Here is a 144179-nt window from a genome sequence, read left to right on the forward strand (position 1 = left end):
TGAAAGCAACTTAACCATAACTACATGACCGCTACCGCAGGCCATGTCATATAGTAATAGTGTAATATATTACATGGCCACGGTAGTAGCCATGTAGTTATGGTTAAGTTGGTGTTTCCATAGGAAGAGCACTTTTTGGGCGGCTTATAACTTCGCTCGCCCTGGACGAATCCTCACCAAACTTTGCAAAAAAAGTATTTGGGTCACTCTGAATTGCAAAGTTTGGTGAGGATTCGTCCAGGGGGGGCAAAGTTATAGGGGGGTCCCAAAACTTATTTTTTTCCCATAGACATTATGGGAAAAAACTTTGCTCACGCCTACAGCCCAAACCGCTGGACGGATTTACACCAAATTTGTGGCAGGGGCGGCGGCTTGGTCCCGAAAGCGTGCTTTGCTTTATTTGGTGTAAATCCGTCCAGTAGTTTTAAAAAAAATGAATGACAAAAATGTAAGTGAAAAAAATTAGTGATATCTGTGTTCGCTTCGCGGACACACTTCCCTGTTCGCTCTGCAGACAGGACGGTGATTGGACAAGCAGCTTGCATGATGTCCGCAGACATCTGACGTGCTCTCTCATTGGATGCAGTGAAAGCGTGCAGTGCGTCTGGCTTCAGAGACGCCCGCCATCCTAGTTTCTTGCCGCATGCACAGTAAGTCTTGTGTCTGTCTCCTGTTCCTCCCACCCCCGCTCATGCCCCATGTGTCCTTCTTGTCCCCCCCACCCCCACTCATGCTCCGTGTCTCCCCTGTTCCTCCAGCCCCCGCTCATGCCATCAGCACACGGTGGCCAGCGGAGGGCCGAGGAGTGGGATCTGCCGCCTGCACACGAACGCTGTGTGTCTCTCTCCTCCCCCCCACCCCCTGCTCATGCCCCGTGTGTCTCTCTCCCTCCCCCTACCCCCCACTCATGCCTCGTGTGTCTCTCTCCCCTTCCCCCACCCCCCTGCTCATGCCCGTGTGTCTCTCTCCCTCCCGCCCACCCCCGCTCATGCCCCGTGTGTCTCTCTCCCTCCCCCTCACCCCCGCTCATGCCCCGTGTGTCTCTCTCCCTCCCCTCCACCCCCGCTCATGCCCCGTGTCTCTCTCCCCTTCCCCCCACCCCCCGCTCATGCCCCGTGTGTCTCTCTCCCTCCCCCCCGCCCCCGCTCATGCACCGTGTGTCTCTCCCCCTCCCGCCCACCCTCTGCTCATGCCCCGTGTGTCTGTCCCCCTCCCGCCCACCCCCCGCTCATGCCCCGTGTGTCTCTCCCCCTCACGCCCACCCTCTGCTCATGCCCCGTGTGTCTGTCCACCTCCCGCCCACCCCCCCGCTCATGCCCCGTGTGTCTCTCCCCCTCCCGCCCACCCTCTGCTCATGCCCCGTGTGTCTGTCCCCCTCCCGCCCACCCCCCGCTCATGCCCCGTGTGTCTCTACCCCTCACGCCCACCCCCCGCTCATGCCCCATGTGTCTCTCTCCCTCCCCCCACCCCCGCTCATGCCCCGTGTGTCTCTCTCCCTCCCCTCCACCCCTGCTCATGCCCCGTGTGTCTCTCTCCCCTTCCCCCACCCCCGCTCATGCCTCGTGTGTCTCTCTCCCTCCCCCCACCCCCGCTCATACCCTGTGTGTCTCTCCCCCTCCCGCCCACCCCCGCGTGTCTTTCCCCCTTCCCCCCACCTCTGCTCATGCCCCGTGTGTCTCTCTCCCCTTCCCCCACCCCCTGCTCATGCCTCGTGTGTCTCTCTCCCTCCACCCCACCCCCGCTCATGCCCCGTGTGTCTCTCCCCCTCCCGCCCACCCCCGCTCTTGCCCCGTGTGTCTTTCCACCCCCCGCCCACCCCCGCTCATGCCCCGTGTGTCTCTCCCCCTCCCACCCACCCCTGCTCATTCCCGTGTGTCTCTCCCCTTCCCCCATGCCCGCTCATGCCCATGTGTCTCTCTCCTTCCCCCCACCCCCGCTCATGCCCCGTGTGTCTCTCTCCCTCCCCCACACCTGCTCATGCCCTGTGTGTCTCTCTCCCTCTCCCCCACCCCCTGCTAATGCCTCGTGTGTCTCCCTCCCCCCACCCCTGCTCATGTCCCGTGTGTCTCTCTCCCTACCCCCCACCCCCGCTCATGCCCCATGTGTCTCTCTCCCTCCCCCCACCCCCTGCTCATGCCCCGTGTGTCTCTCTCCCTCCCCCCACCCCCGCTCATGCCCCGTGTGTCTCTCTCCCCTTCCCCCCACCCCCCGCTCATGCCCCGTGTGTCTCTCCCCCTCCCGCCCACCCCCCCGCTCATGCCGCAAGTGTCTCTCCCCCTCCCACCCACCCCACGCTCATGCCTCGTGTGTCTCGCCCCCTCCCACCCACCCCTGCTCATGCCACGTGTGTCTCTCTCCCTCCCGCCCACCCCCCGCTCATGCCCCGTGTGTCTCTCTTCCTCCCGCCCACCCCCCGCTCATGCCCCGTGTGTCTCTCTCCCTGCCCCCACCCCCCGCTCATGCCCCGTGTGTCTCTCTCCCTCCCCCGCTCATGCCCCGTGTGTCTCTCTCCCCTTCCCCCCACCCCCCGCTCATGCCCCGTGTCTGTCTCCTGTTCTCCCCACCCCCGCATCTGTCTCCTGTTCCCCTCATGTGCCGTGTCTGTCTCCTGTTGCACCCCACGCCCCTGCTCATGCCCCGTGTCTGTCTCCTGTTCTCCTCACCCCCCGCTCATGCCCCGTGTCTGTGTCCTGTTCCCCCCACCCCCGCTCATTCCCCGTGTCTGTCTCCTGTTGCCCCCCACCCCCGCTCATGCCCCGTGTCTGTCTCCTGTTCCCCCCACCTGCTCATGCCCCGTGTCTCTCTCTTGTTGCCCCCCACCCCACCGCTCATGCTCCATGTCTTTCTCCTGTTTTCCCCACCCCCCGCGCATGTCTCCTGTTCCTCCCACCCCCCGCTCATGCCCCGTGTATGTCTCCTGTTGACCCCCACCCCCCGCTCATGCCCCGTGTCTGTTCTCCACACCCCCCGCTCATGCCCTGTGTCTGTTGTTCCCCCACCCCCTGCTCATGCCCAGTGTCTGTCTCCTGTTCCCCCACCCCTCGCTCATGCCCCTTGTCTGTTTCCTATTCCCCCCACCCCCCGCTCATGCCCTGTGTCTGTCTCCTGTTGCCCCCCACCCCCCGCTCATGCCCCGTGTCTGTCTCCTGTCCTCCCCACCCCCCGCTCATGATCCGTGTCTGTCTCCTGTTGCCCCCATCCCCCGCTCATGCCCCGTGTCTGTCTTCTGTTGCCCTCCACCCCCCGCTCATGCCCTGTGTCTGTCGCCTGTTGCCCCCCACCCCCCGCTCATGCCCCCTGTCTGTCTCCTGTTGCTCCCACCCCCCGCTCATACCCCGTGTCTGTCTCTGTTGTTCCCCCCACTCCCCGCTCATGCCTTGTGTCTGTCTCCTGTTCCCCCCACCCCCGCTCATGCCCCGTATCTGTCTCCTGTTCCCCCCATCCCCCGCTCATGCTCCGTGTCTGTCTCCTGTTCTCCCCACCCCCCCGCTCATGCCCCGTGTCTGTCTCCTGTTCTCCCCACCCCCCGCTCATGCCCCGTGTCGCTCTCCTGTTGGCCCCACCCCCTCTCATGCCCCGTGTCTGTCTCCTGTAGCCCCCCGCCCCCCGCTCATGCCCGTGTCTCGCTCGTGTTCTCCCCACCCCCCGCTCATGCCCGTCTTTCCCTCGTGTTACCCCCACCCCTTGCTCATGCCCCTTGTCTGTTTCCTATTCCCCCCACCCCCACTCATGCCCCGTGTCTCTACTGTTGCCCCCACCCCCCGCTCATGCCCCGTGTCTGTCTCCTGTTCTCCCCACCCCCCGCTCTCATGCTCCGTGTCTGTCTCCTGTTGCCCCCATCTGCCGCTCATGCCCCGTGTCTGTCTTCTGTTGCCCTCCACCCCCCGCTCATGTCCTGTGTCTGTCGCCTGTTGCCCCCACCCCCCGCTCATGCCCCCTGTCTGTCTCCTGTTGCCCCCACCCCCCGCTCATACCCCGTGTCTGTCTCTGTTGTTCCCCCACTCCCCGCTCATGCCTCGTGTCTGTCTCCTGTTCCCCCCACCCCCGCTCATGCCCCGTATCTGTCTCCTGTTCCCCCCATCCCCGCTCATGCTCCGTGTCTGTCTCCTGTTCTCCCCACCCCCCGCTCATGCCCCGTGTCTGTCTCCTGTTCTCCCCACCCCCCGCTCTTGCCCCGTGTCGCTCTCCTGTTGGCCCCACCCCCTCTCATGCCCCGTGTCTGTCTCCTGTAGCCCCCCGCTCATGCCCCGTGTCTCCCTCGTGTTCCCCCCACCCCCCGCTCATGCCCGTCTTACTCTCGTGTTACTCCCACCCTCCCGCTCATGCCCCGCGTCTCCCTCGTGTTCGCCCCACCCCCTGCTCATGCCCCTTGTCTCTCTCGTGTTCCCACCACCACCGCTCATGCCCTGTGTTTCCTTCCTTTTCATTTGTGATGTCATCTTTGATGTCCTGGGTGTTAGCAGTGCATGGTGGTGGCGCAAGTTATGGTTGCTTAGCTTACCATAACCAGCAAATTTCAAGTGCTTTTCGGTTTTACTTGGAACTATAACGTCCCTTTGACAACGTTTTTTCACTGAATTTCATAGGTTTTTAATAGCGCAACTTAACCATAACGTCCCTTTAACAAAGTTTTTCCACTGAATATATCTATATATATATATATATATATCACACGGCCCGCAGTAGTGGCCATGTAGTTATGGTTAAGTTGCTAAACCCATAGAAAGAGCACTTTTTGGGTGGCTTAAAACTTCGCTCCCCCTGGACGAATCCTCAACAAACTTTGCTAAAAAAAAGTATATGGCCCGCTCTGACATTTTTTGCAAAGTTTGGTGAGGTTTCGTCAAGGGGGGCAAAGTTATAAGGGGGTTCGAACATTTTTTTTTCAATAGACTGAATGGAGAAAAACTTTGCTCATGCCTATTGCCCAAACCGCTGGACGAATTTTCACCAAATTTGCGACAGGAGTGGCGGCTTGGTTCCAAAAGCGTGTTTTTTGTGAATTTGGTGGAAATCCGTCCAGTAGTTTTTTTTAGAAACTACCAAAAAATAGGAAAAAAAACATAGTGATATCTGGGTTCGCTCCGCAGACCCATTTCCCTGTTCAGTCCACGTGGTGTCCGCGAACATCGGCAACGCCCACTGATTGGATGTTGAAAAGCGTGAAGTGCGTCAGAGTTTTGGAAATGCCCACCATCTTGGATTCACGGACAGCGGGCGGTGTGCGTGGACATCGTGGTAAAAACATATAAAAAAACACAACATTGCACTTGTCATTTGACAAATCTACACTTACGTTGGCAAAACTCATAATAGATCTAGTTATACATGTTTTTGGAAAGTTTGGTGGGATTTTGTCAAGAGGGGACAAAATTAGACGGGTGTTCCAAAATATTGTAAAGGCTTATAAATGTGGTGCCATTTGGCGAATCTACACAAAGGTTTGCAAAAAAGATTATAGATCTAGATATTAATGTTTTTGCAAAGTCTGATGGGATTCTGTCAAGAAGGGGCAAAATTAGTGGGGGGATCCAAAAATATTGCAAAGGCTTATAAATGTGGTGCAATTTGATGAATCTACACAAATGTTTGCAAAAATATTTTAGATCTAGATATACATGTTTTTGTAAAGTCTGAATGGATTTTGTCAAGTGGGGGCTTAGTTATATGACTATTGTATGTGCATACATTTGACACTTTGAAAAAATAAAACATGGGTGGATTTCCAGGAAACTTGTGTATGGAGCATTGGCAAGGAGCTTAAAGCATGGTTTTGCAAATGTGCCCGCGTTTTATTTTTTGACAAGTGTCATAATGTAGGTATAAATAATAGTGATATACATTTGGTGATTGAGGCATAGCCTTTGGCCATGGGCAGTGGCCACATTGTCTGGGTCATGGAATAAGGTCATGAAGCGGACAATCTGGCTACTGGCCATGATCACGAGGGACAACACATGGGGTTAAAGTGCCCATGTCCACCTGGGACCGGCTTTGTGGTAAAGTTATTGGAAAGTAGGATAACTTCAAAAGGGAAGAAAAATGTGCTTGTGGTAATATATATTCATATGGTTCTCTCTTCGCCTTCTGCAGGCTGCCATGGAAAGCGAAGAGGGGCCCTGTATGGAACCCCGCCTTCCCATTCCATGGTGGCCATCTTGGAAAAAGATTTTCTCTCCTCAGCGTCCCGGTGTAGGAAGAAAAATCTGGTTTCTTCAGCCCCTCGGGTTCCCACTTTGGGAACCTGGGGTGCTAATGGCCTTCATCCCCCATTGCAGGGGCTGGAATGGGGGGATAATGGTCCGGAGACCTTGTTCTCTGCTCTCGCTTTGCTTGGGTTTATAACTTGGGCTGCCGGGCTGGTATCCACTGTTCTAGTTCCTGTAACGGGGGATGAACGCCACAATATTCCCAATAACATAACACAACATGCTAATGGAAATGTTGGAAAATCTTATTGAGTCTATGGGCTATTAGCGGCATGGCTACTCCCTTACCGCATACCGGGTCCGGGTAGGAGGTATGGGGACTTACCGGGTCATTCCGACCCTGGAGGACCCGGTAAGTCCCCATGCCAAATACCATTACCCATTCCCATTTGAGCCCCCATTGGGCTCAATGTAAATGGGGAAGAAGCTAATAACGGTACCGCAATTTGTGGTACCATTATTAGCTCAGACGTCCCTCAGGGGGTCCCGTCCTTATCGCCTGGTCAGGCCAGGCGTTAAGGACGGGACCCGCTGAGGGACCTCGTAGTATGGCGCTAAGAGATTAACGGCACTGGTGCCCTTACCGGTGCCAGTAATCCCTTAGCACCTACTGTGTAATGATGCCCTATGTACTTTACTGAGAAATGTAAAGTAGATGGGGTATAAGTTTCTTTTTAGTTCTATTTTTTAACTATGAAAGGTGGTTCCTAAAGGAACATTTCTTTTGTTGTTTGGTGATGTATTTATATTTTTGGCAGGAGAGCTTAGAACGAAAGGTGGGGATGGAAAAGAGGGAAGTGGCACCAAGCACTAATATGGAGGGGCAGGTGGACAGGCGAAGATGTTGCATATGTGTTAGTTCTAAAGTAGGGGGCAGTGTTTCTCATGCTCCTTGATTACTGCTTCAACAGCACTTAGAAATTGCTTCCCTCTGCAGAATGATGTGTTGTAGTATATACAGAGGACTGTTGTCTTAAAAAAATATGGATCAACAGCATCGTTTATTGCTTTCAAGGTAGCTGGTGGGATTTTGTGTCCCAGAGAAGTAGGCTTTGTGGTTACAGTATTGGTTGAGGAAGATGAGATGGAAGAAGATAGCTTTGTACTTGCTAAGAAAGAAACAACCTTTCTGAGAGCATTGCAGTGATTAGATTTGGCGTGGCAGCACATGGAGGTGGTTTCGTAGGAGTACTGTCTGGGGAGTCTGCAACTGAGTTCAAAGTTGCACTCAGTGCATTTCACTTTGGCAGCTTTAGCCTTTGGCACATTGTCAACAGTTGTAAAGAACTGCCACACCCATGATTATCTCTAGGTGCTAGAGGTAGGCACTTCCTCTACCTTCTTGTTCCTCTTCATTGTGTTTGTAAGTGCTGTGCTTTTTTTGTTGTGAAGGTCCTCCAGCTGGTGGTGGTGGTGGCTCTTGGGGAGGAAGGATGACAATAGGTGATGCCATTTTTAAGATAAATACCAGTTTTGATAAAATTCTTCCAAGTATGTACTGTGGACTAGATTGTTAATGGATAATGAGTAAGAATAGGTGTAGGAGCTGTGAAAGGCAAAGTTTGAAGTTGAAAGTTCCTAGATCAGTAGAAAATGCAGTTCTGAACTGTCCACGGAGCATGGATCTGATCGCGAAGTGCAGACGCGTTTTCGGACACGTCATCATACCGTGCACCGGCGTATGGTCACGTGGCACTGTCCGGAATGTCCACGATGAAGTCAGATGTTCATGGACGTCTACGGACACAAAATCAGTTCAAAAAGTTGCACAAACTGTTTAGAAGTATTAAAAATGATGCTAGAAGGTGGGAAATGGCAAAGTTTTAAGATGAAACTTTGTAAATTGCACACAAATGTTGCTATATTGGGTAAGTATGATATTAGTAAGTTGTAGGAAAATAGCATGCACTGGTAAAAACCCATGAAATTCAATGAAAAAACTTTGTTAAAGGGACGTTATGGTTAAGTTGCACTAATAAAAACCTATGAATTTCAATGAAAAAACTTTGTTAAAGGGACATTATGGTTAAGTTGCACCAATAAAAACCTATGAAATTAATTGAAAAAACTCTGTTAAAGGGACGTTATGGTTACAAGTAAAACCGAAAAAGCTCAGAAATTCACCAGTTATGGTAAGCTAAGCAACCATAACTCGTGCCAACACCATGCACTGCTAAGAGTAACACCCAGGGCATCAAAGATGACATCACAAATGTTATTGTTGCAGGTGTCCCTTTGAGGTTGTCACTGGGCCTCATTCCGACCCTGGCATTAACCAAGGTGCTATTAGCACCTTGGTTGACGCCGTTATTTTTCCGACTCCGCCATGGTGAATGGCGGAATTACCGCCCCATTCCAAGGTTGGCGGGGTCGGTAATTCCCCATTCACCAAGGGCCCTTCCCCATTCCCATATTTGCCCCATAGGGCTCAATGGGAATGGGGAAGGCGCTAATTACGGCACTGTAAATTACGGTGCCGTAATTAGCTCCTAGGTCCCTTTGCGGGTTGGTTTTTTAACGCCTGCAAAAAGCAGGCGTTAAGTACCAACCCGCAAAGGGAACTCAGAATAGGGCGGTAAGGGTTTAACGGCACTGGTCTCGTTAACGGTGACCGTTAACCCTTACCGCCCTACTCGGAATGACCCCCATTGTCTGTTGAATAGCCAGGTTTTAAGTCATTTCCTGAAGATGATGTGGCCTCCCGTGGTTCTTATTTCTCAGGGCAAGATGTTCCAGATGTTAGCGATTAGACGGGATAACAATGTTCCGCCGATTTTCATTTTTTTGTTGTATTTTGCCTCTATTTATAGGTTGTTGCTGGATCTTAGGTCTCTTCCTGAGTGATACTGGTTAATCTTGTCTTGGAAGAATTCTGCTACTTGTCCGTGCAAGGCTTTGTGGGCGCTGCAGAGTGCTTTGAACTTGATGCGTTTTTTTACTCGTCGCCAGTGTAGGCTTTTCAGTGCTGGGGAGATGTGGTCTCTTCTGTTTAGTCTTAATAGGATCATGGTTTCTGTGTTTTGCACCCTTTTGAGTTTTGTGATGAGTCTTTCCAGCATTCCTAGGTATAAGCTGTTTGCGTAGTCTATTCTTGTAAGGATCAGGGATATGAATGTTCGGGTTCTGTGAGCGAATGAGAAGTAGGGGAGTAATCCTCTGAGAGTAAAAAGCATTTCTTGGTGATTGCATTGACTTGCGGTTCCAGTGATAGTCCGTTGGTCATTAGTATTCCATGGTCAAGTGGCACAGCGAGTAGAGCGCTCGCTTTGACATCTGTGCAGAGCCTGGTAACGTAGGTTTGAATCCCGTTGGGGCCAAACTCAGCCTTTCATCCTTCCGAGGTCGATTAAAGAGCACAACACACCGTGGGTAATAATAAGAAGCTCTCAGATACCTGAGGGTTCGTAGCACTATATAAGTGCCAAATTATTATTACATCAGTAATCTCTGGTTGCGTTCCCATGCCGGTCGGCCAGTCCAGTTGTGGGTTCCCTCTGTCGAATCCTGCTGGTGAGAGCATTATTTACATTTTTGTCGGGTTCAGTTTAAGGTTGTTCATTGTCATCCAGTTGTTGAGGCTATCGTTTTGTTCCTGGGTTCTGTTTCTTTTCACTATCAGTTGTGTGTCGTCTGTGTAGTTGTAGGTGGTTAATCCATGGGTTTGAATGATTTTCATCAGTGGGCACATGTAGATGTTGAAAAGCAGAGAGAGGCTGGATCCCTGTGGGACTCCACAGGATATGTTTTTGGTGTTTAAGGTGAACGGGGGTAGGTAGTCTATGGAATGTGTCTCTCTGTATTATATTACCTGTGATTTTACTGAGAAAAAACAATTTCGGATGGATTTTTTACCACAAAATATCCACTGAAAAAACACCACATTTTTGATTTTTTGTTTGGGGGTATCTCCAATCCTCCTGTTTCCCTATTTTATACCCCACTACAAACCCCTCCCCACCTGTTTTGACCCCTTGAACAAACACTCCCCACATATATATATATATATATATTTTTAAATCAGTATTTTTTCAATGGATTTTCTTCGGTAAAAAATCCATCGAAATTTTTTTTTTTCGGTAGAATCACTGGATACCCTGTATCATTGTTGTTGTAAAATAGCTGCATCAGTTTAGTCAGGAATTCAAACTTATCAACAATTTTTTCCATACATACATTTTTTGGGGTATTTTACATAGCGCCACTATCACCGGAAATCTGGTTTCAGGGTGATTGGGAGCTCTATGCTACTTATTACCATCATTATACCCATAATGTGGTATTAGGTTTATCAAACTTGGGCTTGGGTGAAGGTTTCAGTTAGCCAGATTAGACTATTAAACTCATGACTTATGGCATTTCCGCACCCTGGCAAGTGTGATGAGCCAATCAGGTGGCTGGAACAGTGGCCAAGAATACACATTCTCCGCCCGCTGTTCAAGCCCCTGGAGGCCCTTGCCCTGGTGGTGCCATCTTTTTTTTTTACAAATGTGGGGAGGCAACAAAGAGCCTCTCCCTATTGCCTCCCCACCACCCCAAAACAAACCCATCCCCTTCTAGACCCTCCTCTTCACTCCCACTTACCTGCTGGACTGAAGCTTTGTGCTCCAAGCCCAGGGGCTCCTTCCGTCTCTCAGCCACCATAGAGATGGAAAAATGGCTTAGATGGCAGCCCTATTTTTTTCTGCGCAAGTGACACCAATCTCCTGAAGGAAAAAAAACATTTGCACCCTGGATAAACCCCAGGCTGTGAATGGCTTTCACCCCCACCGTGGGGAGCAGACATGGCCCATAACAGCCCACAGCCCTCGTCAAGGTGCTCCGGCATACCTATGCAAGGGCTGGCGGGACGTTAGCCTTGTTCTGTCGGTAAGGATGTCAGGCGTGAGCTATTATCCCTGCATTCATTAATTTTGACATTTGTATAGCGCCTTTTACCATAATTGTGGTCCCAACTCTCTTGTTGGTTGAATGCCCTTGGAGGGAACAGAGTCCAACATTTTGGAGAATTGGGAGGTGCTATTATGTGTGTGTGCATTTCAGCCATTAAAGATATGTGAGAGTGGCCACGACCCTGTTTGTCACCCTTGTCTTAATGGCATGTGAATTGGCTCAGGGGAGGTAAACTATAAACTAAAGAGGGTGGATTGTGTTTAAGGAGATAGATAATGATTTGAGAAGCTACAATTCGAATTTTTGTCGTTAAACGTAGCTTCATTCTTATGGCAGAGGTGCTGTGCAATAGTTTTTGTGTTATATGTGCTTTCAAGGTATGTGGAATGAGCCTGTGCCTTCCGCTAAATTAAGAAGGTGCAGTGTGCGAAGGGAGAAATGAGTTAGCTGTACAAACAACAACGTTTACATCCTGGGTGCCGTCTATGTACACAGAGCAGTGCTACATATCACGTAGATGTAAAAGGGGAGAAGAGCCAAAATGCATGAACAGACAATGAGTGATTGGTTTTAGAAAACACCTTATACATAATATGGGTATCTTACACAATTAGCCCAAAACGCAGAATAAGGTTACACCACACAAATAGGCCAAATGCAGAATATGGCCATCCTACAGAGCAAGGCCAAATACAGAATAGAATATGGCTTCCTTACACAACCAGGCCAAACGCAGAACGTGTCTACCTTGCACAACTAGGCTAAACCCAGAGTATGGCTACCTTACACAATTAGGTTAAATGCACAATATGGCTACCTTACACAATTAGGCTAAATGCAGAAAATGGCTACCTTACACAATTTTACCAAAACTCAGGATAAGGATACACCACACAAATAGGCCAAAAGCAGAATATGGCCACCCCACACAGCAAGGTCAAATACAGAATATGGCTACCTAACACAACTAGGCCAAACGCAGAATGTGGCTACCTTACACAATTAGGCTAAATGCAGAATGGGGCTACCTTTCACAACTAGGCTAAACACAGAATATGACTACCTTCCACAACTAGGCTAAACACAGAATATGGCTACCTTTTATGTGACCTCACAGCTATTGGGCTCCAAAGAGCTTTATTAGCCGTGGAGGGGTTCCTGGAAAAACTAGACCTAGCACTAAACACTGTAAAATCAAAGATTCTGGTATTTAAGGGGGGTAGGAAAAATTGTAAAGTACTGCCCTGGTATTTGAAAAACGGCAAAATAGAAGTTGTAAATAAATTTGTGTACTTAGGGCTGACAATTTATGACAAGTTCTCTGGTCCCGAACTACAGGAAGATTTATGGCCAAAATTTGTAGGGGCTGGCCTACAACTTAGAATTTTCGATGGAAAATTCGGTAGATACTCTCTTTTACCAGTCCTAAAATTATATAAACAACAATTAACCCCAAAATTAATCTACGGAGCTCAAACCCGGAGTCAGCCGATTAATTGGTCATTATTAGAGGGGGCATTATGGAAAGGTTTGCTCCAACTTCCGCAGTCAGTCCCTTTAGCAGGGATTCTGTTTGAATTAGGCTTGCTACCAGTACAGACTCTGGTAGAATGGGGCAAGCTTCAGTTGTTGGTAAATATACTGAACCCACCAGGGTCGTCAATATACGAACAATTAAATCTGGTAAGACTTCAGGGCGGCTGCAGGGTTCTCAGGGACTGGGTTCAGAATTATCAATTAATGCTTCAGCAGGCAAATATTCCTCTGGAGGAACTGGAGTTTACACCAAAGGTTGCAAAACTAAGATGGTGTAGACATGTATGGTCTAACTTGAGATCTGAGATAATGGAGTATAAATGTTTTGGGGATCATTTTCTTTGGTCATGTAAAAGTTTTAACACACCTGCACCTTATCTTAAAAAACATCCTTCGCGATCTTTTAGGTCTCAAGTGCTAAGGCTCAGGTTAAACTTGTTATTAACAAAAGAAGTACTGAGTCGTCGGGTGAACATTCCGCAAGATCAGAGGCTATGCCGGCACTGTAACACAAACATTGAGACCTTAAAGCACTTGTGTGTGACTTGTCCAAAACTGATTGATTTGCGGACTTGCTTTTTAGCAGGCTTGGTTTACTCCTCCGAGAATGAACTATGGTGGAGGATAATGAATTGTAATGAATTAAGTTTGACCATACATGTTTTAGAATTTTTAAGGAAAGTTGCTGTAATTTTATAAAGGTTGGTTATTTGTATGCTGGATTGTGTATTTGTGGATTGTATGTATATGTGTTAAAAGTACCTTAGTACTGTATAACACAATAATAAAATAAAATAATAATAAAAATAATAGTATGGCTACCTTACACAAACAGGATAAAAGCAGAATATGGCCACCTTACAAAATGAGTCTAAACACAGAATATGGTCAGCTTGCACAATTAGGCTACATGCAGAGTATAACTACCTTACACAACTGAACGCGTGCAGAATGTGTCTACCTAACACAGGCTAAATTCACGTAGCTATTTGATAAACAACTTGTGGCCATGGGAAACTTGGGTAATATTTATGCATCTGATGCATGTAAACAGAAGGGTCCGAATCACAGAAGATGCAGGTATAAGGCTTAATCATTCTGGACTACTTGGTGCTGGCCATCAATCATCTTCCTATCTCCTACTACAGTTAAGCAGGGGGCACAAGTGCAAGGAACAATGTAGGCCTGTACAGTTCTTAGATTAAACGGGTTAAATGGAGCTTGGTGGGCTGGTTTTGGGAAGTGCTGGTGGCATTAACCAGCAGTCTTTCTTTCAAAGAAGCTCAACCAGCACAGATATCTCTATCCTAAACCCCTTTCCAATGGCCTTTGCCAAAGTTTCTAGTGTTTTCCAGGTGCTAGCATGGCAGAGCAGGTCATGGGTGATTGAGAGTGAATGCTTCCCCCACAGCTCATGGCATGCAGAGGGAGTCTTTCAGAATCCTGCATCCCAAAAACTCCATGCCCGCGCTCGATGCATTGTCAGGAGCAAGATGTTAGGGTACAGTGATTGTTCAGTAATCTGAAGTATAGGATCTGAAGTATAGGAAGCATGGGAAATGATCACAACGTAGTGGTCCAAGACAACATCGCCCTTTGTGCCATTGGATTCAGTCGTATTCAGCATATCAGGCACTCTCATATTGGTACAGGTTCATTATACCTCAAATCCAGGTATTAGCTGGCAATTTCTTCAGTAACCTAGTCACCAATACATGATAGCTTTGCTCCTTCACCCCGATACACTTTTTACCACTCACTGAAAGTCATGTTATTTTTGGTGAATTCAAGCCATGTCAAACATCTCAGAAAGAACATCAAGACTTGAATGAATATAAAGTCTGCACCACTGCCTTTCCACCTGCAGACAATCCAGCTGGCTTGAGTGGAGAGGGTCTTCCATTGGAGGGCACGTGTGGGAGCAAGACTCTCAGCTATTTGACCTCATACAGCACATAAGAAGAGAGAAGATGTGGGCAGAGGATGGGACTTCTTTCACACTAAAGCTTCAAATACATATATGTGCAGACCTCCTGAATTAACTTAAAGTAAAACATTGTAAGGAGGAGACACACCTTAGGGGCTTGATGTAACCAGGGGTCACATTAATGAAAAGGAATAGACATGGTCAAGCAATATTTTGCTGAACTATGAATTCAAAGCTATTGCACATGGAATGGGACACAAAAGGCATTGGACATGTAAATTCCTGGGTGTGATCAAACTGCATTGCTGCTTTTCTGTTATGATGGTCTTCCCGGGTGAACGTATACCTCCATGCCCAAGCACCAGCCAAGAAGAATAAGGTTCGCTCCCTAGCCAGTTATTGAGACCACAGGTGGGACTGGATGCACTGCGCCGGATGTAAGCTGCAAGGGAACCATAGGGGTTAACAATAACTACAGTATGATTAGGGATTTTCCCTCAGTAAACCTACAACATAATCGTACCTGATACCATGGAACCCCAAGTTCTGTTGATGTGTTGATGACGTGACTCTTAAAAGGGTGGAAACACCAACCATGAGCGCAGTGACAAAATCCACAAGGTTCTTGCTGTGAGCCAGAGGGCGTCCACTCCGTGGGGGAAAAAAACCTAGTGGCATGCACTCTGAGACTGGGAAGATTATCCTGCAGTGTGATGAGGGTTATATTATTGCCTTTTACACTCTGATTGGCTACATGGGGATGTTGGCCTTTGCCAGCTTCATAGTGGCTTTCTTAGCCAGAGTCTTGCCTGACAGATTCAATGAGGCCAAGCTCATTACATTCAGCATGCTGGTGTTCTGTGGGCAGGTACATGGTAGCCATGGAGATCTTCACCATCTTGGCTTCCAGCGCTGGAATGCTCTTCTTCGGATGTATACGAATTGAACTAGTGACAATTGATCGCAGGAGAATTGATCGCAGGAGAATTTATCTAATTTAAGAGGTCAATTAGGACATATATGTGGGGGAAACCCCCTGTAACGCCCCACACAATCCAAAAAACCCACAACCCCCCACCCAATCCCCTTATATTATTTATCATCCCAAACCCACCCCACACTTATATAAAAGAACTAAAATAAAAGTAAAAGTCAATTGTGAGAAGGTCAATTAGGACAACTATTATTAGGTTAATTAGGACAACGGTCGGGGGGCATGGCTAACTGCCATGTAGGAAGGTCGCACATCCAGAGAGCTCCGCCGATGCGACCGAAATACTGCTGAAAATCACTGTTTCTGGACAGCCCGAACCTGGGGAACCATCAGAAGTGCTGCTTGGGTGACCAGGGCAGCTGTGCCAAAAGATTGAAGCAACCACGTATCTCGCCCGAGACAGGATGCCGAGTTGAGTGGAAATGGCGTAATACATGAAAATGGCGACCGTCTGGCGCAGTGCAGAGTGCGGAGACCCGGCTCACCAGGCGGGAGCAGCAGACACCTGGAGGCACCAGATCCCACAGGCGCGACCCTCTGGGGGACCCGGAGTCGGGTGAGAAGACCGTACCTGAACCGAGCAGGAGCATTGCCTGACTGGAGGACCAGATCTGACTGATCCTGTGAACTGACCTGGAGGGCCTGGGGAGCAGTGGAGGCACCGCAGAGCGGACGGGGCCCGTGCCACCAGCGGCATCACATCGATCCTCGGAAGGGACGGCACAGTAGGGCCCCGAGTAGGGCTGCCCAAACATGAGCGGTAGGAGCACCAGGACCGAAAGCGGAGCCCCTGGCAGGACGAAGCAAGCAAGGCAAGCCACAAAGGGGGCCCGGAGCCAGTGCAGTGGAAAGCCTTATTGATCGAGAGGCTACGCAAGATGAGGAGCCGGCGGGAGGGGGAGCCCTGCCGGTATGGCTGAATCCATTGAGACCGCGGAGCGGGCCGTCCCCCTCCCTCCCGGGGCTCCCGCGTACAACAGGCACGCAGCAGCCTGGGCCTTTGAGCTGGGCTGTGCCCGGAGCTGCGCTGGACTATAGTGGGGAGTACGCGGTGCGCTGTCGCCATAGCCTGCGCTGAGGGCGCCAGAGACAATTACCCACATACTTCATCATTATACATTGGCCGCCGCATGTAGCGCTGGGGGCCGTACCGCATCCCAATGCAGTAAAGCACCCTCAGGGGCTGCATACCACACGGAGCCCACTGAAACGAAGGCAATTAGCCGGATGCAGCCAGAGGGGTCCCCACGTGTGCTGAGCTGAAGATCACAGGTGCAGAGCACCCCAATAGCAAGCCCAGGATCCCATCCACCACACCTGGGGGTACGTCAGAGACCTGCACAGCCCCTGAAAACACTGAGATCACCAGGAGACACCAGGAGAAAAAAAGGAGTGCACCACAGCAGGCCCAACACTAGGCATAGCACCATCATCACCAACGGAACGACTAGTTCAGTCAAACGGCTAGCCCACCCACAGAGTAATGACCGCAAAAGGTGGAAGAAGCAAACAGAAGCAGGCCAGTGGTCAATCTGGATCAGATACTAGCGCAGCTGACGCCGCAACTATGCCAACAAAGCCTCCTGAACCAGCCAATTCACAGCTCCTTTAGGCCATCAAAACACTCCAGAAGACAATGGAAAGTAAAATAGATGCAGTGGCAATCGACCTAAACCTGCTGTGCCAAGATGTCCGCTCTATAGCGGGCAGAACTGAAGTGCTGGAAACCCGGATTCGGGAGAATAGGAAGACCAAAACCCAACTCCTCAGGGAGGTCTATGAACTGGCGCAGAAAGTGAAAAACCTTGAGGACAGAGCAGATGAGGCAGAAGGGCGGGCGTGCCGAAATAACCTTAGAATTTTAGGCCTGCCTGAAGGCATTGAAGGAAGCGACCCCACAAACTATATTGAGGATCTCCTGCTGCAAGAAATCGGTGCATGGATACTTTCACAAGGCTTCACCATCGAGAGGGACCATAGATCCCTTGCTAAACGACCACCACCAGGGGCCCCTCCCAGGCCAATAATTGCAAAGGTCCTCAATTACAGGACAGGAAGACGATCCTAGCCTTCTCGCGTTCGGGCGGCCGCATACAAAGAGACTCGGTGAAGATAGCCATATACCCAAACTACACCTTCCGAGTCCAAATGAGCAGAGCCCAATTAATTCACACTAAAGCAAGACTGAAAACATGGGAGTGTGCTACATGCTCCTATATCCAGCAAGATTAAAAGTGCTGCACAACAACAAAGCGCACCTGTTTGATACTCCAGCTGAAGCCAATGAGTGGATGGACAGAGAGCAATTCCCTGACCTAGAGATGAAATAGCACAAACCAAGGCAAACTGCAAACTAAGAGACCACTGGTAACTGGCAGCTGGACCAAAGCACACACCAGGATGATAGAACTCACACCTTGATACAGCAGGACTGATCCAAACAGGAGCCACACTGGATACAGACTGCATTTAACACAATAGCAGTCAAAGCGGACTTCTTCTGCCCCCAGAAGTAGTTTGGGTACATTCAACCCGCCCGTAGGGCACCAATGGGACCAACAAGAGGTCCAATGGAGCGGAAATGGGATAGTTAGAATGAGGGGAACCTCGCTAGACATGTTATTTTAAAAGGGTGTTTAATGTTTGAGCAAAAGGGAATTTGGCAGTTAGTTTTGCAGTTGGAGAATTACACACAGAGGAACCAAGACCACCCTAAATACCGTAAATTGCCGCAAACGACAGGAGACATGCCAAGAACGCCACCCTTGAACATTTGTCCATATGAAATCCATGGCTGACAAAATCAGAAACATGACTTGGAACGTCCGAGGAATGAACAGTTATGTCAAGCAACACCGAATCCACACATTCATTAAACGAAGTAAGGTTGGAATCGCCCTCCTGCAGGAGACCCACCTGGATGCGTGAAAATTAGCAGCATTGGCCAAAACCTGGAGAGGAACACTGATAGGCACCACGTACTCCACATACGCGAGGGGTGTCCTGATCTGGATTGCCCCAACCATTCCCATAAAATTGCTGCACACGAAAACGGACAATGAAGGTAGGATGTCCCTGATACACGGCACCATCGAGGGAAGGGAAGTCTGCCTGATCAACACTTATGCCCCCAACCATGATGCCACTGTCTTTTTCCGTTCACTATACCAATGACTCGGCCCATATAGAGATACCACCTTGATATGGGGGGGAGACCACAATTGCACCCTTGACCCCCGGGTAGACAGGTCGGACAGCAAACACACCCGCCCCTCCCCACCGACCTAAATTCTGAAAGCACTAACACAACAACTCGCACTGAGAGACTTATGGAGGGAACAGCACCCTGACAAGAGAGAGTACTCCTACTACTCACCCCAACACGCAGTCCACACTAGAATTGATCACATATTCGTGGTCGAGGAACAACAGGCCTCCTTTCGGGAAACACAATACTTGGCCAGGGTGCTGTCAGACCACTCCCCTTTAACAAAGACCTCCCCTGCTTGATAAGGCCTTCTGCGAACATATCCGTAAAAGCATGCTAGACTATTGGCAAATAAATGAAAATAGTGTGCAACACATTAGCATGGCGTGGGAAGCGTTCAAGGTGGTCAAGAGAGGGGAAATGATTGCAACCATAGGCGGAGCCCAGAGGTCCATAGTTGCCTCACTAACTCGTACTGAGGACGAACTGAGGGAGCTAGAAGCCGAGGCCTCCACTGACCCAGCCCATACACAAAAAATAGTAGAGCTCAGGCAAGCTTGCTTAGTGCACTGGAAAAAACTAGGGAAACTTAGCTATGCAAAACACATTGAAAGGAGTCACGCCCTCGGGATCAAACCGGGGAAGCTACTAGCTTAGCTCTACAAGCGGGAGAGTCCCAGGACGCACATCTGCCAGGTCCGTAAGATGGACTGCACAACAGCACACACGCAGGCTGAGATAAACTCGGTGATCGCTGGGTTCTATCAGGCCCTCTACACAGACCCCCCATCACCAACAGACACAGAAATAGAAGACATCATTGAACTACCTACGCCAGATATGCAAATGTCCGTGGCCCTGGACGAACCCATCACACCAGAGGAGGTTAAGCCACCATTAGATCGCTACCATCTGGTAAGGCCCCAGGAACCGAAGGGCTCCCAGCTGAGTTCTATAAAACATATGAGGACACCCTGGTACCTCTTCTAGCCCAAGTATTTAACGAAGCATAACAAAGAAGCATACCAAATAGGTACCCTCCCAGACACCATGAGAGAAGCCGTAATTATCCCACTACTGAAACCGGGCAAAGACGAGAGGGAGTGTGGCTCATACAGGCCCTTATCCTTCCTAAACGCAGACAATAAGATCCTAACAGCACTGCTTGCAGGGAGGCTGAGGAAGGCAATACCGCTGCTGATCCATCATGATCAGATGGGCTATGTGACTGGGCGATCCATTACAGAAAACCTGCGCAAATTACACCATGTCATACACAGCACTAACGGCGGGCCAGGGAAATGCGCAGTGGTGTCCTAGGATGCCACCAAGGCATTCGATTTAGTCAGACGGAACTGGCTGCATGCCGCCATGACCAAAATGGGAATAGGGCTGGTCTTCTTGAAGTGGACCCAACGTGTATACACCAATCTCACAGCCAGAGTACGCACAAATAATACCTACTCGGATAAATGGCACCTCTATTGAGGCACCCGGCAGGGTTGCCCACTTTCCCCCATGCTGTACATCATAGCCATCGAACCTGTAGCAGCATACCTAAGACAAGAGTACGGGGAAGGGGGCATAATGATAGACAATGAGACCCACCTGGTCTCAATGTATACATATGATATGTTCCTCTACTTAAACTACCCAGAACACATATTACCATACATACTTGAGACCTTAGAGAGGTTCCACAGATACACTGGGATACAAATCAATCACGACAAATCATGCTTATTTTCCCTAGCTGCCCTGGGCGAGGCCAGAGAAGAAAGTCTCCCAATCATGGCCTTTAAGTGGGACGAAACCACAATGGACACGCGGCTGCAGCAGCCAGCAATCTCCCAAATGCTCCTAAGGGATTTGTTCTGGACCTCGTCAGGGGCAGCCCAACACAATTCATACCTAATTAGATTGGGAATCCAGATCTGGAAACGAGCTTGCAAAGTCATGGGAATTCATGATCCATATTCCCCTCAGATTCCTTTAGCAGCTATCATGACAGGCAGACCTTTAGCCTGAAAGAGATAAGGAATTGCCACCCTGAGCGACCTGATGGACGACCAAGGCATCCTGACGTTTGCAGAGCTGCATGAGTCTGTGGGAATACCAACTGGGCAGTTCCTACTTCACGGAGCGGTGGCGAAGAAGCTCAAGAACAGATGGCTGGAGATAGAGAATCTCAATACCAGGCATGAAACCATTGAAAACATGCTGAACGCCGCCGAGGGAGGGCATGGAACCTCAAGGCTATACGAGACTTTCCTAGACAGCACAACCAAGCATGACCTCAAGTGCAAAGAGAAATGGGAACGGGAGCTGGGCCAGCAATTCCAAGACAAAGATTGGGAATCCATAACTACCACAAAAAAGTATCCAGAAATGCTGGTCTGCAATTTATGTAATTTTACATCATTAACAGCACTTACCTCACACCTGAAGTCATCTCCAAATTCAAAGGGGCGAGAGCCATAGAATGCCCAAAATGCCAAGAGCTCCGTGTAGGAATGACCCACATGTTTTGCGGGTGCCGGGTGCTACAAACCTACTGGTCGCAAATCGCTACTAAGGTGGCTGCTGCAGATATCACCTTGGACGTACAGTCACCCAAAGCGTGCATCCTGGGCAGATACAAAAAAGCAAGAAGAACAAACCTCTGAATAGGCTCAAGGACTTGATGTACATTTTGGCGAAAAGACGTATTGCCATGGGGTGGAAAAGCCCCAATATCCCCAGTGTCGCATTGTGGTGGGAAGATCTCCGTAAATGGTCGGCAGCAGAAACTGGTTCGTGGGAGAGAGCGCAGCTTGAGCAGAAACTGGACATCAGCGAAGACCAGCAACAATGGGTGGCACTCACAGTGTCGCTGTTCCAACCAAGGGAGGAAGCCTCCTCCTATGAAGACACAAGTAGCCCATGATGGTTATCCGGCACAGCTGAACTGAACACGGGAACAGGTGGTCGGGGGGGGGTATAGAGATGGGGGAGGGGGAGGGGATGTTATGAAATTGAGATATCTCCATTGAAGCATTAATGAGAACAACTGTTGTATTGGTAAATAACCTAATAAAAATATTTTTTTACAAATAAAACAATTAGGACAAAGGTCAATTTGAAAGTGAGGTATTACCCAAATTGACCTTTTCAAATTGACCTTTGTCCTAATTTTTTTATGTTTTTTATATGTTAATTTTTCTAAATGTTAGGACATTCTGCTCTGGCCGGATATCAACACAAAACAGCCATCAAGCCTGAAATTCAAAGATGGAATCACTGTTCAGGTTTAAGCATGTTTGTCTCTCTTTTTGATTCTAACAATGCATGTTTAAGGCAATATCTCTTGATTGTAGGTCAATTGCCATCGATACATCACCGGAAATCCCATGTCATTGAATATATATATGGTATGTGTAAGGAGAATATGTATTAAACGTGAAAGTCAGAAAGCATGTAAAAAGATATTTGTATAAATAGATGAATATGTGCATGGAATAGTAAAAAGGCAAAAACTGTAACAGCAGGACATTGAGAACAAGAGATCTTCTCCATGAGGAATGACTGTGCAAATTGTAATTCATCATTGCAATTGGTGCAACAAACCTTACACAGACATATTGTATTAAATTCTAGATTTAACAGCTTCACGGGTAAGTCTTGTACGATCCTTGTTTAATCCAGTCTAAACACAACCATGCTGCACTGTTTGCCGATGAAGATACAATTCACATGAAATACATAGTAAAAATGCAATCATGCAAAAGCAAGCAGCACACCGTGCAAAAGTGCCAGTAAAACTAATTACAGACAATGTGGGGGATTCAGAAGTGATGCGTGTGTGTTCAAGCATGTCTCACTTGTCCAAACTTCTATTATGATGTCTGTATTCCTGGAAGGAAAAAGGGTCTCTGGCCATTCATCTGAGACGCCCACCCACCAAGAATGTCCTCTTACCATGGAAGAGTGTAAGAAGCTCATTGCAAAGAGCTAGAGCCTGGTTCAAAGAAGCATTTTATAATGGTGCGATCCCATTGGAAAACGCTCTGTGAGTCAGGGCCTCGGTGTCCGGGTACCCTCCTCGGTCGACTCATGCGCCCCAAAATGATGCTGGCACTTTTCCTCTGTAATGATGCATCACGTGTGATTTGGAAGCTTTCCACGTGCTTGAAAGCCTGCAGTACTTGCTCATCTTTTGGAAAAACAAAGCTTCGGTCCCAGGAACCAGTTCCCAAAATATGTATGTAGGTATAACATTGGCGAAAGCAGCACTATAGCAACTTCATGGACTTATTGTGTAACATGACTTCCTATATCCTTGTCAATGACCTGTTTTTGTCCAGGGAAATGAATGGATCTGATTAGATTTGTCATTGCTGGATGGTTCTGCAACCACTAGGCACCTCAGCACTCTGCCTAGCAGCCCAGATGATCAGCCACGAGGAAAGAGGCTAGAAGGACAAAGAGCTGATTTTGCTGCAAGCCTCACAGAAGTGCATCTTCATCCATGCACTCATTGGAACCTGGAAATGTGGAGATAGTTGGAACATACAACGAGCAGGAGTGCATCCTTTTAGTTGATTTGTGATGTAAACAGGACTACGCCCCTAGATAGATGTGTGGGCTAGGTTGAGTGGTTTTGATTAAAATTCGACAATTCCCTGTGAGTCGTTGCACTTTCCTAAGTGTGGGGGTAACATGCATGCGGCTTGGAGGATTGTTATTGTCCCTGCTCCAGTATTTTCGAGGAATGGAAGAAGATGAATCGCAAATGTAGGTACCCCAGCATGTATGGCATCACTGTAGTCTATTTCTGAGGTGTTTTCTCTGTGGTAGCACAGTGTGTCTCTGTACATAGAGGGCGCGGTTGCCTACGCTGCATTACGTGATCGTTTTCTGAGCTGACAAGCACATTTATTTGGGCTCTCCTGGAGAGCGTGGAGTCGAATCTCATGCCAAGAGACATTTATTTTTGAATGATTGGAACAGAGAAGCCTTTATGAAGAATATCCGGAAATAATGCGGGGACTGAAAGCAAAGATTTGGAGAAAAGACAAGCAGAAGTTCCGTTTTCTCAAGATTTATTCTAGTCGGTTTTCAGCAACCGTCTTTCAATTCTATCGAAGATAACTTGTTTTCTGGTGGCATTGGGATGTATGCCTGAAATGCCTGAAATTACTCCAAACTCGAAAATAAGATCGAGCAAAGATTTAAGATATGTATTAAACAGGAGTGGCGATATACACAAGTAGTGGGACAATCTGCAGGTAACTAGAAGACAATGGAAATTCCCGAAGACAATGGACATTTCCGATCTTTAAAATGGATGTTGAATTAGAAAGGAAAGAAATGATCCACGAAACTACGATGTTTGATGCGCCAGTGGTTTCCTGGAATATTTGGATTATTTGGATTTTGATGTTATAAGGTATACAAAGTTGTAGGTAAATCCAAGAGTAAATCCGTAATCACATGTCCATGATGTCGATTAGGGCCAGTTCTGTGTCTATAGCTGCACAAAAGCTAGATATTTGGTCACCAAATAATACCTGTTGTTGGACAAATGCCTGTCAAATATTTACAGCAGAAAGGGGACGTTGGTAATGGGGCAGCTGCTATAGCAATTCCTTAGCTCCAAGATAGCTTTTCTAATAATGGGGAGACCCATGCTGGTTTCAAAGTATTTGGTATTAATGAGCTTAAAAAAAGAGGAGTTTATAAAGGTTGCAATGGCGGGGCTTAACGTATCAGTGCATTCCTTCATGAAAGTAACAAAGGTTGCAATGGCGGGACTTAAGGTATCCGTGCAGTCCTTGATAATAGTAAAAAAGGCTGCAATGGCGGGAATTAATGTATCAGTGCATTGGGACTTAACGTATCAGTGCATTCCTTCATAAAAATAATAAAGGCTGCAATGGCGGGACTTAACGTATCACTCTATTCCTTAATAATAGTAATAAATGCTGCAATGGCGGGATTTAACGTATCAGTGCATTCCTTGATAATAGTTATAAATGCTGCAATGGCGGGTCTTAACGTATCAGTGCATTCCTAAATAATAGTCATAAAGGCAGCACTAGCGGAACTTAATGTATCAGTGCATGCCTTGATAATAGTAATAAAGGCTGCCATGGCGGGAATTAACATATCAGTGCATTCCTGATAATAGTAATAAAGGCTTCACTGGCGGGATTTAGCATATCAGTGCATTCCTTGATAATAGTAATAAAGGCTGTACTGGTGGGACTTAACGTATCCATGCATTCCTTAATAATAGTAATAAAGGCTGCACTGGCGGGATTTAGCGTATCAGTGCATTCCTTAATAATAGTAATAAAGGCTGCACTGGCGGGATTTAGCGTATCAGTGCATTCCTTGATAATAGTAATAAAGGCTGCACTGGCGGGATTTAGCGTATCAGTCCATTCCTGATAATAGTAATAATGGCTGCAATGGCGGGATTTAACGTATCAGTGCATTCCTTGATAATAGTAATAAAGGCTGCATCGGCAGGACTTAATGTATCCATGCATTCCTTGATAATAGTAATAAAGGCTGCCATGGCGGGAATTAACATATCAGTGCATTCCTGATAATAGTAATAATGGCTGCCATGGCGGGATTTAACGTATCAGGGCATTCCTTGATAATAGAAATAAAGGCTGCATCGGCAGGACTTAATGTATCATGCATTCCCTGATAATAGTAATGAAAGCTGCAATAGTAGGTCTTAAGTATCAGTGCATTCCTTGATAATAGAAATAAAGGCTGCATCGGCAGGACTTAATGTATCCATGCATTCCTTGATAATAGAAATAAAGGCTGCATCGGCAGGACTTAATGTATCATGCATTCCCTGATAATAGTAATGAAAGCTGCAATAGTGGGTCTTAAGTATCAGTGCATTCCTGATAATAGTAATAAAGGCTGCATCGGCACCACTTAATGTATCCATGCATTCTTTGATAATAGAAATAAAGGCTGCATCGGCAGGACTTAATGTATCATGCATTCCCTGATAATAGTAATGAAAGCTGCAATAGTGGGTCTTAAGTATCAGTGCATTCCTTGATAATAGAAATAAAGGCTGCATCGGCAGGACTTAATGTATCCAATCATTCCTTAATAATAGTAATGAAAGCTGCAATGGTGGGTCTTAAGTATCCGTGCATTCCTTGTTAATAGTAATAAAGGCTGCCATGGTGGGACTTAAGTATCCGTGCTTTCCTTCATAATAGTGGATGGACAGGGATCATTAGGGCAAGGGATCGGATTTAGACCTGTTATAATAGAGGTGGCGTCCTTGGGAGTAAATGAGAAGGACTTAAATGAAGCACGTGCAGAGAGGATGCTATGGGTGTGTGGCTTAGAATCAGCTGATATAATACCCTGACCATGAATCACTATGATTGAGTACCTCTGTTAAGCTACGATTGATTGTCAGCTTAGTTCTGATTTTATTGGGGATTTTTTCTCACAAAAATAAGGTTGAATGGAATTACAATGGTATATGTAATCATAAGAATTCACGGCATTAAAATATTGCTAGTTCATTTTCAGCTTTTTAGTGATTGCGTAGTTGGTGCTTCTTGTATTACCCACTCCTAGTAGTCAATCTATCAACCATAGGTGGCTGAAGGGAGGAGAATGCCATCTGGTGTATCACGCCCATGAAGCATGGCATTTGCCTGTTCCCAAAGAGAGCGCATTGTGCTTGAGCTATGCGACTGTATCTTCCTCAAATTCCAGGTCATGCAAGTGATGGATTGGTCTGAGTCACTTCCCCCAGATAGCAGGAAGGAGATGCTACTGCATCTATTTATTTTGTACCCAATTCAGCCTGTTGCTTCGGTTATTAGTCTCTATGGGTTCATTGTCTTTAACTATGCAGACGATATTTTACTTTTCAAAATTAATCAGCGAAATAACATCTCTTCCCCCATTCATGGAATGGGTGTAGCATATGTATTCATGAATTTCTTAAGCTAAAGCTAAACCAGTAAAACAGATGTCTTCATTTTGAGACTAGGGGGCTGTCTAGGCAATTCTGATTTCTTTATACAAAACATGGGCAGTCATCAGACCTCAGCCAAAGAGGCTAAGAACCTGGGCATCACTAGTGACTGCAACCCGCCCTTTTCCTCCCAAGTTATAGACATGATCCGGTCTTTATCTTCCCCACGAAAAGGTTCAGGTGACTCCTCAAATACCTCAACAGGCCACAGCACACTACAGCGTGCTTGACCGTGGCAACGGCACGTACCTTGTTACTCCTAAATACACCATTGATAGACTGCAGCTTTCTAAAGTTTACTGGATGACCAAGCCACACCGCAAGCTTTCCATGCTGTGTGCTATCCAAGTAGTTTGCTGGATGCAGATCAAGGTTTGGTCTGTGCTCCAGCAGATGCCTTACCGCCTTTCACTTCCCTTCCAGATGAAGCATTGCCTTCGATACATGGTTGTTACGGCAATGCCTGGCAGCTAATGGGACGGCCCTTTGCTTCTCTGCTCATGCCAGTGTCTAGACCTCTCAATACCAATTGCATACTTTGTGACTGAGACATACAATAATGTGTGCAGATACCAGGTGTGGCTCTGGTTGGGATTATTTACTGAGGACCATTGCAATGCCCGATGGAATCTCCCTATTGGCCCGACCCAGGCACATTCTTATCCAGCCCAATTATCCAAACACACTAGGCGCAGAGTAATTGCACCGCTATCCTGTAATAGTAAATAAACTTTTGACCATATCCACTGACAAAGCAGTCTCTGTTGTACATACACCGGTAAATTATTTGCATATTCTCTTTCTCCAGCATAGTGAAAATAAAAGCCACATGTCTTTGTATAGGGAAAACACATCTAACCATTTCTACTTTACAGTAGCAATTAATTACTTCGGGAGAAGGAAACAAGTGGCTTCTCAGAAGAAAGCAGTACTGGTGTAAATTGCGTCCACTGAAGCTACCCTCAACAACTGGTTTCTGACAGATGGCAATATGTTGCTTTGAGGCATACACAACCAAATCTTCATTGAGTTCCTCGGATTCTATTCAGGGAAATGTGGGGGGTGGGTGAATGGATGCAAGCTATGATTGTCTTGGAGGCAGGCAACATTGTTTTACTAGAAGAGAGGCAGTCTTCCCAACAAAGGAGTGGACGCCTTTCAGGTACTGTCAAATGTACCATGCCTATGACAAGCACACAGCATAGCGTGGAATAAATGTCAGGTCGTGTTACAGAAGTTGAATGTGGAATGATGGTGGGTAATCTAGTACTGGGGTGTGGCAGGCGAAGCATTGACGGAGCCAATTAGTCATTTTCTTTCAACCCTAACAATCCTCAATTGAAGCGTTGACAATTGTCTGTCCTATGCACCTATCAGAAACATACCTTTGACTGAAGCAGGTTTAGCACAATTAATTGACCAATGTTCACTTCTCTATGATGGGGAAAGAAGAGATTGGTGAGTCAGCAATCAGCATTAGACCGGGGACTTTTGAAAAACGATGTAAGAATTGTCTTGCTTATTAAATTATATTGGTGCTGCCAAACATGGCAACGCTGGCACGTATGTTAAACTGATGGAGCATAATTTTTATAGCAAATATGAGCAATCTCTGCTTCAACATTATTTCAGATAGTCTAAATCAATCATGGAAAAAATCATTAAGGTCTAAATTTGACATAATGACACCCAACGAATTTTCACACTTCCCTCAGACACCTCCTCTCCTTCCCTTATCTCCAATTGCCTAACCACCATTCACAATTGTTGTGCAGACAGTGATCTTTGTCTAAATGCCAACAAGACTGAGATCCTCCTCATCGGCACACCTTCACCATCCTTTCCCCTCCACTCTGGCCGGCCTCCCTTGGCCCTCCTCCTACCCTTACCTGCGTGGCTAAGAATCTCTGGGTCATCTTTGACTCCACACTTTCTTTCTCTGCACACATCTATGACAACTTTAAACAGTCAAACTTCCTACTGCACCTTCCTTTCCACTCCTTGCCCCAGAAGCTCACTGTCTCCCAAGCTCTGGTTCTCTCTAGGTTGGACTACTGTAACAGCCTCTTTCTAAATCTTCCTGCCTACACTCTCCGCCCTCTGCAACTAATCCATAACAGGACTGCAAGATTTATCCTTGGCCTCAAGCCCAGGGATCGTATCTCTCCAGCTCTGAAATCCCTTCATTGGCTCCAAGTGGATGCAAGGATTACCTTTAAAACCCTTTGCATTGTCCACAAGGCTTTCTGGGGCTGGGTCCAAAATACCTTCAACTATCCCTCCGTTAATACCTCCCCTCTAGAGCCCTTCGCTCCTCTACTACTAACTCCCTCAGGGTCAGTCGTTTTTCAGAGAAACGAGCTGGGGAAGATCTTTGGAACAGCCTCCCGGCCTCCTTGCAACTTGAGGAGAACCATCTCCAGTTCTGGAAACACCTCAAGACCTTCCTATTTGCTTATGCCTTTGCCCCTCTTCTCCCCTGCTGATCTGTCCATCTCACAGTATCATGCTCCTGCCCATCCTTTTGTCCTTCTGGCCCAGGTACCTGCTCACCCTCCTGCACTGCCTCCGAGCCACCCCTTGCACTGGGATCTGTGCCTGTACCCGTTCAGTCCCCCATTCTTCTCTTGCACTTATCAGATACACTCTATCTGACAAATCACGCACTTGCCGCTGCCTCTATTTATTATTTATTTATTGCATTTATTGATTTTTATTGCACTTATGATGTATTCTGTTCTCTCCTTTTTGCCGCACTTTCCACTCCTCCCCCTTCCTCGCACTTCCCCATTTTCCCTTTTCCATGCACTTGCGTGATCTTAATGTGACTGGGCCTAGTAAGTTTGTTTGTTTTCACTATCACTTGTTTCCCCTCCCTTTGCTTGCTCGCACTCTGAAACACATGTGTATGAGCGCGATATAAATAAAATATCATATCATATTATCATTAAGGTTTAATTTACTGTTCATTTGCTATATTCTTTATTCTTTATTTGCTATATTCTTTTATTCAGTATATTTGGATGTATGCGATTTGGCCGTGGCACAATAGTTTGCGGCCGAATTGACTTTGGTCAATTTGGCCAAGAAGACAATTTTGCTGCAGCCAAATTGGACCAAACTTAAATCCCCACCTCCCCAATACACAAGCCCCACGCACCCCCTATTTATCTTTTTGAGGTTCGCTCATCTTCTGACCCTGCGGTATCGGATCGGTTCCTCCTACGTGGTTGGGTCCAAAGCCGCAGGGTCCAATGTCCCCCCCTACCCACAAAGGCCATCACTACCAAACATAGCAAGTGGGGTGACACTCACGCAACCCTCTCTCTCCATGTTTGGTAGTGATTACCCAAAATGATTGTTTACAATCGATCGAATGGTACTGGATGAATTTGGCCAGATTTACCGTACAAGCAATTGAAAACGATCAGTTTGTGTACTACCGTATATTTGGATCTGTTTACTGTTGTAAGCATTGTTTTTCCATTTCAGTGTAAAACCTCTCCCGGACAATGACCACCAAAAACAAAATAAGGAAAGTAGATTACTTATGCTACATTTGCCCCTGACAAACATTAAAAATAACCAGGAGCCCTTTTAGTTATAGCTCAATGCAAAGCCCCATAAACCCTGATCATTGACTGAATTTTAAGCAAGTAACAGTCCCTCGGGTATGAGCGTAATTCACGCGGATTCATGTTTTTAATTGTGCAACGTGAACTGCCATAGAAGATAGAAACGTTTTTAAAGAAATAGCTAAATGCTGAAACTATGATATTTTATTTAAAAAAAAGAAAACATTCAGGGTCATAAACGCTCAGTTCAAAATGTGACATTACAATATCACAATACAAAGTACACTAAAACATAAACAGATACCTTCACAATCCCCAAAGTACAAACTATATTGTGACTATAAGAAATAACATTTCCTATTAAAATGATTTTGTCTTCAAGCAGAAAGGCTGATAAAAAGATATTCGTTTTCACACATTATTTGTGAGATCTAACTAGAAACAAAAAAGTATATCATAATTGTGCGACTAATTTAAACATGCATATTTTTAACACAATCCTGTGCAGCAAATCTATGCAACTTCTCAAGCTATTGAGTTATTTTCTAGTCCTAATTTTAGACTGCTTCACATTGCCAGATCATAGGGATGATATGTTTTGTAATGTAGTAGGCAGTGTGTGCCAGTGACACACCCCCTCATAAAATGTAACTGAATCATGAAATCAACAGGTCTGCAAATAGCCAATGAAGTCCCAGTCTTCACTGAGTCCCATTGGATTAAAAATCTTGAAAGGTTCTATCCGGAGCAATGATCCTAATAAGTGTTTAACATTTACTACTCCTCCCAGAACAGAATCATTTCATTCACAACTCAACAAAGATGTTGTGGAATTTATAGACTCCAACAAATTTACTGCAAGCATTGAACAGATATAAAATCTGTACAGGGGACCCAGGCGGCGAACTGATGCCAGGGGAACGGAGGATAGCACAGGGGCAACGGGCTGGTCTTGGAAGCAAGACCACGCAGCTCAACAGAGGATCAAATCCCAGATCTGCGCTTATAAAACCAACTCAGGTATTGTGTTAGACGTGTTAGAAATAACCCATTAAATCTACATCAATATTAGAGAAAGACAAATTGACCCGAATTTGTGAAGGGTGGATCACTCAATTAGGGTTCGGTTGAAAAGTCCTTTAGGAGTTAAACAAAAAAATAACCCTACATTTAATAAATTAGATCTTGGCTGAATGCATGATAATTACAATATATACATTTAACTCTGATTCTTGATCACCCCACTATCCAATCAAATAACATAACATGACTTTCTAGGGTGAAAGAAGAGTTTAAGGAATTGTTAGGGATAATTCTCCAGAATGGCTAATTTCCCTTACCTACTGAGTCCCTCAGCAGCTTTGCTGGATTTCTGGGATTTATTTTTTCACCTTGTAAGAGTATGAGAATTTGTTCCCATTCTTACATGTGTTTGGCTGTGTGTTTTACATGTTTTTATACATAGACTGTGGAGCCTCACCTACTCCATAGACATCATCTTTCTACTGTGTGTCACACAGTACCTTTAGTGCAGTGACACAGGATTGTCTTTTTCAGACTTCCTACTTTAAACTCCATTTTCTGGGACTGACTACTATCTCCCAGAACATGTAATGTTGCCATTGACTGTATTAGTCTTTTTAAATTCACAGACCCAGTGCAAACTATCTTCCATAGAGTATTGGAAAGGGTTAATAGTTATCCCTTTTTGTCTGTCTCGCATGGAACATTATTTCGTTCCCCTTTCTTTAAGATTTGGCTGGTGGCAGTGGTATCTACAATTTTTCCCTACTGCGGACTATGAAAATATCACTCGTACTGTTTTAGGCTACGTAGTAACCTCGAACTTTAATCCGCTGGACCCCTTTTAATTTTATTTGGTTCTGGCTGGGTTTATTCACCATTTCATTTTGTAAAGGTCTTTCTCGTGTTTTACTCTGCCCGCCAAACCAGGTTTCGTTCCTTTGTTTGCCGTCCTTTGGCGGGCTTCTGCACAGAAGCCCTCCTTAGGCGCCTCAGAGTCTAGGTAGACAAGATGTGAGGGAGGGGTTTTAGGCCCCCTGCCCCGGGTCTCCTTGGAGACCCAAGTCGCACTCTTGTTTGATTGGCTAGGTGACTGTCCTGCCAGGACAGCCACCCTGCTGTGTGGTTGACCGCCAGGCTGTGTGAATGGGGGAAAACTGCATAAAAAGCAGGCCTCTGGGACTTAGAAGGCAGAGTCGCCACTGGATCGATAGAACCGAAGAGAAGCTGAAGGAAGAAGACAACTGCAACTACTGAACCTCCCGGTGAATCCCTGCTGCAGGTCCGGATCTCCCAAACTTTGACCACACAGAAGATCTACAAGGAATCTTCTTCCCTTGAGCCGGTGGGACCAACCAGTTCACCAAACTCCAAGCAAGGCCTCCCTCCCCTGGTCGAATTTGCTGTGCACCACTGCAGTCAACCGGATAGTAAGGAGGACCAGACCCTGTTTGGGTTTTAAGGAGCGCACCTTTTATTTGTTGTTTTGCTCTGCTGCTGGTTTCTTCCCTGGGCAGTGCAGGACCCTCCAGTCTTCCTCCTTCTTGTCAGTCCGACAGTTGCTTCAGGAACCGTGAGCCTGCAGGACCTGCCAGGAACTTCTGTCTCAGCTACAACATCCTTCTTCTACTAAGGTACTGTTCAAATCCGGTTGTTCGTTCCGTCCGACCGTGGTGAAAGTGTTTGAAATCTTTCGCTAATCCGAGGGCTTGTCCTTCTCTACTCTTTTAAATAACTTTTCGTCCGTTCAAACTTCTTTTCAAATTCTTGGCAAAGACTTAATTGCGAACTACTCTGAACTGCGTGATCCTCTGCAAAGACTCTGAGCCATTAACATTGGCCCAGGCCTATTGATTTGAATCTTCATTGTAGCAAGCCTTTTCTAGATTGCCCTGCCTACTTACTTCTTGGTGCTGCTTGATTGTGAATAACCTTGTCTTTCCCTCCCTTTTTAAATTGCTGGAGTGCCATTTTGCTCACACTTCATGTTGAGCTTAACCTCCCCAGAATTCATTGGGTGGTGTGTAGAGTATTAAGATTGTGATTTTCTGCTGCTTCATATTAGTGAATTGTTTTACAAATGATGGTGTAAATAAATGTATATCCTTTTACTCAGAAACCTTGAGTCAGTGTTTGTTTGAACCATAGCGATCGCTGTCCTTTGTGTAACTATTTGATACAGCTCACTTTACTCTTGAGATAAGTCTGGCTGCTCAGCCATCGCTACCACTTTACTGTGTAGTACAGGCTTGTACCAGAGTTGAATGTGTGCTGTCACTTGTAGTATTAATTGTGTGTGGTGTTCCCAAAGGGTACTGCATATGATTCTGCTTAACAGGAATATGATGGAAGGTACTTAGGCCTCAAGTGCAATTTATGCACAAATTTAAAGTAAATTAACAGCGTACTCTCCTCTAGTAGGACCAGTTTCAGATGTATGCGCGACCACCAATGCACTCACATCAAGAAGAGAACATATACTTGCAGGGGTTCATTTGGGAGAAGGGCCAGACAGCCTGAGCGAACCCTTTGATTCGTCTCCACCCTCACATTTCCATATACACAGAAACACCAGAAAGGAACAGGCAGCAGGTACAGCAGTGATGAGGACTCCTGGCAGAGTGGAAGGGAACTAAAATTTAGAAGAGCATATTAGCTTACCCTTCACTTATAACTTGACCCGCCTCTTACCTGTCACCAAACCCCACTCTCCTGGGTTCCGAGATCACCCTGGTGTACCTCGCTAGGAAGATGGTAAGGGTAGGGAACATCAAGAGGTTAGGGCAGGCATTTGCCCCAAATACCCCATAGGAGAAAAAAAACAAGGTTAGAGTAACTGGAGCACAAAAGGAGGGGCAGCCAAATGGAATATTGGTGAACGGATCTTTTAAGTTGTTAAAAGCTTACTTATATACGTTTCCAGCACACAAGGAGGGTTTTGTGAGTTTTTTTACAAAAAGGGGCAGAGCACAAGACACTATATACAACTTAAGTTACTCGCAACCAGCTGCGTTACTAATAAAACACAAAAATATAAAGAGTCCTTTCAAAATATAAATTGTCTTTAAAAATATATACAAGGTCTATATAGTGCACTGTAATAAAAACATTTAATAAGACCTTACTGCAAGACAACTTGGCCGGGGCTGTCTCAAGGTCCTTGCTGCTCTCTTGATCTTCGTTCTTCCTGCACTCTTTGATGGTGGCTCTTCTGGCAATGTGGAGAGCAGGGTTTGGAGGCAGGTAAGAGGCGGGTCAGGTTATAAGTGAAGGGTTAAGCTGTACATTGTGCACCCTCCTACACCTTTCTCCCTATAAGGTGCGTTAGAAGATCACCCCGCAACAGAGTACACTGTGAAACAATTACTTTCGTTCTTTCCTACAAGTGTGATACTGCATTCTGTGTGAGGGGAATCGTGAGATTGATGTGTCATGCTTCATTTGTGTATTGCAAAGCGCACACCAAAAAGCTGCCTCAGCTCAGTGCTCATTTCTTGGCCAATGATTTACGCATTGCGGGTACAAGGTGTACAGCCATCGAAGTAGTTTGTCAGTTGCAATGCACAAAAAGAACATTGGATTTCTGTCAAATATAGCACATTCCTACCTCAGGAGAAACCACTGTACATGCATTACAGAGAAAGAGGGGTACTTTCCACGAGCATTGGTAATCCAGGAAGAGTGGATTATAAATCACACCTAGGATATCCTTAAAAAAAGGTTCTTAATTTCTTTGCTGAACTGTAGGTAAATGGGAGTGATCCTTAACACAACTGGGATTGTATTCCACTATGCCAGAGGACAGGATAGGACAGGATAGGATAGGCTAAGATAGGAGAGGATAGGATAGGATAAGGAATGTTTCCTGGTATGATAGGATAGGACAAGATAGGATAGGATAAGGAATAGGATAGGATACAGAATGTTTCCTGGTAAGATATGATAGGATAGGGAGGGTATGATAAGGAATAGGATAGGATAAGGAATGTTTCCTGGTAAGATATAATAGGATAGGATAGGGTAGGATAAGGAATAGGATATGATAAGGAATGTTTCCTGGTAAGATGTGATAGGATATGGTAGGGTAGTATAAGGAATAGGATAGAATAAGGAATGTTTCCTGGCTTTATAGGATAGGATAAGATAAGATAAGATACAATAGGATAAGGAATAGGATAGGATAATGAATATTTCCTGGTAAGATATGATAGGATAGGGTAGGATAGGATAGGATAAGGAATGGTTACTGGTATTCTTCCTGAGTACCAGTTTATTCCAAGCCTTGCGATGGTCTGGATCCTGGAGGAGCATGTGCCACCCGAGAGGCTATGTTTGGCAGCAAGGTAGGCAAGCTGTGGTTGCTGTGTATGTGATATGGTGATAACTGTACAGTTGTTTTCGAAAGAAAATTCTTTAAATGAAGTCAGATGAAAAGAGTAGTGGTGAAACAGGCAAGTAAAAGTCTGGATTAAAGTTGTCAGCAAATGGTGCCTTAATTATTGACCATTTGAAGGCCGGGTACATAGAAATGGCCCATGTGATTAAGCAGGAGCAACTTGCATGAGGCCAGAGGTGTTAGTGGGCACTCTGTATTACGTTAACCTTTCCATGCCCATATATGTGGGCAGACCTCCTCACACTGCAAACCAACCCAAAATGCAAATGAACAAAAGGCACAAACAATAGTACACATTTCAAGACAGAATCATAATTAGAACATTCAGAAGTGTGGCATATGCAGAGAAAAGAGATGCTGCATGGGCTCAAGATTTAAAGGGGTGACTCTTTGTAAAGAACGAAGTAAAACCAAAAACAGTGCTTGATATCACAGGGCTCTGAACCTGGGCTGAGAATGAGAAACCAAAAGCAACAAAATAAAATATACAAAGCAATTCAAAAAGGCTTTGGAGGAGAGGAGATTTGGACCGAGATCTTAAGGCTACTCCTTTTCCAGAGGTGAGCAGGCTAACCTAATTGCCTAATTGGGCATTCGACTGAAGTGATAGCATTGCTCTGCATTCTGTTTGGTTCCTTTGACATATTATTTAGCCAGCTTTTATTTATGTTCTTTTACCAGCACCGGGCTCCTCCCGGGCCGCTGGCGGTTGCCTGGGTGCCCTTCTAGCACTTTTATTTATGCATTCAGCTTTATTTTGTATAATTCAATTTATGATTGTTTTATCATTTTTAAACTGAATTTGATGTCTTTATTTATGTTCCTTGTATACCCCAAGCTGCGGTCTGAAGGTGCCTGGCCTCTTTGACTCTCACGGGGCTCATTTCCACAAGGGTTCATTTCCATTTTTATTTCTCTCCTCCACGCCACATGCAAGTCTTTTCTCGCTCTCTCCTGTTCCTCGCAGCTGATTGGCTCCTGCCAATCCCGCATACCTACTTATCTCGTCTCCCCATCGGAGGCGCAGAGGACGGACACAGTGGAAGTGCCTACACCATGCTGAAGTGATGTCAAAGTCTTGCCCATCTGCACTCATCCGCTTCTCATTCAGGCTGTGGGCTAGAAAATGTTCTCCTAACATCAGATGCTTTCCACGTGAGGAGCTTATTTGGGCTTCTCCACCTGGCACTATATTTTCTTCGAATTGGCCCCAAATTTCTCTTTCCGGCCTTTCCAGATCACTGCTGATGCTCTCATGGGTAAGGTACCTACCACTCAATGCTCGCTCTCTTGCAACTCATGCTTTAGACTGCTACGGTCTCCTGCATTACTGTTCTCCAGATTTAGCATTTGTCTCTGAAACATGCCTTAGTCTCGGGAGGATAGCTCAGGGGCAGCGTGCTTGCCTTGGAAGAAAGACGACACAGAGCAACACATGTTCGATCCCCGGGTCCACGCTTAGAAACTTCTGGGTATTAAGCGTGTTATAAATAACCAATTATATCATATCATTAAGGATACGTCTGACCCTCAATTGCTCCATGCAGTCATTCCTGACTTTAGCATTCTTAGGCTCGATAGGGCTCCCCCTTCCAGCAGAGGTATTGCTCTTATATATCGCTCCACTTTTGAATGCTCAGTATTACCCTTTACCCACACCTTAAGCATGGAGCTGCTCCTTCTGTGCACTAAAGGTTCCCCCACATGCACTGTGCATTCCTTATAGGTTTATTGACCCTCCGGCTATGACTATGTTTCAGACCTTTTAGAGGTTCTCACAGATCTTAGACTCCAGTTCAACACTTTTATTGTTCTAGGGAATTTTAATTTCCACCCCCAATAACAGTAAAGACTTGCCACCTGAACCTTCCTCAGATGGTTAAGGGCCCAACTCATTCTCAAGGCCTCACCCTTGACCTCATACTAGCTCCTCCCACTCTGGTCACTGTACACTCTTGTGTTTCTGTCACGTGGTCGATCATATCCTGTTCTATCAACTTCTGCCCCGCTTCTATAGCACTTGTTCTTCCACATCCCCCTTACCGCCACTGGCACAACATATATAGTACCAGTATTGCGTTGGGTATCACTGATTCTCTGCCTTCTGGCACTGAGACTGTTGTTGCCCTTTTAGCTGCACTTCTTACCAAGGCTGACCACTTGGCTCCTCGACCAGCTAAGCCATGGTTTTCTGTGAACCTTGCAGGCCTTCGCCTATTATGTAGACAGGCTGAACGAACGCAGCAACTTGACTACTGTTCTCTAGTTCGTCTGGCAATCTGCAGGGCTACTGCTACTTATCAGATGGCCATTACTAAGGCAGAAAGAGCACATTTTCATTCAAATCGAATCAGCAGTGAATTCCCTAAGGAACCCTTCAAGCTGGCAAAATCTCTCTCATCCTTACCCTATGCTAACAGGGTGATCCCTTCTCAAAGTGTGTGCATATCCCTTTCCACTTTTTTTCATGACAACATTCAGACAGATCTCCTCTTCTTTGACCCTACCCATTGCATTTGCAGTCGTCCCCACTTCTGAGCCCTCCCTTCCTTCCTGGTCTGACTTTCCAGTTTTTCCTGATACTGATATCATCTCTGCTACTCTGGGTTTGAAATCCATCTGGAGTAAGCCCATTCCCCTCTGCACACTTAATGACATAATTCATCACATTGCGACCTCAGTGTCATCAGCTGTTAACCTACCTTTTTCTAATAGTCTCATCCCCCGTACTTAAGCATGTGCTGGATATTCCTCCTTGAAAAGTCGAACTTGGATCTCTCACTTTCTTCCAACTTTTGCCCGATTTGTCTCCTCTCTTTCCCCATGAAATTGCTGGAAGCTCTTGTCACGCCCTTATCTGCCCCTTCCTGGAGGATTCCCACTTCCTCGACCCCTTCCAATCAGGGTTCAGGCCTGGTTGGGGCACCGAAACAGTATTGGTATCCGCGGTGTATGACCTGGCGCAGATTGTAGATCAGGGTTGTATCAGAGCCCTTATCCTCTTAGATCTCCCTGCCGCAATTGTTTTCAATGATCCTGCCATCCTCATTCTGAGACTGTCATTGGCAGATGTCTCACACCAGGTCCTTAACTGGTTTCTTTCCTTTCTTTTGGACCGATTTCAATCTCTTTTCCTTTTTTCTTTCACCTCACCGTCTCCTCCCCTCACTTGTGGTGTACCCCAGGGCTCTGCTCTCCCTCCCCTCCTCTTTACTGTATATAGCCAGCCTCTTATCAAACATATCTACTTTTTTTGTTTTCAGTATTATTCTTATGCTAACAACACCCAGATCTTAATGCGGCCTACCTGGCTCTTCCTCCTATGGGGAGCATTGTCACTCCTGCCTATCCGCAATTCACATCTAGATGGGTCACAACTGGCTTCATCTTAATGGTGATAAGACGGAGGTTCTCATTGCTGATGCCCACCCGATGCCTTGCCATGCTCTATTGCTTTTTTGCCTGCTGAGCTTGGCCCTCTACTCCGACATTCTTTCCTGATTAAAGACTTGGGAGTTAATCTCTCGGCTTCCCTTTCCATGATGTCCTAGGTAAGCAGTCTGTCAAACCATTAATTTCAAGCTGCTGATTTTTCAGAAGGTGCTCTCCTTTCTTCCATCTCAGCTCCATCCTCTAGTTGTTTCTTCTTTGATCTCTGGCTCCTTAGATTACTGCAATTCCTGTCATCTTTCCCAACCTGGCTATCTTCTTCATCGCCTGCCAATCCTTCAAAATGTGGCGGCTAGAAAGGCAGCAGCTTTGTGCCATGTCTCTGCTTCTGCCATTCTTAATTCGCTGCATTGGCTGTCAGTGCCTAAATGTCTCAAATTTAAGGCACTCCGCATTGTACATTGCCCCTTCTAGAACACTAGCCCAGAGTACCTGCAGACAAAATTCACTTGTTATGTTCCCACTCGGCCACTCCGCTCTGCCCCTCCGCTGTGCATTTCCGACCCCAGTTCAACGCTCCCACGTTGGGGGTCGCTCCTTCTCAGTCTCCACTCGCCAGTTATGGAGCTCTTTGCCCTTTTCCCTCCACAGTGTCACTGATCATTTGTCATTTCGGCCTGCTGTAAAAACATTCCTGTTTTCTGCCTAATTTCTCTTCGTCTTTCTCTGCTTCTCTCTACAGTCCTGCTTATAGCGCCAAGATGTTGTAGCTGGTGTAGGTACCTGCTTTAAAAGTATTCATAACATAACATAAACCCTTGGTATTACCCAAATTGTTCGTTTACAATTGTTCGAATGAACAATTGACTGAATTTAAAGAGTCACAATTGACCTTTTCACAATTGACCGCATATATATATATATAATACGTCACAATGATTTTGGCTCAACCAACATCTTGTGCATAGGCAGCACAGTTTCCATTTACTGCCACACTGTGGAGAGAGTAGAGGAGTTGCCTTAGTTTCTCTTTGGGCATATCAGTGATGGAAAGAAACAAATAAATAAATCGGATGACACTTAGTGAGATAAAGGGCTCCTGTACTGGCCATAGGATGCCTCACATGCCAACCAATATTAGAAATATCATTGAGAAGTACAAGAGGACTTTCAGCTCTTCCTTCTCTCATAACAGCCTTGCCAATAACTCCCTATTTGCAGCATCTGATAACCTCAAGCACACTTTTTACCCACCATTACTGGAAAAGCTAAATGCTGAATCTGTATCCAAATACCAACCAGTTGTATTACGATTCAAATGCCACAAAAGCAAATCAGCCATCTACTGAGCGTTGTTCAGTCCAGGCTCGGACACCTTTGAGGGACAGCTACCACAATAGTAAAAATAATTTAAGAACTCCTCTGCCCCTAAGCTATCCTGCCTTTGGGGGAAGGATAGCTCACGGGCAGTGTGTTGTCTTGGAAGCAAGACAAAGTGGAGCAGCACAGGTGCAAATCCTGATCCCGCGCTTTGAAACCACTCGCTAGTATTAAGGGCGGTATAAATGAACAATAAAATAAACAATAACAATAAATAAGCACCACTTAGACAGAGGCAAAGCATGGTTTTGGATTCTACTGGACTTTTGGGCAATTGAGAAGGAGGACTTTTGAGTGCCAACAAAAAAGTTCAATTTCAAGGAAAATTGTGCATTGATTGAACATCACACATCATTTGACTGGTCTGGGGAAATATTCCCATTATGGATATCATCCTTCCTGATCAATTTCAGTCATATAAAACTAAGGCGAAAATCATTATGGTTAGACTACCGCTACCCACCTTGTTATACCCTGGATTCTTTACCCTGGATATCACACTCTGGACTTCTTGATGTACACCCCTTTCGCCTACTTCCAGGTCTCCCTACTTGGGCGCACTGAGGTCTCCGGGCATGTTGCGCCCTATTCAAATCACATTTTAAAAAAAGATTTATCTTACATTGTCGAGCTTCTTCCATACCTGGAAAACTGCTGCATCGGCAAACACTAGTGTTCAGATGACACCCAGATGTAACTCATCTTGGAAAACGGATTTGGGAAACAGCATCAAAAGACTTTCAAAGCAGCTAAACTGGTCAGAAGATTGAGGTACTGAGGTCTCCTCTTGAATTCACACGGCCTGATGCACTTGCACTATGATATCCTCCAGTTCTAGTCCAAAATGTGCATATTCTTGGTGTTTGGCAGTGACCTTTCTTTCTCTTCTCAAGTGAATATAACCACGATTAATGCAACGCACTCATCCTAAATATTCATAGCGCTTACCTTTGCCGGCTTTGAGCTTTCTTTTCCTGTCAATCACTTCCTCTTATTTCCCATCGAATAAGCCTGCAGCTTCAAAGGCTCTCTGGTGTGCAGCCCAATAGTGTGAGGCTAGCTTTTGTTATTGGATAGTCTCTTTGAAGCCAGGTTCTCAGAAAATCCCTAGCTGGGTGATTCCAGGCCTGGAAAGGAAGGAGTTACTTTCCCTTCCAGACAGTCAATCAAGGCATGCATCTTGCTTTTTATCTCATTCTCTGAATTGCAGACAGGCAGGATCATACAGAGAACTTCGCACTTTAAATGTGATATTGTAGAACCAACATCATACACAATAGTGACATTGGTGAACGATGTACACTAGAGAATTATTGATTATGCATTAGCACTTTATTGAGCATTTTTTCTTGTTTGCATGATTAGTATTATGGTCCATCCAAGTCCCATGTTTATGTTTATACAGAGCACCTCGCACTTTAAATTTGCTGTTGTAGAATGTGCATCATATACAATAATAGAATCGGCGAACTATGTACAATAGAGAATTATTGATTATGCCACAGCACGTTATTGTTATTTATGGCTTTAGCAGGTTTTGCAGCGTTAATGTATGCTGCACACTGCAAATGTTATTATCATTACTGCTGACCAAAAATCATGATCACGGAAAGAAGGTAATCAAAGTCATTTTACGTGGGTCCCGTATTAAACAGGCCACTGATGTCCATTCTATGATGGCTGACAGTAAAACACTAAACAGCAAGCATATCGTTGCCAATTGAATGTGAACATAAAGATAGGACTCACAAATCTTTCTGAACCCGTTTCCTTTAAATCTGGCACTTTGTCACTCTTAATTGTTCTGTGAACAAGCAACAAGTCTGTCGTGAAACATGTCATACTGTTTTTCCCTGTGGTCCTGAGATGAGGATTCATTAATAAAGAATACGTTTGGATGTTACACAGACTTCAGAGACATTTGTTTTATGTTGCCACTGTGCTGGAGTGCGACATTTTCATGTTCCGACGTTATAGTGCGGCGATGGACTCACTATAACTAAGGTGAGTCGGACTCCCATAGGAACCCCTCAACATTTGATTGTTAATTACTTTTCATTCGAGTAACGGTTTTGGCCAAATTTTCAAAAGTGATCATAAATCCGTGCCCCAACCTCCCCACCCCCAGACTGCAAAGTTTCGTTAAAAAAAAGGTAATAACCATACAAATAAAATCTTTATCCCAGAAGTGAAGCCTACTTCAGAATTCATTTTCCCATTCACAAACAAGGTCAATTGTTGGCAAACGGCACAGCCTAAACCACTGAATGGATTTGGACCAGGTCCAAAACAAGTTGGGCACGAATCGTTGACTCAGGATCCATGCGTGGTTTGGAGTTATTCCGTGCATTTGTTATTTAAATATTTAATGGAGAAGGGGGTATCCCTTCTCCAAAATAGATAGCTATATCTTCGGGATACACAAAAACACAACGCTCTGAGCACCACCAAGGAAATAACAGATGGTACTTACAGAGACATTCAAAATACTCGAACATTCGCCGGGAAGGTGCTAACATATGTTCTTTATTGTTCAATTCATAAAAAACAAGGCAGTAGGTACTTTACATTCAGCCACAAATAAGCGCTGTTCATTGACGCTGCACACTAACAGATTGTCCACCTACTGAATGATCGTACTTAGCACGTACATGTTCCCCAAGTCTGCATGTAGTACCCTGTTAAAATTGCTCAGAGACTCACAATACCCCTGGGGCAAATGTATGTGCTGGAACCGCCTCCCCACATGCATAAAGGTTATAAGATATTGCGAGTAAGGGTGCAATGGAACTGTGAAAAATGCATTTTTCAGGGCAATGACAGTGAAATGGATTGCTGTAATGGATATATTACATGACATTGTTGCAGGGTTCGAAACTACCAGGAACTCTGCTTGCACTATGTCATTCAACAGGCGTAAGTCCTGAATCTTCCTCCAACTGGACTCTTTTCATGTTTTGATGGGGTTTATGGCCGTGTTACAGGGAGAGTTGGAGGGTGTGATAATACCTTGTTGTAGAAGTGCAGTGATGGTATCATTTATTCCCTCCTCTGCCTCTTTGGGAAGTGGGAATTGCTTCACTCGAGGCAAGACTGCTCCTGCCTTAAGGGTGATATGTATTTGAGCAACGCTCTGCAAGAGCCCCATGACATGGGGGTTGGTTGTCCACACATTTTCAGGGAATTGTGCTAAATCTTCATGGGTGAACGATGGGACACTTCCTGCCAAAAATATCGGGCACGGGTCATGGCGATACTCCGTCATCGTCCTTGTCTTCCAACAGGTCACAATCAGTCACCTCTTTCAGCAGCTTACTTGGTTCTATGCACAACACTGTGTGCCACTGTCTGCCATCTGTGTTCATCCAAATTAAGACAATCCTTCTTTTCAACACCACCACCCCTTCAATGTCCAGCATGAGGATCATCCTTGCAATTTGTTCTCGGGGCAGAGTGGGCATGAATATAAAATCTGAGGGTATTCGCCAATACTCATTTCCTACTTGAGGGATTACATTTAGCAACAATGTGACCCTGTAAATGAACAAATATGGGTGTACTGGAATCCCCCAGGCCGTCATCTCACTCCCTAAGCCATGAATGAGCACAATGGTTCGTATGTGGAACATCCTCTGGATTTAACACACCACCCCCCTTTCAGTAAACAAGATATTCATGCTCAGTTTACTGAGCATGCGTCATCCTAAAAAGTTAACAGGGGACGCCTCTGAGAGTAACAAGGGGGCCTGCACTGTCTTACCCCCATCTTTGATAGCTAATTCTTCTGTAAAAGGAATTGATTCCACAGCCCCAGAGAAGTCCTGTGTGTCCATAATCTCACCTGACAAAGGGAAATGCCCCTCTTTACCACATGATTTGGCTGCACCTGTATTTACCATGAAAATAAAAGGTTTGTCGCCTATCTCCATCATACCAACCAAGGGTTCCTCTCCTCGGTTGGCAGTGGCTGACGGGACTGGGTACACTCTGTGGGCTGTCCTAATCTGGATAAGTGTTTGTCCCTGGGAAGAGGAAAGGGTTTCCTCCTGGCACATTAGCCCCTTGATAATGCATCACAGTACCGTTGGGAACTGTGTTACTGTCAGGCATTTGTTGCACCTGCGGTGGGGCGGGATGTGTGACATACGCCACTTGCCCACTAGGTACCGGTGCTTGCAACTGCGGTAACTTTAGAGGGGGAGCTAACTGAGCTGATGGTTGGGGGGCACTATACAGAATTGCTTTGGGGGTAGGAGCATAGGACTGTTGATATGGGGTTGGGGCCCCTGGAGCATACAGGCGCATCTGATTATACAATTCCATGAAAAATGGCCCATCCTGCTGCAGGTCCAACACTGTCCAGTATTTCCTCTTCTCAGCCCAATCCCTCCAAATCGTCCTCTTCTCCCTCTCTGCCCTGGGAATCCTCCCCTTCCCCGTGTGTACACTCCCTGGGGCCACCCTTGCTATTGTGGTCAAAACCCACTGCTCCACCTGTAACTTCCTGCCCATGCAGGTGCCATCTTCATATCTGCCTTTACAGCCCTAGGATTTGTATGGGCATATTGTAATGCTGCTACTTCTGCCCCTTCAACTGATATCATTGCTAACTTCTTCTGTAGCAGTTTTGCTTCCTCTGTTTGTACTTGTTGAGCCATTTCCTTCTCTTTTTCTCTCAACCGTTTACAGTGATGTATAATTATAGACTGTATCTCTGCCCACCCCTTCACCTCTATACCCACAATCTTGTCAAGCGCTTTCTGTACCTCCTTGGGAAGCCCCTTCTTAACCACTAAATAAAAGAAAAGGATCGACCGATCCCAAGGCTCGCCTGTTTCTGCACTCCTCTTTCCGTTTGTCTGTAGAATATATTGCCTCTGGTTTTATTTTATGGCATGCTTGCGCAAACATTTTGTTTGTGAAGGATACCATTTTCAGCAGAGTGCCTTAAACCTGAGTGTGGAGTGATCTGTGAATTGTATTTTAGTCATGTCAGAATGTTCTTCTGTTTAAATATGAATATTTACACATGTCCTGTCTGTGCTTATCAGTTCACAGTTAATCTGCAAACTTCTGCATTTCTTCACAAAGTGTTTCTCCTGCACAGAGCAGGCCTGCAGAGGCGGCCCGGGTTGTGCCCAGCAGGGCAGTGATGTTCACAGATATTAGTGTTCTAGCCACTGCCCTTCACACAGTCCTCACACTTCAGAAGTACTAACGCTGCAGAGGTGTTCAGCCTCCCCTCATTCCACTTGGCAGGCCTGCTCTCTAACTTAGAAACATCAAGGGAAGGGGCCTGTTGTGACTGCAAGGAGGGGAGGCAGCCCTTATGTGGGAGCCCTCAACACCATTCTGCGGCATAAATGCCTGATCTCATACGCCCTCAATAACTGGGCCCACAATATAGCAGATACTAAAGTTGCTGTACGTAGAGTTGAGTATAGGCGGTCATTAAATGATCAAGAGAGAAGGGAAGGCCCCGAATAGAGGGGTGGCAGCACGCTTGCCGTAGATGAGGCACACCATTACAGAGTTCTTCCTACATTTTTGACAGTAGAATATTTTATGTTTTTTGCGACAAAGCAAATCACAGATAAAAGAAATCAGAGTACTAGGTCTTTACAATAATGACAATAATAATAATATGAATGACTACTTGGAACGTCATGAGACGTGTAGATTATGGCCCTCATCACAGTTTTGCCGGTATCCCGCCAGTAATTCTGCCGGGATACAGCTAAAACTGCCTTACCGTTTCCGCCACCCGATATCATGGTATTACCGAGATATTACGAGCAGTGAAGATGCCGGAAGTTCCTATTCCGTGGCATTGCCCTGCGACACCAGGGATCGGATTGCAGGAATTACCGGAAAAGGTCGTACAGGTGCCAGTGATTCTGGAATGTATTTGCCAGTAGGGGCCTGAACTACCGGCAAGTCGGACCTGCCGGTAGATCACTGCCCCCACTGGCAAACTTGGGTTTTTGTGGTCCGGAAACAATGCCGGTGCCGGAATTACCAGCATTTTTTCTGGACCTTGGAACTCATAATGAGCCCCTGTATGTTTTCCCTGGAAAATGAAACAGGAAGGTGCATTTCTCTACAGGAATGCGTTTATTGCACTTTGCTAATGAGAGATAATATTAACAGCCAATCATGTGCACATGCTGCCCTCTTTTTCTTTCTTTGCAGCCTCCCACCCACTGAGTAAACACCTGATTGCACCCCCACAGGTGTGCGGCAATACAATGTTTCTGCCAGGATCAAGCTGTCCCAGCCCTATGCATCCACTACCTAGAATGACTAGTGAAAACCCAGGTGAGCCTATCCTGCCTGAGACTTCCAAGACCACTCAGGAGGGAAGGATTGGGGTAAGGAGGTGCCCCAGGTTATGGCTAGGATCTACTGCTGTGTTTTCTTTGGCGCCCAGAGCACATCCACATAAGATACTGAAGGGGCGACTCTGTCACTGCCTAGCAATGAGCTTTGCCAAAAAACCACATGGTAGTGAAATTGGTATTGCATTAAAAAAAACGAATTGCAAAATACCTAGGCCGACAACAACAATTTTTTTCAATCACATTTTTGCTGGATTGTTCACCTTTTTTTGAATAAATATATAATGGCTTGGGTTGGGGTATAAATTCATTTCTAGGATATGTGGGAGCGGGGGTCTCTCCCACATTAAAATACAAAACGTTTGCAAAAAAAGGAAAACATTTTTGGGAAATTCGATAATTAAAGTGTTGTTTTCAGCCTTAGTGTTTTTTTTTCATTATTTCAACGTTAATCCATGAAATTAGGTTCATGTAAAACACTTTGAGCTCTAGCAGCAAACACACGACACATATAAGACACGCTTGATAAAAATGCCTCCTCACAACCAGGATAAAAAGAAAGAGCAGAGAACTGTACACCAACTGATGATGTATACACGGCCACAACTAGCGCCTTGATGCAGGACATCCTGCTGTATCCTGATCCATAAGAGCGATAGCACCACAACTTTCATGAGCCCAGACTTTCAACGGGGCCTTAAGGCAATAGTCCCCATGCGGCTTCCGATGCTTGGACAAGCAGCTTCAGAATACACTGCAGGACTGGCATAGGGAGAGTGGAGACCCTTGCCTATGATGGAGGGTATCCAGACTGCCCCCTGACCCCACTCAGTTAGACCACATCCACTCCTGGAGGAGTGACTATTCTTACTATTGCTCACCTGGTTAGCTCCCCCTGGTAACCCATGGAAAGTGGACTGCGCAGAGGAAGTCTGTGCTTGGATGGTGAAACGGTACCCCCCTGTATGGCTGCGCTCCAACCATAAACGTGTTGGCATTTGTTTATTTTCCTTGTTTCTATCATTGGCTTTGGGAAAAAATAAAATAGTGTTTACTCTTATGATCGGCCATGGCCTTCTTCTCCAAGATGTTTGTACCCACAAAAAAACGAGTGCAACACTTCTTTAAGCGAAGGAGTGTAAAATGTGCTGTGAACCTTGATACATACTACACACACCGCCCACGACTATCATTAGTACCACTTTAGGGGAACTCCAAGGTTTTTGTCAGTTTCACCATATCAAGTCGGCAGATCATCAGATACGTGACAATTCCAGCTGATTGTGTTGACCCATTGTCATAAAATAATTAAGGAAATGCCCAGAGTATTATAGGCTTAATGATGCTTCATTTATTTGTGCTGAATTCTTGATAGTATCTTGAGATTTGGGAGGAACGTAGAAGTCATCTGGTTCCACAGGAACAGCTTGAATATTCCATGAGGAAAGGTTCTGGCCATAATACTTTCCCTCCATCAAGCTGTGTCCAGAGATTTATTTATTTATTTAATTTATATAGCACCAGACCCAGAGGTATCACAGCGCTTGTACAGTGTAAGTGATTACAATAAATCTAAACAGTGGGCATTGGGCAGGGCAAACCCAGGACCCCATATGGATCAAGCTAAGCCAAAATAGCGATCTGTCCTACAGTATCCACTATGATAAAAACCCTTCATTCTTTCATTCTATGATGTGGGCGCAAGTGTGCTTAGGACCTTCCTACAGCCAGGTTAGACAAGGGCGCATGTCCATTATTGTTGAAATTGTTCTTTGTCGATCCAGCCTAGGTCGTGTTTATGGTTCCATTCTTATTGCAACATGTCAACAATAAGCAAGTGAGTCAGCTGGAATAAGGGGACCCTTCGCTCAAAATGAACCCCATCAGGATCCAGCAGAAAATAGGAAAAGTATTGTGCACGGAACAGAATGGTGAGCTGGTCACTATCGTACAGACTAAGGGCCTGATTCACAGAGTGTTTTCCAATGGGATTGCACCATTATAAAACGCTTCTGTGAATCTGGCCCTAAGATTCTTGTACAGTAAAGAAGGGGATAGTAACTCTTTGGACAATGATCGGGAAGTACATTTTGCCAAAAGTGAAGATGACTCCCTCCCTCTCACTGATCAATAGTGAAACAGGCAAGGCGCATGATGCCATTAAGATATCGGACAACATGTCTAAACCAGAGATGGCAGAAGTCTAGGCCCCCTTTCTGACTCCCCTCTTTCGTACAATACATTTAGGGCAGGTACTCCTCCTTGTGACCTACAGCAAAAATAGTAGTCCTAATTCATAAAAAGGGAGAGGGCGTGAATCTTCAAGTAATTAACTGATATTTTGATACATATAGAGACATGGATTAAAGAGTCTATCACAGTTTCCCACCTCTAGGCTTCATTCTGCAAAAGGATCAGCAGAATAGACCTGGGATTTTGCTTTCTTTAACCATCCCGAAGTATGCTGAATTAAGAAAACAATGGGCCTCATTCCGAGTAGGGCGGTAAGGGATACCGGGCACCAGTAAGGAGACCAGTGCCGGTAATCCCTTACCGCCATACTACGAGGTCCCTTCGCGGGTCCCTCTTTTAACGCCTGGTCTGACCAGGCGTTATGGACGAGACCCGTTAATGGACTTCAGAGCTAATAACGGTACCGCAATTTGCAGTACCGTTATTAGCGCCTTCCCCATTCCCATTTGGGAATGGGGAATGACTTTTTCAATGGGGACTTACCGGTCCCGCAAAGGTCGGACTACACCGGTAAGTCCCCATTGAACCATACCGGTGCCGGTACCGTTATTGTAGGCAGTCATGGCGCAAATAGCGCCATAACTACCTCCAATCTCGGAATGAGGCCCAATGCCTTTACATGACTTGTATTGACATAAACACCACCATTGATGGTGTACCTATGTAGACATCACTGGAAGAGAATATTCTTTAATAATGCTTCTGCATGTTTACTGCCACGTGAAAGACACCATGATAAACTGTGAGTGTCCTATGCGGAAATGGAAAAGGAGTGTGGGAGCCCCTCTACTGAGAATGAACATGAGTCAAAAATCCTGCTCTATGGAATTTCTTCCACTCAGGAGGCTCTGCAACCACATTTTAGCTCACTGGACCCTTCACAGAGGAGATATAACCATTTGCATATCAGTCTTTGTCCCACCCACAAGGGCAGTCCAGCACCGAAATGCAAGGCACTTCTCCTCTTCACAAGAGTACCATCAGCAACCCCAGACACGTGTTTCGGCCTCCTCAGTGAGGTGCAGCTGTACCTCTCTAAGGCACAGTGAGCAAGGGGTCCACATCTGAATTACCAAGGGTTGCCTAGGGTGAAACCCCAAGTTTTAAAAAATTGAATACGGAAATGATACTCAGACTCTTTATTATAATTCACATGAGATTAAATTATATCCGTTGAAAAAACAACCTATTGTTTGAGTACTGTTAAGTAAAAATTGCTTACATTTTTGCAGGCTACGGTGAATCCGATGCATATGAAAAAAACACTATATTGAAATATATGATTTATGCATAATTTGCACATTTTAATAACTCCAACATTCATTAAGTGGCAGAAACATATTTGCTACCTTTGGATTCAGAATATCGTGAGGAATTAAAGGACGCCATTTATTACATGCTCACATATTTACATCAGGAGCTATTTTTCAATTGATATTGATCTTTTTTTTGTATCGCGTTCGTACACAAGTGTTTCAGAGCATGACAAGGCAATGGAAAGAAACAAGGGAGACTAAAACAGTGTTCTTACTAGGCCCAGTGACATTGAGAATGCGCAAGTGTATGGGAGAGGGAAAGGGGAAAAGTGCATGGAAGGGGGGAGAAGTGGAAAGTGCGGAGCAAAGGAAAAACAGATACATAATCAAAAATAAATAAATAATCAAAGGCAAAAACAGTGGTAGTGCAGCCAGTAAGTGGCAAGTGCTGGGTTTAAGGCAGCAGACAGGGTATGTGTGATAAGTGCAGGCAAAAAAAAGTGGGGACTGTATGGTTACAGATACAGACCCCAGTGCAAGCGGTGGCCTGGAGGCAGTGCAGGTGGGTGGCAGGGTGAGCGGGTACCTAGGCCCGGAAGACGATAGACGGTAGGTCAGGTGCACAGTGCCGAGAGAACAGATCAGCAGGGGAGAGGAGGGGCAAAGGCAGAAGCAAAGAGGAATGTCTTGCAGTGCTTCCAGAACCGGAGATAGTTGTCCTCAAGTTTCAGAGTGGCAGGGAGGCTGTTCCAGAGGGATGCCCCACCCGAAGACAGAGATCTACCCTTAGATTGTTTCTTTGAAAAACAACTGACCCTGAGGGAATTTGAGGTAGAGGTGCGAAGAGCTCAAGAAGGGAGGTATTTATAGGGGATAGCTGAAGGTATTTTGGCCCCAGGCCTCAGAAAGCCTTGTGGACAATAAAGAGGGCTTTGAATTTAATCCTCAACGCCACTGGGGGCCAGTGCAGAGATTTCAGTCCTGGAGAGATGTGATCCCTGGGCTTGAGGCCAAGGACAAGTCTTGCAGTCCTGTTTTGGATGAGTTGCAGAGGGTGGAGAGTAGAGGCAGGCAGATTTAGAAAGTGTCTGTTGCAGTAGTCCAGCCTAGAGAGAACCAGAGCTCTGGAGACAGTGAGCTTCTGGGCGAAGGAGAGGAAAGGAAGAATACCTCTGAGGAAGTACAGCTGTTAGTGTGACTTCTTAGGGACGTCGGAGATATGAGGAGAGAAGGAAAGTGTGGAGTAGAAGATGACCCCAAGGTTTTTAGCCTCACAGATGGGAGCAGGAAGAGGGCCAAGAGAGCCCGGCCAGAGAGTGACAGGAAAGGAGGGAGCAGGTGTGCCGATTAGGAGAATCTCGGTATAACTGGCATTAAGGCAGAGATCATTGGCGGCATACCACTCCTGGATGGCAGAGAAACAGTCAGAGATATGAGAAGGAGAAGAGGTCAGCTTAGCCAGGGCCTGATCAGTGATACCCAGGTTATCACAGAGACGGTTCAGAAGGATGGCATGGTTGACCATGTGAAAGGCTAAAGAGAGATCAAATAGGATGAGGACAAGGGGGTGTTGGAATCAAGGTTGGAGAGAGGGTCAATAGAGGGAGATAGGGAAGTAGCGTAGACAGGAAGATGTAAACATTCCTGCACAACCACCCACCCTTACCAGAATGGTGGGGAGAGCTGTTGAAGGTGTAGGCAGGGTCATGAAAGGAAGCTAGGGTTGCAGAGTCTAAGTGAGGAATCCAAAACAATGTCAATAGACGGAGCAGGGTAAAGTAGGAAGCCAGAGGTAAAGGAAGTCTTAGTACAGATAGATTGTACATTCCAAAGAGCAATACAAAGAGATTGAGATGAAGAAGCATACTGATGTTGAGTCTGCGAAGTAGAGAGGCACTGGATGTAGAAGCGAGAAGAAGTCTGATGGATGTTAGGGTTGGAGGTTTCGAGAAAAGATAGGGAAGGTGAGCAAGTAGAGCGGTAGCATCCAGGAGAAGAGATGATGGGAGTAGGAAGAGAGTTGGAATGGTTTTGAGCAGACTAGAATGAAGAAAGAAGACAAAAGAAGGAGATAGTAAGAACAGTGAATGGTGATGATAGAGCTGAGCAAAGACGTTATTGGGACTCACAAGCAAATAGCAGGAAACAAAACAAAGCAATAGCTCAAAAGCAAAAAGGCAAAGAGGCTTGAGAAGAAGCTGAAGGTTGGCCCTTTGCTGTTTGCCCTTTGCTTGGTCACCCAGGGCTGACTCGCCCAAATGCATGGAGTCAAGTACTGGAGCTAGTGAGGAGCATCCAATATAGGGCAGGGGAGGCGAGACCAGCATCATGCAGCTACAGAGCAGGACAGGCCAGTAGGTGGAGTCTCTAAGAGTGACTAGGAATGTATGTATATATTTTAGCATTTATAGAGCGTGCTAAGCCCAGGAGCATCAAGGCACTTTGATACAATCAATAGCTCAGTTTCACATGAAAAGAGAAATCACTGACAGCGATTGCAGAGGATCTTTGCTAAGCTGTGAGAGCACAGGATGCTTTTGTGCCCTCTTTGTTGGAGTGAACGGACTCATTAACACTGTGTACATGCTGATGGAAAGAAAGGGTGTGCCCCCCAACTTTGAATTTGAGTTTGTTGAGGAGCATAAGGAGGGTAATGGGGTGGGGACTAGAAAGGGGACTGTAATAGGATGACCCCCCACTTTCTCCTTACCCATACTCAGGCAGGCCCCACAGGCTCCTTCCCCTGTTGCCAACCCCACACAATGCTCCTAAATGTGTGTTTAATTTTGTCGAGAAAAATCAGGAGGATAACGTTGGATTGGGTATTTGAGCAGGGACTGTACCAGGCCTGACACAATGCCGGACAGCACATGGATTGCCCACAACATCCGTCCAGCATACCCACTACTGGCACAGTTTACAGCCTTGTGGCACCAATAACATCCAACTACTTCCCAGTTTGATACCTCACATCCCTGAACCCAGCCTTTTTGCTCTGCAGAAAAAGTGTGTTAGTCCCTGTTGCCCGACTGCACACCAAAAAATATTTCAGCAGAAAATGAGAAAGTTATTATTAATACTTACATGCATTGTCCATGCAATATGGTCTGCATACTGTTCAAGCATTTGGTTACATTTAATGAACATGAGCAGTAATGAAAGTGAGAGAACCTTGATAGATCATACAAAACGGTGGGCCTCCCTGTTCTTCAGCAGGGCTACCTTCCTCGCCTTTGTGCATGCATATTTCGAGGGGAACCAAAACCCAGCTGTGTAAGAATAAAGTGAATGCATTCTTGTGGATGCAACAGCAGACAGTGTTCCCATCTGAACTCTCCTCCCACAGACGAGTGGCTGGTACACTGGCAGTCAATAGTCCTCTAAACTAGTGACTAGTCACCTGGTAGCTGACAACCTTCCTCCTCTACCTACTCTGACTGTTCCTCCCCAGTCTTCTGTATTGTAGAGTAGTTAAACCATTACTAATGTTTTACCAAACTATTCTACAATTGCTCCTCCTCCCGCTATTAAACGTTTGTAAACACTTGCTGTATGTATTTATTCATTGTATTTATTGGCTTACTCATGCAGTATAAAAGCTTCACTACCACTGGGAGCAACTTCATAATGCAAAGTATTGTTCTTGCCCTGGTATCTTGTGTCAGGACCTGCCATCAAAACTTTAAAATGCCCCTTAAGTGTTCTGCCTCTTTGTTGACTTGTGCACATGCTTGAGGACTGGTAAGTCCATTATTCTACCTTTCCAACCACACGTATACATGTGGGGACCCCTATAACTAGGTAAGTCCTAGTAAATATCACAGCACCTCTGTAACATCTCATTGCGATATTGGTAATCAATTATAATGGTGCTCCCCGTTGTTTTTACCCCCCCCCCTTCATCTGCAGGTGGTGTTTACTGTTATCCAATCATTGACACGTCAATCTCTGAGTGTCTGCCCAGCCCTGATGAATGTAGCCTCTACCTCGACAATGCCACTGAAACCGGTAAGCGTTTTGTGGCTCCTTTACCAGCAATAACCCAGACAAGCAGCTTAATTGGTTGAAACTTGCTGGGTCTCCTGGTTTATGATTCCCCCTAAATGAGATGGGAACCATCAAAAACTTCTAACTGGACTCTGGAATAATAATGAAAAAGACCAGAATAGAAACAAACATGGGAGATTTGAATTTTTAAGAAACCTTGAAAGCACTGGATATTACACATTAAGAAAAACGAATATGAACATTCAGTAAAAATACATATACATGTATCCTATTTTTATGTCCTGTGGATAGAGAAATCTAATAAAAACCTTTTTTCATCTATGAAGCAGTTTTAAAGGAATTTAAGTACCTCACAAGAGAGCGAACTCTCAATTTAAAATAAAATATTTGATAAAAATACCCCCTACAGAATCGACCAACCTGAGTCTTCTCATGTGTGAACACAATAGGGTATACTCAGGTATGAGACCCTCTCTGGTCCTTTCGTGTTAAGTGATTCATTTTAGGTCGACATTTTGAATCATAGCTCATAGCCTGCAGAGTAAGAATAAGGCATAATTACAATGAAAGAAAGAGCCCCACAGAGCCGCAGGAGACAAAAAAACACCAAGCAAACCAAGATGACATCATTCTTGGGTAATCCTATACATATCCCACCACCCCAAGAACAGTTTATTATCGAGTCATCAATGGCATCAATTCCGTTGGACGTTCAGCAAGAGGCTCTAGAACCCACAATGTCATGGTCTCGGGAGGTCTTTCCAGACAAGGTCTCCTCTGGGATATTGCTGCCTGAGCCCTCTGGTACATCAGATCTACACAGGGCTGACAGCTACCAGGGGAGTATCATGGGATGGGACTTTATACTACAGACCAACATCCACCAATCCATGAATCAAACGCAAATGTGTGATTACCCAAATCCGGCACCAATAGATCTGTCTGCCACTTCAAGTCCAATTTGATCGCACAAATTGTATGGAAGGAACGTGAATCGTTGATGGTGGTGGGCTATGATATTTTTGATCTTCATGACCCAATCTCCTTGGCTGATTTCCTGACCCTGTACACCATCCCGGTTGATCAGGAACTGATCACATTAAAAACAAAGCAGTCATCTTCTGCAACCATGGCTTTGGAGGGCTTGTCTTGGCTGTAGGCCGCTGTTCAGATGGTCACGAAGATTAAGCAGTCTAAAAACATTCTCTAGGATGGGGAATGTAAATTCTCTTCGTGGAATGTCTGTGGTTTTTTAAACCTAACCAAGTGGCTTCACACATGGATGGGGGAGATGAACGTTGCTTTTTTGCAAGAAACTATTGCCATTATCTCTTTCTCTTTCTAGGGGTTTCATAACTAGTGCAAGAACGCCATCAGGTGGCCAAAGGGATGTCCATCTGGGTGACTTGCCATTGCTATTGATTTGGGGTTAAAGTGTTCCCATTATGAGGTTCCCACCACCTTGGAAGGCCTCTTGGCGGTTAATGTCAACTTTAAAGACCACCAGGAGGTCATACTATTGGTGAATACATACTGGAATCCTGCTAAGTATGCTCTTGGGTCCATTCTGGAAGGCCTTGATGGGCTCCTTGAAGGGTGGCTACCGATGACCAAAGGTACTATGAATATTCTGGGCAGAGATTTTATTTCGAGATGTGGAGAAGGGGACTTTTAACTCCTCATTGGAGTCCACGGACCCTTCTTCCATCTGGCTAATCCATCTGTCAAACTGGGACTTGGGGATCTGCTTGCCTCCCACTGATCAACTGGGCTCCTTTTTCACTTTGACAAGGTGCACAAAAAAATCTTCGAATTACCACTTCTTTGTTTCTTCCTCCCTACTAGTGTATTGCAAACCGCTCACTGGGGGCTTTCTTATGGGAAGTGAACATGCACCTATTTCTTTGGAGCACTTTCCAATTGAGTTAGCTTCTGTGTTTATTTCGCCGGATAGAGGCGGGTTGACAGTTAAGTGGAATGATTCTAACCACAGGACATTTCTTAACATCTATACCCAAATGACAAACTCTGGTGGCAGCTTGAGCAGCAACAAGGGGGTTGACTCTTTTAGTGCTACAATCCAACACTGTTTGGCCACCCTACCAGGCAAGGGAAATCCTAATCTGGGGGAAAAAGCACCTTCACCATTATGATGCCTCCATTGCCCTAGCAAAGAACAAAAAGAGGAAGGCCTTGCGTACACTTCACTTAGCCTCCCTTCAGATGCTACAATATGCGGCCACAAAAAAACTGATTGAAGCCCACTATAGTGGGGATATTACCCACAGTAAGAGACATGCACATATTTCAGCCAATCAGGCAATAATAACATCTTTGGTAGGGCACAATTATGTCAAGTTCTGGTCAACTATTAGAACAACATCTAAAGTACCTATTGCTGATAGAAGCTGTGACATAGCAGAGCATGTCTGGGTGGGCTATTTGCAGAAGAAATGTGAACGTCTTAGTGATGAGCTTGAATGACCAAACATAAATATGGATAAACAAGAGGATTGGGGGGGGTCTGTTCTGGGGATGAGGGAGATGTTAGAAGGGCTATTGGAAAGGCGGTCATCTGCGGCTGCGGGCCCGGGTGAAATTCCACCTATGCCTTTTAAGCAGGATCCAGACTTTTGGGTAGGCCTATTGTTGACTCTTTTCAACAACTTCTACAGGCTGGCCACTATTCCCACTCCCTGGAAGCAGTCTATCATCATTCCCATCTTCAAGCAGGGCATCGTATCTGATCCTAAGAACTACAGACCCATCGCCCTCCTTGACGCTTCCAGTAAAATTTTCACTTCAGTTCTTTTGAGAGACCTCTCCAAATGTGTTAAGCAATTCAATCTCTTGTCCAAGTTCCAGGTGGGTTTCAGAGCGGGAATGGGGACCTCTCTAAATGGTACTTTCATTCCGCATCTCTCAGAGGCCATTACAAAGGGGGTGGTGGACACGGTCAGCAGAGAGACTCTTTGGAGCAAGCTCCTCGGCTGGAAGGTCCCCTTGAAAATTGTCTTGGCAGCACTGCACAGAGAGTCATCTTTGAGGGTTAGGCTGACGAGAGACGGAACAACTTCTGCCCCAGTCCTCACGTTTGTGGGGCTGAGGCAGGGGTGTGTCATTGCGCCAACCCTTTTCAATCTGTAAGTGTCTGATATTGCAGTTCTGTGGGAGGCGGGTACCACCAATCCGGACAAGATGGGCAACCTAGTTTTAGATTGCTCGCATTTGTCGATGATATTATTCTTTTCGATAAAACACCAATTGGCCACCACAGGAAACTGCAACTTTTCTTCCATTAAGTTGTACAGAATAATCTCCAAGTCAATGGGCAAACATCTAAAGTGGTTGTTTTTTCATCTAAGAAGAGCCCCAAGACTTGCTGCTGGAAGGTGGGAGATCATCCTATCCCAAGGGTTGCATCAATGAGCACCTGGGATTTAATCTTCCAAATCACCTTTCCAGGGGGGCCTGGATTACCCTCTTCAAAGAGGGATTTGCCACCCTACTGGCTAAAATGAAGCGTATCTATTCCCAACTTTGTCGTTATTCCCTGGTTCCCTTGATTAAGTTCTATCTTTAAAACCTGTAATACTTTATGGTTTGGGTATAGTCCCATTTGACTTGGGGGCCCCACTTAATACCTTACAGGGGCAATTATGGAAGAGAACTTTGTGCTTACACAACTTTGTGCCAAATGCTGTGGTTAGAAACGAGCTGGGACTAAACTCCCTGGCGGCCAGAGCTTTATGAAGAAAGCTAGCCGAATATGCAAAAATGTTGAGGCCACTGACTAATTCCTTATATCAACTTCTGGGAGAACCATCGGACATGCAATCAGCTATCACCTTGACACAGTTTAAGCACAGCATGGATTCTCTTTGGAGGAGCTGAGGGAGGTACCAGGAGGTGTTAAGCGCAAACTATATTCTTTGCACGGGGCATAAACTGCTGACTTATTGGGAAATGTATCGCTCTATAGAGAGTATGCAAGGTTTAGATGAAAGCAAGGGGTTACCCTATGTATGTCTTTATTTCCTTGCCCAAAAATCCAGGCTAGTTATCTGCGTGTTCACCTAAATCAGTTTCCAACCAGGAAAGGAGGTCAAAGTGGGGCAAGTCAATAACACACAACAGCTGTAGATTTTGCAAGTGCAACACTGTTGAAACACTAAAACATATTATCCTGACTTGCCTGGTTTTGGGCAGCCTCAACTGCGATGTGTTACTGAAAGACATGTTCTGGCTCAGGCTTATACGGGATACTCGGTCTAGTTGACTTTGCGGCTGTATTCATTTTTATGTGATTTTTTGGGACTAATAGAAGGATTATTTATTTATTCTTTCTCTTATAATTGATGAAATGTAAACAAATTTATCATATTAGGATTGTATTCTTCTTTGTGTATTTTTCTCTTTTCTATTTGTGACCAAACACATTCAATTTAAAACAAATAATGAAAGAAACTAACACTGTTCAGGTTACCATCCAAACCTGATGCACAGGAGACAGGATTTAGGATGAGGAAAAGTGATAATAAAAGAAAGAAAGACTGTTCTGGTAAATGAACGTGCACTGATCCACGTCCATCCCAGAGCCCAGTGATGTCAATGATCACTATGATTACACGTGCATTGACCTTGATTCCATGACCTAGCAGAAGTATCAGCCTTAGCTGCAACACTGTCCTCTCATTGGCTTATTGCAGAAGCAGCTCATTTTCTGTCTTGCACTGATGCCTAAACTGAGGCAAAAGCAAGGGCGAATGGTACTGCAGCGGCACATCATCAGCTTTTAAAAATATGCATAACACTGCAACATTTTAGTCAATACAGAGAGTGCTATGTATGGACACCCCCACCTCCAGAATGTCCACAAAGAGAATGAAAAGTGTTACAAAAAGTCTTCATGCAAAACCCAACAGCACCCCGCCTCCTGCAAGAGTATGCAGAACTATACAACACCTACATGTCCTCATGCTTAAATCGCCTCTTCTGTGGGGGTGCATTCCTGCTGATGTGGTAGAAGATGGAATGCCACATGGGATAATCCTGAGAGTGACAAGCCAGTGTTGAATTCCTGTAAAGGAATAACCAGCTCCATGAATCACTCACAGCTGGGTGCTCCTCTACAGGCTCATGGGTCTGCGCATTCTGGGCTCATGTGTTCAAGCAATGCAGGGACAGCATGCAAAGCAGGTCCAGCAGGTGAAGTAGCTCATGAGTTGTAATGCACAAAAATGAACTGCAAGCATTTCTTCATGACAGGGTTCTTTAAATGGGGTACAAAATTAGGAGGATGGATACACAAGACACATCCAAGTATGTGTTTTACTTGTTTCATCGAGTGCCTTTGTAAGGGCTGCTTTCAGGCTTGCCACCTTAATCAGTGGCCATTTCCATCTTTCACTCTGAAAGGAGGTTAACTTTCCATATCAGTGGAGTACCAACCCCCCACAGCAACTCAAACACAGTATTGAGATCAGCAGCTGAATTGAAGAAGATGCAGTAGACACTCCACTGCATGGGTAGAAGTTGAAGAAGGTGCAGTAGACATACCACAGCATGGATAGAAGCTGAAGAAGATGCAGTAGACACACCACAGCATGGATAGAAGCTGAAGAAGATGCAGTAGACATACCACAGCATGGATAGAAGCTGAAGAATATGGAGTAGACGTACCACAGCATGAACAGAAGTTAAAGAAGATGCAGTAGACGTACTACAGCATGGATAGAAGCTCAAGAAGATGGAGCAGACATACCGCTGCATGGATAAAAGTTGAAGAAGATGGAGTAGACATACCACAGCATGGATAGAAGTTGAAGAAGATGTAGTAGACATACCACAGAATGGATAGAAGTTGAAGAAGATGAAGTAGACATACCACAGCATGAATAGAAGTTAAAGAAGATGTAGTAGACATACCACAGAATGGATAGAAGTTGAAGAAGATGTAGTAGACATACCACAGAATGGATAGAAGTTGAAGAAGATGAAGTAGACATACCACAGCATGGATAGATGTTGGTGACTGAGAGAGTCAGAGCATGCCTCTTTCTTTATCTTTCATACTGGTTGAGTTGTAAGCTTTGACCATACATTGCCTTTTGATACTTTAATGAATGAATCAGTCAACAAAATGGACAATCGAACGCTAATTCTTAGTGTTTTAGAAAACTATATAAAATTGGCATTGGATATGAAGGGGCATAGTGAGGAAACTGGATTGTACCATCTGCAGGTGAGTGCGAGTGCAAACACGGAACCCCTCAGTCATCAAGTATGACATTGATTGCAGCTATAATCGTTCATAAGCCTTGACTGCATACTAAAGCGACGTACTGCCCATTTGTGTTTTTAGATTGTATTTTCACATGTAATATTTGTATTATTTGAAACATTAAACAAAAGAACCAAAACAAATATTTAGAAAAGGGCAATTTTAAAATATTGAACCAGAGGTGACTAATGTTATCACTTTGAAACAAACTGTGTGATGGTGAAGTCAGGAGGAGCGCACAGGTGAATTTGCACGTGCCCAACTTAACAATGCAATTGGATCAGGCAAAATCTTGTGCACGGCCCATGTAGTTTTCATCTAGTTCCACACCACAGATAGAGTGTAGAAGTGCAGTCACTTTTTCTCTGAGTTCTATCCACGACAGTGGAAAAAGAAAGAAATCACCCACAGGTCACTCGACGAGACAACAGGTCTCATGAACAAGTAGAAGGGCCATTGTGCACCAACTGGTTTTACAAAACTAGATCATAAGAAATTTGAAAAGCTTGAATGAATTTTTGTAGGACTTGTATAGAATATTATCTAACTTTAGCCATGTTTATTGGTTTTAATGTTGTATTTTGTGATGAATCTGTTAAGATGTATGTCTTGTCTTTGCTAATGTATTTTTTAAATAGTTGCATGTAATATGTATTTTTGTGCGTAAGGTTTTTATTTTAATCATAATGCACAATACAAAAAAAAAGATAAGTGCTGCACTGCTGACACATCTGGAGAAACAAGTCTGAATTCAGCCATCGTAGGAGGTTCCCTTGGAGAACCAGACCCCACCACACCTTTTTCAAAGTAGTCCCCATATGCACAAGACCAATACTGACACCATAAACATTTTTTTTTTCAATCTGTGTGTAAGATTAACACTGAGTCCTGAGGAAAAGTAAAACACTTGAATCATGGGTCGACTGTGACCTTGTGAAGAATCTGAGTAAGTATGTGAAATTGGTTGTAATACAATACAGCGTTGTTTGCAAAATTACATTAATTACCAATCTTAAGGGTTCTGGTATTTCTTTTTATAAGGAGGCGAAGCTAGTAGATTTCGTTTTGTGGTTGGCAATATGGGCTTGGTGTCCATGTGAACGTCAATAGTGAAAAGACCCTCAGATAAAGCTGAGTTTTAGCTCTAAATCAATGAATACATGATCCCCTCAGCAGTTCCTTATACTGTCATATTACCGAGCTTCCTCCATGCACTTGCTGTTATCATTCATGCACCCATGGAATCTCACAATTGTCTCTTGTTTTTCTTTTTTTCTTTCTTTTTTAATGTAAATCGTTTTATTAACGAAAAACGATCATACAGTAAATTTAACAACATTGCAAATGTCAGTCGGGAGGAACGAAATAAAGGCGGGAGGTTCATAATCAATAGACTCTTGTTAGTTGGTGGAGTCAAAGCAGTTGTGGGGTGGATAATAATGATACTTCAATGTTGTGGCTGGAAACAAATTCAGATCTAATGTGTCTATATTGGAGTTGTTTCAATATGCTCAAAGAGTTTGATAACTAGTATTACATCGAAAGAGTAACTAATCCCAGTGCATCCTTTTGCAGCTAGTGAATTCCCAGCATTTCCATGAGGCCATGGTGAAAGATGGGCAGAGCAAGGCTAGCAAAACTGAACTTGCACAAATCCAAGCTGTTAGTCAAGATTACAAGGCAACTTCTTCAACGTATGACCAAGGCCATCTCAACCCGAACCTGCACCACAACAATACGGACAGCAAAAGGGCTACATTCACCCTGACAAACATTGTGCCCCAGTACAATAAGCTCAACTAGGGTGGGTGGAAAAAATTTGAAGAGCAGACAATGCATAGGAACAGCCTGGACTGTGCTGACACTTATGTGCTCACGGGAGCTGTCCCTGGGAACCAGTACATATCAAACGGGCAGGTCAATGTACCAGGTTATATCTGGGCATGGGCCTGCTGTGTCTTCAGCGATAGAAAAGCAAAATCTTGGACAGATTCTGCAGAGAATTCCAGAAATGAGGTAGCTGTTGACATGACTGTTGCAGAGCTAGAAGCCAGGCTCACAAAGCTATTCAACAGAGCGGTCAGCTTGTTCCATGATGAGTGTCCCAGGAAACCCCCATCTCAGGTCTCCTCCAAGGACAAAAAGAAGGTCTATCAAACTGATCAACCTCTGATCTTTCTTTCTCTTGCTTCAGTTCAGCCCTGCCAATGCTCACTCCTTTTAATTTTAATCTTCTATTTGGGAGGGGATGAGAGATCCACTAGATCTTTCTTTCAATCAATGCTTCCTTATCAAACCTACGTTTGCATTTAACTCATTTTTCAAGAATGGCTTGGTAGGCATCATAGAGGAGTGCCAGTGGTTATGATTAATTGAAAGTCTTCCATCCATCATCTTTTGGTTTTATCTTGGCAATTAACTGAATGCCCTGGTCCCCATCCTCCATCAAACACCAGGTATCCATGAACATTCTTCAGAGAAAGAAAGATGAGAGAAAATCAGGCACCTGGAAGTTTCACAGCAGTCTTTATTAGCTGTGGTTAAAAGACATTTTGCCTTCAACCTGCTTACATAGGCTATTCGGAAGATGCAACATCCTTATGCAAATGAAATGACCTCCTTGGTCAGAGTATGCTTTGAATAGATCCTCTTAGTCAGAGAAAAAACATCCTTCAATATCATTGAATGGCTTATCTGGTGTACACCAAGCCTACATTGGCATAGCCGGCATCCACAATTTTCTCTGACGCACAAAACTGATAAGCATAATTTAGATTTGGCTAGATGTGACTATGACAGTTCTTAACTTCTATCAAGAACACCTTCACCACACCATTGTCGACTATTTATCTGATTTTCAAGGTCCTGCCAAGTTAGTTAGGGCCTTATACTGTTGGTAGAAATAGATAAACTCTATTATATGATACCAATTAATACAGCTGTACTCGCAAAATGGTCTGCATGACGCACATTGTGTCCTCCTCATTAAGAACATAGATAAATGTATCTAAGTTTCCCTTGCTTTATCTGGCTTCATCATTAATATTGACTGCTTTCCCTGCCAAGTTGTAATATTATCGTCACAAGCCAAATTACTTCACTGTGAGATGCTGCCAATGTATCAGCCTCTATTGCTTGTCTGAAAACTATTGCCATGAGTCCTAGTCTCTCACACCTGGAAACCATTTTGTACTTGAGTTATCCATTTTAAATTTGTATTTATTCTTCAGAGAGCTATTATTTATTTATGTAAGCATCTCTCACTCTGTATCCCTTATTCATAATATATGTTTATACACTTATGGTGTGTGTGTGATATTTAAAGCACCCTTCATTTCCTGGGTCATCATAACCCAAATATGTGCAGTGTCATGTGCACTTTTGTATCTTAAAGGCACTATAATCCTGATTTCTGAAATAATAGAACCATTTGATCTGCCTATCATGTTATCTATACTCAGTTGAAGGGGGAGGGGTTGGCACCCCCTATACAGCAACCTCAGAATTCCTCTGCTACCCATAACAATAATATTGTTTTAAGGAGTACTGGGTTTAAGCCACATGCCAACCTTGAGGGCTGTGATTCAGAGCTTGCCTCGACCTGTTGTGAGAACTGGTTCCTCCTGGATTTGAAGATGAACTGAGTGTTGCCAGTGTAAGTGTTAAGCAGGGCACCATGGAGGAAGATCAGCTTAGTCAATTGTTACAGGGGAGCTATTACAGTAAGCATCGAGGGCAAAAGGGGGCATTAATATTGGTGGAGGTCAAATACAGTGAAATAATTGCCACAGGCCCGGGTAAGCCCACCAAGAATGATTGACTGGAGATGTCTGAATTCCTTTCATGTAGAAATGACTGTCTTTTTATATATAATATAACTCTGTTCCATCTTTACTTCCAGCACACAGATATTAATGAATCTGCATATAATGACATTTGCAGTTTTTTAGTTCTCATGCAAGATTGGTTCTAACACTGTGATTTGAGATGTTGTGTTTTTGCTGTTTGTGTTCCAGGTGTCTGTGTCTATTTTTTTATTTTTTATTTATTGTATATGGTTTACAAATAAACCGTTACAAAAAAAAAGATTAAGAAGAGAATAAAACACTCATTACATCTAAATTTCAGGTATACAAACATACATTAAAAAAACATAGATCCAAGTGCCAAGTAGCAGATAATAAGGGTCACATTTAGGAGGTTCCGTGCAATTGCAATACGTAAGAGAGATTTAAGATATAGACAGATACACAATAATTATATTTATACCAGAGAGGTAGCAGAAATTGAAAATTTCATATAGCCAGACGTAATCATAAAGGTGGGGCATACAGATCAAGAGCTTTAATAAAACCTGCCACAGCAAGCCCATCCTTAATATTAGTAATAGCAAGACATTGTGACCAGATAAGATTATCAGCCCCCATTTGGCCCATTATATTAAATCTAGCTAAATATTTGTCCCTTAGAGTTATCAAAGCAGTGCATCCAAGAAAGAGATGCCGAGAGGTCTCAATCACCCCTAAAGTTTGACAAAAACGACAAGTAAGGTCTAAGTCAGAGAACTCCTTCCTTTTATGTAAAACTTCCCTGGTGGGAAGGAGATTCCATCTGAGTTTGAGGAGAAGTGAGTGGTAATATCGATTAGGGAATTGAGTCAAAATAAAATTTATATTGACTCAATTCCCTAATCGATATTATATTAAATCTAGCTAAATATTTGTCCCTTAGAGTTATCAAAGCAGTGCATCCAAGAAAGAGATGCCGAGAGGTCTCAATCACCCCTAAAGTTTGACAAAAACGACAAGTAAGGTCTAAGTCAGAGAACTCCTTCCTTTTATGTAAAACTTCCCTGGTGGGAAGGAGATTCCATCTGAGTTTGAGGAGAAGTGAGTGGTAATATCGATTAGGGAATTGAGTCAAAATAAAAGACATCAAGCCTCTTTTCTTATGGTCAAATTGTAGGTCTCTGAGAGAGGGATAGGAATGCAGTTTTTCGATAGTATTACTCCAATCATGACTAAATAGACACTCCTTAACCTTGTTGGGTTTCGTTACCAGAGTGTCCCTATCAGTAGAAATATCTGATAGGGCCTTATCACAGAGATCAGTGAATGCATTAAGATATAGATTACGATCCAGAGGTCCCTGGGAGAAAATCGTATGACCCACATCAACATAGAGAGTGTCAGGTTTAGGAGAGAGCAAGGCTGAAAAAAGAGTAAGGACTCTCCAAAGAATCCTGGCTTGCAATGAGACTAGCCCTAGTTCAAATCTTATGGCCACTATTGGAATAGAATTCGGCAGTTTCAAAATTTTCCTCCAATAGATACCCTCAAGAGAGTCCCAAAAAGTCAAGAGAGCCAAATAGTGGAGTTCCATTCCATAAAGTAACTTTGGAGTGACCTTACCCTTGAAAAAATCAATTGCAGGTTTGAAGGAGAACATGCAGTATTTATTGTCTAATCTTATGGATTGGGCGATGAGTGGGAGCAGTTTGTGTCTAAGAAATCGTCTAAGTTCAATTGCCGATGGTTATGCCAGAATAATAAATCCCAGATAGACAATTTTGTGTGCTCTGATGATATTTTCACCACCTATTTTCCATACTTTGCTATTCCCTTTTCTCCCCTTTGAGAGAACCATAGTACGGGTTTTACTCGGGTCGATCTTCAGCCCATTAAGAATAGAGTATTCTTCAAATTTGCAAATGAGCCTCTGTAGGCCAACTTTGGTGTGATCAAAGAGAAAAAAATCATCGGCATATGCCAACCATGAGAGCCTAAGATCCCCCAATTTAGCGTTCACCATGCCTGTATTTCCCAGAAAATCACCCACATTTGCCATATAAAGGATAAAAAGACAGGGAGCTAAAGAGCAGCCCTGTCTCAACCCAAAACGGGTCCTTATCCTTCTGGAAAGAGTTCCAGCCAAGTAGAGCCTAATATGGATCCCCGAGTTTTCATACATTGCCATGATAAGTGTAAGAAGACCAGCCGGGATACCCAATTTGGTTAACTTTTCCCAGAGTCTTGACCTAATTACCAAATCGAAGGCATTTGACAGATCGATTGAAGCAACATAAAGAGAACCGTCATATTTACCCCAGGTAGAACTTTGTAGGGCAGTAATGATAAAGCCATTAAGATTGGTTGAATGGCCCTCCCTAAAACCTGTTTGTTGCTTCGGGAGAATATGATTTTCCTTAATCCAGACGTTAAGGTGGGAAAGGAGCATAGAAGCAAAAAGTTTGCAGTTCGCATCAATAAGAGAAATAGGTCTGTAATTTTTTACCAAAGTACGTAGACTTCTTTTAAAAATAGGAACAATATGAGCGGTTTGCCAGCTAATGGGTACTTTCACAGAATTAACAACGTCTTGGAAGAGTAAGGAAAGAAGAGTGTCCCAAAGTTCTGGTTCAGCTTTGAATGTGTTATTAGTTAGGCCATTAGGTCCCGGAGCCCTAGATTTCTTAGCTTTAGAAATACATCCAAATACTGTCTCAGAATCAATTACAGGCTTCCAGGAGTCCTTTGTTACAATCTTTCCCAAAGGAAAAAATTCTAATCCCTCACACCCTAAATCGAACAATTCTGTATAATGCTCTACCCATTGAACCTATGGGATAGCGTTCAGCTGGTCAACCTCTGCCCTCTCGTTAAGCTGGACAGGGTAACCCAGAATGGCCTCAGGTCTCGTTTTATTAGTACTACTAGTATATGTTCCATGCCATTTTGTAGCAAAGTAGCTTTTCTTAATTTACAGTAATTTTTATATTTTTGGCGGATGGCTTTAATTTTTGTATTTTTTGTCAGCCCACTCAGTGTCTAAAGCTTGAACACCTCTAATAAGTTTCCGAGCGAGGACCTTTTCATTAGCCAGTTCCTGATCGAATCTATGAGGATGAGATGTTTTAAAAACACCCTTCCTAAACTGCCATGAATACTATTATGAAGAGCATTGAGAAAACTGTCAAAATGAACTGTATTAAACACTGCTAATTTCCAGGAGAAAGAGGTATGATTAAAGGAGGATATCAATTTACAGTTAAGTTGACTGATATTTGTTGGAGACCAACATACCCCTCTCCCATTTCCCACAGTTTGAAGATGGATTGGACCGCCAGCGGGCAGAGAGTTAATGCGAAAAGGACAGAGAAATGAAACCCGCAAGATACCATGATCACTCCAAGGGTTAAAAAAAACCTCGACTTTGGAGGAAAAAGGAGTCAGGGAGTGATCTACAAAGACGTAGTCTAAAGTAGATGTTGACAGAGATCTACGCCATGTAGGGCAAGGTGGGTTAATGGCATCATAATAGCCATTGAGACAACTTAAACCAACTGAATCCAAGGCGAAATTCCAAAGACGACCCCGTGCAAATTTCAGGCCTGGGCGAGAGTCATTCTCCATAGCCAATCCCAAGTCATCATATTTGGATTCAGAAGAGATAGAGCAGTCAGAGTTGAGATCACCTGCCAAAATCAATTTCCCTTTTGGGTACAGAGATCTCCAAGAAAGAAGCATATCCATTAACCTTTGCAGAAACGGCTCAAGTGCAGAGATTCCCTTGTGCCAATATACATTGACCAAGAGGAGACTAACCATTAGATCAAGAGAAGTCACCTCCAAGGCCAGGATGCCAAAGGGCAGGTCCGGAAGAACCTTATTCCTAAAGCCAAAGGAGGTTCTAATTCCTATAAGAAGACCCCCAGAGGGTCTCCCTCCTAAACCGGGATTAGCATTTTGAGAAAAGATATCAAATCCATCTAGAACCGGAATTGAAAGCATCCAGGTTTCCTGCAGAAAGAACAGTGAGAAGCCCTAATCATAGTTACAGTATCCAGATTCGTAAAGAGATGGGAGTTACTTCTGGAATTCCAGGATAGAAACGCAAAGCTATTCAAAGGGGGAACCTTAGTAGAAAGTTCTGATTGAGTCGGATGGTAATCATTTCCACAGACCTGCGGTAACCTGTGCCCAGTTTCAAGAATGTCCATTAAATCTGGACGTAAATTGCCTCTGTTGCGGCTGTTGAGCTCTTTCCGGATGATAAACCATGGTAAGGTTTCCCCTATATACTTCAAATCCAAGCTGCATTAACCCTTCCCTGTGCCCCATAATCAGGTCCAGAACCACTCTAGATTTAAGAACAATATTACTCACATCTACACAACCCTGAATAGGAAAAAAAATACTATCCATATCATAGCTAGAGATGAGAGAAAGCGAGGGAAGTTGATGAAAAATCTTTAAAATATTACCACGGTTAAGACAAATTGACATGTCTTGACCCCAGAGACTAGTAAGATGCAAAATGTCAAGAAGATCTTTCGCCTCTGCTGAATGAGGTAAAGAATCAGTGATCTTTTTAGTAAACTGAGTTAAAGAGTCAGCCTCCAAATCAGTGCCCCTTGCACCCCTTAGTATGGTCCTATTTTGGGTTACGTTAGGACCCACAGGGAATCTTTCACATGGTTTGAAAGAGTTGCTATAGTGGCCAAAATCGGGCCCAGAACGAACGCCGTCACGACCCATAATAGGGCCAACACTTGACATACTTGAATGGACTAAATTAAGAGAATTAGGTGCAAAAGAACCCCCCACTGATGGGACTCCCATGTCCCGAATCCCTCAGGGTAGGCTCGATAATGGAAGGATGACCTTCAGTAACGGAGGAAAGAAGGGGATCCAAAGATAAAGAAAGAATGGATGGGGCCCCATCCTGAGGAGGGATTATGGTTGAATTAGGCACTACCCCAGTAGCAATTTCAGGGACAAATAGCACCTGGAATAAATGTTTAGCCATGTCAATATTAACCAAGTTTGCCACATTCAAAGAAAAGGCGGTCTCTGAATGACCAGGATCTAAACCAGAAATGGTGTTACATGGAATAGAGAGGGTTTCTACAGCTGCGGAGGAATCCTGCGGCTTGATAATAGCATTGGTGGTTGATTCAACTGGAACGTTGGTAGAAATCGGCTCTGATAGAGTTGAAACTATTATCGGAGGGCTGGGTACCAAAATATCCACAGCCCCCTCAATATTCGGACCCACAACTAGAGGGACAGGATTGATGGTGATAGGGCCGTCTACCAAAGCGTCTGGCGTGCTAGATAGAGCTGATATAGTAGAAGGTAAATTGACTGTGGCCGTGGAGGCCACCACATTGGGAATAGGGGTCAGAGAAACCCCTGATTCAACAGGAATCCCAATCTCCTTGGGAACCAGAGAAGAGGTTGTAGAACTAGAAGTATTTGCCAAGAATACATTTTTAAAAAATTAGTTAGTATAAGAAGTGATATTTTTCAAATTCTTCTGATTTTTAGTTTTCTAAATTTGCTGAATAATTTTTTTTCTTTCCTATGCAGAGAAAGCCTTTCTGATGTATAATTTCTTTAGAGAGATCAATTGGATCAGATGAATCTTCTGAAGTCGGAATGGATAAAGGATCCACAGAAGAGGCGACATAGACTCCCTTAAGTGGATCGGCCAGTTCTAAAGTCCTTCCCACAGGGGGAAGACCTTGAGGGATAACATTAAGGGAATGGCCAAGAGACTCCTCTTGGATTTTCTCCTCCAATAATTCTGTATTGACTTTAGTGTGAGGGATAGGGAGTGTAACCTCCCTGCCCAAAGCCTCTGGCACACCCTCAGAAGTCATTAAAGGAATCATAGGAGGATGATCACCAATAGCCTGATCCGAGCATCGGGGAACGTGGTACCCAAACCCATATCTAGAGCTACCCCTTGTGTAGTCGACATTTTCCCATTGAGAACATTGTTAACCAAATGGGCATCGGCAGTTGGCTGGTTAGAAAGGATGGGATCAGAGGCATGTGTAGGCATTAGTGGGTGGTCTTCCTTTATAATTTTGACTAATTCTTCAAATCTATCAAGTCCCTCTAACCCGGAATAGATTTCAGAGAGATGAAGAGAGTGTGATCTGACCTCTGACCATATGTTAGCATACAGGCTCACAAAGGAACTCAAAACCATGTTCAAAGCAGAGAGGGTTGGTTGAGAAAGTTTGATTCTGTCATCCGCCTCTTTAAGAGTACGATGCAGGATAGAATTGCTGCCATGGTCCTCTTTTAAATCTGGGAGTAGGCCCCTTTCTCTCAACCAATTTTGTTTTTCTGTGTACTCATCAATAAAATGTATGAGATCGGAGGGCGAGCTCAAATAGGAATCATCACAAATTTGCTGGGTGACATTATTTGTATTATTGGAGTTGAGACCCAGATTGCTCTCAGCAATTGCCTTATCAGCACATTCTATTATGCTAATATTGTCAATATCTTGAGCTTGTGGGTCTTCAATCTCCAATTTCTTAGCTACATCAACTAGATGAGTATGATCCAATGTGGCCACTATTGGAAGTGGATGTAAAGATTTAACAAGGGTACTAGTTGCAGTCCTCTTGCCAAAAGAATTTGAGATTTTTTTCCCTTGGATAGGTTTTCCTTGGGTACCCAGATTAGATTTTGTTTTAGGGTTGAAGTTAGAAGCTTTATTAAGTGGAGTTTTAAACACAATAGATTTCACTGTAGGAGTATTGAGAATTCCAGCTGGGTTCGCAGAAAGATTAACATGAAGAGAGGAGGTATGGTTTACGCCCCTAACAGAGGAATAAATCTCCGACGAAAGTTTAGTGGGGGGAATAACATCGTTCCCATTGACCACAGGGGGGGAAAGGCAAACAGCAACCTCTTTTGTTACCACCGATACTTCTGTAGCATTGGCTGTAGAGTCATCGACCATAACAGGCAATATAGGCATCCTAGGATGTGATTGAGCAGGAGTTGAAAGCACACTGTTGACCATAATGTTATTAGAATGAGCCTTATGGCCCCTAGCCCTTGGTAGACTAACGCCTTCCTCAAGATTAGAGGCTATAGTGGCTGCTAGACGCTCTTCCTGTGTGTCCATGGAAATATCTTGTTTTCCATTAAAGATGCAACTATTATAGGCTGGTGTACGTGGGATGATACCCATAGCATTCAGTACCTCAGACCTATCCCTGGTGTGAATTTGGGCCTGTGCCAAATTTTTTAGGAGAGAGGAGTCATGGGAGACATCTACTGAGACGTGCCCAGGGCAGCAGGAATAGAATCATCTGGAGAAAAAGTGACTTGCGAAGCAGAGGGGAGATTTCCTGTGGCAGAGAGAGTAGAAACAAGGGAGGCCTCCATGGCTGTCTGACTTCGAAGTCCCTTACGTGTCATTCAAACAAGACAAAAACCCAAATGGAGATAGGGGGACTTCAGGGATGACAGTAAGGAAATTAATCTCAAAGACTGAGTTTCGATAGTTAGCAATTAAATAGGATAAAACAGATACAGCGTATACCACAGTCAATGAGATAGTAAACACTAAAATCTAGAGTATTGCACAGAAAGCAAGAGGCCACATTAAGAGAAACTAAAACTGCCCCAAAGGCACTCTTGAATTTTTAAAAATGCAAATAAAAAAGGATCTATGCATATCATATAGAAAATTGTTGATACAGATATAATATAAAGTATATTTGTGTTAAAAATGTCCTCTATTCCGACATAGTCCAGTTAAGTAAGTGAAAAGTAACTTTGTTCGTCAATGAAACCCCTTGGTGCACTCAGTCTCAGGGTAGGGAACGCCCGACAGCTTATGGAGCTGCCATAGTCCGACTCTCCACCCCTAAACCTGAGGACTGAAGAAGGTAGTGCATATGAGTTTGCAGTACTGGACCCCAGACCACTTTACTCACAGGTCGCAGCCAAACAGCAAAACAGCGGCTCCAGCCCTTACTGCCTCCAGGGCTTAACGCCGCAAGGGCGGTTGTGCCGGCAATTTGAGGAGAAAGTTAGTCACATGATCCGTCACGTGTTGGAATTAGGCTCCGCCCCCTCCAGGAAGCGGCCAGGCAGCAAGAGCAGCGCTCGCAGTGCTGCGTTCAGGGGGAAATGAGCAGACACAGGAGCGAACTTTCAAAGCACCAAGCACTCCTTCAGAGTAACAGAGAACATGCCGCAAGGGTGGTTGTGCCGGCAATTTGAGGAGAAAGTTAGTCACGTGATCCGTCATGTGTTGGAATTAGGCTCCGCCCCCTCCAGGAAGCGGCCAGGCTGCAAGAGCAGCGCTCGCAGTGCTGCGTTCAGGGGGAAATGAGCAGACACAGGAGCGAACGTTCAAAGCACCAAGCACTCCTTCAGAGTAACAGAGTCTGTGTCTATCAGTTCTATGTTCTTACATCAGTAGGTATTTTTTCGCTGATTTTTTGCCGAATATAATTAGGCCGAAAAAAAACATCAATTTTTAAAACAAATATTCGTGGGGGTTGCCCTCAACCCCACCCCTTCACTATTATTTCGTCCCTATTCCCCAGAGCCCCCTATCCCTCATATCCCTTACCCCCACACCCTATTTTTTCTACAAAACATTCTGCAGAAAATGACCTGGCGATGTAAAAGCGCAGTACCGTGTCTATCCCCATTGTCATGTTGTGAGACGAGTTGCTGCCTTTTAACTTTCATTGTTTATATACCATGGCATACTATTTACATGTATTTACATGTATACAAGTAATGTTTGTCCAGAAAAGTACTGCATTTAGTGGATAAATCTGCTTCTTAGTGTAGGAGATCTGAAGAGAAAGTGCTTGACTAATGTGATGTTATGTTATATGTTATGTTATATGTACTGTGAGATTGCTCTTTTCTGATAAATGTGGAACGGAAATTGTGAACCCTTACTTATAAACTTGTTGATCTATATGTGCACCACTTGCAGTCCCCAAATCTAACATGACTATAAATTATATTTTTTCATAGGAAGATTCGGCCTCCAGAGCTCTAAAAGTACACATCAGATCACACATTTTACTAGTGATGTGCACATTGGCAGTGATCGCAGGTCAATCATCAATTGTCCACACTACTGCCAACCCTACTGTTGTTACTGGTGTCTGAGGTAAGTTCAATAGGCAAGCCCAGTCTGGGAAAACATTTTAAGAGCACAGCACTACTGCTTCAATCACTACTTCACGCGCTACTGATGGAGTGGAGCCTGCAATTGAAGGATTTTTTTCAACACAGAGTGCATTAGGATCCAGGCAAAATGGCAGAAATGGAGGTACAGAAGACAAAGCATTTGGGTCCCCACAAAGGGACGCTATTGCTTGCACACCTGACTTCCTAGCTGCAAAACTCTGTAGCTCAGGCGGGTCACACTCCTCCAGGAGGCAGGCCATTGAAAGGCTTCAGACAAATCTAGCGTGAAAGGATAAAAACAGGAAACAGGTCTTCTCTTGCTGTGCCTCTGCCTACTGGAGCGTAATTCCAGTGGCAAACCGGACTGTGCCAACACTCTTGCAGTTCAGGAAGGAACTCAAGACCTTACATTTCTGTCAATACCTAGATATCATCAAAGTTCCTTGTGTTTCAGTTTGACATTCCACTTCCATGGCTAGAAGGATTCTATGGGGGTTATTACTAGTAATTCGGTCCAGAACGAGTGCTGCTAAAACGGCCAGTACTGCCGGATCTGGCATTTTTTCTTGACCAGATTACTCCGAGACTGCAAGTAGGGGCAGGGAACTACCGGTGAGCCCAACCTGCCGGGAGTTCAGGACCCTACTGGCAGAAAAATCCATGACGCACCGGGACTGTTTGCAACGGTGCCAGTGCTTCAGTGGTTCCCATTCCATGGGACGCCATGGAATAGGAACTTACCGCTGTTGCTGGCACCCATAATATCCCAGTAACACAGGGATATCGGGCACCAGTAACAATAAGGCGAGTCTGCCGGTAGCACTGGCGGGTTTTCCAGCAGACACGTAATGAGGCCCCATGTGTTTTTACTGATATTTCTTTACCAAATTATTTCTTATCCCAAGTTTATTTAAATGCTGGGGAGGCCTTTGTTCCCCCACCCAGCATTCCGCTGGCGATATTACGGTGTAAAGATGGTGCTATGCTTTTTTCTGCTGGCGGGAAACTGTTGGATTTTAGCAACCACCCAACTCTAAATGAGGCCCTTAGTGATGTGATCGGAATGTGACAGTAAAAGTCAAATAAGAGGTGAACCAAATGATCAATGTAAATGGAACAATTTTAAATAAATAAAATAATTTTTGGAACAGGATATGGTCAAAAACAGCTCCTAGTGCAATATACCTGATTCTCTACAGCTCAGATGCAAGCGTTGCCAATCACTGGGACCTAGTGCAAACACAAATGGAATGACTAGCCTGGTTTTTATAAGTGAAAATGTTTCATGATGTTATATCACTGTATGTAAGTTATTAATAACTATATTAATAGTCCACATTCAAGCTCGTGTCTCTGTGGCATCTAACAACTCAGCCGAACTCTTTAAAATCTGCAGGGAGCTGGCCAACCCTGCTGCAGTCTCTACCCCTCCTGTTGCCTCCCAGGCTCTTTGCAATGTGTCATGATGCCTACCCCCGGGCATCCGGATCAAGGCCATCAGCCCCGGGAGCAGGCATCCAGGTATTTAATAAAACCCCAGCAGCCCCGACTGGGGGCTGTCTGGGTTCAGTCCTGGCGCCTTAGGCGCCAGGCTCATAATAAAAATCAGTCCTGGCGCCATAGGCGCCAGGCTCATAGACTTTACTTACCTCATGCAGACCATGCTGCAAATGAATCCAAGCCAATGTGAGGCCTGGATGGGACTATTTTTCTACAGGGACTATTTTTTACTCGGGTGTGGTTCTAGGGACTTCTTACCTGGAACTACTTTGGACGCTATTTAAACCACGCCCGAACAGCAGCACATGCTTTGTGTTATTCTGCATCCAGCAGCGTAACGCTCACCATGCCTGCTGCAGTCAGCATCCAATCTTCAGCCACGCCCGTCTCGAATCCAGAGCTCCTAGCAATAGAAGAAAGAAGAAGGAAAGGTTAGAAAACAGATATTATTTCAATCCTTACCTGAATTCCGGATCCATCACATCTTCGAACTTGAAAAGGACATTATTTTACACGCGTCGCATCGCCAGCTGCAGCGCCGCGCCATACTCACCAGTCTTCACAGCATTTTTCGATCCGGCGCAGCCTCCATCATTTTCTCCGCCGAATTCCACCATCTAGGGGACAAAAGAAACATAAGGTGAGCCGAGAGAGCCAACAAATACAACCTCTCCACCATAGACTTACCTGATTAACAACCGGAGGCATTATTCTGTAACAAACCGCAACTTCTTATGCCGCACCTGTAAGGAGAGAGAAACCAGCAATTTAAACACACGCATCTTTTGCCGGACAGTGTTGGGTAATACAGACTCTTACCTCAACACCATCAGCTGCCACAAGACAATCTTCCCTTGGATCCAGCTGCAACACAAGAAAGGAATGTACAAGAGTGAACATCGAACATATTGAACTCTTTGAACTTTATACTTACGGGTTCTCGCCTGGAACCTCAGAGTCAATATTCATCCGGAACTCTTCCAACGCCCTCAAACCAGTGAAGTAACTGATATCTACGCGCCCTTGCATTCCACAGAGGATGGAGAGCTCATCATTTACAAACATAAGGTGAGCTTACAGAAAGTGAATATCGGTGGTGATTAGTGGGGAGAACAGTGGGGTGCCATTACTAAAATCCTTGGGTGGCTGAATCCCTTTCTCCACTTGCAGGAGAATATTTCTACGGGTCAAGCAGACGAGATTAGGCGGTCCAGTCCAGTCTGTCATCTCTGCACTACACTTCACGTTGGAGGAGGTCGCAGCTGTCCGGGTCCGATCGACGCCCCTGTGGGAGCCAGGTGAGCGTAACACAATGCCCTTGCCTCTCACTTCATTTAAAAAACCCAGGACATCCTGTCCACCCTATCCACCCACACTCCTCCTCTGGGTCTTTTGGGCCCAGGTACCTGCTCATCCTGTCACCCTCCCGCACTGCCTCCGGGCCACCCCTTGCACTGGGGTCTGTATCTGTACCCATACAGCCCCCCCTTTTTCTTCCTGCACTTATCGGACCTACCCTGTCTGCTGCCTTAAACCTAGCACTTGCAAATTGTGTGCTGCATTACCACTGTTTGTTGCCTTTATTATTTATTTATTGTTATTTATCTGTTTCTCCTCTGCTTCGCACTTTCCACCTCTCCCCCTTCCATGCACTTTTCCCCTCCCCCTCTCCCATGCACTTGCGCGTTCTCAATGTCACTGGGCCTAGTAAGATTGCTGTTTTGTTCTCCCCTGTTCCCCTCCCTTGCCTTGTCCCGCTCTGAAACACTTGTGTACGAGCGCGATAGAAATAAAATATCAATCAATCAATCAATAATTCCTCTTTTCATATATATGAAAGAACAAGGAACTTCCTTCTAGAAACATATTTTTTGCAACACATACTTATATCTGTCATTATCAGTAGCGCATGTTGGGGAAACAAATCATCGTTCAATTGCCTACAGCATAAGGCTCAACCATGACCCCAGCACAACACAACCACCTCTATTATTCACTGCAATTACCCTGCATCCTAGCTCAGTGCACAGTATACCCTAATAATGTAACCAATGGCCAGTGCTCATGGCTTGCATCAATGGCCAGTCTCCAAATCCATGGGGCATAGGCTTCGGCCAAGCTGCATTACCCAATAAGCAAATCAGAGTACACATTTGCATTTGCCGAGGGCCAGGCCCCCTACCCAGACAACACATGTATATCACTAGTTTTTCTGCTTACATTTTTACACTTTGGAAAAATAAAACGCAACACATATTTCCAAAAACATGCTTTCAGGTCCTTGCTAATGCTTGTCGCGCAAGTTTGTTGTAATCTAGTCCACCACTTCATGCTGTAACCGCAAGCACAATATTATTTCCCATTCAAATCTACTGCTTCGTCAATGCTGCATGCCCAAATAAGCAAATTACAATACACATTTCTCCTTGTTGATGGCCAGGCCCATTGCCCAGGCACCAATGTTATATCACTGTGTTGTGTTCTTACATTTTCACACTTTCAAAAAAAAATAAAACACAGGACGTATTCGCAAAACCATGCTTTGAAGTTCTTGCTGACCCTCCACTTAGCAAGCCCTGGCCACCTGGTGCCTTCCTGGTTGCCGCTCTATTTCCCTACTTAAGGAGCCCTCCAGCCTCTTTTCCTTTGCAGATGGGGAGCAGGTGCAAGTGGATCTAGGTCACCTGGCCTAAGCCCCGCCCACCTGGTGCCTTCCAGGTTGCCACTCTTTTTCCCAACTTAGCAAGACCTGCCCACCTGGTGCCTTCCTGTTTGCTGCTCTTTTTCCATTCTTAAGGAGCCTTCCAGCCTCTTTTCCTTTGCAGATTGGGAGCAGGTGCAAGTGGATCTAGGTTACCTGGCCTAAGCCTCTCCCACCTGATGCCTTCCAGGTTGCTGCTCTTTTTCCCCAATTAGCAAGTCCCACCCAATTGGTGCCTTCCTGGTTGCCACTCTTTTTCCCTAATTAAGGATCCCTCCATCCTATTTTCCTTTGCAGATAGGGAGCAAGTGCAAGTGGATCTAGGTCACCTGGTCCAAGCCCTGCCCACCTGGTGCCTTCCTGGATGCCACTCTTTTTCCCTACTTAAGGAGCCCTCCAGCCTTTTTTCCTTGGCAGATTTGGAGCAGGTGCAAGCGGATCTAGGTCAACTGGCCTAAGCTTTGCCAAACTGCAGACCATCCATGTTGGCCCCCTGATTCCACACTTAGCAAGCCCCGCCCACCTGGTCCCTTCCTGGTTGCCTCTCATTTTCCGTACATAAGGAGCCCTCCATCCTCTTTTCCTTTGCAGATGGGGAGCAGGTAATATGTTTATAGGGTTATATGTACAGTTTTTGGAAGTGTTGATGGATGGATGTGTGACTGTTTTAAAGCAGGCATTGATGGAGTGTTACAAATATAAAATGTAAAAGGGTAGAAGGGCTGCCCTGTGTAATGGGGTGCACGTGCAATCCGGGTCTTCTAATGATCCATGGCCTGGAAAGGGGACTGTGGAGACCGCGGATAGTCATAAAGGTCCATCGATTATGGGGCTTATTGTATGCTAGAGAAAAGTATTTGGGACAGAAAATTGTTTCTGTCCTTCTATATTTTTCTCTAGCATAGAATTTTCCATTAGTACCTCACGCACCGTAAAGATTGTGTGTTCTTTTCACTGATTGGTCCTTTTCCAAGCCTTACTGTATGGTATTCCTGCTCATGTTGTGGTGGCAAACTCGCACCGGTCCCCTTCATTCTTTCGCCTCCCCCACGAACGCGATTGGTCTGCCATTGTTTCATGGTGGCCATTTTATTTATTTACCAATGACCTTTATCCCCATTACTTTAATTTCTGACAAGCAAAGGGAGAAGGGACTATTTGTAGTACCTTCTCCTGTTCAATGGCAGACATTTTCTTTGTTTACTAGGGCCGCCACGGAAAGAGAAAAACTGACATGTTTTCCTGTCCGTGGCAGCCATTTTTTTCCTTTTATTTTCAGCTGCAAAACACAACGCGTATCCCAGCCGAAAGAAAGCTAGCATTAATACACTGATCTAACAGGCCATGGTCCTAATGGCAATAAGCTCCTCGACTGCAGGCCATTACCACATAAGGTAATGCCCCGGGGCTACGCTCGGGCCTTTGACTATGGGCCCCATGGGAATTACCTTATGCAGTAATGGCCTTCTGTCTCGGGGCTTATCGCCTTATAATTCCCATTAGCAGAACACAAAACGCTAATGGAAATGTTGGAGAATCTTATTGAGTCTTACTACTTTACTGAGAAATGTAAAGTAGATGGAGTCTATGAGCTAATTTTTTTTAGTTTTATTTTTTAACCGTGAAAGGTGGTTCCTAAAGAAACTTTTTTTGGTGTTTTTTGATTTTTAATTTTTTTGCAGGAGAGGTCAGAAGGTAAGGTGGGAGAGAAATGAGGGAAGAGGCACCAACCATAATTATGGACCACAAAACCTATAATGTTATTGTTATTTTTTGGTGATGTTGTTTCTTTCTTGCTTACTTTAGTTTCCCTATATGTTGCTCTAATTTGTATGCATTCTGGGTTTTTATATGTTTTTTTTGGTGCTAACACAAGTATGTTATAAGTTGGAAATTGTTAGTTATTTATTCTATGTTTAACATTATATAAAACTTCGATAAAGTAGCATATATTATTTTACTATCGGAAATTACCAGATTAAAGATATTGCACCTTTGGGGGTTGTTAGGGAGAATTCTCTGTTTAGGCTGAATTTCCCAACCTAGTGAGTCCCCCAGCAGCTTTGCTGGATTTTTGGGGTTTTTTTCTCCTGTCAAGAGTGAGACTCTTTTACCCTCACTCTTGGGCATGATTTGAGGCTGTTTCTTTGAATCTAGATGTGTTTAATGGGCTATGGGGTCTTTTACCCCATAGGGCTTCATGTGTTTTTGTGATGTGTGTTACACAGCACCCTCATGCAGTAACACAGGGGTCTCATAGAGACCCCCCAGTATAGACTCCATACCCTGGGACTGACTACTGTCTCCCAGGGCATGTAAAGTCACCATTGACTTTACTAATCTTAAATTCGGAACAGAACCAGTACAACCCATCATATTGTGGATGTACTGGCTGGGGCAATTCAATTGCCCTAGGGTCTGTTAGTCGAGGGGGCACGTCTCCGTCCCCCCTGATCGAGTTTTGGCTGGTGGCAGTGGATACTACTTTTTATATTCAACCGCAAATATTTTCCTATGGGATTTCCCATTGTTTTAGGCTACTATCTTTATTTAATTATTTACGGTAGCCTCGAACATACCGCCGGTTTATTTAATTAATATTAATTCTCCGGTTGGTATTTTTTGCCAAAACTTGAATCTAAAATGGCGTTTGTGTTCTCTTCTGTGACTCCAACCCAAGTCGAGCCCTTTGTTCCACTTTTTGGCGGGCTTCTCCACAGAAGCCCTCCAAAGTGGTACCACTCTGTCTGGGGTACTTAGGAGGGGTGGAGGGGGATTTAGGCAACCTGGACTGAGTTGCCTAGGCAACTCAAGTCGCACTCCGTCCTGATTGGCCCAAGTGGTGAGCCGGCCGGCTCACCACTTAGCATGTTTGAGTGACAGCTAGGCTGAGTGAATGGGGGTTTTCTGCATAAAAGCAGGGCTTTGGGGACTGGAACTTCAGAAGTCGCCACAGGACCTAAGAATCCAACGAGGAAGAAGCTGAGCTGACCTGCCACGACGACACCACCGGTGGAGCCCTGCTGGACCGTCTCACCACTTTTCCCAACGACAGAGGAGATCTCCCGCCAGAGAGTCTTCTTCCTTTGACTGGTGGGGATAACCAGTTTCAGCGTCTTTTCGCCTTCCCGACGTACCTCATGGCCGCCTTGCCTGTGCCAAGCCCCCCGGCAACCGGCATACAACGTTTTACCACGACCGCTAAAAAAAGGTACCACCTTTAACCGGAAAAGTCTGCGGCTGGTTTCTTCCCTGGCAGTGCAACGACCTTCATCTTTCCTCCAAGTCGAGATCTTCTCTTCCCCTGGACGACGACGTGACTTGCACCCACTGCCAGGAACAACTGCCACCGCTGGAGGATCCTTCCCACTTAAGGTACCGTGTCCCGCCTGGCTTCCCTTGCCACCGACTGTACGGGGTAGATTTAGCCCCCCGCTTTCGAACCTGGGTTATCCTGGGACACCCTGGCTAAACTTTCCTGAGCCTCTCTAAACTTTTTTTCGAACTCTCTGCAAGACTTTCTAAGCCTAGTGTAACTGTGTGATCTTGGGCGCATTTGTGCTCTGCTCTCTCTAAGAGTGGGCCAGCCTTTGGACTTTGGCTCACCAGTGACTTTTGCTCTTCTGCCTTGCTAACAGTGTTCCTAAATCTTAGAGTGGTATACCTTTCCATATTCTGTCTTTTTCCCTCCCTTTTTCACAAACTTATTAGAGTGCCATCTAGTCAAGCGCTCACCTCTGTATGAAAATAAGTGGTGTTTTAGTAAGACTTATCTGATAAGGAAAAAGGGGTGTATATATTACAATAGTAACTGTGTTTAGAATATTTTACAACAAGAGTGCTGGAGTGTTTCAAACAGTGTGTTTTTAAATAAATAATTATATACTTTGATACCAAAGCTCTGGTCAGTGTGTGCTTGTATTGGTGTGTCTGAGTGCCTATTGTGTATACTTTGCATACTGCCTAACTCTTCTTGAGAGAAGTCTGACTGCTCAGCCACAGCTACCAGGTAAATCTGGGTGGTACAGACTGCTACCAAGTGGGTTTACTGCTAACACCTGTAGTCCTAAATCTTTTGAAGTGTTCCCTAAGGGAACTGCACAGGTGTCTGCCTAACAGGGGTATATGCTGCAGCCATTACCCATGTGTATGTATGATTAGGTTCCTATATTAACAACAACACTTGAATATAATGTTTTCTTTAGATGAGAATATTCTTTAATAGATTGAATAATTTATGATAGATCTCCCGATCACCGCTGACATCTTGTTACCAACATTATAAGCACTACCCCTTTTAGGGACTGTTCATGAACATGTGATGTTATCAGTGACGTCATCAATCATTTTAGCGATGTCATCTTTAAATGTCCTGGGTGTTTGTTTTAGCAGTGCATGGTGGTGGTGCGAGTTATGGTTCCTTACCTTACAATAATTGGTGAATTTCTGGGGGTTTTGGGTTTTACTTGTAACCCTAACGTTCATTTAACAACGTTTGTTTTTTCATTGAATTTCATGGGTTTGTATTAGCGCAACTTAACCATAACATCTCTTTAATAAAGTTTTTTCATTGATTTTCATATGTTTTTATTAGTACAAATTAACCATAGGATCACTTTAACAACGTTTTTTCAGTGAATATATATATATTTCCGAAAAATGGCAGGATGCTATTCTGTTAAAATATGAATATGTACACATATCCTGTATGTGCTTATCAGTTCACAGTTCATCTGCAAACCTCCGCATTTATTCACAATCTGTTTTGTTTGCACAGAGCAGGCCTGAAGAGGAGGCCCAGGATGTGCTCGGCACGGCGGTGATGTTCACACGATATGAGTAACACTTGGAGTGTTCAAGCCACCGCCATCCGCAAAGTCCTCACACTACAGAAGTACTGAAGCTGCAGAATTGTTCAGTCTCCCCTCATTTGGAGTGCCATGGCACTTGTCAGGTATGCTCTCTAGGAAGGGGTCTGGTGTGACTGCAGGGAGGGAAGGTAGCCCTTATGTGGGAGCCCTGCGCTCCACTTCACTCTGTGGCATAAAGACATGTGGGGTCATTACGAGTTTGGAGGCAGCCATGGCACTATTAGCGCCATGGCTGCCTCCAAACCCGGGTCCAGGCTCACTGAATGGGGATTTACCGAGACATTCCGCCTTATGCAGACCCGGTAAGTCCCCATTCAGTAAACCATTCCTCATTCCCATTTGAGCCCTCATAGGTCCCAATGGGAATGGGGAAGGCGTTAATAATGGGCCTCAAATTGGGGGCCCGTTATTAGCTCCAAGGTCCCTTAACGGGTCCCTCAAAGACCCCCATGATCATACGCCCTCAATAATTGGGCCCACAATATACTAAAGACGGCCAAAAATTATTTGTTGGGAAACATGATAAAGATAGAAAGGAAAGGACCCGAATAGAGGGGTGGCGGCACTCTGGACATAGATGAGGCAAGCCATTACAGAGTACTGTCTCTCTAGTTCCAGGTCTTTAAAAATAATAATCAGTCCTTCATTTTACCAGTAACAATAATGACAATAATAATAATAAAATCAATAACTGACTTGGAATGTCATGAGACGTGTGGATTATGGCCCTCATTACAGTTTTCCCGGCATCCTGCCGGTAATTGCGCCAGGATACCGGCAAAACTGCCTTACCATTTACACCGCCCGATATCCCAGTATCACCGGGATATTACAGGCAGTAGAGATGCTGGTAATTTACCATTCCCGATGGGATTGCAGGAATTACTGGCACCGGTATTACCAATGCTGGTGATTCATGCATTTATTTGCCTGTAGGGGCCCGTAGGGGCCTGAGCTACCAGCAGGCCAGGCCTGCCGGTCGATCACTGCCCCCACCGGCAAACTTGTGTTTCCCTGGTCCAGAAGAAATGCTGATGCTCAAATTACCGACCTTTTGTCCATAATTTTTTGGACCGGTGAACTCATAATGAGCCCCTGTATGTTTTCACTGGAAAATAAAACAAGAAGGTGCATTTCTATCCAGGGATGGCATTTTTGCACTATGGTAATGAGAGATAATATTGACAGCCAATCATGTGCACATGCTACCCTCTTTTTTCTTTCTTTTCAGTCTCCCAACCACTGAGTAAACACCTGATTGCACCCCCACAGGTGTACGGGAATAAAATATATAAGGGCTTGGGTTGGGGTATAAATTCATTTCTAGGATATGTGGGTGCGGGTGTCTCTCCCACATTAAAATACAAAACGTTTGCAAAAAAAGGAAAACATTTTTGGGTAATTCGATAAATAAAAGGTTGTTTTCAGCCTTAGTGTTTTTTTTTCATTATTTCAACGTTAATCCATGAAATTAGGGTCATGTAAAACACTTTGAGCTCTAGCAGCAAACACACCACACATATAAAACACGCTTGATAAAAATACCTCCTCACAACCAGGATAAAAACAAAGAGCGGAGAACTGTACACCAACTGATGATGTATACACGGCCACAACTAGCGCCTTGATGCAGGACATCCTGCTGTATCCTGGTCCTTCAGACTTTTAACGCGGCCTTCAGGCAATAGTCCCCATGCGGCTTCCGATGCTTGTACAAGCAGCTTCAGAATACACTGCAGGACTGGCATAGGGAGAGTGGAGACCCTTGCCTATGATGGAGGGTATCCAGACTGCCCCCTGACCCCACTCAGTGAGACCACATCCACCCCTGGAGGAGTGACTATTCTTACTATTGCTCACCTGGTTAGCTCCCTCTGGTAACCCATGGAAAGTGGACTGCGCAGAGGAAGTCTGTGCTTGGATGATGAAACCGTACCCCCCTGTATGGCTGCGCTCCAACCATAAACGTGTTGGCATTTGTTTATTTTCCTTGTTTCTATCATTGGCTTTGGGAAATAATAAAATAGTGTTTACTCTTATGATCGGCCATGGCCTTCTTCTCCAAGATATTTGTACCCACAAAAAAACGAGTGCAACACTTCTTTAAGCGAAGGAGTGTAAAATGTGCTGTGATCCTTGATACATACTACACACACCGCCCACGACTATCATTAGTACCGCTTTAGGGGAACTCCAAGGTTTTTGTCAGTTTCACCATATCAAGTCGGCAGATCATCAGATACGTGACAATTCCAGCTGATTGTGTTGACCCATTGTCATAAAAGAATTAAGGAAAAGCCCAGAGTATTATAGGCTTAATGATGCTTCATTTATTTGTGCTAAATTCTTGATAGTATCTTGAGATTTGGGAGGAAGGTAGCAGTCATCTGGTTCCACAGGAACAGCTTGAATATTCCATGAGGAAAGGTTCTGGCCATAATCCTTTCCCTCCATCAAGCTGTGTCCAGAGATTTATTTCTTTATTTAATTTATATAGCACCAGACCCAGAGGTATCACAGTGCTTATACAGTGTAAGTGATTACATTAAATCTAAACAGTGGGCATTGGGCAGGGCAAACCCAGGACCCCATATGGATCAAGCTAAGCCAAAATAGCGATCTGTCCTACAGTATCCACTATGATAAAAACCCTTCATTCTTTCATTCTATGATGTGGGTGCAAGTGTGCTTAGGACCTTTCTACAGCCAGGTTAGACAAGGGCGTGTGTCCATTATTGTTGAAATTGTTCTTTGTCGATCCAGCCTAGGTCGTGTTTATGGTTCCATTCTTATTGCAACATGTCAACAATAAGCAAGTGAGTCAGCTGGAATAAGGGGACCCTTCGCTCAAAATGAACCCCATCATGATCCAGCAGAAAATAGGAAAAGTATTGTGCACGGAACAGAATGGTGAGCTGGTCACTATCGTACAGACTAAGGGCCTGATTCACAGAGTGTTTTCCAATGGGATTGCACCATTATAAAACGCTTCTGTGAATCTGGCCCTAAGATTCTTGTACAGTAAAGAAGGGGATAGTAACTCTTTGGACAATGATCGGGAAGTACATTTTGCCAAAAGTGAAGATGACTCCCTCCCTCTCACTGATCAATAGTGAAACAGGCAAGGCGCCTGATGCCATTAAGATATCGGACAACATGTCTAAACCAGAGATGGCAGAAGTCTAGGCCCCCTTTCTGACTCCCCTCTTTCGTACAACAATACATTTAGGGCAGGTACTCCTCCTTGTGACCTACAGCAAAAATAGTAGTCCTGATTCATAAAAAGGGAGAGGGCGTGAATCTTCAAGTAATTAACAGGTATTTTTATACATATAGAGACATGGATTAAAGAGTGTATCACAGTTTCCCACCTCTAGGCTTCTTTCCGCAAAAGGATCAGCAGAATAGACCTGGAATTTTGCTTTCTTTAACCATCCCAAAGTATGCTGAATTAAGAAAACAATGGGCCTCATTCCGAGTAGGGCGGTAAGGGATACCGGGCACCAGTGAGGAGACCGGTGCTGGTAATCCCTTACTGCCATACTATGAGGTCCCTTAGCGGGTCCCTCCTTTAACACCTGGTCTGACCAGGCGTTATGGACGGGCCCCGTTAATGGACTTCAGAGCTAATAACGGTACCGCAATTTGCAGTACCGTTATTAGCGCCTTCCCCATTCCCATTGAGCCCTACGAGGGCTCAATGGGAATGGGGAATGACTTTTTCAATGGGGATTTACCGGTCCCGCAAAGGTCGGACTACACCGGTAAGTCCCCATTGAACCATACCGGTGCCGGTACCGTTATTGGACGCAAATAGCGCCATAACTACCTCCAATCTCGGAATGAGGCCCAATGCCTTTACATGACTTGTATTGACATAAACACCACCATTGATAGTGTACCTACGTAGACATCACTGGAAGAGAATATTCTTTAAAAATGCTTCTGCATGTTTACTGCCATGTGAAAGACACCATGATAAACTGGGCAACTTGACTATGAGTGTCCTATACGGAAATGGAAAAGGAGTGTGGGAGCCCCTCTACTGAGAATGAACATGAGTCAAAAATCCTGCTCTATGGAATTTCTTCCACTCAGGAGGCTCTGCAACCACATTTTAGCTCACTGGACCCTTCACAGAGGAGAAATAACCATTTGCATATCAGTCTTTGTTCCACCCACAAGGGCAGTCCAGCACCGAAATGCAAGGCAATTCTCCTCTCACAAGGGTACCATCAGCAACCCCAGACACGTGTTTCGGCCTTGTTTCACCTCCTCAGTGAGGTGAAGCTGTGCCTCTCTAAGGCACAGTGAGCAAGGGGTCCACATCTGAATTACCAAGGGTTACCTAGGGTGAAACCCCAAGTTTCAAAAAATTGAATACGGAAATGATACTCAGACTCTTTATTATAAATCACATGAGATTAAATTATATCCGTTGAAAAAACAACCTATTGTTTGAGTACTGTTAAGTAAAAATTGCTTACATTTTTGCAGGCTACGGTGAATCCGATGCATATGAAAAAAACACTATATTGAAATATATGATTTATGCATAATTTGCACATTTTAATAACTCCAACATTCATTAAGTGGCAGAAACATATTTGCTACCTCTGGATTCAGAATATCGTGAGGAATTAAAGGACGCCATTTATTTCATGCTCACATATTTACATCAAGAGCTATTTTTCAATTGATATTGATATTGATATTTTTTTTGTATCGCATTCGTACACAAGTGTTTCAGAGCATGACAAGGCAAGGGAAGGGAACAAGGGAGACTAAAACAGTGATCTTACTAGGCCCAGTGACATTGAGAATGCGCTGTAAGAGGATTCAATTCAACACTACAGCTAAGTCAATGCCTAGTCTGGGATACTGAATGGAAACCCTTATTGATATCTTTATGTCCAATTCATGCGTTCTGGATGACTACCCCTATATAACACCCCTCTCTTGGAATCCTCCTGACCCCACTCAGCCAAGAAGTAGTTCTGTTTTGCAAGTTTAAAAGGTTTATTTGATAATTTAAACAATAGATATATATATCACACTTTATAATAATTTAATAATTGAATATTACACTGAATCTGAACAGTAATCAATAATGGATAGTCTGGCACTAGCACACTTCTTTATAATCAATGATGAGTCGTTATTAGATGGATAAGATAGCAACGATACTTTATGGTTTCAAATGGATGCAAGGTGGAATGAAAATGCAGTACAGAAAATACTCAATATGCGTTCAACAAAACGATGTAATCACTTTTCTCTGGCAATCCCCTCCCCCCTTTATGCAATGCAAGGAAATGGAAGGAAAGCACACAGTTCTCAGAAATGCAATCAAATGTAATTCAGTTCACCCCAGGAAGCTTAGACTACAAAAGTTGGAAACACAGGCCCAAAATGCTTTTATATGTGCTGGCAATGAAGTGAAAAATATGCTAAAATGCTTTTAATTCCCTCTAGAGGTTCAGGGTGAGTGGTATCAAGTTAATATTAGTCCAGGCTCACTTTAGCAAGGATCTAGGAGTAACTAGCAGGTTAAACGAATTTTTGGCAACTGAAAGCAAGAAAACTGCTGTTTTCACACGTTGAGAAATTTGCAAATCGCGGCAAATTCGCGAGTGCGTTTTTCACAATTACAGAGCCCTATCGTTTTGGGGTCCTAGGACAGCCTAGGATCTCAGCTTCCAGATGAAAGTTACTGCAAGTCTCTAGGACAAATGGTTACGGAGATATGAGCGATTAAATAAAGGTAGTTTTTTCGGATTTGGAATGTTAAAATTCAAAAAGACAAGTGACAGCTAGCAACTGGAAAATGACAGGTGACAGCTTTACAAATGACAGGTGACAGCTTACTCCAGTTAAAATAGCGTTCATTAGATTATTTTAACTAAGAGATTGGTTCTGCACAGTCTTGCTAGGTACTCACACTATATTCTTGAATTAGAATGGGCCTCGCCACGGATCTGGTCAGGTTTTAGACTGGACTCTGGTCTGGTCTCGGCAATTCACAGTGATCTGGGTCAGCTCTCTCTCTCTCTGGATTCTGGAGATTGATGGATTTGAAGTCTGGATCTTTCTGCACAGCTTTCTCTAGAGATTGATGGATTTGAAGTCTGGATTTTCCCGGCAGAGCGTCCCGCAGCAGATGGAATTGAATGTCCCTATCTGTCCTGACTGTCTGCTTTTATGTGTTTTGAAAATGGGTGTGTGTGCAGCATCACTAGGCTCTACCCCTCTCCACTTGTCATTGGCCAAGCTTTCATTTCTCCCCTGATTGGGGGAGCTAAGTTGTGTCAGAGTGATGTCATTTTACAGCCTGCAGAAAGTCCACTCCTCCTGTCAACTTGCACACAAATCTAGATTTGAACCAAATACATATTTGCACAGGTACACATTTGTTTAAAATTACATGCACCCATCTGTCAGAAAGCACCCAAGTATTAACTGAAAAGGATACGGTACTCAAAAGGATACAGGTGGTAGGGTCTTCCGGATCCCTGTTCACGCGTTTTGATAGTTGTGAAGTCAAGTTAAGACCTTCCAAATGATACAACTCTCTGACCGGTAAAACAGGCAGAGCGATGGATCACTGGAAAGGGCGTGGGTAAGGTATAGGAAGTCAGCCTAGAACAAAATAAAGTATCATGAATAACTGCCCCCAACCTGGGTATGATGGAATAGAAAATGTCATGAATACACACACTGACCTTGAGTGTAGGGCAGAACGAATCCAGCAGAGTCTCTTGAGGAATCCAAGGTAGAACAAACGACAAGGAAGGGAAGATTAGTAAGGGAGACTTATCCCGAACGGAACGAGGCTCACGCTAGATACCGGGTTGATGCACCACAGGATAGCGTCCAAAGTACTGTTCACTGTCACCTTCCAATTTGAAAAGCTTCCTTCCCACGTAGAGTAAAGTATAGAAATGAATCACTCCCCCTGTTAATATCACAGGTGCAGGAGTTGGAAATAGCGCTCCTTTTAAGGTATAAACAAAGTTCACGCGGTTATGTACAGCCGCGAAGAAAAGAGCGCGTGCGTGTGGATTTACACGCGATTAGGATTCACGCAGTCCAGGCCAGCAGCGCTTGAAGATAGCGTGCGCGTGTGGATTTTACACGCGAGCAGGATTCACGCAGTCCAGACCAGCAGTGCTCGAAGACAATATATGCGTGTGGATTTTACACACGAGCAGGATTCACGCAGTCCAGGCCAGCAGCGCTCGAAGACAATATATGCGTGTGGATTTTACACGCGAGCAGGATTCACGCAGTCCAGGCCAGCAGCGCTCGAAGACAATATATGCGTGTGGATTTTACACGCGAGCAGGATTCACGCAGTCCAGGCCAGCAGCGTTCGAAGACGATATATGCGTGTGGATTTTACACGCGAGCAGGATTCACGCAGTCCAGGCCAGCAGCGCTCGAAGACAATATATGCGTGTGGATTTTACACGCGAGCAGGATTCACGCAGTCCAGACCAGCAGCGCTTGAAGATAGCGTGCGCGTGTGGATTTACACGCGAACAGGATTCACGCAGTCCAGTCCAGTAGCGCTTGAAGATAGCGTGCGCGTGTGGATTTACACGCGACCAAACAGCTCCAGGAATCAGCGTGTGACGGAAACACGCTATAGAAGGCCCAATAAGTAGCTATAGTAACCTGCAAGGATGCAGACCGGAGGTTCAGCTACACAACGCCAAATGATTCGATCAGAAGCAGCGAGTGCAGTTTCCACGCTGCTTAAATACGTAATGCCGTAGTTCACGTGACGAAGCAGAGTACACGTGGAGTTAGCGACGTGAAAAGTGTAAACGTCGTTTTCCCGGCAGCGTATCGAACAACCGCCATTTGGAATAGAACGGTCTAGCTGTTCTACGAGCGTAGGAGGTAGGACCACGTCCAGCATGCATGACAGTGCCATCCCCCAAAGGGGCAACCTCTCCCCTTCTCGCGTGAAAATGCTTCAACAAAGCAGGAGCATGAATGTTAGAAAGAGGTTCCCAGGACCTATCTTCGGGACCATAGCCCTTCCAGTCCACCAGATAAAACGGCCTACCAGAACGTAGTCTCATATCCAGTATGTCCTGTACTTCGTATTCATCCGAACCCCGCACAGAAACAGCAACAGGCCGGACAGGCAATCTAGTAGCTTCAGAACATGGCTTAATGAGTGACACGTGGAACACGGGATGCACTCGCCATCGTTGTGGCAAAGCCAGACGGACAGCAGCCGGATTAATCACCTGGAGCACTACATATGGATCGATGTATTTAGGCAACAATTTCTTTTTGCCTGGAATTCTCAGGTTCTTAGTGGACAGCCATACTTTCATACCAGCCTTGTAGACGGGTGCGGGTATTCTATGAGCATCGGCATAGAACTTGTCGCGTTTTTTAGCCAGCTCTAATTGCTGCTTCACTTTCCTCTGTAATATCTTCAGATCACGAAAGGTACGGCCTGCGGCAGGAGTATCCAAAGACAAGCTGGAATCCAGAGGTATTGATCGGGGGTGCTGTCCATAAAGCGCATAGAATGGTGAAGTGCCTATGGCACTATGATAGGAGTTGTTATAGGCGAATTCAGCTGCCGGCAGGACCCTGAGCCAATCCGATTGGTACTGCAGACATAGACACCGCAGATATTGTTCCATAGTGCAGTTGACCCTTTCGGTCTGTCCATCAGTTTGAGGGTGGTAAGCACTGGACATTCTATCATCAATCAGTAATGCAGAGGTAAGTGCTCTCCAAAAGCGTGACGCAAACTGTGAGCCCCTGTCTGTAATGATTACTGACGGTAGACCAAAGAAACGAAATACATGTCGGATGAATAGGTCAGCCAGAACAGCAGCGGTTGGTAAACCCATACAGGGAATATAAAGAGCCAATTTAGTGAAATAATCCACTACAACCCATATGGTATCGTATTCCTGGTTTGGTGGGAGTTCTACCACAAAGTCCATAGATATCATGTCCCATGGTTTGTTAGGGACAGGTAGGGATTGGAGTAAGCCCACTGGTTTACCAGGAGTGCTTTTACATTGGATGCATACAGAACAAGTTGATACGTGATCTATAACATCTTTTGACATGGACGGCCACCAGCACCATCTTTTGAGTAGTTCTAGTGTCTTCTTCCGTCCAGGATGGGCTGCGATCAAGGAATCATGATTCCACTTGAGGGCTTTATTCCGCGTTGAAGACGTCGGTAGGTAGAGCACTCCTTGTGTGAATGGCAAACCGTTATGTACGTCCAGATTCATATCCTGGATAACTTGTGGATGATTTTTTACCCACTCTTGTACTTCGGTTTTTAAGGATGGTTGAACAGAACAGCTACATATTACATGATCTGCCAACAACTGACTCTGTACTTGTGCTTCTTCCTTCGCCTCTTCACCCATACGAGACAACGCATCCGACTTAACGTGTTCTCGGGCAGGACGATATGTGACCTGGAAATCGTATTGGGCAAAAAAGACATGCCATCTGGCCTGTCGGGCCGTAAGGCATTTCATGGATTTGAATGCTTGAAGATTCCTATGGTCAGAGTACACTAACACCTGATGCTTGGCCCCAAGAAGATGATGACGCCATTCTCGGAAGGCATCTTTGATAGCCAGCAGTTCCCGCTCAGTGACGGTGTAGTTTCGTTCATATGGGGTAAGTTTGCGAGAGAAGAAAGCCACTGGGTGCTCCTCCTTGGTTTCAGTGCAAACTTGTGAGAGTACCGCTCCAGTAGCGACACTGGATGCATCCGCTTCAACGATAAACTGGCGATCTGGATCTGGATGTTGGAGCACGGGTGCAGTGGTAAATGCTTCCTTCAACTTTTCGAATGATGCTTGGGCATTCGAGTTCCAACAGAAAGGAACTTTAGAACTAGTCAAGGCCGTCAAAGGAGCTACTGTTTTGGAGAAGGAATGAATAAATCTGCGATAAAAATTCGCAAAGCCTAAGAAAGACTGTAATGACTTGACATTGTACGGAACCGGCCAATTCAATATGGCCTTCACCTTGGAACGGCTCATTCGAGCCCCTAGATTGGTAATGTCATAGCCCAGGAATTCCACTTCCTGTGAATGAAAGACGCATTTCTCGGCTTTCACATAAAGTAGGTTCTCCCTGAGTCTTTGTAGGACTGTAGAAACGTGTTTGACGTGTTCCGAAATAGATGACGAATAGATCAAAATGTCATCCAGATAAATCATCACAAACTGGTCCATTATGTCCCTGAATATATCATTCATGAAGAATTGAAAAGTGGCGGGAGCGTTGCACAGACCAAAAGGCATCACCAAATACTCGTAAAGACCATACCGTGTCTTGAAAGCGGTCTTCCATTCGTCGCCTTCACGAATGCGAACTAAATTGTATGCTCCTCGCAAGTCCAATTTGGTGAAGTAACTGGAAGTACCTAATTGATCCAATAGAACGTTTATCAGTGGTAAAGGATATTGGTTTTTTATGGTGATGTCGTTAAGTGCCCTGTAATCTATACAAGGCCTTAGATCTCCCTCTTTCTTCGGAACAAAAAATAGAGGAGACGCAGCAGGCGATTGTGATGGCCGTATGAAACCCATCGCTAAAGCTTTGTCAATGTATTCTTTCAACACAACGTCTTCTTTTGGGGTCAGTGAATACAAACGGCCTGTAGGGATTTTGGCACCAGGAATCAATTCAATAGGACAGTCGTACTGTTGATGGGGAGGCAATTGTTCTGCCTGGCCCTTGTCAAAGACATCAGCATACTCAGCGTATTCGCATGGTATGGTAGTGTCGCTTTGATGAACCACGCTGATAGTTGAAGCTCCCACCATAGAGGCTAACATGTGTTGCTTGTTTGACACCTCCTGACTGGTAAAGCAATGTTCATTGCAATGAATCGAAGGATACTGGAGCAATCCCGAAACCCAGTCAACGGCGGGATTGTGAAGGGTTAACCATGCAAGACCAAGTATGATCTCGTACTGCGGAGCGGCTATGACATCGAAGACGATTTCTTCTGAACGATTATTCGATAATGTCATTTGAACAGATACCGTCTCCTGGGTTACCATACCAGAAGTCAAAACAGATCCGTCCACGGTATTAACCGTTTCAGGTTTGTTCTTGTTTACAAGGGGTATGGAACAATTCTTGGCATATGTGATGTCTATGTAATTGTTGGTGGCTCCGGAATCAACCATGGCCTTGGAAACCAATTCTCGTTCACCACAACGTAACGTCACCTCAACAATTACGGGTGCGTGTTTAGGAATGGTACTGGAGTCCGATGAAACACTCGACATAGGGACCCCTGCTATTGTCGAGTTTTGGCGTTTCCCGAACGCTTGATGGGTTTTTTAGGCCAATAAATGCTCAGAAGAACCGCAATACATACATAAATGGTTCTTTCTTCGGTTCTCTCGTTCTGTATTGGACAACCGGCCTCTCACGACGCCAATCTGCATGGGTTCGGGGTCGTTAGAGAGGACTGCCGGTGTCTCTGAACGCCCCGAGGCTTGCATGAAAGGCTTTTTCTCTCCTTTCCGAGCATTCCTTCGGGCATCGATTTGTAAAACCAAATCGAGCAACTCTGTGAATCCCGTAGGAACCACCGGAACTGTGGATAAGGCATCTTTCAGTTCTTCTGAAAGACCCTTGTAGAAAACAGCCGTTTTCTTGCCGTCAGGCCATTGAGTTTCGGCTGTTAGTTGATTGAACCGGGCAATGTAAGGCAAAAGAGGCTGATTGCCTTGCTGTAGATTAAGTAATTCCAGATCCATGGCTTGAGTGGCATAACGCATGTCAAAGACTTTACTCATAGCAGCCAAGAGATCGTCACAGTCGTACAACAAAGGGCTATTAGTTTCCAACAAAGGGTTAGCCCAAGCAGCAGCTGTGCCCCCTAAATGGGAAAGCACGAATGCTGCTTTTGTGGTTAGGTCAGGAAACGATGTAGGACGGCAAAGAAAATGGAGTCGGCACTGATTAACGAAGGTTCTATAGGTTTTGGGATCACCTGTGAACCGTTCCGGAGGGGCCAAGGGAAACTGAGTGGGCATAACCACATTGATAGTTTCCTGTGGGGGTGTCATAGTCCCCGATCCAGATGCAGTGGCCATTGGAACCTGTGCTCCCTGAGGACTACCGTGCATGGCGTCTTGCATAACGTCCATACGGTGCCGTAACATGTCCTGTGCCGTAACCATTTCATTTCTCAAATCGCTGATCAACTGAGTCAAAACAGCTAAAGGATCCGTACCCTCCATGACTTCTGATTCTGTCAGAAAGCACCCAAGTATTAACTGAAAAGGATACGGTACTCAAAAGGATACAGGTGGTAGGGTCTTCCGGATCCCTGTTCACGCGTTTTGATAGTTGTGAAGTCAAGTTAAGACCTTCCAAATGATACAACTCTCTGACCGGTAAAACAGGCAGAGCGATGGATCACTGGAAAGGGCGTGGGTAAGGTATAGGAAGTCAGCCTAGAACAAAATAAAGTATCATGAATAACTGCCCCCAACCTGGGTATGATGGAATAGAAAATGTCATGAATACACACACTGACCTTGAGTCTAGGGCAGAACGAATCCAGCAGAGTCTCTTGAGGAATCCAAGGTAGAACAAACGACAAGGAAGGGAAGATTAGTAAGGGAGACTTATCCCGAACGGAACGAGGCTCACGCTAGATACCGGGTTGATGCACCACAGGATAGCGTCCAAAGTACTGTTCACTGTCACCTTCCAATTTGAAAAGCTTCCTTCCCACGTAGAGTAAAGTATAGAAATGAATCACTCCCCCTGTTAATATCACAGGTGCAGGAGTTGGAAATAGCGCTCCTTTTAAGGTATAAACAAAGTTCACGCGGTTATGTACAGCCGCGAAGAAAAGAGCGCGTGCGTGTGGATTTACACGCGATTAGGATTCACGCAGTCCAGGCCAGCAGCGCTTGAAGATAGCGTGCGCGTGTGGATTTTACACGCGAGCAGGATTCACGCAGTCCAGACCAGCAGTGCTCGAAGACAATATATGCGTGTGGATTTTACAGGCGAGCAGGATTCACGCAGTCCAGGCCAGCAGCGCTCGAAGACAATATATGCGTGTGGATTTTACACACGAGCAGGATTCACGCAGTCCAGACCAGCAGCGCTCGAAGACAATATATGCGTGTGGATTTTACACGCGAGCAGGATTCACGCAGTCCAGGCCAGCAGCGCTCGAAGACAATATATGCGTGTGGATTTTACACGCGAGCAGGATTCACGCAGTCCAGGCCAGCAGCGTTCGAAGACGATATATGCGTGTGGATTTTACACGCGAGCAGGATTCACGCAGTCCAGGCCAGCAGCGCTCGAAGACAATATATGCGTGTGGATTTTACACGCGAGCAGGATTCACGCAGTCCAGACCAGCAGCGCTTGAAGATAGCGTGCACGTGTGGATTTACACGCGAACAGGATTCACGCAGTCCAGTCCAGTAGCGCTTGAAGATAGCGTGCGCGTGTGGATTTACACGCGACCAAACAGCTCCAGGAATCAGCGTGTGACGGAAACACGCTATAGAAGGCCCAATAAGTAGCTATAGTAACCTGCAAGGATGCAGACCGGAGGTTCAGCTACACAACGCCAAATGATTCGATCAGAAGCAGCGAGTGCAGTTTCCACGCTGCTTAAATACGTAATGCCGTAGTTCACGTGACGAAGCAGAGTACACGTGGAGTTAGCGACGTGAAAAGTGCAAACGTCGTTTTCCCGGCAGCGTATCGAACAACCGCCATTTGGAATAGAACGGTCTAGCTGTTCTACGAGCGTAGGAGGTAGGACCACGTCCAGCATGCATGACACCATCATGCATTTACTGATGGTAGCCCCTGTTCAACTCTGCTCTTCCTGGGAGCTTGCATTCAGAAATGGAAATATTTTGTGTTTTTTAGTGGTTTCGCAACATCGGATTTTTCTCCAGATTTATACACATCTGCGCAAGGAGTATGGACATTAATTGATGAAGTGTCAGATTTTTAACATGCATACATTTTAAGTAATACCCTCTTAACTGCTAGTTTGCCCCAGAACATCACACAAATTGGAGTTTGGGCTTGAATTGAAGGTACATTTTTTTAATTAAGGCTCTCAAGGTTATACATTTCTGTCATTTGATTACAAAGAGTTATCAGTGTTTCTGTAAAATATATATTTTGCTTTAAATTCAGTTCTCAGAGTGTTGGAGTCCGCCTCCAAGACTTGGGTGGGTCAGTCACATGTGTCTTCTGGCAGGCAGGCCTTTGTTTGCAGGAAACAGTCAAAATCAACATATCCTATTCAATTGCAAGAGCCTATTGTGTGGTCTCCAGGAGGCTCCCAGCCAGTCTGCCTTCTATCAATCAAGAGGTCATGTGAGATTCTAACTCCTGGTGTGAAGCTCTGGAGGTGAGAGGGTTTCCCAGGCTTCAGGCCTCTGGGAACAGCATGTGGCTAATTTTTAATTAAAATGCAGCCTTTGAAGTCAGCTGAGTCAAATCCCTTTGTCAGCAACTGCACTCAGTTCTCCTGTCAGAGTTTAGACCGCTAGCGCCGCCTTGAGGATTTTGTTGGTACTGCATGCAATTTTGGGATCTTTCTTGGATTAATGCATTCTAAACAGGAATGGTTCTTACATGGTAGTAAATCCTTGCTTAACATTGTTTTGATGGGGCTCCTTACAGTAAAATGGTTATGTGGAACCCCACAAAAGGGTTGAATCTTTAAAGTGGTCCAATGAGTCACGATTACAGCAACTTTTTGACATCAGTAACAGTGGATTTTGTTAACAAAGACCTTTCTTTACACTAGTGGGTGGCAAGTTAGGTAACCATTTTGGGTGTGCGCACAAACTGCGTGGTTCTCCTGGATTCTGGCGCACTTGTGGGCTTTTTGGCCATCTTGGATTTTCTAAGCCCACAGCACCAAATGTTGCAGCATGATAGCTCAAACGTGGGTCAGGACACCCAACAGATCCCCCCACGTGACTGCCCTTTGAATTTGAGTCGATGGGGAGTCGGGTGCACAAGGGTTTTGACCCACGCGCTGGTCTGTCCGCATAATCTTCTTCCAATTCTGCAAATGGCACAGTTCAACATCTTTTCCTCCATCCGGTCGGATCGATCGGTTCTCCTCTCCGGTCCTGATGGGAGTTTTGGGCGGTACACTGGGCCCCTTGCGTCTCTGCTCCCGGTCTCCGGATCGTCCTCCTTGGCCCGTCTCCCGGTTTTCTTTCTCGTAGGACGACAAAGGAAGAGCGGCAATACCTATTCATAGACATTTTTCCCCCACCATTGATATAGTGGGGTGGCATATGAATTTTATCATAACGAAAAATTACATTCTTATTTTGAAAAAAAAAAACAGTATAACTAAGAGACAGTTTCATGCAAATCACAATATTTTAGAGACTAGGTGTGGTATGTTTTATGGTTGGAACTGAATTAGTCTGAGACAGTACCCGCTAGGATTCCAGAGGATTCCTCCAGTTGTTGCAGAGTGTGCCTGGGATGGCAACATTTCAACTGGTTTATGTGGACCCACTTGTCTTCCCCCGCTGCCAAAGGACCTTTGGGGATGTGGATTTTGTAGGCCACAGGGGAGATTTTGTCTATAATCTCAAAGGGTCCCTTCCATTTAGGCAAACATTTTCGCTGTTTGGCCTGATTCATTTGGAAATTGTATAAATAGACCCGGTCCCCCACCTGATATTCCTTCCTGGAAGTTTTCAGGTCATAGTGGGTCTTCATGCTATCAGCTGATCTTTCTAGATTCCGCTGAGCATAGGCAAAAGCATGTTGAAGGTGTTTCCTTAAATTCTCCACATACTCATGAGTTGTAGAGGTATTTATTAGTGTCTGCTCTTGGGTCCTGTAGAGCAAATGCTGAGGAAGCACCATCTTGCGCCCAGTCATCAACTCAAATGGTGACATTTTGGTTGCAGATGAAGGGGTAGATCTGATGGCCATTAGGACCAGAGGTAATCGGATATCCCAACTTGGCCCAGAATCTGCCACAAACTTCTTTAATATGATCACAATGGTTTGGTTATATCTCTCTACTGCCCCAGAAGAAGCTGGCCTCTATGCAATATGCAACTTCCTTTTGACCCCCAGTATCTCCCACATCTTTGTCATTACTTCACTGGTGAAGTGGCTACCCCTGTCTGACTCAATCCTTTGAGGTAGACCAAAACGGGAAAAGATGTGGTCAATCATCAGGGCAGCTGCAGTTTCTGCCTTGCAATTTGGGGCTGGGAGACATTCCACCCACTTGGTAAACAAGCATGTCACAGTCAACATGTACTTATTCCCCCTAGCCGAGCGAATCACGGGGCCTACGAAGTCGATTTGTAAATCTGACCATGGCAGTGTCATCCCCCTCTTTTGGAGAGGCGCACGGTGCGTGAGGGATGATGGCTGAAATTGTGCACACACAAGACACCCCTTCAAGTATTGGTCAAGGTCCTGCCCCATGTGTGGCCAGTATGCAACCTCTCTTAAGATTTCCAATGTTGTGTGAAACCCCCTATGACCGGCGGTGGCCGCATCATGGGTGTGACTTAACATCAGGCTTCGGAATGAGGTAGGAACCACCCACTGATCGTGGCCAGCGTTGGATTTCCTTACCAGCAAACCCTCTTGGATTCGGAACATTTTTGGACATTTCATCAACACTCTTAGGTCCTCTTTCCCAGTGTAATCGGTATCCGTCAGGGGAAAGTTCTCAGGGTCCTCAAGGTGCTGGTAAAATTTACCAATTATTGGATCCCCCTTCTGAGCGGTAATCAAATCAGCATCAGGGGTCTCCTTACTCCATTGTGCAATTGAAAGGTCGTTGTGAGCATTTGTCTGGGACCTAGTGATAGCAGTGACCTGGATTTTCCCCAACAGGGACTCAATCTCAATTAGATCCCCTTGGATGGCCCCAGTTTTGGCCAGCTGATCAGCTAAGTCATTTCCAGTTTTGTCTGGTCCATCTACTTTGGAATGACCCTTGATCTTCTTCCAATAGATGGTCATCTCATTCGAGGTGACCAGATCATCAATGTTTTGGATCAACTTCCCATGTTTCAAGGGTTTGTTGTTAGCACATAACATGCCTCTGGCTTTCCAATTAACCAGGTGCTCCACGAACCCGTTCCGTACATAATCCGAATCTGTGATTATGACCAGTTCATGGAGTTGATGCTGGACAGCAGTGAGGATGGCCTGATGCACAGCCATCAATTCTGCCACCTGACTACTTCGGGGACCAATTTTGTATCCAGCGGAGGGTTCTGGGGACTAATTCACCCATGCATTCCCTACGCCAGCCACCAGTTCTTTCTCCCCGTTGTTGTCAATATGGTAAGAGCATCCATCCACATACACAGTGGGCATTCCCTCACACTTGTCTTCTTCAAAGACTTTGTGTGGGGAATTAAGGTATGCCTCCGTGTTGTCCTTGATTTTTAGACTTTCGTCCTCGAGACAGTTTTCTCTGGCACAATCATGCAAGTCAGCCAGACCTTGCGCGAGGGGACTCTTCTTGTTTTGGCCGTATCTGACCTCCACAGGAAAGCCTTGCATTGACAGAATCCAGGAAGTAATTCGGGAATCACTCACATTTCCGGCCCGGATTCTGTCACTTTGGAGATATTGCAGAGGCTGGTGTGGAGTCTCCACTATGATGTGTTCCCCATGGATGAACGGGCGGTAATTCTTCAATGCCCACACCGTTGCCAGGAGTGCCTTCTCACAATCGTTGAATTTCTCCTCCACAGAGGATAAAGTTTTGCTCGCATAGGAGATTACTTTATTGACCTTGTCATGCTTTTGGTATAATACTGCCGTCAAGCACGTATTAGAGAACCCTGTCTCCAGGAAGAACTCCTTGTTTCTGACAGGGTAAGCTAGGCAAGGCGCTTGTGAGAGACTTCTTTTGAGTTGTCTTACTGCCTCGGATTGTTCTGGACCCCATTCCCACTTGACCCCCCCCTTCAAGAGATGAATCAGGGGTCTAGTGATCTCTGCGTAGCCTTCAATGAACTTTCTGCTGTAATTAGTCAGTCCAAGGAGGCTCCTTAGTTCCCGCAGAGTTGTGGGGTCTTTCAGTTTCTGGAGTGCTTCCACTTTCTTTTCTTGGGGACAGAGACCCTGAGGAGTAATCTCATGCCCCAAGAAATTAACACGGGTTCTACACCACTGTGCTTTCTGAAAGGAAAGTTTTGCTCCGGCGGCCCTCAACTGGGTCAGACCATAACGGATCTCCGCTATGTGTTCCTCCACAGATGAACTTTTGATGAGGACATCATCTACATAAGCCAGTTTACCCCTTGCACCCAGGTCGGGCATGGCCTTGTGTAGGAAAATGTTGAATTAATTGCCGGAGTTGAGTTATCCGAAGGGAGTCCGGGTCCAGGTGTACTGCTGGCCCCCAAAGGTAAAAGCCAGTTTGTATTGGTCCTCCCTACTGACAGGCACTGTCCAGTATCCATTGACCAGGTCTATTGCAGTGAATACCTGTGACCCCTGGATCTGGGCCAGCCCTTGGTCAATGTAGGGCAGAGGCCATCGGGAAGTATGGACCCGTTTTTTGAGCTCCCTAAGGTCGGCGCAGAGTCTCCACTGGCCGTTTGGCTTCAATATTCCCAGCACCGGATTATTGAAAGTGCTGTGGACTGGACGGATTATTCCCCGGGACTCAAGGTTCTTAATGATTTCAGTAAGGGACTCCATGGATGCGATAGGCAAGCGATATTGCTTCACAAACACTTGAGTCATTCCAGGGTCCGTGGGGATTGTTGTTGTGTGGATGTCGGTGCGGCCACAGTCATATGAGTCTACCGCGAAGAGATCTTGGAAATCCAAGAAAACTTGTTTCAACTTTTGCTTTTGTTCCAGAGTCACACAGGCATCAGCTAGGTTGACTCTCTCTTCCACCATCTGCCTGAAGCCTGGAAAGACTTCTGGTTTGGCTATCTCAGCGGCCTCCTCCAGCTGGGTGGAGAAGTCCCTGGTCAGAGTGCTGATTTGGACTGGAGGCTTCAGGTGGGAAAGGCAGCCCTCATGGACCTGGAAAATCACCTCATCCATCCTGAAGTCACAAGTCACATCTTCCTTACCATAAGGGCAAGAAGTGTACACCAGGAAGTTCCCCCCATGCCGGGTAAAAATCCTGTCTGGTGTTGTATTGTCATCACTGTCACTGTCAAAGCAGTCCTTGGGGATTGGCCCTAACAGTTCATTACCTAAATCTATGGAAAAATGTCGGTCATCAACCGCCATTCCAATAATGGTGCCTGCGGCTAGAGTAATACTCTTTAAGTCGCTGTTATCCACCTCTATTGGAATGGTGTCATGTTCTATGTTGACTAATGGTGTTGGGTTTACCCCTAACCCTTGCTGTTGGAGAGAAGCGTTTAGATGTACGTAAGCATCAGGGTTTTGCAAATATTGTCCTCTTTTAACTTTCACTTCCAGGGAGAATTGTCGGGTCCTTTCTGGGATGGTGACTTCCTCTTTGATCTGAATTTCAACTGCATAAGGTAGCAATTGAGCTGACCTAAATGCTTTTTCTGGATCATCAAAGCCCATGGGATTATCCGCTAATCGGGACCAAGCTTTGAAGTTTATTAGGTCCAAACTAATGGCAAAGCGATTGAGAATGTCACTGCCTAAGTAAAAGGCGGCAGTGACGTCTCGCACGACCCAACAATTATGGACTATGCTCTTGTTGCCAATGGAGATTTTGAGCATACACCTGCTTGGCAGGAGATGTTTGGAATTAGGTGCTTCCAGGTCCATTTCCCATTTGTCTATCAGTTTGAAGGTGGGAATGGCTGGATCTTTTGGGAGTTGGCGAAACATGGCTTCGCTGATGAAGCTCTTACCATTGTTCACGCACACTCGAGCGAGAACAGAGTCCTTCACATCATTTAACTGAACAGGGATGAACAACTGCTCTCCAATTTGCTCAATATCAGCCAGGCTGTGAGCTGATTTCACATCTTTCTGGACTATAGGAGTGGGAGTTTCTGATTGTGGATTAGTAAAGAATTTCAGGGTGTTTCCTTCCAGTGTGGAATACCACCTTAAACTGGAAGGAAGGTTGATTTTCAGAAATAGAGAGGACCCCCCATCACCAGTCTGTTGTCCTACCGCTATTACTGTCACGTCTGGAATTTGGCTATTCTGGAAGTGAAATTCTACTTGGTCAGATTTTTGTTCAACCATGTGGCAGGTGCCGTTTAAACTAACATGGTTGACATCCTGTTTTAATTTTATTGGTCGGCTAGTCTGGGTCCAGAGGACCTTGTTCACGCAATCTATTAAGGGTGACAACCTCCTCAGGAGGTCATTCCCTAGAAAACAAGGGGTGCCCCCTGGAGTCACAACTATGACCGGGTGTTTCAACTTGTGTCGCCCAATTTTAATGTCCAAGTCTGCAGTCCCCTCAACAGGAATTTCCTTCCCGTCAAAGTTCTGCAGTTGTCCAGGAAGAGAGGTGAGAGGAATTTGGTAATTCCCTCCCCTTCCTGCGTTCAGTTCATCAAAGGCCCTTCTGGACAGAAGGGTAGCTTGAGATCCCGTGTCCACCAGCGCTGAAATTGTACCCTGCCCCTGTACTTGTACCGGGGCATAGTATCTTCCCTCCTTCTCCTCAAGGGGGCACAGATAATGCACATTTTTGGACAACTGGTGGGCTAACTTTCTGGTTTTGGACATCGCTAGCGAAGAGATTTGGGCAGAATTCTGTGGAGAGCCTTGGGAGTCTGAAAGAAAAAGTTGGCAACTGGAGATCAGAGCCATTGTGGGTTCCCCTGGCTCCGGTTCCGGGCCCCCCCCCTTTTTGGAGGCAGTCACCAGGATGGGTTTGAACCAGGGGATTTTCTTGCTGTTGGTTCTGGGATGAGATGGTGGGCGGCGGTAGCTCAGTCTCCACATCTCCCCAGTCTGGATTTGCATCCCTAGGGACCCATTTTTCTTGGGGAGGAGTTCCCCCCTCTCTGAAGGAGAAGATCCTTTTCCCAGGATCCTCTGAGGATCCCTCTCCCTCAAATTGAAAGATCTGTACCTCCTCCTCAAACTGAGTCTGTTTGGGTCTTTTATTTCTCCTACCCCCCCTCTGCTCCTTAGGAGGCAGACTTTGAGGGGCAAGAGATTTTGTTTCCGGTTCCTGGCTTTCCAGGGGCTGTTTACAAGTGAGGAAGGAAGCTTCCTCCAAGGCTTTACACCCCCCCTTCCCTTTGTGCCTCCTCCCTGGGAACCGGTGAGTTATCGGGGTGCTACCCCCGTCATTGTTCTGGAGCACCAGGTCCAGAGTTGGCTGCGTTCTGCGCCGGCATGCCGATCTGAGGGTTCTGCTGAGCCCTCAGTATGTGACCCAGATCCCGCGCCATGTTTTGGACCTGGCGCTCTAACTGGGAAACCCGCTCAGGCTGATACGGGGCCCTGTTTTCTCCCCTGCGCTGATCCCGGGAAGGGTAGCTATCCCTTCTTTGGTAGTACCCCTGGTTGGGAAGATTTGGATACCCCTCCACCCTTGGCCTCCCCTCTCCCGGATTCGGTTGTCTGGGCTCAGGGAATTGGGGAAAGAAGGGTGGAGGATTTTGGGGCTGGAAGTTGGGTGGATACCTGGGGAAGAAGTTCTGCCCAGGGTTTGGTGAGTTTCTGCCCTCCTGTGAGAAGTTGGGAGGGAAGTTCCCTGGGTTAGGTGCTTGGCTGGATCCCCCCCTTGGGCTGGGGGAGTCCACACATAACCCAGGATGGGTCGATTTCCCTTGTAACGGGGACTTACATAATCAGGAGAGCGAGAGACCCCATTTGTGGGACTACCTCCTGGACTCCCTGTTTGAGACTGGCCCGAGGACCTTCTGGGCCTAGCATTATTAGGTGCAGGTAGGTTTTTAGGCCCCCCCATCTCCAACTCTAAAACGGGGGTGACCTTTACCTCTGCCACCTTGGCAGCAGCAGGGGTGCTGTTGGCTTTGGGGTTTTTCTGGGCATTACTTTTGCTATCTACCGGTTTCTGCACCTCATAGATCCGGGTAGCCTGTTCAATGACCCAGTCTAAAGATCTTTTCTCGTGAAAATCCCTCACGAGCTGGGTCATTATGTATTTGGGCAAGGCATGGAAAAACGTATTAATAAATTCTCTGCTATCTGTGCGCACCCTTCTTGTGGTCTGTGCAAAAGCACGCTTTAACTCCTGCACAAATTCTTGTGGGGCCTGATCCTCCCCACATTGTAAATTGTAGGCTGCCTTGCGAGCCTCTTGGGGATTTCTGTGAACAGAAAAATGTTTTAATATGGCCGCCCTATAGGTGGACCACCTGAAATGATTTTGGTCCTCCAGCCCTGCAAAGAAACTGGAGTACTCTGGGGAGAATGTCCACTTTACATATTGGATACAGCTTTGGCTGTCCTTCAAATGGAAAGTCTCCATCATTTGCTCAAACAACTCTAAGTGCTCCCAAACAGAATACTTGGCATTCTTATGATACGGCGTGATGACACTCCTGATTGCCTTAATCTGTTTCAATGGGTCCTTAATCAAGGCCCTTTTTGCCTTATTGGCCTTTTTGGTTCGGGTAACCCTCGTCCATTCGTCCTCTGACTCAGAGGCACTGCTCCCAGAGGTTCCTGTCTGATCTTCCAGGCTTTCCCGGATTCTGCGAGCCTGGGAATGGCTGGCAGAATGTGGGGACCTGGTCTCCTGTTTCCTGTACCGTTCAGAGGAGTCTTCAGATTCCTCTTTGCTGCCAGGATTTGATGGGTACCCCCCCCCACTGACCTAACTGGGCAGAGGTTTTCAGGATGCCCTTAATGGGCCTACTCTCCTGGGGTTCCCCACTAAATTGCACTGTGCTTGGGTGCCCATACCCGGATGCCCGCCCCTCCATTCCTGGGTGGTACTGGCCTATGAGCCCCATGCATCTGGCTGGATAGTAATCTGCCATCCCTGTGGCCCTGTGCTCATGTGCGCCAGGGGACATGGGGGTGGCAGAGTCCAGGGACTGAGAGAAATAAAGGCCTCTGGTACTAGAGCTCCTGGGGTTATGCTCAGGAGTTTCTCTTTCCCAGCGAACCTCATCTCTATCCGCCCCTGCTCCCTGTTGCAATGCAAGAGCCTGCGCCTTCAGTTCCTCAGTTAAGGCCTTACTAGACTCTATCAGTCTCTCCTGCATCGCTACCTGTTGTTGGAGTCTATCATTGTGCTGGCATAGAGCCTCATTCTCTCTCTGCGTTTCCTGATTGGTCCTGGAGCACTGGGCCAGTCTTGGCTGCGGGAGGGTTACCTCCTGAGCTGTGTCCCTATTGGCCTGCTCCTGTCTTGCCAGAGCCTCCTCCACCCTCCTGGTGTGCTCTAGCAAGTCCTGGTGTTCTTTTTGGAGGTCACCCAGTCCCTGGTGGGCCAGGTGATTTTCTTCCATTTTTCTCCTTAAGTGGCAGACTTCCTGGCCTAAGGTGTCCCTTTCCTGACCAAGAGCTTGAATTTGTGACGCCAGGTCGTCCGTTTGCCTTTGGAAGGCACCAGCTTTCTGGCGCTCCTGATCAAACTCTGCCTGGGTATCCAGGTCTTTCAGGATCAGTTTATTGCTCTCCACTTTCTCTCTGTCTAGTTGGATTTGCAGGGTGGCTACCTGCTCTGTGCATGCCCTGTTGAAATTGATCTGTTGCTCCAGCTTTTTCTGGCTCTGCAGTAGGGAGTCCAAACTGTCTTGGCGTTCCTTCTGCAAAGCCAGAAATCTGGTATCCTGGTCAGCCTTTTCCTGTTGCAGGATGTCCATATCCCTCTTTATTTTAATGATGTGCTGTCTACTCTCATTTCCTGACTCCTAGCTCCCCTGCAGCCTCTGCTCAGAAGAGACCAGGTCAGATTGGACCTTCTCTAACGCCATCTGTCGCTTATTCGCCAGATCTTGGCTTTCAGTACATTTATCCTGCATGTCTCCCATATATAGGTACAGGTATGCCGCTATCCTAACCATCTTGCCTTGTTAATCCTTAGCTTTAGGAGCCATGTATAGTTCACTCAGGGCCACATGTAAGGGACCCTGATCTCTCCATATATCTGACCCTGTTTCCGTGACCTGTTGCGTGATGGCCTGCAACCAGACCGTCTGGTCCTGGTGAGTCCACTCACCTCTCACAAATAACTTATGTAAGAAGTGCTCTCTGGCTATTTTCATGTCTACTAAGGTCGTCATTCTGGAATTTGAGTTCCTTCCTGACTTACAGAAGTTTGTATTTTATTTTTGCAAAACAGACCTTTTCCTTAGAACGTTCCTTTGAGGAGTGCTTTACAGCGTAACACAGCGTGTGATCCGACCGGATATGTGTATCTGGTCAGCTGGCACGCTGTATTAATCTGCACAAGTGATAAATCTAATCCAAACGTCCGGCACGAGCCCCCAATTTGTAAGAGGATTCAATTCAGCACTACAGCCTAGTCAATGCCTAGTCTGGGATACTGAATGGAAACCCTTATTGATATCTTTATGTCCAATTCATGCGTTCTGGATGACTACCCCTATATAACACCCCTCTCTTGGAATCCTCCTGACCCCACTGAGCCAAGAAGTAGTTCTGTTTTGCAAGTTTAAAAGGTTTATTTGATAATTTAAACAATAGATATATATATCACACTTTATAATAATTTAATAATTGAATATCACACTGAATCTGAACAGTAATCAATAATGGATAGTCTGGCACTAGCACACTTCTTTATAATCAATGATGAGTGGTTATAGGATGGATAAGATAGCAACGATACTTTATGGTTTCAAATGGATGCAAGATGGAATGAAAATGCAGTACAGAAAATACTCAATATGCGTTCAACAAAACGATGTAATCACTTTTCTCTGGCAATCCCCTCCTCACTTTATGCAATGCAAGGAAATGGAAGGAAAGCACACAGTTCTCAGAAATGCAATCAAATGTAATTCAGTTCACCCCAGCAAGCTTAGACTACAGAAGTTGGAAACACAGGCCCAAAATGCTTTTATATGTGCTGGCAATGAAGTGAAAAATATCCTAAAATGCTTTTAATTCCCTCTAGAGGTTCAGGGTGAGTGGTATCAAGTTAATATTAGTCCAGGCTCACTTTAGCAAGGATCTAGGAGTGACTAGCAGATTAAACGAATTTTTGGCAACTGAAAGCAAGAAAACTGCTGTTTTCACACGTTGAGAAATTTGCAAATCGCGGCAAATTCGCGAGTGCGTTTTTCGCGATTACAGAAAAACTACAAGGACTAGCCCTATCGTTTTGGGGTCCTAGGACAGCCTAGGATCTCAGCTTCCAGATGAAAGTTACTGCAAGTCTCTAGGACAAATGGTTACGAAGATATGAGCGATTAAATAAAGGTAGTTTTTTCGGATTTGGAATGTTAAAATTCAAAAAGACAAGTGACAGCTAGCAACTGGAAAATGACAGGTGACAGCTTTACAAATGACAGGTGACAGCTTACTCCAGTTAAAATAGCTTTCATTAGATTATTTTAACTAAGAGATTGGTTCTGCACAGTCTTGCTAGGTACTCACACTATATTCTTGAATTAGAATGGGCCTCGCCACGGATCTGGTCAGGTTTTAGACTGGACTCTGGTCTGGTCTCGGCACTTCACAGTGATCTGGGTCAGCTCTCTCTCTCTCTGGATTCTGGAGATTGATGGATTTGAAGTCTGGATCTTTCTGCACAGCTTTCTCTAGAGATTGATGGATTTGAAGTCTGGATTTTCCCGGCAGAGCGTCCCGCAGCAGATGGAATTGAATGTCCCTATCTGTCCTGACTGTCTGCTTTTATGTGTTTTGAAAATGGGTGTGTGTGCAGCATCCCTAGGCTCTACCCCTCTCCACTTGTCATTGGCCAAGCTTTCATTTCTCCCCTGATTGGGGGAGCTAAGTTGTGTCAGGGTGATGTCATTTTACAGCCTGCAGAAAGTCCACTCCTCCTGTCAACTTGCACACAAATCTAGATTTGAACCAAATACATATTTGCACAGGTACACATTTGTTTAAAATGACATGCACCCATCATGCATTTACTGATGGTAGCCCCTGTTCAACTCTGCTCTTCCTGGGAGCTTGCATTCAGAAATGGCAATATTTTGTGTTTTTTAGTGGTTTCGCAACATCAGATTTTTCTCCAGATTTATGCACATGTGTGCAAGGAGTATGGACATTAATTGATGAAGTGTCAGATTTTTAACATGCATACATTTTAAGTAATATCCTCTTAACTGCTAGTTTGCCCCCAGAACATCACACAAATTGGAGTTTGGGCTTGAATTGAAGGTACATTTTTTTAATTAAGGCTCTCAAAGTTATACATTTCTGTCATTTGATTACAAAGAGTTATCAGTGTTTCTGTAAAATATATATTTTGCTTTAAATTCAGTTCTCAGAGTGTTGGAGTCCGCCTCCAAGACTTGGGTGGGTCAGTCACATGTGTCTTCTGGCAGGCAGGCCTTTGTTGACAGGAAACAGTCAAAATCAACATATCCTATTCAATTGCAAGAGCCTATTGTGTGGTCTCCAGGAGGCTCCCAGCCAGTCTGCCTTCTATCAATCAAGAGGTCATGTGAGATTCTAACTCCTGGTGTGAAGCTCTGGAGGTGAGAGGGTTTCCCAGGCTTCAGGCCTCTGGGAACAGCATGTGGCTAATTTTTAATTAAAATGCAGCCTTTGAAGTCAGCTGAGTCAAATCCCTTTGTCAGCAACTGCACTCAGTTCTCCTGTCAGAGTTTAGACCGCTAGCGCCGCCTTGAGGATTTTGTTGGTACTGCATGCAATTTTGGGATCTTTCTTGGATTAATGCATTCTAAACAGGAATGGTTCTTACATGGTAGTAAATCCTTGCTTAACATTGTTTTGATGGGGCTCCTTACAGTAAAATAGTTATGTGGAACCCCACAAAAGGGTTGAATCTTTAAAGTGGTCCAATGAGTCACGATTTCAGCAACTTTTTGACATCAGTAACAGTGGATTTTGTTTACAAAGACCTTTCTTTACACTAGTGGGTGGCGAGTTAGGTAACCATTTTGGGTGTGCGCACAAACTGCGTGGTTCTCCTGGATTCTGGCGCACTTGTGGGCTTTTTGGCCATCTTGGATTTTCTAAGCCCACAGCACCAAATGTTGCAGCATGATAGCTCAAACGTGGGTCAGGACACCCTACAGCGCAAGTGTATGGGAGAGGGAAAGGGGAAAAGTGCATGGAAGGGGGGAGAAGTGGAAAGTGCGGAGTAAAGGAAAAACAGATACATAATAAAAATAAATAAATAATAAAAGGCAAAAACAGTGGTAGTGCAGCCAGGAAGTGGCAAGTGCTGGGTTTAAGGCAGCAGACAGGGTATGTGTGATAAGTGCAGGCAAAAAAAAAGGGGGCCTGTATGGTTACAGATACAGACCCCAGTGCAAGTGGTGGCCCGGAGGCAGTGCAGGTGGGTGGCAGGGTGAGCGGGTACCTGGGCCCGGAAGACGATAGACAGTAGGTCAGGTGCACAGTGCCGAGAGAACAGATCAGCAGGGGAGAGGAGGGGCAAAGGCAGAAGCAAAGAGGAATGTCTTGCGGTGCTTCCAGAACCGGAGATAGTTGTCCTCAAGTTTCAGAGTGGCAGGGAGGCTGTTCCAGAGGGAGGCCCCACCCGAAGACAGAGATCTACCCTTAGATTGTTTCTTTGAAAAACAACTGACCCTGAGGGAATTTGAGGTAGAGGTGCGAAGAGCTCAAGAAGGGATGTATTTATGGGGGATAGATGAAGGTATTTTGGCCCCAGGCCTCAGAAAGCCTTGTGGACAATAAAGAGGGCTTTGAATTTAATCCTCAACGCCACTGGGGGCCAGTGCAGAGATTTCAGTCCTGGAGAGATATGATACCTGGGCTTGAGGCCAAGGACAAGTCTTTCAGTCCTGTTTTGGATGAGTTGCAAAGGGAGGAGAGTAGAGGCAGGCAGATTTAGAAAGTGTCTGTTGGAGTAGTCCAGCCTAGAGAGAAACCGGAGCTCTGGAGACAGTGAGCTTCTGGGCGAAGGAGAGGAAAGGAAGAAGACATCAGAGATATGAGGAGAGAAGGAAAGTGTGGAGTAGAAGATGACCCCACCATTTTTAGCCTCACAGGTGGGAGCAGGAAGAGGGCCAAGAGAGGCCGGCCAGAGAGTGACAGGAAAGGAGGGAGCAGATGTGCCGATTAGGAGAATCTCGGTATAACTGGCATTAAGGCAGAGATCATTGGCGGCACACCACTCCTGGATGGCAGACAGACAGTCAGAGATGAGAGAAGGAGAAGAGGTCAGCTTAGCCAGGGCCTGATCAGTGATACCCAGGTTATCACAGAGACGGTTCAGAAGGATGGCATGGTTGACCATGTGAAAGGCTGAAGAGAAATCAAATAGGATGAGGACACAGGGAGTGTTGGAATCAAGGTTGGAGAGAGAGTCAATAGAGGGAGATAGGGAAGTAGGGTAGACAGGAAGATGCAAACATGCCTACACAACCACCCACCCTTACCAGATGGGTGGGGAGAGCTGTTGAAGGTGTAGGCAGGGTCATGAAAGGAAGCTAGGGTTGCAGAGTCTAAGTGAGGAATCCAAAACAAGGTCAATAGACGGAGCAGGGTAAAGAAGGAAGCCAGAGGTAAAGGACGTCTTAGTACAGATAGATTATACATTCCAAAGAGCAATACAAAGAGATTGAGATGAAGAAGCATACTGATGTTGAGTCTGCGAAGTAGAGAGGCACTGGGTGTAGAAACGAGAAGAAGTGTGATGGATGTTAGGGTTGGAGGTTTTGAGAAAAGATAGGGAAGGTGAGCAATTAGAGCGGTGGCATCCAGGAGAAGAGATGATGGGAGTAGGAAGAGAGTTGGAATGGTTTTGAGCAGACTAGAATGAAGAAAGAAGACAAAAGAAGGAGATAGTAAGAACAGTGAATGGTGATGATAGAGCTGAGCAAAGACGTTATTGGTACTCACAAGCAAATAGCAGGAAACAAAACAAAGCAATAGCTCAAAAGCAAAAAGGCAAAGAGGCTTGAGAAGAAGCTGAAGGTTGGCCCTTTGCTGTTTGCCCTTTGTTTGGTCACCCAGGGCTGACTCGCCCAAATGCATGGAGTCAAGTACTGGAGCTGGTGAGGAGCATCCAATATAGAGCAGGGGAGGAGAGATCATCATCCTGCAGCTACAGAGCAGGACAGGCCAGTAGATGGAGTCTCTAAGAGTGACTAGGAATGTGAGTATATATTTTAGCATTTATAGAGCGTGCTAAGCCCGGGAGCATCAATGCGCTTTAATACAATCAATAGCTCAGTTTGACATGAAAAGAGAAATCACTGACAGCGATTGCAGAGGATCTTTGCTAAGCTGTGAGAGCACAGGATGCTTTTGTGCCCTCTTTGTTGGAGTGAACGGACTCATTAACGCTGTGTACATGCTGATGGAAAGAAAGGGTGTGCCCCCCCAACTTTGAATTTCAGTTTGTTGAGGAGCATAAGGAGGGTAATGGGGTGGGGACTAGAAAGGGCACTGTAATAGGACGACCCCCCCCACTTTCTCCTTACCCATACTCAGACAGGCCCCACAGGCTCCTTCCCCTGTTGCCAACCCCACACAATGCTCCTAAATTTGTGTTTAATTTTGTCGAGAAAAATCAGGAGGATAACGTTGGATTGGGTATTTGAGCAGGGACTGTAACAGGCCTGACACAATGCCGGACAGCACCTGGATTGCCCACAACATCCATCCGGCATACCCACTACTGCCCCAGTTTATAGCCTTGTGGCACCAATAACATCCAACTACTTCCCAGTTTGATACCTCACATCCCTGAACCCAGCCTTTTTGCTCTGCAGAAAAAGTGTGTTAGTCCCCGTTGCCCGACTGCACACCAAAAAATATTTCAGAAGAGAATGAGAACGTTATTATTAATACTTACATGCATTGTCCATGCAATATGGTCTACATACTGTTCAAGCATTTGGTTACATTTAATGAACATGAGCAGTGATGAAAGTGAGAGAACCTTGATAGATCATACAAAACGGTGGGCCTCCCTGTTCTTCAGCAGGGCTACCTTCCTCGCCTTTGTGCATGCATGTTTCGAGGGGGACCAAACCCAGCTGTGTAAGAATAAAGTGAATGCATTCTTGTGGATGCAACAGCAGACAGTGTTCCCATCTGAACTCTCCTCCCACAGACGAGTGGCTGGTACACTGGCAGTCAATAGTCCTCTAAACTAGTGAGAAAGATGTCCTTTTCTCCTGAAGGATATCCTGTTAAACTATTTTGGGGTGATGGTAATCGTATCCATGAAGAGAACACCCTCAAAGTCTTCTCCTCTCTCTAGCCACACCTTTGCTTGTGCCATTCATTTTAGGTCCTTTAGCAGCTATTTTTATCAAATATTTTATTTTAAATTGAGAGTTCACCCTCTTGTGAGGTACTTAAATTACTTTAAAACTGTTTCATAGATGAAAAAAGGTTTTTATTAGATTTCTCTATCCACAGAATATAAAAATAGGATACATATATATGTATTTTACTGAATGCTCATATTCGTTTTTCTTAATGTGTAATATCCAGTGCTTTCAAGGTTTCTTAAAAATTCAAATCTCCCATGGTTTTTTCTATTCTGGTCTTTTTCATTATTATTCCAGAGTCCAGTTAGAAGTTTTTGATGGTTCTCATCTTATTTAGGGGGAATCATAAACCAGGAGACCCAGCAAGTTTCAAGCAATTAAGCTGCTTGTCTGGGTTATTGCTGATAAAGGAGCCACAAAACGCCTACCGGTTTCAGTGGCATTGTCAAGGTAGAGGCCACATCATCAGGCCTGGGCAGACATTCAGATATTGACGTATCAATAAGTTGGATAACAGTAAACACCACCTGCAGATGAAGGGGGGGGGTAAAAACAACGGGGAGCACCATTATAATCGATTACCAATATTGTGATGAGATGTTACAGAGGTGCTGTGATATTTACTAGGACTTACCTAGTTATAGGGGTCCCCACATGTATCCGTGTGGTTGGAAAGGTAGAATAATGAACTTCCCAGAAGGACATGGAAAACTTCTCATGCTCTGGAATCTGAAACAACAGGTAATGTTTTAGGTCTAGGATCAGAGGGGGCGAACAATGCGTAGTCTCTTTTAAAGAACAGTTAAAAATAGTTAGAAATGAGGGGTACCCATGGCAAAAATGTTCTCATAAGATTCCGAAAAACGGAATCGCACGTGTTTTTTTAGGAAAACTCAAGGGAGTGTGCTGGAATTGCTCCCTCGTTGTTTTCGCATAGGCTTAAAGAGCTAAATGCTCTCGGGAAGGAGCATCGCGAACAGGTGTAATATTGTTTTATTAAACAGCCCGTTTTGGCTAGTCAGATATAGAGATGACTAAGTGTCTGTATGTAAATGCCCAAAGATTGTGTGAGAGCTCGTAAGTAGGAGCCGATACGTAGATCCGCCTAGTGGATCCAGATAGCGCTTACCTTCCATACTTTTGTAAGAGTCCCAGTGAGCCGGCTCGTAGATGCTGCCGACCCGTGTTAGGTTTTCGATGGCTGTAAGTGGAGAAGCGTACGGTTGTAATTGGTGATGTAGATTACTGTGCGTCCGCAAAGTGGCGTAAGTGGCAACCAGGACCGGACATAGAAAACAGACTAGTGTATGCCTCCGCCCGTGGATACGTGTGACATGATATGTGAGTAGTGAGAAGGTTCTAGGGGCGTGACCACACAAAATAAATGTGGCCAAAACTATCAAAAACTGCACCCACATCGGCAGGCCACGAGCTCGCGGGGTAGGGAAAGGTAGATGAAAGTCCTCCCTTCGATGATATATGGGTAAACTGGAAAGCTGCAGTGTTGTAAAGGCACCTGACATATATTTCTCTGAAGGGGCATATTAATCAGGCATGTTAGTAGCTAAAGGAGGTGACCAAAGGTTCATATCTGGACCCTGACAGATAATGGATAAAGGGCATCATGACTCGTTCCCTAGCTGGACTAATGGCCATTACGGGGTATTTTTATCAAATATTTTATTTTAAATTGAGAGTTCGCCCTCTTGTGAGCTACTTAAATTCCTTTAAAAGTGCTTCACAGATGAATAAAGGTTTTTATTAGATTTCTCTATCCACAGGATATAAAAATTGGATACATATATATGTATTTTACTGAATGTTCATATTCGTTTTTCTTAATGTGTTGTATCCAGTGCTTTCAAGGTTTCTTAAAAATTCAAATCTCCCATTTTTTTCTATTCTGGTCTTTTTCATTATTATTCCAGAGTCCAGTTAGAAGTTTTTGATGGTTCTCATCTTATTTAGGGGGAATCATAAAACAGGAGACCCAGCAAGTTTCAAGCAATTAAGCTGCTTGTCTGGGTTATTGCTGATAAAGGAGCCACAAAACGCATACCGGTTTCAGTGGCATTGTCAAGGTAGAGGCCACATCATCAGGCCTGGGCAGACATTCAGATATTGACGTATCAATAAGTTGGATAACAGTAAACACCACCTGCAGATGAAGGGGGGGGTAAAAACAACGGGGAGCACCATTATAATCGATTACCAATATTGTGATGAGATGTTACAGAGGTGCTGTGATATTTACTAGGACTTACCTAGTTATAGGAGTCCCCACATGTATCCGTGTGGTTGGAAAGGTAGCATAATTACAGAGGTGTTACAGAGGTGCTGTGATATTTACTAGGACTTACCTAGTTATAGGGGTCCCCACATGTATCCGTGTGGTTGGAAAGGTAGAATAATGGACTTCCCAGAAGGACATGGAAAACTTCTCATGCTCTGGAATCTGAAACAAGAGGTAATGTTTTAGGTCTAGGATCAGAGGGGGCGAACAATGCGTAGTCTCTTTTAAAGAACAGTTAAAAATAGTTAGAAATGAGGGGTACCCATGGCAAAAATGTTCTCATAAGATTCCGAAAAACGGAATCGCACGTGTTTTTTTAGGAAAACTCAAGGGAGTGTGCTGGAATTGCTCCCTCGTTGTTTTCGCATAGGCTTAAAGAGCTAAATGCTCTTGGGAAGGAGCATCGCGAACAGGTGTAATATTGTTTTATTAAACAGCCCGTTTTGGCTAGTCAGATATAGAGATGACTAAGTGTCTGTATGTAAATGCCCAAAGATTGTGTGAGAGCTCGTAAGTAGGAGCCGATACGTAGATCCGCCCAGTGGATCCAGATAGCACTTACCTTCCATACTTTTGTAAGAGTCCCAGTGAGCTGGCTCGTAGATGCTGCCGACTAGTGTTAGGTTTTCGATGGCTGTACGTGGAGAAGCGTACGGTTGTAATTGGTGATGTAGATTACTGTGCGTCCGCAAAGTGGCGTAAGTGGCAACCAGGACCGGACATAGAAAACAGACTAGTGTATGCCTCTGCCCGTGGATACGTGTGACATGATATGTGAGTAGTGAGAAGGTTCTAGGGGCGTGACCACACAAAATAAATGTGGCCAAAACTATCAAAAACTGCACCCACATCGGCAGGCCACGAGCTCGCGGGGTAGGGAAAGGTAGATGAAAGTCCTCCCTTCGATGATATATGGGTAAACTGGAAAGCTGCAGTGTTGTAAAGGCACCTGACATGTATTTCTCTGAAGGGGCATATTAATCAGGCATGTTAGTAGCTAAAGGATGTGACCAAAGGTTCATATCTGGACCCTGACAGATAATGGATAAAGGGCATCATGACTCGTTCCCTAGCTGGACTAATGGCCATTACGGGGTATTTTTATCAAATATTTTATTTTAAATTGAGAGTTCGCCCTCTTGTGAGCTACTTAAATTCCTTTAAAAGTGCTTCACAGATGAATAAAGGTTTTTATTAGATTTCTCTATCCACAGGATATAAAAATTGGATACATATATATGTATTTTACTGAATGTTCATATTCGTTTTTCTTAAGGTGTAGTATCCAGTGCTTTCAAGGTTTCTTAAAAATTCAAATCTCCCATTTTTTTTCTATTCTGGTCTTTTTCATTATTATTCCAGAGTCCAGTTAGAAGTTTTTGATGGTTCCCATCTTATTTAGGGGGAATCATAAACCAGGAGACCCAGCAAGTTTCAAGCAATTAAGCTGCTTGTCTGGGTTATTGCTGGTAAAGGAGCCACAAAACGCCTACCGGTTTCAGTGGCATTGTCGAGGTAGAGGCCACATTCATCAGGGCTGGGCAGACACTCAGAGATTGACGTGTCAATAAATTGGATAACAGTAAACACCACCTGCAGATTGACAGTTAAGTGGAATGCTTCTAACCACAGGACATTTCTTAACATCTATACCCAAATGACAAACTCTGGTGGCAGCTTGAGCAGCAACAAGGGGGTTGACTCTTTTAGTGCTACAATCCAACACTGTTTGGCCACCCTACCAGGCAAGGGAAAACCTAATCTGGGGAAAAAGCACCTTCACCATTATGATGCCTCCATTGCCCTAGCAAAGAACAAAAAGAGGAAGGCCTTGTGTACGCTTCACTTAGCCTCCCTTCAGATGCTACAATATGCGGCCACAAAAAAACTGATTGAAGCCCACTATAGTGGGGATATTACCCACAGTAAGAGACATGCACATATTTCAGCCAATCAGGCAATAATAACATCTTTGGTAGGGCACAATTATGTCAAATTCTGGTCAACTATTAGAACAACATCTAAAGTACCTATTGCTGATAGAAGCTGTGACATAGCAGAGCATGTCTGGGTGGGCTATTTGCAGAAGAAATGTGAACGTCTTAGTGATGAGCTTGAATGACCAAACACAAATATGGATAAACAAGAGGATTGGGGGGGTCTGTTCTGGGGATGAGGGAGATGTTAGAAGGGCTATTGGAAAGGCCAAGTCATCTGCGGCTGCGGGCCTGGATGAAATTCCACCTATGCCTTTTAAGCAGGATCCAGACTTTTGGGTGGGCCCATTGTTGACTCTTTTCAACAACTTCTACAGGCTGGCCACTATTCCCACTCCCTGGAAGCAGTCTATCATCATTCCCATCTTCAAGCAGGGCAACGTATCTGATCCTAAGAACTACAGACCCATCGCCCTCCTTGACGCTTCCAGTAAAATTTTCACTTCAGTTCTTTTGAGCGACCTCTCCAAATTTGTTAAGCAATTCAATCTCTTGTCCAAGTTCCAGGTGGATTTCAGAGCGGGAATGGGGACCTCTCTAAATGGTACTATCATTCCGCATCTCTCAGAGGCCATTACAAAGGGGGTGGACACGGTCAGCAGAGAGACTCTTTGGAGCAAGCTCCTCAGCTGGAAGGTCCCTTTGAAAATTGTCTTGGCAGCACTGCACAGAGAGTCATCTTTGAGGGTTAGGCTGACGAGAGACGGAACAACTTCTGCCCCAGACCTCACGTGTCTGGGGCTGAGGCAGGGGTGTGTCGTTGCGCCAACCCTTTTCAATCTGTAAGTGTCTGATATTGCAGTTCTGTGGAAGGCGGGTACCACCAATCCGGTAAAGATGGGCAACCTAGTTTTAGATTGCTCGCATTTGTCGATGATATTATTCTATTCGATAAAACACCAATTGGCCTCCACAGGAAACTGCAACTTTTCTTCCATTACGCTGTACAGAATAATGAAGTCAATGGGCAAACATCTAAAGTGGTTGTTTTTTCATCTAAGAAGAGCACCAAGACTTGCTGCTGGAAGGTGGGAGATCATCCTATCCCAAGGGTTGCATCAATGAGCACCTGGGATTTAATCTTCAAATCACCTTTCCAGGGGGGCCTGGATTACCCTCTTCAAAGAGGGATTTGCCACCCTACTGGCTAAAATGAAGCGTATCTGTTCCCAACTTTGTTGTTATTCCCTGGATCCCTTGATTAAGTTCTATCTTTAAAACCTGTAATACTTTATGGTTTGGGTATAGTCCCATTTGACTTGGGGGCCCCTGTTAATATCTTACAGGGGCAATTATGGAAGAGAGTTTTGTGCTTACACAACTTTGTACCAAATGCTGTGGTTAGAAACGAGCTGGGACTAAACTCCCTGGCGGCCAGAGCTTTATGAAGAAAGCTAGCCGAATATGCAAAAATGTTGAGGCCACTGACTAATTCCTTATATTTAACTTCTGGGAGAACCATCGGACATGCAATCAGCTATCACCTTGACACAGTTTAAGCACAGCATGGATGGCATACTCACTTGGATAGGATCCTCTTTGGACGAGCTGAGGGAGATACCAGGAGGTGTTAAGCGCAAACTATATTCTTTGCACTGGGCAGAAACTGCTGACTTATTGGGAAATGTATCGCTCTGTAGAGAGTACGCAAGGTTTAGACGAAAGCAAGAGGTTAATCCTATGTATGTGTCTTTATTTCCTTGCCCAAAAATACAGGCTAGTTATCTGCGTGTTCACCTAAATCAGTTTCCAACCAGGAAAGGAGGTCAAAGTGGGGCAAGTCAATAACACACAACAGCTGTAGATTTTGCAAGTGCAACACTGTTGAAACACTAAAACATATTATCCTGACTTGCCCTGGTTTTGGGCAGCCTCAACTGCGATGTGTTACTGACTGACATATTCTGGCTCAGGCTTATACGGGATACTCGGTCAAGTTGACTTTGTGGTTGTGTTCATTTGTATGTGATTTTTTGGGACTAATAGAATGATTATTTATTTATTCTTTCTCTTATAATTGATGAAATGTAAACAAATTTATCATATTAGGATTTTCTATTTGTGACCAAACACTTTCAATTTAAAGCAAATAATGAAAGAAACTAACACTGTTCAGGTTACCATCCAAACCTGATGCACAGGAGGCAGGATTTAGGATGAGGAAAAGTGATAATAAAAGAAAGAAAGACTGTTCTGGTAAATGAACGTGCACTGATCCACGTCCAGCCCAGAGCCCAGTGATCACAATGATCACTATGATTACACATGCATTGACCTTGATTCCATGACCTAGCAGAAGTATCAGCCTTAGCTGTAACACTGTCCTCTCATTGGCTTATTGCAGAAGCAGCTCATTTTCTGTCTTGCACTGATGCCTAAACTGAAGCAAAAGCAAGGGCGAATGGTACTGCAGCGGCACATCATCAGCTATTAAAAATATGCATAACACAGCAACATTTTAGTCAATACAGAGAGTGCTTTGTATGGACACCCCCACCTCCAGAATGTCCACAAAGAGAATGAAAAGTGTTACAAAAAGTCTTCATGCAAAACCCAACAGCACCTCGCCTCCTGCAAGAGTATGAAGAACTGTACAACACCTACAAGTCCTCATGCTTAAATCACCTCTTCTCTGGGGGTGCATTCCTGCTGATGTGGTAGAAGATGGAATGCCACATGGGATAATCCTGAGAGTGACAAGCCAGTGTTGAATTCCTGTAAAGGAATAACCAGCTCCATGAATCACTCACAGCTGGGTGCTCCTCTACAGGCTCATGGGTCTGCGCATTCTGGGCTCATGTGTTCAAGCAATGCAGGGACAGTATGCAAAGCAGGTCCAGCAGGTGAAGTAGCTCATGAGTTGTAATGCACAAAAATGAACTGCAAGCATTTCTTCATGACAGGGTTCTTTAAATGGGGTACAAAATTAGGAGTATGGATACACAAGACACATCCAAGTATGCATCTTACTTGTTTAATCGAGTGCCTTCATATGGGCTGCTTTCAGGCTTGCCACCTTTTCACTCTGAAAGGAGGTTAACTTTCCATATCAGTGGTGTGCCAACCCTCAACACAGCAACTCAAACACAGTATTGAGATCAGCAGCTGAATTGAAGAAGATGCAGTAGACACTCCACTGTATGGGTAGAAGCTGAAGAAGATGGAGTAGACATACCACATCATGGATAGAAGCTGAAGAATATGGAGTGGACGTACCACAGCATGTACAGAAGTTGAAGAAGATGCAGTAGACGTACCACAGCATGTACAGAAGTTGAAGAAGATGCAGTAGACGTACTACAGCATTGACAGAAGCTTAAGAAGATGGAGCAGACATACCACTGCATGGATAAAAGTTGAAGAAGATGAGTAGACATACCACAGCATGGATAGAAGTTGAAGAAGGTGCAGTAGACATACCACAGAATGGATAGAAGTTGAAGAAGATGAAGTAGACATACCACAGCATGAATCGAAGTTGAAGAAGATGAAGTAGACATACCACAGCATGGATAGATGTTGGTGACTGAGAGAGTCAGAGCATGCCTTTTTCTTTATCTTTCATACTGGTTGAGTTGTACGCTTTGACCATACATTGCCTTTTGATACTTTAATGAATGAAATAGGTCAACAAAATGGACAATCGAATGCTAATTTTTAGTGTTTTAGAAAACTATATAAATTTGGCATTGGATATGAAGGGGCATAGTGATGAAACTGGATTGTACCATCTGCAGGTGTGTGCAAGTGCAAACACGGAACCCCTCAGTCATCAAGTATGACATTGATTGCAGCTCTAATCGTTCATGAGCCTTGACTGCATACTAAAGCGACGTACTGCCTATTTGTGTTTTTAGATTGTATTTTCATATGTAATATTTGTATTATTTGAAACATTAAACCAAAGAACCAAAAGAAATATTTAGAAAAGGGCAATTTAAAAATATTGAACCAGAGGTGACTAATGTTATCACTTTGAAACAAACTGTGTGAAGGGGAAGTCAGGAGGAGCGCATAGGTGAATTTGCACGTGCCCAACTTAACAATGCAATTGGATCAGGCAAAATCTTGTGCATGGGCCATGTAGTTTTCATCTAGTGCCACACCACAGATAGAGTGTAGAAGTGCAGTCACTTTTTCTCTGAGTTCTATCCACGATAGTGGAAAAAGAAAGAAATCACCCACAGGTCACTCGATAAGACAACAGGTCTCATGAACAAGCAGAAGGGCCATTGTGCACCAACTAGTGTTACAAAACTAGATCATAAGAAATTTGAAAAGCTTGAATGAATTTTTGTAGGACTTGTATAGAATATTATCTAACTTTAGCCATGTTTATTGGTTTTAATGTTGTTTTTTGTGATGAATCTGTTGATATTAAGATGTATGTCTTGTCTTTGCTAATGTATTTTTTAAATAGTTGCATGTAATATGTATCTTTGTGCGTAAGGTTTTTATTTTGATCATAATGCACAATACAAAAAAAAAAGATAAGTGCTGCACTGCAGACACAGCTGGAGACACAAGTCTGTATTCAGCCATTTTAAGAGGTACCCTTGGGGAACCAGACCCCACCACACCTTTTTCAAAGTACTCCCCATATGCACAAGACCAATACTGACATCATAAACCTTTATTTTCAATCTGTGTGTAAGATTAATGCTGAGTCCTGAGGAAAAGTAAAACACTTGAATCATGGGTCGACTGTGACCTTGTGAAGAATCTGAGTAAGTATGTGAAATTGGTTGTAATACACTACAGCGTTGTTTGCAAAATTACATTAATTACCAATCTTAAGGGTTCTTGTAGTAATTAGAGTTAGATTCAGAGTGTGAAGGCTCGCGGCTGTACCAGCTCGTGGCCTCCAGCTAGAATATATGTGTTAGAATGTGGAGACGGGTGACGTGGGGGAGGACGGTTGAGAAAGGGATGTCGAGTGAGGCTGGAGGTTGCTGTACGGGGTGCCGGACAAATACTTATGAAGAAGTGCGTGTACAATTAAAGGAAGTTTAAATAACATTTGTCGTGTGGTCAATTACATCAAATGACGACGATTATGCCGGCGCCCTGAGAACCCACGGGCCGAATCGGGTGGAAAAAAAAAAAAGAAAAACTACGAAGAGCGGACGCTCCGAGCTACTGCATCACGCTGTGCAGGCTTGTGTTGGAAAGGTGAACAGGATCACTTTACTACGCAAGAGCGGACGCTCCGAGCAGCTGTGCCACACGGCGCAGGCTTGTGCGGTGAAGGAGAGCAGACGCTCCGAATCAACGTGCTGGCATGACGTTGGTTTGTGCTGAGAAGGTCGTATTTTCATGAATTGTTTCCCCACCCCGTGTGACAGGTTATATATATATTAAACATACAGTAAAGTAGAAGAAAGGACCTATGCAAAAGCACAAATCACATGACATATTGACATTGAGGCAGAATAAGGAATAGACAGTGATCCACTCTTCCTCCTCACAGTATTTAAAGATTAAATTGCAGAATTTAGAAAATTCCAACAACTGTACAAGGAACAACTGTATAACAAGGATATTGTCATGATCTCTGCTTCCAAAAGGTCAGGGTTTTCCCAACTCCCTTGGAAGCAGATCCATAACCCAGGTTCCGAGTGCTAACCAGTCCCAATTGGGACCTTTTGGACCCAGTCCTGGCGCCAGTGGCACCAGGCTCATAAATATGCCCAGTCCCAGCGCTGGAAGCGCCGGGCTCATAATGCTTGGGTGGACTTACCTGCAGCAGACCATGCTGCTTACTTGCCTGCCAGTTGAGCCTCTGATCCCCTTCTGTTTGGAACTACTTTTCCTGTTGGGTGGGGCTGGAGCCACTCCCTAGATTCAGAACACTGGAACTCTTCTGGAAAGCAGGAACTCTTTTCTTACCTAGGCGTGGCTGTGGGAGGAGACACCGAAGCACTACAGGAGGCTATTTAAACCACACCCGGTGGATGAATCTTGCTTTGCGTTATTCTGCAACCTCTGCAGCAGAACGCTCATCGTGTCTTCTGCATCCGGTCCTGGGCCTAAGGAAAAAGGCTTACCATCCTGAATCCAGTCTTCAGCAACACCTATAAAGACAAGAAAGAACAGGTTAGCATTCCGGCATCTGAAAGGCAAAGGCTTACCATCCTGAATCCAGTCTTCAGCAACACCTATAAAGACAAGAAAGAACAGGTTAGCATTCCGGCATCTGAAAGGCAAAGGCTTACCTACTCTTCGTGCGCTCCGGAGGTCTTCACACTGCATTCCGGCATCTGAAAGACAAAAGCTTACCAACTCTTTGCACACTCCGGAGGCCTTCGGCGCTGCATCCCGCATCTGAAAGACAAAACAAGGTGCGTTTAAAGACATTGGGGAACTTTAATACTCATGTGCCATTACTCCTTTCCACATCTAATCCAGTGGGTATTCCGGCACCCTGCAGCCGCTCCGAACTCGTACCTGCAAAATAAAAAGACAGTTAGAGCGCATCGTGAAGCAGGCAACAAGCGCTTACTTACGTGCTTCCAGGCGCTTCTATTCATCACACGGGCTCCATCTTCAACTCACTTCAGCCCGTCATCCGCCATCGCCGGAACCCTGCAAAACAAGAGACATCATTACTAAAGACTTTAAAGACATTTGAATGACTCGAAACGTACCGTTCGTGCAGTAAACGACGGACAGCAGTCCTCTGAAGTCAAGAGGCCTGCGCTACCTATCCAGTGAAGAAACTGGTTACAGCACCCTGCCCCGAGGCAGATGGAGAGCTTGGCATTCACTTACCTAAGGTGAGAGCGTTAACCTTTGGGGGTCTACAGGAGAGGAGAAGAGGAAAGAGATAGGGACACCCCAGTAACCCCAGTTCATTAACCCCATATTTTCTATCTGCAGACATCTTACTCTACACGTCAGGCATACAGTGCACAGAGGTCCAGCCCAAGAGCCAACCAGGTGCTACACATCACCTTTGGAGATACGGTAGTCGCCCAGTCAAGACCGGCGCCTCTGCGAGAATCAGGTGAGCGTTACAGAACGCAAAGCCCACCGCAAAACTCTCGCCCAGGCACTATGGAAACCTCGGATACTGACCCCCTAGCCCAGTTACTTGGGGAACTAAGGGCAGAAGTGCATGCAGCTCGTCAGGAAACGAATGCTCTAAGAAGGGAACTAATTATTTCCAAGGAGAGAACAGACAATCTTGCTAGACAAAGGCTACAGTCACAAGCCGGACAGACCCCGTTACCCGCATCAGGGGCAAATCTTCCTTCAACATCCTCTATGAATCCAGTGCAGATCAACCTACCTGGGAATGTACCTCTGGCTCCGCCCGAACGATTTTCTGGTGACCCAAAGAGGTTTGCAGTATTTATCAATCAGTGCCGGTTGCACTTCTTATGCCGGCCAGCAGCCTTTCCAACTGATCAAGCAAAAGTAGCTTTTGTACTTTCGTACCTTAGTGGCAATGCGGCAGACTGGTCGATCCCTCTAGTTCATCAAGATGATACGGTTCTCCATGATTTTCAAGCCTTTCAGCTTAGTATGGAAAAACTGTTCGCAAGACATTCACAGGGGCAGGCCTTGGACAATGAGCTTCTTTCGTTGCGACAGGGTAATCAAGACCTTTTGGCTTATATTGCATCTTTCAATAGACTAATAGTGGAAACTCAATGGCCTGAGGACAAAAGGATTACGCTGTTTTATAGAGGTCTACGTGGAGAGCTCAAAGACGTTTTAGCCCAAGTAGTGAATCCCCCACAAGACTGTTCGGATTATATAGACTTGGTCGTTCAAATAGATCACAGGCTGCAGAACAAGAAGGCCGATCGTTCCAAGTTTGATGCTCCAGTATTTTCCAAACCGCCAACTCCTTCCAAAGGAGTAGACTCCGGGAAACCCATGCAAATAGGGGGTCTGAAAGGTCCTCTAACACAAAGGGAGCGGGAAAGGAGGAAACAGTTGCAATTAGGCCTATATTGCGGAAACTCAGGGCACTTTCTTCGAGACTGTCCGGTGAAACCTGCCAAGAAGGCAGTAGGAGCTGCAGTTACCAAAGTTACAAACCCTGAGCAGGGAAACGAACTCGCCCGACAAGAATAGAGGTCCTCTTGCCGAGCGTGAAAACCAGTTCCGTGACCTCGCATTTCGTGATACCTATGGTCCTCATTAGCCCTGATAACCCGGATCGATTACATGCAATTGAAGCTTACGTCGACAGCTGTGCCATCGGCAATTATGTGGATCATGAAATGGTTTTGAGGATGAATCTAACTCTTTGTCCCAAGGCTGTAAAGGAAGTCATTACTACGGTGGATGGTACGGAGATAGCCTCCGGGCCAGTAACGCATACCACTCAAGAGGTGACGCTAGTAAGTCAAGATGGACACCATGAGAAGATCGTGTTCGATGTGATCAAGGCCCCTCAGTTTCAGATTATTCTAGGAATACCTTGGTTAGAGAAACACAATCCTCTGATCGATTGGCGAGCAAGAACGGTCCAGTTTCCAGAATGTGTCTCTACTTGTCACCCTCCACCTGGTGTTGCACTGTCCGCAATTTCTTCAGAGACTCCCCAGTTACCTCCCGAATACCTAGAATACCAAGATGTTTTCCGGAAGGATCAGGCTAACTCTCCACCTCCTCATAGGTCTTATGACTGCCAGATAGACCTGATACCTGGATCTACTCCTCCCTGTAGTAGAATTTATGCACTCACCGAGCCTGAGAACCTTCACCTTCGACAATACCTGGATCAATACCTGGCAAATGGGTTTATTCGTCCTTCCAAGTCCCCTGCTTCTTCAGCTTTGTTCTTCGTTCCAAAAAAGGAAGGAGACCTTAGAACTTGTATCGATTATCGCTCCCTGAACCAGATCACCGTTAAGAATAGATATCCGTTACCTTTGATCCCTGAACTCCTGGACCAAGTCAGAAAAGCATGCATATATACAAAGCTGGATCTTAGAGGAGCTTACCACTTGGTACGAGTAAAAGAGGGCGATGAATGGAAGACGGCCTTCCGCACCAAGTATGGGCTATTTGAATATCAGGTCATGCCCTTCGGACTTTGCAATGCCCCGGCCGCCTTTCAATATTTTATGAACGATGTCCTCAGAGAGCTCATAGATGTATGTGTTGTTGTTTACATTGACGACATCCTCGTTTATTCTTCATCGGATCTGAACATCGGAAACACGTGAAAATGGTCCTCGAAAGATTGCGTCAACACAAACTTTTCGCTAAGTTGGAAAAATGTGTTTTCAACGTGACTGAAGTTGAATTCTTGGGATTCATATTATCACCTGGCGGAGTGCGTATGGATTCGAAGAAGGTCGATGCAGTTCTCAAATGGCCATCACCATCCTCCGTAAAAGGTGTGCAAAGCATGTTAGGCTTTGCTAACTTTTACCGCAGGTTTATCCCCGAATTCTCTCGAATAGTCCAGCCCATCACTGCCTTGTTAAAGAAAAACAAACGTTTTGAATGGTCTACCGAGGCGGAACAAGCTTTCCAGGATTTGAAGACTAAATTTATCTCTGCACCAATCTTAAAACACCCTCGCCCCGAACTCCCCTACATCGTGGAAACTGATGCTTCAAGCCTTGCCATGGGGGCAGTTCTATCACAAAAGGACCCGGTAACCAATCAGTTGCATCCCGTGGCATTTTGGTCCCGCAAATTCTCGCCTCCTGAAATCAATTACACGATTACTGACAAGGAACTTCTGGCTATCAAGTCTGCCTTTAAGGTTTGGTGGCATTACCTGCTGGGGGCCCGACACACCGTTACTGTGATTACGGATCACCGAAACCTGCAATATTTGAAAACCGCAAAAGCCCAATCCTCTAGACAACTCCGTTGGGCATTATTCTTTGCCGAGTTTGACTTCATAATTACCTATCGACCTGGTACAAAGAACGGTAAAGCTGATGCCCTTTCTCGGATGGGAGTGGAAGAACACTTGATCAACCCCAAACCTGTACCAATCATTCCCGAACAAAGAATTCTGGGTGTAATCGCCACCGAATCCATAGAGGAAGTTAAGGATAAAGCCAGGCAACTTGTAACTCCAGCAGACATACAGAATTGGCATCTGCAGGGAAAGGACTTTGCAGTAAAGGACAACTTATTGTATTTCCAAGAACGATTATACCTACCCAGCACAGATTTACAGAATGGAAGGCTATCCCGGTATGGCCAAGACCTCAGAAAAGATCAAGCGCTACTTCTGGTGGCCGTCTTGGAAGAAAGATATCAGAGACTTTATAATGTCCTGTGGAGTATGCGCCCAAAACAAGAGTCAAAAGGAAAGACCAGCAGGCCTCTTACGCCCTATTGACATCCCACCTCGCCCTTGGCATACGCTTTCTATGGACTTCATCACCGATCTACCTCCATGCTCCGGATACAATACGATTCTAGTAATCGTGGACTTATTCTCCAAGATGGCGCATTTCATTCCGCTCAAAGGCTTGCCAACAGCAGCAACTCTGGCCCGAGAATTTCTCGAAAACATCGTCCGACTGCACGGTTTTCCTTCGGTTCTAATTTCGGATCGAGGTAGTCAATTTATTTCTCATTTTTGGCGAAGTTGCTGTCGGTCGGCTCAAATTGATGTGAGACTATCGACCAGTCACCACCCTCAGACCGACGGACAAACCGAGAGGACCAATCAAACTCTGGAACAGTATTTACGCTGCATGCTGCAACAAACTGAAAAAACTTGGAAAGATATCCTTTGGATAGCCGAATATGTCTACAATAACTCTGTCCATTCGGGAACTGGGAAAACCCCGTTTTTTCTTTTGTACGGCAGTCACCCTCAAACCTCGGAGTTGGATCCCCTCCAAGATCTTGAAACACCAGCAGTAGACTACCTGCATTCTACAATCACCCAAGCCTTTAAGGAAGCTGTTTCTCACCTTCAAAGGGCTAAAGAACAATACAAGAAAGGAGCAGATCAACATCGAAAGGAAGCCCCTCACTATCAAGTAGGGGATCAAGTCTGGTTATCCACCAAATATCTATCTCTAAAATGGCCACGCACATTCAACCCAAGATACCTTGGTCCCTATTCCATCACTACCATAGTAAACCCAGTAGCGGTCAAGTTGGACTTGCCCCCGCACATGAAGATACATCCGGTCTTCCACGTCTCTCTATTAAAACCCGTGCAACCTCAAACCCGACTAACCAAATCTCCAAAACCTATCCTAGTTGATGGAGAACTCGAGTTTGAAGTTAAAAGCATTCTGGACTCCAAGATCTCCAAATCTAAACTATTCTACCTAATTGACTGGAAAGGCTACGGCCCCCAAGAGAGATCCTGGGAACCTGCTGAATATGTCCACGCTCCTCGCCTAATCAAAAGATTTCACCGAACATTTCCTGACAAGCCAAAACCCCCGGAGAAGCCCGGTTTGGGAGGGGCCTTGAGGGGGGGTACTGTCATGATCTCTGCTTCCAAAAGGTCAGGGTTTTCCCAACTCCCTTGGAAGCAGATCCATAACCCAGGTTCCGAGTGCCAACCAGTCCCAATTGGGACCTTTTGGACCCAGTCCTGGCGCCAGTGGCACCAGGCTCATAAATATGCCCAGTCCCAGCGCTGGAAGCGCCGGGCTCATACTGCTTGGGTGGACTTACCTGCAGCAGACCATGCTGCTTACTTGCCTGCCAGTTGAGCCTCTGATCCCCTTCTGTTTGGAACTACTTTTCCTGTTGGGTGGGGCTGGAGCCACTCCCTAGATTCAGAACACTGGAACTCTTCTGGAAAGCAGGAACTCTTTTCTCAACTAGGCGTGGCTGTGGAAGGAGACACCGAAGCACTACAGGAGGCTATTTAAACCACACCCGGTGGATGAATCTTGCTTTGCGTTATTCTGCAACCTCTGCAGCAGAACGCTCATCGTGTCTTCTGCATCCGGTCCTGGGCCTAAGGAAAAAGGCTTACCATCCTGAATCCAGTCTTCAGCAACACCTATAAAGACAAGAAAGAACAGGTTAGCATTCCGGCATCTGAAAGGCAAAGGCTTACCATCCTGAATCCAGTCTTCAGCAACACCTATAAAGACAAGAAAGAACAGGTTAGCATTCCGGCATCTGAAAGGCAAAGGCTTACCTACTCTTCGTGCGCTCTGGAGGTCTTCACACTGCATTCCGGCATCTGAAAGACAAAAGCTTACCAACTCTTTGCACACTCCGGAGGCCTTCGGCGCTGCATCCCGCATCTGAAAGACAAAACAAGGTGCGTTTAAAGACATTGGGGAACTTTAATACTCACGTGCCATTACTCCTTTCCACATCTAATCCAGTGGGTATTCCGGCACCCTGCAGCCGCTCCGAACTCGTACCTGCAAAATAAAAAGACAGTTAGAGCGCATTGTGAAGCAGGCAACAAGCGCTTACTTACGTGCTTCCAGGCGCTTCTATTCATCACACGGGCTCCATCTTCAACTCACTTCAGCCCATCATCCGCCATCGCCGGAACCCTGCAAAACAAGAGACATCATTACTAAAGACTTTAAAGACATTTGAATGACTCGAAACTTACCGTTCGTGCAGTAAACGACGGACAGCAGTCCTCTGAAGTCAAGAGGCCTGCGCTACCTATCCAGTGAAGAAACTGGTTACAGCACCCTGCCCTGAGGCAGATGGAGAGCTCGGCATTCACTTACTTAAGGTGAGAGCGTTAACCTTTGGGGGTCTACAGGAGAGGAGAAGAGGAAAGAGATAGGGACACCCCAGTAACCCGTTCATTAACCCCATATTTTCTATCTGCAGACATCTTACTCTACACGTCAGGCATACAGTGCACAGAGGTCCAGCCCAAGAGCCAACCGGGTGCTACACATCACCTTTGGAGATACGGTAGTCGCCCAGTCAAGACCGGCGCCTCTGCGAGAATCAGGTGAGCGTTACAGATATACAATTAAATTTGAGAATGTTGCAAGGCATCACTATACAACCTCCGGCAAGTTTCCTTCCAACTCCTGGTCAACCAGTGGTCTTGTGGTCAGAATGGAAAGAATTCTGGTTAAATTATATTCAGGCTGTAGAACAGGAGGAGCTCACAAAAAGAAATTATTACTGTTACACGCATTGGGGTTGGAAGGACAAAGGAAGTTCAGAGAATTGCCAGAATTAACTGTGGATGAAGCTGGTGATGCAGATGAACATGACAGAGCTATTAGACAATTGGATAAATATTATGCTCCAGAAACCAATGTAGCTATAAATAGGTACAAGTTCTACACCAGGGTGCAAAAAGAACAGGAGAGCATTGAAGAATATGTTTCTGCATTGCGAATACTGTCAAGAACGTGCCAATTTGGAAATGGCATGACTTTGGATGAGTTAATCAGAGATCAAATCATTATCCACTCGAAAGATAATATTATTCAGCATAGGTTATGGATGGTGGGCAACCCATCCCTACCAGAAACTATAGCCATAGCAAAGCGAGTGGAACACACTCAATTGTGTTCGAGAGAGATGAAAAACAAGAAAGAAGAAGCTGCACAGAGTTTGCAGAAACATAGCCAGGGCAACAAGGAGATGCAAGAGAAGGAAACTGAGGAGCAAGGTCAGGTGAATGTAATTCGACCCAAAGACAGAGGTGGGACGAATATCAAGAATAAAGAGAAAAGTGAAATTAATGCAGGACGGAACAACAGAATGAAGAATTTTGACCAGAAGGGGAACTCATACAGAGGAAAGAACTGGATGAAGAATGAAACCAGGGTTCAAAATGATCAAAAGGGTCAGTACTACCAACAGAAGGATGGAGACAGATGTTATAATTGTGGCAGAACTGGCCATTATGCTTATGCTAAGCAATGTCCTGCATTGGGACAAAAATGTGGAAATTGCGGGATAAGAGGCCATTTTGCGGTTACGTGTAGAAGGAGGAAGAAAGTTTCTGCCATAATTGAAGAAAAAGAAGAATCAGATGAAGAAAGAGTGTTCCTTATACGAGAACCACCTGATGGAGAATTCAAATGCCCAAGTTGTGAGGTATTATTGGACAATTGGAAACTCAAGGTGAAGGTGGATAGTTGTTCACCATGGACAATTATCACAATGAAAACTTGGAAAAATTTAACAAAACGTGGTCTAAAAACTAAGAAGGAAGTATCAGACATAATAAATCCTGGAGGATTTGAAGGATCCAGAATCAAAATGATTGGTTGGTTCCCGAGTATTATTCAATTCAGAGACAGACGATCTCAAGTTAAGGTATATGTTGCTGAAAAAGGAGTAAATGTTTTGGGATGGAGAGATCAAGCTGGACTAAGAATCAGGTTGGATCCATGTAACGAAGAGCAAGTTTTGGTGGTTAATAAGAGTCAAGAACGAAGAACGAAGGAAGTCAAGGAAAAGGAGCAAGGCAAATCTACAAAATTAGGATTGTTAAAGGATTTTTCACACAGAATACGACTCAAGAAAGGAGCGATACCGGTTAGGCACACGAAATCCAGACCCATTCCATTTGCCATTGCTGAAAAGGTGGAGCAAGAATTGATATCATTAGAAACGGAAGGAGTTATAGAAAAAATGGAGTCATATGAGTGGGTGAGCCCTATTGTAGTTGCATTGAAGAAAAGTGGCAAACTTAGGATCTGTGTGGATTTGAGAGATGTCAACAAAAACATTATAACAGATGTGTTTCCTCTTCCCATCATCTCTGAGATGTTGAATCGTATTGACAATGCTGATGTATTCTCCACTTTGGACCTATCGAGCGCATATCATCAGATATCATTAACAGAAGACTGTAGAGACATTACAGCATTTGTTACACCTCATGGATTGTATCGTTACAAACGCATGCCATTTGGACTAGCGTCTGCAGCCGCAGTATTTCAAAGAATTATGACGAATGTGTTGAAAGGTCTGAGTGGAGTGCTGGTATATCAAGATGACATAATAGTATTTGGAAAAGGGTCAGTAGAGCATGATGGGAGATTGAAGGAAGTGTTGAAAAGATTGGAAGAAGTTGGATTGAAAATTGAGATGAACAAATGTAAATTTGGGGTAGAGGAAGTAGAATATTTAGGTCATGCAGTAAATGGTAAAGGTTATAAACCCAAAAGAGATGCATTAGAAGCTATCAAGAAGTCACCAGAGCCAAAAAACAAAGACGAACTAAGATCGTTTTTGGGTTTGTGTGAATATTACAACAGATTTGTGAGAAACTTTGCTAGTACAACGGAACCACTGAGGAAATTATTGAAAAAAGATGCTAAGTTTGTTTGGAGTGATGAATGTGGTGAGGCAGTCAGGAGTATAAAAGGAGGGATTTGCAATTCTGTAGAATTGGGAGGATTTGTTTATGGGAGACTCACCAAGATTACAGTGGATGCAAGTGGAAATGGTCTAGGAGCAGTGTTAACACAGGTAGATGAAGATGCCAATGAAAAGACCATCAGTCATGCTTCGAGAGCAATCTCAGAAACAGAAAGCAGATATTCAGTAATTGAAAAGGAATTATTGGCATGTTCATGGTCGGTGAATTATTTTAGAAAATATTTGTGGGGAAACAAATTTGTAATTCAAACTGACCATAAGCCATTGATAGAAGTTCTCACTGTGAGAGGAATGTGTAAAGCATCCCCAAGATTAGCTAGACTCAGTTTAAAATTGCAGGATTACAATTTTTCTGTGAGGTATGTGCCGGGGAAGAGAAATATAATTGCTGATTATTTATCTAGATTGCCATTAAAGAATAAAGAAGTGAATGCAGATCCAGATGAAGACATAGTAGCAGTTATTTTCGAAGTCACGTCCAAGGAGATGTGGATAGAAGAATTGGCTAAAGATGAGGAATTGCAGGAGATAAGGAAATACACAGAATTTGGTTGGCCTGAAAAAAAGGTTGTAAGCGAAGGTTGTAGGAAATATTGGGAGATTAGGGATGAGTTGTCAATGGAAGATGGGTTTTTAGTGAGAGGAGATAAGTTAATTCCTCCACACAAGTTTTGGAATGAACTAATTGAAAAGGCGCACCAAGGCCATCCTGGCATCACAGGCACTAAAAATAATGTACGGTTGAAATATTGGTGGCCAGGCATGGATATTATGATTGAAAGGTTTATCAGGAATTGTTGGCCGTGTCAAAACAGTGATAAGAGTTGTAGGATTGTCAAGTCCAAACCAATTAGCGTTGACAAAGGTGATGCGCCATGGGAGATGCTTGGGATTGACATCATCGGACCGTATTTGAAATTGTTTGGAGAAAAAAACTTCCTTATTGTATTAGTGGATTATTACTCAGGTTGGGTGGAAGTCAAGGCAGTGAAGAAAATTGATACTTATGAGGTAATTAAATTTTTAATGCAGATATGCAGAAGGGAAGGATTTCCTAAAGTAATAATAAGTGATAATGGAGTTCAGTTCAGAAGTAATGAAATGAAGGAATTTGTCAAAAGGACAGGCATTGAATGGAGGTTTTCGTCATTATACCACCCACAAACCAATGGGTTGGTGGAGAGAACAACCGTGTAATTGTAGAAGCAGTAGAATTGGCATTGAGTAACAATTTACCGGTTGATGAGGTTCTTAAGGAAAGGATATGGAGTACTAGGATGTCAGTCAAAAGAGGAATGGAAGTATCACCTTTTGAATTAATGAGGGGAAGAGCTCCCAATACGTTACTTAATCCCGAATGGGTTAATCGGAGGAAGGGTGTGTGTACTGGGTTACAAGGTCATGGGAAACATCAGGAATCACATAAATTAAGTAAAATGCATGTTGAAGAGTTTAAGTTGAAGATAATGCCGGGTGACTTAGTACGAATCAAGTTTGGAAGGAAAGTTAAGAAGGGAGACTCTAAATACAGCAGGCGTGTCAAGGTAATACAAGTGTTCAAGAGGGCGGTTAGAGTAGCAGGAGGATCTGTATGGAATATGGATAGGGTTAGTAAATGGATGTGGAAAGGTGACAAGCATTGACACTTACAAGTCAAAGCAGAGAGGTCAGTAAGTGACATGTTTGGTGATGAAACTATTCTAAATAGCAATGATGTTGTGGATGGTACTTTGGGAAGACATGCTGGTGAGGATGTGGTTCAGCGACAACAAAGGGAGGGGAAGATAGGAAGCAGGAATGTGATTGGAAGCAGGAATGTGCGAAATTCGAGAGAAAGGAGATTGCCGGTTTGGTCAAGGGATTATGACATGTAACCCACCCTGTATTATAGTCACAGCATTATCTTTCCTTTCCCATACAATGTAAATGTATTAATTCAATATTTACAAATATCATTCTTTTAGTTATGCTATTGTGGTATTTTCTTATGTACATTAGTTTAGTTTATCTAAAGTTTCCTTATTTCATTTAAATGTTTAAGGGGGGGGTGATGTAGTAATTAGAGTTAGATTCAGAGTGTGAAGGCTCGCGGCTGTACCAGCTCGTGGCCTCCAGCTAGAATGTATGTGTTAGAATGTGGAGACGGGTGACGTGGGGGAGGACGGTTGAGAAAGGGATGTCGAGTGAGGCTGGAGCTTGCTGTACGGGGCGCCGGACAAATACTTATGAAGAAGTGCGTGTACAATTAAAGGAAGTTTAAATAACATTTGTCGTGCGGTCAATTACATCAGTTCTCGTATTTCTTTTTATAAGGAGGGAAAGCTAGTAGATTTCTTGTTGTGATTGGCAATATGGGCTTGGTGTCCATGTGAACGTCAATAGTGAAAAGACCCTCAGATGAAGCTGATTTTAGCTCTAGATCAATGAATACATGATCCCCTCAGCAGTTCCTTATACTGTCATATTACCGAGCTTCCTCCATGCACTTGCTGTTATCATTCATGCAGCCATGGAATCTCACAATTGTCACTTGTTTTTCTTTTTTTCTTTCTTTTTTTAATGTTAATCTTTTTATTAACGAAGAATGATCATACAGTAAATTTAACAACATAGCAAACGCCAGTCAGGAGGAAGGAAAGAAAGGCTGGGAGATTCATAATCAATAGACTCTTGTTAGTTGGTGGAGTCAAAGCAGTCAAGGGATGGATAATAATGATACTTCAATGTTGTGGCTGGAAACAAATTCAGATCTAATGTGTCTATATTGGAGTTGTTTTAATATGCTCAAAGAGTTTGATAACTAGTATTACATCGAAAGAGTAACTAATCCCAGTGCATCCTTTTGTAGCTAGTGAATTCCCAGCATTTCCATGAGGCCATGGTGAAAGATGGGCAGAGCACGGCTAGCAAAACTGAACTTGCACAAAGTCAAGCTGTTAGTCAAGATTACAAGGCAACTTCTTCAACGTATGACCGAGGCCATCTCAACCCGAACCTGCACCACAACAATACAGACAGCAAAAGGGCTACATTCACCCTTACAAACATTGTGTCCCAGTACAATAAGCTCAACTAGGGTGGGTGGAAAATATTTGAAGAGCAGACAATGCATAGGAACAGCCTGGGTTGTGCTGACACTTATGTGCTCACGGGAGCTGTCCCTGGGAACCAGTACATATCAAATGGGCGGGTCAATGTACCAGGTTATATCTGGGCATCGAGGTCAGACTAGCCGGGCTTAGGAGACTTACAACCAATGACTCCCATAAACTGCATTTTTCACCCTGTGTTTCCTGCACCTAATTATATTGGCACACCTCACCTACTAACAAACTGCCTGTTTGTTTGTGTGTTTGTTTGTTTATTTCTATAGCGCTCTGAACTCAGGAGTATGAGGGTGCTTGTTAAATATTCAAGTGTATTGTTTGCACTGCAGGCCATCTGTAAACATGGAACATTGAATTTTCATTATAGCTAGGTGTTTGTACACCATGAAATGTTATCATGTATTGATATGTGCATATATAAATACTCAACATCTTTAAAAAGATAAAGTATCAGCCTATGAATAATAAAAAGCTGACACTTTTCGTATGAGTAAGAGTTTGGTGTTTAACAACAGTGAGTGTGTTGTTGCCCACAATGGCTGCCCCAATTGTATGGGCATTCATAAGGGTCCATAATCAGTTTGCATTTCATTGATGGTTGCACTCTCCTTAACTCATAGAGGGTAGGACAACCCCCTTGTTATAGCTATATCTGGGCATCGGCCTGCTGTGTCCTCAGCGATAGAAAAGTGAAATCTTGGACAGATTCTGCAGCGAATTCCAGAAATGAGGTAGCTGTTGACATGACTGTTGCAGAGCTAGAAGCCAGGCTCACAAAGCTATTCAACAGAGAGGTCAGCTTGTTCCATGATGAGTGTCCCGGGAAGCCCCACACCTCAGGCCTCCTCCAAGGACAAAAAGAAGGTCTATCAAACTGATCAACCTCTGATCTTTCTTTTCTTGCTTCAGTTCAGCCCTGCCAATGCTCACTCCTTTTAATTTTAATCTTCTATTTGGGAGGGGATGAGAGATCCACTAGATCTTTCTTTCGATCATTGCTTCCTTATCAAACCTACGTTTGCATTTAACTCATTTTTCAAGAATGGCTTGGTAGGCATCAAAGAGGAATGCCAGTGGTTATGATTAATTGAAAGTTTTCATCCATCATCTTTTGGTTTTAGCTTGGCAGTGAACTGAATGCCCTGGTCCCCATCCTCCATCAAACACCAGGTATCCATGAACATTCTTCAGAGAGAGAAAGATGAGAGAAAATCAGGCACCTGGAAGTCTCACAGCAGTCTTTATTAGCTGTGGTTAAAAGACACGCTCTGGACACACTCAAAAACATTTCGCCTTCAACCTGCTTACATAGGCTATTTGGATGATGCAACATCCTTATGCAGATGAAATAACTACCTTGGTCAGAGTATGTTTAGAATAGATCCTCTTAGTCAGAGAAAAAACATCCTTCAATATCATTGAATGGCTTATCTGGTGTACACCAAGCCCACATTGGCATAGCTGGCATCCACAATTTTCTCTGACACACAAAACTGATAAGCATATTTTAGATTTGGCTAGATGACTATGACAGTTCTTAACTTCTACAAAGCACACCTTCACCACACCATTATCTACTATTTATCTGGTTTTCAAGGTCCTGCCAAGTTAGTTAGGGCCTTATACTGTTGGAAAAATAGATAAACTCTATTATATGGCACCAATTAATACAGCTGTACTCTCAAAATGGTCTGCATGACGCACATTGTGCCCTCCTCATTAAGAACATAGATAAATGTACCTAAGTTTCCCTTGCTTTATCTGGCTTCATCATTAATCTTGACTGCTTTTCCTGCCAAGTTGTAATATTATCTTCACAAACCAAATGACTTCACTGTGAGATGCTGCCAAAGACTATCTCTAATGTATCAGCCTCTATTGCTTGTCTGAAAACTCTTGGCATGAGTCCTAGTCTCTCACACCTGGAAACCATGTTGTACTTGAGTTATCCATTTTAAATTTGTATTTATTCTTCAGAGAGCTATTATTTATTTATGTAAGCATCACTCACTCTGTTTCCCTTATTCATAATATATCTTTATACACGTATGGTATGTGTGTGATATTTAAAGCACCCTTCATTTCCTGGGTCATCATAACCCAAATATGCGCAGTGTCATGTGCACTTTTTATCTTAAAGGCACTATAATCCTGATTTCTGAAATAATAGAACCATTTGATCTTCCTATCATGTTATCTATACTCAGTTGAAGAGGGAGGGGTTGGCACCCACTATACAGCAACCTCAGAATTCCTCTGCTACCCATAACAATAATGTTGGTTTAAGGAGTATTGGGTTTAAGCCACATGCCAACCTTGAGGGCTGTGATTCAGAGCTTGCATTGGCCTGTTGTGAGAACTGGTTCCACCTGGATTCAAAGATGAACTAACTGAGTGTCGTCAGTGTAAGTTTTAAGCAGGGCACCATGGGGGCAGATCAGCTTAGCCAGTTGTTACAGGACTATCACAGTAAGCATCAAGGGCAAAATGGTGTATTAATAATGGTGGAGTTCAAATACAGTGAAATAATTGCCACAGGCCCGGGTAAGCCCACCAAGAATGATTGACTGGAGATGTCTGAATTCCTCTCATGTAGAAATGACTGTCTTTTTATATATATATATATATATATATATATATATATATATATATATATATATATATATATATATATAACTTTGTTCCATCTTCCAGCATACAGATATTAATAAATCTGCATACAATGACATTTGCACAGTTTTTAGGTTCTCATGCAACATTGGTTCTAACACTGTGATTTGAGATGTTGTGTTTTTGCATTATGTGTTCCAGGTGTCTGTATCTGTCAGTTCCATGTTCTTACATCAGTAGGTATTTTTTCCCTGAGTTTTTTGCCGAATATAATTAGGCCGAAAAAAAACATCCATTTTTAAAACAAATATACGTGGGGGTTGCCCCCAACCCCACCCCTTCACTATTATTTAGTCCTTATTCCCCAGAGCCCCCTATCCCTCATATCCCTTACCGCCACACCCTATTTTTTCTACAAAAAATTCTGCGGAAAATGACCTGGCGATGTAAAAGCGCAGTACCGTGTCTATCCCCATTGTCATGTTGTGAGACCTGTTGCTGCCTTTTAGCTTTCATTGTTTATATACCATGGCATACAATTTACATGTATAAGTAATGTTTGTCCAGAAATGTACTGCATTTAGTGGATAAATCTGCTTCTTAGTGTAGGAGATCTGAAGAGAAAGTGCTTGACCAATGTGATGTTATGTTATATGTTATGTTGTATGTACTGTGAGATTGCTCTTTTCTGATAAATGTGGAATGGAACTTGTGAACCCTTACTTATAAACTAGTTGATCTATATGTGCACCACTTGCAGTCCCCAAATCTAACATGCCTATAAATTATATTTTTTCATAGGAAGATTCGGCCTCCAGAGCTCTAAAAGTACACATCGGATCACACCTTTTACTAGTGATGTGCACATTGGCAGCGATCGCTGGTCAATCATCAATTGTCCACACTACTGCCAACCCTACTGTTGTTACTGATGTCTGAGGTAAGTTCAATAGGCAAGCCCAGTCTGGGAAAACATTTTAAGAGCACAGCACAACTTCTTCAATCACTACTTCACGCGCTACTGATCGAGTGGAGCCTGCAATTGAGGAATTTGTTTCAACACAGAGTACATTAGGATCCAGGCAAAATGGAAGAAATGGAGGTACAGAAGACAAAGCATTTGGGTCCCCACAAAGGGAAGCTATTGCTTGCATACCTGACTATCTAGCTTCAAAACTCTGTAGCTCAGGCGGTCACACTCCTCCAGGAGGCAGGCCATTGAAAGGCTTCAGGCAAAACTAGCGTGAAAGGATAAAAACAGGAAACAGATCTTCTCTTGCTGTGCCTCTGCCTACTGAAGCGCAATTCCAGTGGCAAACCGGACTGTGCCAAGACTCCTGCAGTTCAGGAAGGAACTCAAGACCTTACATTTCTGTCAATACCTAGATCTCATCAAAGTTCCTTGTGTATCTTTTTGACTTTCCACTTCCATGGCTGGAAGGATTCTATGGGGGTTATTACTAATAATTCGGTCCAGAACGAGTGCTGCTAAAAAGGCCGGTACTGCCGGATCTGGCATTTTTTCTGGACCAGATTACTCTGAGACCGCAAGTAGGGGCAGTGAACTACCGGGAGTTCAGGCCCCTACTGGCAGAAAAATCCATGACGCACCGGGACTGTTTGCAACGGTGCCAGTGCTTCAGTGGTTCTCATTCCATGGAACACCATGGAATAGGAACTTACCGCCGATGCTGGCACACATAATATCCCGGTAACACAGGGATATCGGGCACCAGTAACAGTAAGGCGAGTCTGCCGGTAGCACTGGCGGGTTACCAGCAGACACGTAATGAGGCCCCATGTGTGTTTACTGATATTTCTTTACCAAATAATTTTTTATCCCAAGTTTGTTTAAATGCTGGGGAGGCCTTTGTTCCCCTACCCAGCTTTCCGCTGGCGATATTACGGTGTAAAGATGGTGCTATGCTTTTTTCCGCTGGCGGAAAACTCTTGGATTTTAGCAACCACCCAACTATAAATGAGGCCCTTAGTGATGTGATCGGAATGGGACAGTACAAGTCAAATAAGAGGTGAACCAAATGATCAATGTAACTGGAACAATTTTAAATCAATAAAATAAGTTTTGGAAAAGAATAGCGGTCAAAAACAGCTCCTAGTGCAATATACCTGATTCTCTACAGCTCAGATACAAGCGTTGCCAATCACTGGGACCTAGTGCAAACACAAATGGAATGACTAGCCTGGTTTTTATAAGTGAAAATGTTTCATGATGTTACATCACTGTGTATAAGTTATTAATAATTCCTCTTTTCATGTATATGAAAGAACAAGAAACCTCCTTCTAGAAACATATTTTTTGCAACACATACTTATATCTGTCATTATCAGTAGCGCATGTTGGGGAAACAAATCATCGTTCAATTGCCTACAGCATAAGGCTCAACCATGACCCCAGCACAACACAACCACCTCTATTATTCACTGCAATTACCCTGCATCCTAGCTCAGTTCACAGTATACCCTAATAATGTAACCAATGGCCAGTGCTCATGGCTTGCACCAATGGCCAGTCTCAAAATCCATGGGGCATATTCTTCGGCCATGCTGCATTACCCAATGAGCAAATCAGAGTACACATTTGCATTTGCCGAAGGCCAGGCCCCCTACCCAGACAACAAATGTATATCACTAGTTTTTCTGCTTACATTTTTACACTTTGGAAAAATAAAACACAACACATATTTCCAAAAACATGCTTTCAAGTCCTTGCTAATGCTTGTAGCGCAAGATTGTTGTAATCTAGTCCACCACTTCATGCTGTAACCACAAGCACAATATTATTTCCCATTCAAATCTACTGCTTCGTCCATGCTGCATGCCCAAATAACAAACTTACAATACACATTTCTCCTTGTTGATGGCCAGGCCCATTGCCCAGGCACCAATGTTATATCACTGTGTTGTGTTCTTACATTTTCACACTTTAAAAAATAAAATAAAACACAGGATTTTACAAAACCATGCTTTGAAGTTCTTGCTGACCCTCCACTTAGCAAGCCCTGACCACATAGTGCCTTCCTGGTTGCTGCTCTATTTCCCTACTTAAGGAGCCCTCCAGCCTCTTTTCCTTTGCAGATGGGGAGCAGGGGCAAGTGGGTCTAGGTCACCTGGCCTACGCCCCACCCACCTGGTGCCTTCCAGGTTGCTGCTATTTTTCCCTACTTAGCAAGCCCCGCCCACCTGGTTCCTTCCTGGTTGCTGCTCAAGCCTCTTTTCCTTTGCAGATGGGGAGCAGGTGCAAGTGGATCTAGGTCACCTGGCCTAAACCCGGCCCACCTGGTGCCTTCCAGGTTGCCGCTCTTTTTCCCCACTTAGCAAGACCTGCCCACCTGGTGCATTCCTGCTTGCTGCTCTTTTTCCATACTTAAGGAGCCTTCCAGCCTCTTTTCCTTTGCAGATGGGGAGCAGGCGCAAGTGGATCTAGGTTACCTGGCCTAAGACTTTCCCACCTGGTGCCTTCCAGGTTGCAGCTCTTTTTCCCCACTTAGCAAGCCCCGCCCAATTGGTGCCTTCCTGGTTGCCTCTCTTTTTCCCTAATTAAGGATCCCTCCATCCTATTTTCCTTTGCAGATGGGGAGCAAGTGCAAGTGGATCTAGGTCACCTGGCTTAAACCCCGCCCACCTAGTGCCTTCCTGGTTGCCGCTATTTTTCCCCACTTAGCAAGTCTGCCCCTCTGGTGCTTCCCTGGTTTCTGCTCTTTTTCCCTACTTAAGGAGCCCTCCAACCTCTTTTACTCTGCAGATGGCCAGCAGGTGCAAGTGGATCTAGGTCACCTGGCCTAAGCCTCTCCCACCTGGTGCCTTCCAGGTTGCTGCTCTTTTTCCCCACTTAGCAAGCCCCGCCCAATTGGTGCCTTCCTGGTTGCCACTCTATTTCCCTGATTAAGGATCCCTCCATCCTATTTTCCTTTGCAGATGGGGAGCAAGTGCAAGTGGATCTAGGTCACCTGTTCCAATCCCCGCCCATCTGGTGCCTTCCTGGATGCCACTCTTTTTCCCTACTTAAGGAGCCCTTCAGCCTTTTTTCCTTTGCAGATTTGGAGCAGGTGCAAGTGGATCTAGGTCAACTGGCCTAAGCTTTGCCCACCTGGAGACCATCCAGGTTGGCGCACTGTTTCCCCACTTAGCAAGCCCCGCCCACCTGGTGCCTTCCTGGTTGCTGCTCTTTTTCCATACATAAGGAGCCCTCCATCCTCTTTTCCTTTGCAGATGAGGAGCAAGTGGATCTAGGTCACCTGGCCTAAGCCCCGCTCACCTGGTGCCTTCCAGGTTGCCGCTTTTTTTCCCCACTTAGCAAGGCCCGCCCCACTAGTGCTTCCCTGGTTTCCGCTCTTTTTCCCTACTTAAGGAGCCCTCCAACCTCTTTTCCTCTGCATATGGCCAGCAGGTGCAAGTGGATCTAGGTCACCTGGCCTAAGCCCCACCCACCTGGTGCCTTCCAGGTTGCAACTCTTTTTCCCCACTTAGCAAGCCCCTCCCACCTGGAGCCTTCCTGCTTGCCACTCTTTTTCCCTACTTAAGGAGTCCTCCAGCATCTTTTCCTTTGCAGATGGGGAGCAGGTGCAAGTGGATCTAGGTCACCTAGCCTAAGCACCAGCCACCTTCTTAGCCCTGCCTCTTCCGTCCTGCTTTCAACTCTTAGATCAAGGGTGTCTATGATAGTCACAGACCTAGTACGATAGTCACTTGTTTTGTTCCTCCCCTCCCTTTCTGCACCCCTCACCTTTTGTTTTTCTCCTCTGTTTCCATGTCCTTCCCACTCTCCCCCTCGCTTCCTTATGTATGTCTTAGCTCTTGCACTATTTGAATTTCACATCCTTACTGTTCATGGCGTGTAAGAATGTCGTTGTATTTTCACTTGTTCCCTCCCTTGCCTTGAAGCACTTTGAAACACATTGTGTATAGGCGCTATATAAATAAACAATCATATCTTATCATATCATGAAACATTTTCACTTATAAAAACCTATTAAATTGACAGACAAAACGTTGTTAAAGGGATGTTACAGTTAAGATACAGCCCACCCTTGGAACTTCTCTGCCCCAGCAGTTAGCCAGTGGCGTCCAATCTTGGGATTCTTTGGCATGTCCCTCCTGGGCTCCCATGAGCACTTGTCCATCAGTACTACCCCTTTTACTTATGAACTTCTGTCACTGCACAATGCATATGTGCATTTATAGCAGCACTGTGTACAATTTCTTTGTATAAGTAAGGGAAATGCAGATGCAAAAGATTTGTAGAAGATTGTTAAGTGGCAGTTGATGTGTGGAAAGGTAATATGTTTATAGGGTTATATGTACAGTTTTTGGAAGTGTTGATGGATGGATGTGTGACTGTTTTAAAGCAGGCATTGATGGAGTGTTACAAATATAAAATGTAAAAGGGTAGAAGGGCTGCCCTGTGTAATGGGGTGCACGTGCAATCCGGGTCTTCTAATGATCCATGGCCTGGAAAGGGGACTGTGGAGACCGCGGATAGTCATAAAGGTCCATCTATTATGGGGCTTATTGTATGCTAGAGAAAAGTATTTGGGACAGAAAATTGTTTCTGTCCTTCTATATTTTTCTCTAGTATACAATTGTCCATTAGTACCTGGCGCACCGTAAATATTGTGTGTTCTTTTCACTGATTGGTTCTTTTCCAAGCCTTACTGTATGGTATTCCTGCACACGTTGTGGCGGCAAACTCGCACCGGTCCCCTTCATTCTTTCACCTCCCCCACGAACGCGCTTGATCTGCCATTGTTTCATGGTGGCCATTTTCTTTATTTACCA

This window comes from Ambystoma mexicanum, chromosome 6p (genome assembly GCF_040938575.1).
Source record: "Ambystoma mexicanum isolate Mex_15411 chromosome 6p, UKY_AmexF1_1, whole genome shotgun sequence".
NCBI classification, from domain to species: domain Eukaryota; kingdom Metazoa; phylum Chordata; class Amphibia; order Caudata; family Ambystomatidae; genus Ambystoma; species Ambystoma mexicanum.